Source organism: Gavia stellata, chromosome 17 (assembly GCF_030936135.1).
Source record: "Gavia stellata isolate bGavSte3 chromosome 17, bGavSte3.hap2, whole genome shotgun sequence".
In the NCBI taxonomy this organism is placed as follows: domain Eukaryota; kingdom Metazoa; phylum Chordata; class Aves; order Gaviiformes; family Gaviidae; genus Gavia; species Gavia stellata.
In genome coordinates, this window is record NC_082610.1 from 19,542,822 (window position 1) to 19,664,717 (window position 121,896).

The 121,896-nt window shown below is 41.0% G+C and overlaps 2 protein-coding genes across 4 annotated transcripts; one reads left to right on the forward strand and one right to left on the reverse strand.

Moving 5' to 3' along the window:
• Nucleotides 1-11,179: 11,179 nt before the first annotated feature.
• MUC6 (mucin 6, oligomeric mucus/gel-forming) lies at nucleotides 11,180-70,946 on the forward strand. Its single transcript, XM_059826026.1, has 41 exons — nucleotides 11,180-11,231; nucleotides 16,901-16,963; nucleotides 20,262-20,502; nucleotides 22,102-22,228; nucleotides 23,400-23,487; nucleotides 23,721-23,830; nucleotides 25,670-25,877; nucleotides 28,077-28,199; nucleotides 29,173-29,293; nucleotides 30,198-30,336; nucleotides 30,500-30,604; nucleotides 30,949-31,021; nucleotides 31,293-31,430; nucleotides 32,312-32,473; nucleotides 33,017-33,111; nucleotides 33,777-33,909; nucleotides 34,819-35,068; nucleotides 36,207-36,259; nucleotides 36,365-36,474; nucleotides 37,670-37,821; nucleotides 38,577-38,718; nucleotides 39,192-39,302; nucleotides 41,178-41,363; nucleotides 41,815-42,054; nucleotides 42,997-43,153; nucleotides 43,915-44,058; nucleotides 44,566-44,628; nucleotides 45,629-45,676; nucleotides 47,435-47,617; nucleotides 49,546-49,593; nucleotides 49,987-50,229; nucleotides 50,957-51,004; nucleotides 52,443-52,883; nucleotides 54,820-55,260; nucleotides 58,586-59,026; nucleotides 59,570-60,010; nucleotides 61,905-62,336; nucleotides 62,545-62,547; nucleotides 65,223-65,819; nucleotides 68,885-68,987; nucleotides 70,751-70,946. The coding sequence occupies exons 1-41, from the start codon at nucleotides 11,180-11,182 to the stop codon at nucleotides 70,926-70,928; spliced, it is 7,233 nt and encodes a 2,410-aa protein (XP_059682009.1). The 3' UTR covers nucleotides 70,929-70,946.
• Nucleotides 70,947-71,954: 1,008 nt separating this feature from the next.
• AP2A2 (adaptor related protein complex 2 subunit alpha 2) lies at nucleotides 71,955-121,004 on the reverse strand. 3 transcript variants are annotated; one of them, XM_059826029.1, is made up of 24 exons: nucleotides 120,901-121,004; nucleotides 106,948-107,016; nucleotides 96,354-96,496; nucleotides 95,549-95,742; nucleotides 93,629-93,758; nucleotides 92,558-92,659; nucleotides 91,027-91,135; nucleotides 90,375-90,525; nucleotides 89,748-89,916; nucleotides 88,454-88,591; nucleotides 86,973-87,155; nucleotides 85,863-85,960; nucleotides 85,459-85,690; nucleotides 84,441-84,614; nucleotides 82,362-82,525; nucleotides 82,130-82,149; nucleotides 80,545-80,581; nucleotides 79,553-79,635; nucleotides 78,692-78,790; nucleotides 77,787-77,901; nucleotides 76,886-77,002; nucleotides 76,612-76,681; nucleotides 75,847-75,981; nucleotides 71,955-75,039 (listed from the first exon to the last, which is right to left on the reverse strand). In XM_059826029.1, exons 1-24 carry the CDS (start codon nucleotides 120,965-120,967, stop codon nucleotides 74,962-74,964), a joined length of 2,877 nt encoding a protein of 958 aa, XP_059682012.1. In that variant the 5' UTR covers nucleotides 120,968-121,004; the 3' UTR covers nucleotides 71,955-74,961. The 3 variants fall into 3 exon arrangements, with proteins under 3 accessions (XP_059682012.1, XP_059682011.1, XP_059682010.1); XM_059826028.1 differs by lacking the exons at nucleotides 80,545-80,581; nucleotides 82,130-82,149 and having other exon boundaries at nucleotides 71,956-75,039; nucleotides 77,787-77,909; nucleotides 78,700-78,790; nucleotides 90,375-90,522; XM_059826027.1 differs by lacking the exons at nucleotides 80,545-80,581; nucleotides 82,130-82,149 and having other exon boundaries at nucleotides 71,956-75,039; nucleotides 77,787-77,909; nucleotides 78,700-78,790.
• Nucleotides 121,005-121,896: the final 892 nt, after the last annotated feature.

Consider the following 121,896-nt stretch of genomic DNA (forward strand, 5'->3'; position numbering starts at 1 on the left):
TTAGGAACATTTTAATATAACAGTTTGTAGCTTGCAGCCCTTGTGAAGTTTTCCTTTCTGCAGAAAAACTACCTCCATTTGTCAGTATAGGCTGTAATCCATAAGTATTCTCAGATAGCAACTGTTGGCTACAAACAATTCTTTCTATTCTCTCTCATTGGATATAAGGATATAAGGCTAATAAACATCTTTCCAAACAATGACACGGCCTTTTTATTGCTTGGCTGGAAGAAACAGGGTATATCTGGACATGACATTTTCAGTATATGGGAAACGACAGCCAATGAAAAATGCTGCAGAGCACCTTCTCAGCAGTCCATTACAAGGATATATCATGCATGTCCTTTGTTATCTATGCTGCCTTCCCATACAATTTCAAATCCAGTCCTGGTCCTTATCTTCAGCAGACTCCCTTGTCTGAATTCAGTATTAGAAGTCTGTTGAAAGCTCTGGGAAAAGGCTGTAGTCATCAGCAATGCTCTTCTAGCAAATTGGTAGTCTTTTCTATAAGAGGAACAAGCTTACCTTGTTCCAGAGAGCCAGAGAGGACTGCCATAATGCTCACTACTTGGCATGCATCATGTGCGAGGCATTGATCTCATAATTTCTATTAAATTTATGGTGTTTATAAAACACCAACTCTTTAAACAAGACTCCCATTGCACACATCTTTCTCACCTTGGTAAAAGAATAAGAGATTGAACCAATACCTGGCAGATATGTAGTCTTGTTTTTCAGTGCCTTACTGGAAGGAACGCAAGCAAGATCATAAATGTGATACAGCAGAAGATAGGTATAGCAGTAGTAATTAGCAGGAATGCAATATGCTGTTTGAAACTGAATTTGACTCAGTCCTCAAAATAAATCTGTGTGGAAAGCCCACCTCCCTATATGAAGCCTAGCAGAAGCCAATAAGGATGCTCTGAGAATTAGACTCCCTTGCACCTGTATTTGCGGTTCTTGCAGGAGAAGAAAGGCTAACACAAAGAAGGTCCTCCCATTCTTTTCCGACTGTGTGAAACATCTGACATCACAATGTCTGCTTCTTACTGAAAGTCTGGAGGCTGCCAAACCCCAGAGTAACCAGAAACGTAGGCTTTCTCAGTGAGGGCAAGGAATACATGACATTTCCTTGAATCTGCACATTTACATAGGCACCACTCCATCACATAATAAAGGGTTGTAGTAACTGGTGAGAGTGTATGTAAACATCATAGGCTCTAGCTTTTCAGGTAAGATCAATGAAACACAAATAAATTGAGTTCTGCCTGGAAATGTGTGGAAGATAGATAGATAAAAATTATAAAGGAAAAGCTAAAGTTCCACTTTTTTTTTTTTTTAATTGTCTTTACATTCTGGTACTTCTCAGGTATGAATTTTCCACTGCTTTTGAGACTTGGGGAATATTACCTTTAAAGTACATGAGAGTTTTATCATAGACTTCAGCAACTGCCACCATTCATGGGTGTATCAGTTTTCTTTAATTAAAAATATGTAAACACAGGAGCAGTTCAACTTGCCAGATTTCCCACAGGCAATTTCAAGTTCTCATATACCTCACATTCTCAACAAGCAAGTAGTCTGCTGATACTCTGTTGAGAAACTAAGGTAATTATTCTATATACAGCTCAGCAGTCACAGGCCTTGAAACAACTGTGATGTTAACTCAAATGGAATTACTGACATCATACCAGAATTACATCAGTGGAACAAAACCTGGCCCTGCGTTTTTTTTCACATGCTTTGGGCCACACTAAGTGCTTTGATTGGTCAAAGTTTTCAGTTCTGTATAGGGTTGTCAGCAAACCTGACAGCTGCACAGTTCTCTGGACTCGCCAAAAAAGGCCAAAAGAACAGTATGTATATATGTACAATATGTATATGTACATACATATGTATATATATGTATGTGTATATGTATATACATGTGTGTGTATATTCATACAGTATGCATATGTATATACATTTTTATACACAGTAAGTATTAGCGGATGGAAAATACGTTGAGTCTTGTTATAATAGTTAAGCCATCTAGCTTATTTGGGCAAGATCTTAGATATGTTTAGCAATGTATGATCTGACTTAGGAAAATATCAGCATATTGCACCTCAGACAGAAAACACATTTGGCGAATATCTTGTTTATATTGTCCTGTAGATACACTAAGTACATGCAAGTTTTTGTTATTCCTCCCTCTGCTTGTTCTTAAACTGAACAATGAGAAACTTGAGATTTCAAGTCAATAATTAAAGTAGTGGAACATGAACCTGAAAGGAAAGAAAGTCTAGAATAAAAAAGGTGGAGAACAACTCATTGAGAGTACCTGCTACTAATTTAGCAATTACTTTAACAAAGGGCGCAAGGGAGTAGTCATACTCACAAGTGAAAGGACTTAAATTAAGTCTGGATCCTAAGTTCTGTGAAATATTTCTTTATATTTTTCCTGTACATTTGCGAGTGAGACATGCACCACCTCACCCAAAGGGAGAAAATCCAAGCTTGAGATACTAAAGATGTAACTACATGGCACAACGCAGCAATTCAGTGCTATATTATGCTCAGTTTAAAAACTGAAAAGTGAAACTGCCAAACAAAGGCAATTTAGTATTTAGTTCTCATTTTCCAACTGATTCTTCATACTTTATTATGTTTAATATTCCTTAGGAATCTCAGAGTATTAAAAGTGCATGTGCACTTAATTACACAGAATTTTCAAATAGTGAGTTTTTTCCCCATGAGAAAAACTGTTCTTACTGTAACAGTGTGATTGATAATAGCATATAGATTCAATTATATTTAATTGCACACAGAAGCAAAGAGCTTTCAGGTCTGAATTTGTAGCATTCATTAAGGTGAAAAATGAGGACAAAAACATCAAATCTTTGTGAGAAAACATAGTGCTGACATCTTTATTCTACATGAAAATAAACACAAAATGGCTGTCAGTCTCTCCATGCAGTGAAGTCTTAATACATTAAATGATCAGCTGACAGAAAGAGACATGACAGAAACATAGCTGACTGGACTTAAGTGGCCAAGCAGCTGTAAATAATAGTTGCACGTTGCAACTGCAGTTTCATCATGTATTTGTGCTAGTCAAAAGTAGAGAGATGCAAAAGTGATGCAAGTTGTTCATTCTTGCTGCAAGAGAATGTATTATTTCTATGAATGCATTCTTCTTATGATTCTCCATACATAGTGCTTTCTGGCCATGGGAAAAATAGCCATACTGTCCTTTGTTCTTGAAACCGTATGCATGGAAACTACCTTCATTAATCCCTTCATGTTTTTTACACCCTTAACTTTGTTTCATTCTCCCAATAATGTCGTTTCTTTAGAACTGGAAAAAGGTTTCCAAATTTCAGAACAAGAGATAAATCATGTTTTTTGAATATGTTCTATCATGATTCAGAAGTCTAAGAGCTTTGGCAAAGTGAGTATCTCTTTCTTTTTTTTTTTTTTAAAACCAAGTCAACCAAAATGCATAAAAGAAAATGGATCAGAATGTATCAAGTAAAGAGTAAACAAAAGTGTATGCTTGACCGTATTATATTAGCAGATAAGTTATAATAGCATCAATTGGAGACTATCTGTTCTAAAATGCACACACATTAAAGGGCAAGTTAAACATGTGATTGCCACTGACTTCCTGGTCCAAGCTCTTAATATTTGTGTAAATACAGGTTTTATTTTACTTCCTTACCAGTAGAGGTCAAAGCTTGTACTTAATGGATTCCTGGTTCACATGATATATTTGCTTTTCATTTTATATCTGGTCACAAAATCTGTCTGATTATTAAATTAATAGAGCTGTGATGTAACAAGTGGCAAATAACTATTTTTTCTAAGTCCGGTTTGAACATTAATTGCAACCTACAGATTTAGCTCAGCTGCATGACAATTACAAGTATAGCAATTAGGAGAACTTAGGCTGTTTCCTTTTCATGTGACTTAATGAACTGAGATCTGACTAAGCTAGAAACATTTGAACCACAGCTGCTTTCATGTGTAATGCTTTCCGTTCCTGTGCTGTATTGTATGGAGTCAAAATACATGCTACCCAGGAGAACTGCTGACCTATATAATTCAAGGTAATTCCTGAATTTCCCTTAGAAAAGGAATGCCAGTTAAGTGTTAAAGCCTAAAAGCTGAAAAACAAAAATTGACCTGTGCTTTCCCAAATTTTTGCTCATAGGATAAATGTTCTCCATGCTAATAAAACCCGGAGGAAAAAAAAGTGTTAGGAATTAAAAAAAAATAAATAATTGTATCAATATTTTCTATTTGGGAAAAAAAGGAGCATACCAAGTTTGGATTTAATTTGGCATAAAGTCTAATCTGTCTTTAGACTTTGATATGAGACAATCATGAATAGTGAAGAAATAGCAAGAAGGAATACCTTTATTCTCACTAATAGAAGCAAACGAAAATGAGAGAATCAATGTCTTCCTTTACAGACTACTTAATCGCTACAAGGTAAATTTGGCCTTAAGAGACACTGCACAGATTTTGTTCACAATTACAGTGTTTGAGGGAAATTTTAATTAAAAAGTCATACACAAGTATTAAGAGATAGAAGACACATGAATAAAGGAGACATTCCCTCTATGGTTTCTCTTTCCACAATTGTATCATTCTGTTCTTTTCTGTCAGCACTGTAGCTAAAATGACCAGAGTTTAGGATTAGGTATTATAAGAACAAACTGTGCAGCCCAGACGGCTCCAGAGATCAGAATGCAAACCAGTTTGAGTCCAGCGCCAACACCACAGAATTCAGGAGCAGGAGAGGAGAATGTGGGAGATGAAAGCAAACAGTTTGCTTTCCCTGTGTTCCTGTGCACAGGAAGGATAATACGGTATCATGTGAGAGCGCATTCTCACAGTGGCGGGCCTTGCTTTGTTTTATACGGGTGTTTTTTCCCGCACATGTTTTACTCCAGAAACACTTCAGATATTTTGTCCAAGTTTGTCTTCAGGGCAGCGGATATGCTTCAGAGAACTGTGGGAGTGGCAGGCTTTCTCAGCCTCTCATGTTGGCAGGGTACAAAGAGTGAGTGACACCAACCGAGGTCCCCACAGCTATAGTATCTGAGATATTCATCAAAGCGAATGCCAGAGGCATAAAGCCAACACGGGGAGGTCTCAGGCCATTGTCCTCAACAAATTATAATTAAAAGCTAAGTACCAATTGATGAAGTCTTTACCACTTTTAGAGGCATGTGTTTTAAATTATTTTCTACACTTTTTTTCCTTAACAAGTATATGGGAAAGACTTGACTTTACAGTCATTTAAGTACAAAAGTACTTTTGGAACAGTGTAAGAGTGCTACTTTTGGAGCAGTGAAAGAGCGCTGTTATTTCTTAGTTTGTATTCACTTTTCATCTATATGCACTGTAAAACAAGAAATGAAATCTTCCACAACACCTACAGCCACTGTGTCACTGTACATTGCAACAAAACATAATTTACATTGTTAAATGAAATTTTACATTTAAATATCTGTGGCCAGATAACCAAGAACAGCAGGGCTGGCTCCAAGTGAATGGCAGCCCTAACAGCTAGCTTTTTTTCTGGTTGTGTGTGCGGTATCTCATCTGTTTTGAAGACTGTGTCTGATAAATTCCAGAATTATGGACCATTTTCTAGGAACTGAGAAAGAGAATTCTCTTGATTTTGGTGACCAAAAGGAAAGCAGGAAGTGTGGCTTTCTACTAAACCGTAAGGTGGATTATTTAGCGTCTGATGGCACAATCACACTGGGCTTCTTTTAGGTACTATTTGGGGAAGGAGTTTAAGTGTACAAAAATCATGAAGAGAGGTGGGTAGAAAGGCCCACAGGATGAATATAAACATCAGGGGATTCTAAAGGTGGAACACAGGCTGAGGGTAAGGGCATAGCTGGTTATGATATTTTTTGTGAATATTTCTCAGCCAAAAATTTCTTATTTACCGCAATTGGAACGTTCTCAGAATATGCATCTATTTTACTATCAGTTTCTTTGGAAAGCATCTTGGCAGCAGGGGCAACCAGCTGGCTATGCGGTGCCTGCCTGCCTGATTGCCTGCCAGCTACCCAGGCGACTAGACAGGAGCCTCTGATGTATGAAAAAGCTTAGCCTAGAGAAGCAGCACTGTATCCTTTCCTCCCTGGCTAAATCACCTGAAAGGTAACAATGAGAAACAGGCAGGCAAATTGGGAGCTTGTTTTCTTACGTTTAGCAGAGTAATGCTAGTTATGTTGGTCTTTTGGTTTATTTTGAAATAGTGGAATGGTAATGAAATTACCTTGTGTAAGGTGAAGCACTAATGCTTCCCCATTTCATTCTGACTTGACTAGTCATTGCACCCCTGTTTTCCTTCCTGTTGTATGGTCACAATACTGAATTTTCTGGCCTTTATTTAAAGAGTTTTATGTAAAATACCTAATACTACCTGCCTGCCTTTCTTTAATTTTTCACTTAAGCTATTTTTTGTGAGAACAGAAGATCAGGACATAAAATATTCATTATGTGTTACAGCATAGGAATATTTCCTTTTAACTCCTTTCCACTGTAGTGGAGAAACCAAGAATACTCCACTTCTTTTCACAATAGTACAGAGAAAAGGTTACTCAGTTCTTTTTTTGGTTGTCTTACTCATTGTTTAAGTTTTGTTAAGTCTGTAGTTAAATTCTGTTTATATTATTAATCTGAAATTTTTGCATGAGAGATGGCAGCCAGCATATATTCAGTTGTCCCTATAGGAATTTAGTGTTTCTGCCTTATACAGCAGAGATACTACCGTTCAGTCAAAATCTTGATTGATATGGATGTGCTTCTGGTCTTGTCAAATGCAAAATTCTTTAAGGAAAGTGAGGTATTTCTGAGGAGCTTCTCTATTTGTGACTGTTGCACAGTGTTTAATTTTCCACAATGTGATCTTACCAAGATTTAAAAATGTATTAGATACTGAAGGAAACATTCTGTCATACCTATTGTGAAATTTCTAAGGCAAATTTGTGGTGCTTTTTTGAATGGGATACTGGACAAAAATTGGCCTGAAATCTCCTTCATGTGGCAATCCTATTTTCCAATTTCATGTTCGAAGGATTTCAAACTTCTTTCCATGTTTTTATTCATACCAGATATATTCAAATATGCATATAGTTAAGGTATGCTAACAGAAAATGAATAGTGTTACCTTGAGACAGTCTATACCAAAAAAACGCCCACAAGATTCCCTGGAATATCAAACCTTCCTACTGAAATGTTACAATTGTGGATAGAAACGGAGATTGCCCTGCCAGTCATAGGGAATGTCTCAGTCATAAAGATAACCCAGTCGTATTCAAGAGCCTTATTTTACCTAATTCTGATACAGCATTTCTGAGATATGTTATATTCATTGTACATAAATAATGCTGTCATGGATATTCTGAAATGTTTGTTGGAAGGCCAGTCATCTACAACAATTTGGAAGTTATAGTATGTACGATTTTAGTAGTCTCATGTTAAACTAATATATCTTACAATGATTTAAATTTTGAATAAGATAGAAAATCAAATATTGGAGTTGAAAGAAAAAAAACCCACCAGATCAGCTGTTGTGTCAGATTGCTATCAAGCTGTAGCCAGTACCTTTACATACCAGGAAGAGCGAAGGAACCTTATAGGCAGGAGCTTCAAAAGTTAGAAATTACTTGAACACCCACAAGGCCTAGGGCTAATCAAGTGCTGTATTTTGGTTTGACTCTTTATAAAGATACATAGCTACTTATCCACATATATGCAAGGCTGCTAAAATCATACACAAAGAAGGAGTATAATACTGGAAGTGGAATATTTTCTTGGGGATCTTCATAAAAGCATAAAAATATTCTAGAATTTATATACCTACAATTTCCTAGATGAATTAAACTGTGCAAGATGGTCTGTTACTTAGTTGAAGAGTTATGACCCTCTCAATATGTGTAATTTCTGGCTTAACATAAATTCCTTTGATATTTCAAAATCTTCCAGGAGTATACAGGATGCTGGAAAGTAAACTACACATAAATACTGAGAAACTTTTACTGGATAATGTATATGGCCACAATAATCCCTGTTCACCTGTACAATGCCAGTTTCTGACAGTTAATGATGTTACTAAATCAGTTATAACTATGACATGCAAAAAACCCACATTAATTCTCCCATCATTCTCTCACTACAGCTGGATAGACAATTTTTCACAAAGCTCTTCCACATAAAATAATTGTCCATGTACTGCAGACTTAGTCACTTCTCATAGTCCTGCAGCAAATGCTTTTATCTTGGTCTGGAGTTCTGACTTAAATGTAGTTGTAGATGGCTGCTTTTGATTAATTGTATTTACATCATCATTGGATGTCCTCCTAAAATAACAAGTTACTTGCTGAATCATAAGTATTTAGGGTGATTCAGTGAAATTCCTTCCAGGATAGCTGAAGGTAAAACCTTTTTCCTGGCTTCTCAGATAGAATAAGTGTCAGCTAAGAACATTGCTACAAATATGGGGAACTGAAATCAACAATATTTTGGATTAGTATTTGTAATAACTTTTGCCAGTATTTGCATTTTATGAGTTCTTCTTAAGGTTCCTATAATAAAGGCATAAAAGGTCTTGGTAAACATAAAGGTTACAGAGGAAAGCTTGAAGGCATGGTAATGGAAGAGGAAAATTAGCTGTTAGGTGGTATATAAAGGCTTTGGTGCCTTCTCACACATTACTGGTGATCTTAGTTCCATGAGGTGTGAGTCTGGTACCTTTAATACCAAAAATGTTGCTCTCAAGTGCCCAGCTCTGGAAATGCGCAAGTCATGGAATGCTCATTGATATCAGCTGTTTTCATTTATTACTGCTTGACAGAAGGAGTATGTAGATGTATAACAAAGGAAAATAAATACCTGTTTGACTACAGTGATGAAATTTTTTTCAGCTTTTATGTCAGAGGAAGGTATATTTCTGCATGACACTATCAGTGATCAAGTTTGAGTTGTTAGGGAGCACTACAGTTCCTGATCTCCATAGAGCAGTTATTTCCTAAAAGTGTGAAAAATTAAATTCTGGTTTGGATTTCATTACTAAGAACTTAGAGCTGATTTGCCAGAAATTAATGTAATATGTACAGTGGTGAAACCTTAAGAACTACAAATTTATTGTGCTATCAATCTAATTATTCAGGCTGTTTTGACAACTTACTATTTTTGCACTTTGGTCAAGATTTTCAGAAGTGACAAATGATATGGGGTATTTATGTTGACACCTTTTGGAAAAAGGTCCTGTTTATTCAGAAAGTGCTGAGCAGTTATCATACACTTTTAAAGTACATGAACTCCCACATCCCAGAAGGGAGCTACCTAAAAGCCACATACAAGATTTAAATACTGGAGTCAAATGGCAATTCTCACATTATTACGTTTAATTTTAGAAGTTCAATTATTTTAACTATGTTAAGGTGCAATACGTGAAAAGGATCTGTAAACAAAAAAATGATGTATCGAGTGCAACAGAGTCAAAGGTGATGAGATTGTTCTTGTCTTCTCTTGTGGAGGTTTTCAATACTAAATATTCACAATCCAGTTGAAACCATGGGATATGCTAATGATCAGTATGTATCAAATGGTCAAATACTAGGTGTAAAATTCCTTCTTAAATGTCTGGGGTTTAACTAAACAGATTTTTTTTCTGACCAAAAAGAATTTTTCTTGATTTTGTTCATTTACTTTATTTTGTTATAAGGCAGATGCAGAAAACTTTCAACAGAAATTTTGGAATTTAGGGTCACAATTCTATTCTATTATCAACAACCATATACTTTACCCTTCAGCTGCCAGGGGGAAAAAAATAAAAAAGGAAAGAAAAGAAAAGGCAAAAAAAAATAAGGCAGCCCTTCATTTCACTTAAAATTTAATGTTTTTATTTTAATGGCAACCAGGTTGAGCCAGGGCTGAAATTACATTAAAGGATGGTTACTGTCTCTCCTTCGCACCACTTGGAAGGGATAACTGGGACAACATGGTGAGGAGCCAGTTTTTAAGCAAAAGAATGATACCACAGAAGGACAAAACAACAGGAATCCAGAAAAGTAATGAATTACGTAAAATAAGTATTGCACAGGTGAAACAGGAAAGGCTGAAGAAATTCATATGAACAGGTAATCCATACCTTTTATATTTCTTGGGGAAAGTTCTTCTAATTAGACTATTTCTTCATGAAGCAATTACTGTGCTAGTGAAAAATGACAGGGTCAAACAAGTAAAGTTCTTATTGCATTGTGTCAGTTCAGTGGTGGCAGTGATACAGTGAACATATCCAGTGCATTCAACATTTCAGCTCTGATGTGGAGAGATCCAACAGAACTGGAACTGATCTTTTGGGATGTTGGTAGGATGGTGGAGATGAACTCATGAGAGTTGCCAAAGTACGATAGTGCAACAGTCTTTTCCATTTTGTAACATAGATTGCCCTCTGCCCTAGGCAAGAGCATACTTAGCTCCCTTGCAAACTCAGGAAAGAAGCTGTATTATTCCTGTGCTTGTACCATGGACTTTACCAAGGCAAAGTTTATCATTTTGCTTAAAAAGTCACACAAGAGAGAGATGAACACAATCACTCAGGAGACTGAATAAAAGTTAATGAAAGAAGAGTTAATAAAAAATCTGAGATCATGTCCTACCATCTTGTATCCACACATTCTTTCCATAAGTTCCAAAACTCCTGCACTTCATTCTTCCACTTTGTGTACTGGTCCAATATTATTCCTCTCCTATCAGATAGTGATCATAATTTGTGTATTATTTGTCTTTTTGCATATTGCTTTTGGGTATAATACCAAATTTGTTCAGTAAATGAAGTTAAATGTGTTTGAGCTGTTACAAATAGAAGCCATTATAAAAACTTTATAAGAATGATAATGAACTGGAGGAGGTTTGTGTTTTCTTTTTTCTTTTCTTTCTAAACGGCATTTAGGTGTGTTGAACTTGATAAAGAGGAGATCCTGTTTGGCGGGTGCTCTGCTGTTGCAGTTTCTGAAAGCCATGGGAATGAGGGAGGGCATTGCAGTTCTATATATAAAGCATCCAAGCTTGAAGAGGTAAGCCTAGAAAGTGGCAGCAGCAGCACTGCCCATTTGGAACGGAGGAGAGTACTGAAAAAAACTCTCCAGTTAGGGCATGCATCATGTTTCCAACAGTTATACTGCTCATCTTCTGCAGTTTTCTGCAATCTGCTGGTAAGTCTAAGATGCCTGTCTTCCTCTCGGTATATGATTTGAAGGAAAATACGCATGTATTGAAACAAAGTGGGTGACTGCGTTGTAATATTACAACACATGAGGTTCAGGTCTTGCTCTCCTTTCCCATGACCATCAGAAATAAGTTTACACATTTTCATCTCCCTCACTGCATCTTAAAACACAACTGCATATTTAATAAATACATGACTGAAATAGAACTATTTGTTCTTAACTTTTTTTTAGAAATGTGGTTACTGATTTGTTGGATCATTCCCTGAAACTTGTTCCCTAGATACAGGGGATTTTTTTTTAATGGACTTATGTTGTGTTTCCAAGCTGCCAAGTGCCTTCATCTTTCAGATATTCATGATGCAGTGCTCTAGTGATGTCATTGTGGAAGCTGTATACCTTCTGTGTAGGTTGATGATCAAAACCTTTTTCCTTTGTTATGCAAACGGCAAAAAGTATTAAGTATGAGCTGTGGGATGGCATTACTTTTTTGAAGAATGATGTGATAGAAAGAGTCCTGTGCTGGAAAACAGGCAAATTATTCCAGTCTAAAAATTTTACATTACTCTTAAAGTATTCCTCCATATATTATTCAGTATAATTCTTTAGTCTTTTAAAGGGCTCTGTCTTACTTTTTTGATCCAACCTGTCTGAATATCGGATGACTGTGTAATTTTTTAAAAAGACTTGACAAGTAAATTCATTGAGTCTGTAGCTACTCCATCTTCTTTCTTATTCCTCTTCCTGCAGTGTTTTCAATGGATTCTTTGAGAGTGAGCCTTTTTTGCCATGGTTTGGCATTGCTTAAGATAATGGTTTCTTTTTATCTCTCCTGTATATTCTCTGTAATTACCAGTTGTTACAATTCTGATTTCAAGAACATGTTGCAAGCTGCTAACAAGCATACTTCACTTGCTTTAGTTTGAACAAAGTTAAATTTATTTCTTCTGTATTGTATTTACTACATTTAATGAACCATATAGTTCAAATTGCACAAGGACATGTATTACTCTTAAATCACTGACTTAAACTGTAGCACTAAAAAAAAATCAAAATATAAGCAACTCAACCCTTTTGTAGACTCTCAGAGCCAATTCTAATCTCAGCTATATTGTTATAAATCAAGTATAACTCTATTCACTGTATTAGCACCATTATAACCAAGATCAAGTCAAGTACCTGAACGTGGGTCCTAACCTCAAATGTAGATGCCTGCAAGTTATTAATCTACATGACTTCATATGTTAGATGAGTAGATGTATTACTATAAACACTAATATTTGCAATCAAATGGAAAATTATTGTTGAACCCTATTCAGCCACAAGCTTTATGTATAAACTTGGCAATTACAAATAGGGCCTCACTATAAAGGACTGTATTGTCTAGGATGGAACTTCAGTTGAATTTAAACATAAAAGCCTAAAAGTAGGATCTAGAAAATTCTTGCAGAGCAGTCTTCTCACTTTGGGATGTATCAACATTTTGGGGCCTTGAAATGCCATGCAAGGTTGGAGTCTATGAAAACAAATAGAGATTTCATTCTGTCACGTAAGATTTTGAAATCAGACAATTGTTGGAGGCATATCTGAATTGTAAGAGGCTGATCTGTATGTTCTAAAACTGGCCAACATGCAGGAGGCTCATTGTTTCAAAATCTAGATCCAAGTTTTGTCTCTTTAGAATGAGTTAAATCAAAGGAAGAATTCCAATTCTCCTCATCATGGATCTGCATCCAAATTCAATACATTAAGTCTGTCTTTAACTACAGTTGTCAATATTCATTGTAAGAACATATATTTGATGTGAAGTCTGATGGAACTGGAAGACCCACTTTCTCTTTCCCTCAAAAACTCAAAAAAAGCAGTAAACATGCATTAACCTAATTTAAAAAACCTACAGAAGTTTAAAAACAGATTAAAACTGTTCTAGCTTTTATTCAGAAAGAGATGCTGATTCATTGATTAAATTGAACTTCCGACAATTCAACATTTCTTTTTGTCCCAAATGAGAAGTTAAAAACTGAACCCTTTACAGAACAGAAGTCCCAAATTATTTCTGTTTGGAAGTACAAAAAAGATTTCATTTCCATGTTTTACATCAAATGGAAATGTTTTGTTTTCATTCATTTAGCTGATGTGAAATACTTTGATTGAAGTCATTACAACATGAAATTGTATTTTCCCATAGGGATGTCTCATAGTAACTGTAATATAGGAAAAATGACTTATTTCTTCACAGTAAGTCAGGTTCCCTGTCTGGATTGTATTGCTGTCGAGAACTAGATAGACTGACCACACAGAAACTGCACTTTGACAGATATAATTCTCAAGGAAGTCGGGCCAACTAGAGTAGAGTAGGAATTGAAAGTAAAACTTCCTTTATCTAAGAAAAGTGAAAGTCTGTTTAAAGTTCTATTGAGCTAATTAAAAATTAAGTATTTCATGTCAACTCAGGATCGTCTCATTTCTCAAAGCATTCTGTTTTGAATACTTGCAGTAATATTAAAATGTCAGTAAGGAAGATTTCAGTAGTTTAGAAATCTCCTTTACCACTAGGACAGCCTTTTCAATGGAAAATTCCTAAATGGTTGCTAGATACAGCTTCTACACGGGCCACAGCACTTGCTGCATCTATACAATCTACCATTTCATGTGGTTGTGAATGGTTAATAAAATTGCCAGGATGATTTTACTAATCTCTTCAGAGTTAAGTGTGAGAAACAGAATGTAAATGCTGAGAATAATTACCGTACTGTAATTAGTTTAATAGTTTGATCGGACAGGATACAGACTGATTGGCAGATAGTCAGAAAATGGCTCTGTATTTGTTTTACTAACCATTCTTTGAGCAAAATGTTAAAGTGGATTTCATATCCTTATTTTCAGTATAACTCTTGCACACCTCCATGTAATCCAGAATGATTATTACATTCAATTTTTAATCTAAATACAAAACCTGGTGTATTTATAACATTTGGTAACTGTTTGGCATGCTTAGACTTATGAATTTTGAGTTTGAAAAGCTTACAGGTAAGCTTTGTAAACCAAACTCTCTGTTGTGATCCAAAATATTTGTCCGTGAAGTATTAGACTTTTTGTTTTACATCAAGCTCTCTAGATAGATCTCACCTGAAATAACATTTTAGGCATATCTTCAATTCCTGCAATTATATATCCTCTGAAGGCGACTGTTACATGCTCTTAAATCCCGTTAATGTAGTGTTTGTAGTTTGGGATTAAACTGTAGTGATTGCAAAACTGTTAAACCAACAAGAATAGATTATTGAACAAATGGAGATACCAAAATCAAGGGGTTCAAAAAAGGCAGCAGCAACTCTAGGTGTAAAGGGTATTAGCTCGATAGCCACACAAATGGACTTTTTGTGGTGCACTTACTGTGATGCGTGGCTCACTGGGAACTTGGAAGGACAGAGGAAGAGGCATGCTGTATTCTGGAGATGCCTGCTGAGTTGCAGGCCGACCATGGAGGTTGTACTGAAACACTGGCAAAATTTCAAACAATCATTGGCCAGTGCTGACCAATTATAGAGGACACAGCAGCGTGAGTAGGATCTACAATGATTTTCTGATGAGTGTGTCAGACAACTGTGGAGGTTGAAGTGCTGGCCATACAACTGAGTATAACAGCTTGCAACTCAACAGCTAATGAGATCATTTTGTGCTGTTTCTTTCTTGTGGAAATGTTCTTGTTTAGTTTATCAAGAAGTTATTATGCTGGTAACTTACTCCAACTTAGAAAAATCATGTTACGTTGTACTCTTGAGTTTCGTTTTTTGTTTGTAGAGTGCTGTTCCATTGAAATGGAGACAATATCTAGGAAGAAGGATAGAGGGAATACATCTCACTGAACTTCTGCCTTGGCATTTACACCACAGATAATCACCTAAGGTTTCCTTTACACCAATGGAGAGAAATAAAATTTTTGTGTATAATCCATTTGTCTCATGTTAGACACATATTTTGCAAGTCAAATTGTACTCAGCAAATTTGTATTTATTTTCACAGCCTGTGAAAAGAGTCTAGGGAACTGGCTGAGATGAATGTAATTTAAAGCTACTAGAACAACATTTGGGGTGTGAGCACTTCTGTCACTGAACTTACACCCTTGACTTATTTCCCTTCTGTCTAGGTATTCATTGTATACAATTCCACCAGTGTAGTACTTTAGTTCTTAAAAGCTGAGATTAGTTTATCCAGATAACACCTTTTTCAGTAGGTATTATTTCAGAGAAGAACTGAGGCATATAGGTCTTTTCCAACCTTAATGATTCTGTGTGATAGGCTGATGGGGAAGTTGGAGATGTCTGGATCTCAGATTCAAAGCAAAGGCATGTGCTGAAACTCTTACTCTCTGGCTTGCCCTCTTGTGCTTTAATCTAGCCTCACGTACAAGGCAGAACCTCACTTGTTTTCCTACAGTCCTTGACATACCACATGATAAATATTACCTCACATTCAGCAGCACAGCATGGAATTGGCTAGAGAGTCTGTTACAGTTGGTGAGCTCCCTAGGGCTTTTATTCTCTTCAGCATATAAGGAAGCAACAGAAGCCTGCAGAGCTGTAGTGTATATATAGATATGTATGTAGACTTGGCCTGGTTTATGTGATTAAAGAAACCTTCCGCCATAACATACCCTCCTATTTTCTCCATTGCAAAAGATCCTAAACATATAATAGAGAATTATATGGTTTCTACAGGATATTTGCTCCTGCTATCTAAAAAATGCTGGACCTGACAAACTTTAAAAATGAGCAGCACGTTTCTGAAGCACCCTGGCTCCTTTTTCTTACAGCTTGCTTTGGTTGTTGCCATCCAGCTATTGACTCTATGAAAGCTGACTCCATGCATGCACCACCTCTGTCCCTGCACAGGGCTCACTGCTTGTAGCTTGGCGGTGGCAGCCCCTTTCAACATGTCTTACTCTCTTCGCACTTTGGGAAGGAAGCAAGCTGCTAGGTGGAGGAACCTTTGGGTGCATATGAGATCACGGTGCAGTTGTGCACCTGTAGTAGGCCTGGGTCTGTGATGGAAGAGGGACCATACTGTACTCCACGTTTGCTACATGTTCCTTGGCTTCTCATAACCAGAACAGGCTTTGTGAAGAGGTGTGTGGAAGGGAACAGGTAACAGCTTTCATCATTCTGCCTTAACAGGAGCAGCAAAAGCAACAACTAGGTTTGGGGATTTCCCACTCTTCAGCTACAGATCCCATGATTCTTGTGAAGAACACATGGGACATTACTTTTCCCATGTTTTCCCAGTTTTGGCTGTTCCCTCCACTACTTCTATCCAGATGGTGGAATAAGAATTCAAAAACATGAGGAAAGATTTATCCCACATTTTTCTAATGAGGAATGCAGGATTTGAGGATGAAGTACAGGAAATCCCATATTGCATAGGATTTCTGGCAGCTTTTGGTAACATTTTACCGGTTGCAGAAGAATTTTTTATTACAAGCTGAATTATGTGGTTTTCCACTATAATTTCCATTCAGTTTTGTGTGGCAGGACACATTTCATATTTGCTGACCCGGCTTTGACTTGTACCATGTTTAAAACTGAATAAATAAATATACAAATATTCAACTTGTGCTCAGAGGATAATGTCTTCCTGTTGTCTTTTTCCTTTCACAGCTTTTGAAGGCAATTATTGGCCCCACTTTTTTCTCCAAAAACAGAAAGAATCTCTGCAAGGAAGTAAGTGTCTGACCTGGTATTTAATGTTCACATTGCAACTGTGAGTACCAACTCCATTCAGCATCAATTCCATACTGCAGAAGACACTGTACAAAACACATAATAAAAATAAGTCCTTGCCTCAAGGAGCAGGTGTTTTAAAGCATTAGTTTTAGAAATTCTGAATGAAGAGTTTGCCTATAAAAAGATGGTAAAATATGTTGTCTTATTCTGGGAAGTTTTACAGTAATTGGAAACTGCTTTAGTGTGCCATGCTGAGGTTTTGATGCCTAAGGATAGAAACGGTGAGCAGTTTAGTGGCCTTCCACATTTAGAAATTTGCTATTGAGGTCATTTGTGTGACCTGTTTGATTTTCATTCCTGCAGATTACTGCCTAATATTATCTAAGAATTTAGGAAATTGATTCTTTTGATGCTGCAAAATCCAAGAAATGAAATAAAGCTGATTCTCCATATAGACTAGATCTATGAGATTATTTTAAAGACTGCAGGTTAAAACAAATTTATGTGCAAGTGAAAGATCAGAATATGGAATAGTTCTTCCTCACCTTTATAGCCAGCAGCCAGTGGGGAGTCAGGGTATGGACAGATCTCTGCTTCAACATCCAGCTGTGCCAGCTGAAGTGATTCTTGCCACAGTTCTGGTAGTTTCCCAGAAGTTTTCACCTAACTCCTAAGAATGGTTTGTGTGCATGCACTCAAATCTGTAAGCAAAATTAACTCCAGCCACCTACTTACTGCAAATTTGTGCTAGTCCTTCTGAGTCTGAGAAATACAAAAGATAGGAAGATACTACTATCTTACTTGCGTAAAAATGTGTGCCATGCCAAAGCACAAAATAATTAGCATATTATAGCTTTAAAGTACTAAAAATATTAGCTATCAGAAGTACTGTTAGAAATGTGGTTATCGTTAAAATGTTAACTCATAACTTTTGACAGCAGTGATTGTGGTGTTTTCTGTTACAAAGAAATTTCACTTTGGTTCAAAAGGAGGCTGGACAGGTACTTGGAAGCCAGAGCACAAGGGCGGGGGGTAAGCCGTCAAATCCCAATAGCATCACAAAATCCCCTGAATTGAAAATAATTGGAGACTGAGAGAGTATCTGGGGAAGTATATGTGCTTGACCTGATGGTACTCTTCCCTTCGGCAGTCTCTTAACAATCACTGCTGGAAATAAAATACCAAGCTACATCAACCCTTGGTCCAAACCAATACAACTTTTCACATGCTCTTTTCTGAATGAATGTGAGGCACTGACTTTTCAATTTAAATTTCATTCATTAAATATTTAGTTTTCCACATCCATGACAAGAATGAATAAATGTCATCATGCTAACATGATATACTGTATTTTACAGGATGTGCTGTTCCTCTGCTAAGGCAGGATACAGAAGGCTATAACCCTTCTGAAAACACATAATTTTCACTAGATCCTTTCTAAAATAAATATGGATATCAGTCCTAATATTCTGAACAATTTTTCTATCATATTGTATTTACAGATGTTCTACCTAGTAATCCATAACCTTAATGTTTTACGATAAAATACTGAGCTTTACTGTTGCATACTGTTAAAACACAACTTTGTGCACTCCAAAAGTTGCTGTGATTGACAGTGAAATTCTTAATCTAGTCTGGGGAAAATGCAGAGGTGTAGAACAAAAAGAATGATATAAAATGCAAATTTATTATAATGAGAAGCATTTCTTCAGTCAGAAGCAGCAGAGAGTGGCTTGAATTAGGTGAATCCTCATTCAGCATAAGCATGGAAAAGCTACATGAAGTTCATCCTAAAGGTAAAAATAGTTAAGTACTTGTGATCAGCCAAAAAAAAATATTCAGCAAGTCATCTCTCTCTTCTTTCTGTTCTTACAACAAGAGGAACAGTAGGGCAGGGATATACACAAATTAAAAGAAAATCCCTAGATATCACTTAATAAAAACTGAACTCAACAGACAAATATATAATCTAGTTTTAAACTTTCTTGAGTTATTGGCATTCCCATGTGTTATTTTTCTCTGATAAGATTTCAATAAAAACAAGTACACTGAATGCACTCTTATATTTAAAGAAAGGGGAACCTATTGCACTCTGACCATTGTGCAACCCCAGGTAATCATTCCTTGGCTCACTCTAAAAAAGCTGGGATTTGCTGGTCAGTATCACTTAAGCATGAGATATTAAACTAGCTGGAATTGGGCATGAAGGATCAATGATAACAATTAGCCAATTCCTATTTTCCAGTCAGACGTTCTGGACAGCACGGAAGTATGGAAGAGGAGTACTTTATGCCAACAGGTAACAGTTCATTGGGAAACAGTATTTTCTACATGACCTGAATAAAAACAGTAGCATTCTGTAGTCACTTGATCACCCTTCAGGAGTAAAAAAATATTTTGACTTTAAAGCAGTGAACATAAATTACAGGTAGACTTTGCTGAACTTACCTGATGCTTTGTGCTTTTAAGATATATTCTAAGATACCTGAGCTTCATATAACTCCATAAGCAAAAATAATTGAAAAATTAAAAGTAACGATCTGAGTCTGGGAATATATAACCAAGGACATGATTTTACTTACTTCAGTAGTTCTATCAACTTCAGAGGGACTGTTCAAATGCTTTAAGTAGGTATAGAAATATCTAACATCAAGCGCTGGAGTTGTATCTCTTTTAATATGATTCATTTCAATCTCCTAGAATCTGTTCATTCAGATGAAAAGGGATTACTTTTTAAAAATGAAAACTGATTAAAACATTCCATATATTTACAAAACTGGCTGGAACTTTGTCACACAAACACAGAGCCAAAAAAGTGGGCACGTACAGTTGGGCTTTGAAGACTGTCTTTGGATATCTAATGATCTGGCAATGCAATGAATCACGATACAGTAATTCCATAGATAGCTTTGTAAATGTTGTGCCTGAGATGTTAAAGGTCTCTCCAGTAGCAAGCTGTCACCTTTGCAAAAAGATCGAGCAGACTGAAATAAGAAGGTAAACCTTTATATTGCCCATAAAGGAGACGGAAGGTGTTTCTCAAGTGAGGAAGCTAGGCAGCTCTCCTCTGCTTACAGTAAATAAGAATATTGCTCTGACTCCAACTATTGTTTCACTTCCTGACTTGAGAGGAAATTTTGAGGTTACAAAAAAAAATGGCTGGGATGTTGTTTACATAATTAATCTGAGTAGAAGCTTACCAGCTTTTCCTGCTATTTATATTTGAAATGGCAATCAGAATGAGCAAATATGCTGTTAGGAGGTCTAAATGCATCTTTCTCTTTCACTTTTATAGTTTTGAGCAAGGATTCCTGTTCTACCTGGGGTGGAGGGCATTTTTCAACCTTTGATAAATACCAGTATGATTTCACTGGGACCTGCAACTATATCTTTGCAACTGTATGTGATGAAACCAGCCCAGACTTCAACATTCAGTTCCGACGTGGGCTGGACAAAAAAATTGCAAGGATCATTATCGAGCTGGGACCTTCGGTGGTCATTGTTGAGAAAGGCAGCATTTCTGTCAGGAGTGTTGGGTAAGATTCTGCAATGAATGGGAAAAAAGTTTTCAGAGAAGGCAAGGAGGTTTCTAGCAGTTGCACTAAAGAAGACTACTTTGTATCAAAAATGAATTAACAAATTACAGAAGTTAGCACACCTAACTGGACTCTACTCCCATTTCTTCCTATCAAGCATTGAACTCTCTAGATAAGTATTTCGTTTGCAGTTATTTGAATCAACCTTAGAGCACATTTGTGTAGGCAAAGGGATAAACTAACCTTCTCAGGCCAAAACAGTTCACAGGCGTCTCCTAGATACTACCAGTTTGCTTATGCTTATCTCTATTACAAGCACAGATTAAATGGCTTATACCCTTTAGCAGATATTAGTTGAAATTCCTGTGTTTTGCTTAGAGTTCATTTGATTCGAGACTTGGATAACTCTGAACCCTCTGTGCTAAACGTAACACATATATAGGGTACAAGAGAAACTTTGAACTATACAACCAACAGAGAAGTGTTGGAGAGGCTTATAAAGAAGTCCTTGTGTATGAGACCGCTGACTGTTGACATTATTCCAAGGATTACTCTGTCCAGAAAACAGCTGTTTTACTGAGGAATGACACTGATGGGAACCTTTGGGTTCTGTGTCATTCATTCTTCTAGACAAATTGCTCCCATACAAGGAAATTTCTCCAGGGAAGTTTTCAGGTTTTTTATCAGGTAGGCAGTGTTGAATTTTTGTCTGTGAGTACATGCAGATACGGGAAATAATTGACTGTGGATTACCTGTATCTTATTATAATTACGTGGTTACAATAACCATCACGACAAAAAGACAACTTGCAGCTATACCTTAATTTAGCAAACTGTATTTAGAAAAACTGCCTTTATTATTTTATGTTCCAGGAAAACTGTATAAATCTATGGGCCTAACCCAATGATCTGCCTTTTAGATTTTTGTCCTACATTCACAAGAACCAAATGCCATGACTGACCTGGTCTAGTGTCGCACATAGCCCTGCTGGAAGGCTGGCCTGGACAACTTCAGAAGGTCCCTTCCAACCATCTCTTCTATGATTGTATCACATACTTACTGAGTACTTAGCAAAATATATTTGTTCTTTAATGTTATTAGTATGTAGCATTAGAATTCAGCTGCAAGGTTGAAAACCTAATTCTGCTACAACATTCCCATTATGGGTTTCTCGAACCTTGTCAGTTTTAGGTCATAGCAATAATTCTTATATTAACAGGCTGGTCCATAGAAGCTCTGCAGGATAATCAACAATAGTTCTACCACACAAACTATATTATTACAAGTTCTTGAAACATAGAACTATACCCTATTAAAACCAAACCAAGTGAAGATACCAAGTCCTGTGCAAACATTTTCACTAGTATAATCAGTATGTAACCACCTCCTGGTGATTCTTCTGCGAAACTGCTGACACTGGTTTTCAATCAACAGAAATTTTAATGTATCTGGAAATGTTACAGTTACAAAGGAAAAAAAATTCTATTTCATGTTGCTGCAAGTACTCTGATTGTATGTGTATTACATCTAAAAAAAGTAACTAATACCTGCACAATATTGTTATGAGAAGGTCAGTTTCTCTTCTCGCCTTGTTACAGTGTCATTAACTTGCCTTACACCAGCAATGGAATTCAAATAGCACCTTATGGACGCAACATCCGTCTGGTGGCCAAGCTGATGGAGATGGAGCTAGTCGTCATGTGGAACAATGATGACTATCTCATGGTTAGTAAGATATTCTCATAAAGCAGAAGAGAAAATTCTCACTGACTTATTGGAATGACAAGGTCTCTTGAGACTTAGTGGGTGCTTTTTGCATGTGTTTACTATTTGGATATTTATTCTTTTCCTGCTTCATCCATTCCTCTTGAAATAAACAGCGTAGCTTTTTATACCTGCCTGTTCCTTTCACTTCCAGCATTGGTAGTTAACTAAAGCCACCAATGTTGAGATTTATGGACGCTTTCACAGATTTTAAACTTTCCTCAGGCTATTCAAGCAGCTACAATGTTTTGCTAAAGGGATGTTGAACTTGTTTAAAGTTGTGTAGAATTTAATAGTGTATGCCACAGTTTTGTCATTTCTACTGTGCTTCCCCTGGACATCTTTTGATTTCAACCATATGGTGCTCCTGCCAGCTCCTTTGTTTCTTTCCTTTTTCTGAATCTTTTCATGTTTTCACTCCAAAATCCCTGATATATTTTAGAGAAGAGGATACATTTTCTCAGTGTGATCTGTGATATTAATGCCACAAAAGACACTGAATTCTAAATTGGTAAGTTTGCTAAAACAAGGAGATTCTTATGTAATAAATTGTCTGAGAGATTTACCAGCATTACTATCACACATATAACAGGAAATGCTACTGTGATGGGAACACACTCTATTCTACGTATAGTCAGATTATCTCCTCTGATCTAAGGTTTTCATAACAGTTCATTGATTGTAGCCAGTAGTAATATTACCCCTTTACTCTCCAGAGCAATAGATAATTGAATAGCCTTCATCTGAAAACAGATTTTGTTCCTGTAACCTTCAATTTCTTAAGAGAACAAACCTGAAATTTGTGCTCTGTCAGCAAAGATATGAGCAAGGAAACAGCATCATTTCCTTTTCTATTTTTTCTGACTCCTTAGAATATTATCCCCCTTCAGCTCTCTGCAAATGTCTTAGAATTTTATTCTTTTATTAGATAAAAAAATCGCAACAATCACTATTTGCGTATTGGGAAAAGAAGTTGCTGCTTCCAAAACTTCCTCCAATCAAGTCACTGACATTAATGAGAAGGATCATGTTTAATTGGATCCTTGAACTGAATTTTTTGAGAAGGGTAATGCTGTATAGATAATTTTACTTAGGGTGATCCTTTTAAATGTTTTTTTTTATTTTATTTTAGGTTTTGACTGAAAAAAAATATATGGGGAAAACCTGTGGAATGTGTGGAAATTATGATGGTTATGAATTGAATGAATTTGTGAGTGAAGGTAAGATCTAAGGACAGGTCGGATGGAAGGAGAACTAGTTAAACTGAGTCAAGGTGAAAATTTAATACTGTACTAACATTGCTCTGACTGCTCGCTGAGTTTCAGAATTGAGTGAAGCACTCCCATAGATCACTGACATACCTATCAAATGATTATGTTACACCCTATTATTTAACAACTAAACAAATCCATGTGGGCTTCTTCCTGATGAATTATAACCCTTCGATTTACAGGTAAATTGCTGGACACGTATAAATTTGCTGCATTACAAAAAATGGATGATCCATCAGAGATCTGCCTGTCTGAGGAGATATCAATTTCCACCGTTCCTCACAAAAAATACGTAAGAAAGATCTTCTTGGCTTTTCTGCAGCATGATTCTTAACAGAGTTGGAAAGGTAGATAGAAACCAACAATGGAGAGGCAGTGGTTTCATAAAACTGACTTCCATGAAAATGGATAAAGTCAAAATTTTCATAGCATGAGATGAGAAAGAAAAGGAGTTCTTTGCATTAAAATACATTTTGAAAAAGGCCTTGTTGGCATTTTTGAGGCTGGATTTATATCGTCCATATAAACCTACCAGCATTTAGCTCACAACTTTCTGAAATTTCATGCAGGTCATCACAGGAAATACATGGAAACCAGTGAAGCTTTAAAGAACTTTTTATTGAACAACTAGAGACCTGACATTATAAGCTGTATAGACTTGAGGACTTTCAGCGATGCTTTAAACATATTGCCAGATAACAGCGTTCATAACAGGGCCAACCACTGTCAACTGCTACCACTTCCAGTCCTTGATGAAAAGAAAATCAGCATACCTGAAACATGGTGCATCTAACTACGGTTGAAAGAGGAAGCTTGGAAGCAGCACAGAACAAAAGGGCTTCTGTTTCTTAGATTTTGCAGATACAGGAATCAAATCCTACTTAGGATGATGCTGTTAAATTTTTTACCAGGGAAACTCAAATTTTGGTTTCCCACACAGATTTTACAGAAACACAGAATGGTTTAGCTGGGAAGAGATCTCTTCAGATCATCTAGTCCAACCCCTCTGCTCAAGCAGGGTCAGCTAGAGCAGGTTGTGCAGACCAGTGTCCTAGTAGGTTTTGAGTATCTCCTGGGTGGATCTTGCAGGCTGAGGAGATGGAAACTTCACAATTTCTCTCAGCAACCTGTTCTTTTTTCTACCTAGGAATTCATAAAGTCAGCATATACCTAATGGCAAGTACTCATTGCTATCCTCTAAAAAGCATTTCACTTTACATGGAATGACCACGCTTTTTGGTTCTGTTTGTACTTCCTCACAAGAATATGATCTTACTTGGCAATACTCACGTACTTATTTGTATCCAGTATAGAGGTTACTAGTAATTACAGAATGCTTAAAAAGTTTTCTCTTGAAATAGGAGATTTTTCTTCTGTTTTCCTTAATAGTTTCACCGTGTTTTTCTAGCAACCCAAGAATCTCTTAGTTTGAACATAGAAACCATTCCTCTACTACAGAGGAAGAGCCAGCTAGAATCATTCTGAGACTCTCCTTTTCCCAGAACAAAAAAACAGAGAAACATTAGTTTTGTAGCATCTCTTTAACAAGAAGAGCAGGAATAAAGAACAGGAGTTTCTGTGGGTCCTGTGAGGAAGCTACTTTTCGGAAGAAGAGCATTGTAAATATTACTTGTATTCACACCAAAAAATTCCTTAAATCTGGTGGAGAACTTCTGTTTGCTGGGAGGTTTAACCTTTATACATTACTTCTCTTTGAGACCTCACACTGCAGTAGGCAACATGATAGGCAATACAAACATATCACATGTTTGCTCAAAGGCGAATGGATGTTGCTATCTTCATATCGGGGATGGTTGTCCTGGAACTGAATCCCCATTTGAGATAATGTTCTCAACCATTTTTAGAGGGATTGATGGTACTGAAAAAATTACTTACTTTTCAACTTAATGAGAAGTGGAACTAATTCAACATACCAAGATACTTCTGTTATACAATGGATTTATATTCCCTTCTACTTGTAAATTTCTCATGCATTTTAAGTTAAACACATATTACTAAACTGTAGGGAAAAAAAGCAAACAAGAAAATCATAACTAGTGGTGATACTCTACTGTTGTTTTCACATGGGGGAAACACTACTAGGCACAATTTTCTTTCTCTTTTTATTTAGGCCATGATCTGCTCTCAGCTACTTAACTTGGTGTCACCAACCTGCAGTGTGCCAAAGGACGGGTTTGTCATTCGTTGCCAGCTTGATATGCAGGACTGCAGTGAGCCAGGTCAAAACAATTGCACTTGCTCTACGCTGTCAGAGTATTCAAGGCAATGTGCTATGTCCCATCAAATGGTGTTCAACTGGAGAACTGAAAACTTCTGCTGTAAGTTCCAATGTTTTATTCACAGGAGATTGTACTTACCCTTGCTATATCTTACATGGAGGGAGAATGATGATTAACTGGAATTTAAATCAACTGATAGAAAATCTCTACTGTCTTGAATCAAACAAATTATTTTCTTAAGTGAACAACAGTGGTCTTTGGTAAAGTGTTAAGAAGGAGAGCATGGAAGCCTCGAAGGAGGAAGCATGAAATGTAGCTCCTACATCTAGATCAGCAACCGTAAAAGAGAGAAACATCCACCAAGTGAAAACAGTTGAATTTCTCAGACTTCCAACGGAAGGCTGTTCTCTCTTAGTACAGTTTTTTCATTATTGTACTTAGCAAATTAGCCAGTGAAGAGAGAGAACTTTTAAATGGCCTCTGAAGTCTTTGAGTCTTTTTGCGACCAATTGCCATAGCCCCTTCTATTCACAGGAGATTTTCAGTAGTCCATTTTCAGACGTTCCACCTTCTTAATCGTAACTACTGATTGGAATTAAATAGGAAGCAAATCTTCCATTACTCTCCAAGCTGTACACAATCAGACACACTTTTTTTCAAGTGCCTGTTTGTTATCAAACTTCTGATTTACTTTTTGCAGTCTTTTTGAATCCACCTGAAACGTGAATCTATGTCAGTGTTACGTAGCAGGATTCATTGTTTTACAAGAGATCATGCTGATCACAAAAAAAGTCAAAAGTAACTTAAATTGATGTTGTTATTTCTAAACCAACTCACACATTAAACAACCAGAGATGCAGCTCATTTCAAAAAAGAGGAACTTTCAAAATGACCTTGCTTAATATGATATTGTCCTTCAGAAGCGTATCATTTAATCATATTTTTATTTATCCTTTACATGATTATATGGTCATGAGTAGCAAATTTGTAAAATAAATTGCTTTGACAGGAATATATTTCTCCTTATCTCTTGATTCTTATTCTGTTTCAAAAATCTTTAAGATTGGCTACCATTTAGATTTTAGCATAAGAATAGAGAAATCCCAGTGGAATTATATTCCTGAAGTCATTGTTTCACTTGCCATAGTCTATCATCTCACCTTTGTTACTTACAAGGCCTTGCACCATTTTGCCCTGCCTGCATCTCTGGTGCCATATTCTTCCATTCTCCTCTTGGTCTTCACATACTGGTGCCACTCTTTTTTTTGTTTTGCGTATAACATTGAGTTTTCTTTCAGTCTTTCCTCATACTTACTGAAACCATTCCCTACCAAGCTCCATTATGATCCCTGACACTTTAAAATTGCACTTCTTTCTAAAATAGTTTTTCCCCTCTTTTTCTCCAAGGTTATTCATCTTACATAAATTAGTAAGCCATTTTATTCTTTGGTTGGTCTGCAATTGGCTTTAATCCTTCAAAATTTTAAACTCCTTGTGGCATTTTATAGATTCAGGTAAATATTAGTAAGGCACTGTGTGCATTCTCAGAACTGTACAATAATTCTTACCAGTCACAGTAAAATAATAGCCTGGTTTTCTCCAAATTATAGCAGTTTTCATGTTGCCACTAGACCATTACTAGGACTGGTAGTAAAGTGATAAAAGGCAAAGCTTGAAAAAAAAAGGGAATGGGAACCCTTGTTTCCCAAAAACCCCAAAGCTGAGAATCTAAGAATTTGCAAACAAATGCCAGATATACAAAGGTAATGAACTTTTAGGTCTTTAGTCTGTCTTTGTCAGCCTGATCTCTAGCTACCTCTATTTGCCTACCTCACTTATTTTTACTCTTTCAGATAAGGAAAAATCTCTGCTTGAATTTATCACATAATAAAACATGGTTTGAGTTCCATATATTAGAATTGCTAGGTAGCTGCATTCTGAGAAGTAGATAATGTCTGAGAAGCAGGAACTAAACAGACGATCAAGAGTTATATTCTTTAAATCCTTGAAGTACTACAGAAAATCTGATTTGGGTAGGCTGTGATATAGCCTGGTTGCCATTATTCAAGCTTCTGAAAGGAGTTTCTAACAAACAGGGCATGAAAAATGAATAAAAGCTAGAGTGAATATGATACTAATGATGAATACTCAGATGATGAATCGAATATTAAGGCAGGATAAGAGAACGTTAGTGCCAGAAATCACAAGGTTGTCTCCATCCTAGGTGGTAGATGAGAGAGGAGAGATTCTTCTATGTTTACACTTTAAAAATCTTAACACTTTCACTGTTTGTTGCAGCTGTGGGAAAATGTTCTGCTAACCAAATCTATGAGGAATGTGGTTCTCCGTGTATTAAAACCTGTTCCAACCCAGAGTACAGCTGTTCCAGTCACTGTACCTATGGTTGCTTTTGTCCAGAAGGTATCATTTCTGTATTCATCATATCCTAAATGGCCCATACAAATGTTTTTGGCATATATCCAACCAAGTGGAACAGACGTCTTAATAATGAACTAGCAGTGCATTTCAGGGCATTGTGCTGCTAGAACTGCCATTTCTCAGGTAACATAATATAACTGGAGTCCTGAATAGTCATGGTCCTTAAAGATCCTTGGTCACTATTTGCAAGAACAGAGCTGAGAAAGTATTTTCCTCACAAGACCATGATATGTGATGGGATAATTATATGCTGCATGCTTAAAGTTCTGTAATATAACATACATTGAGTAAGCTTAATTAATTTCCTATCCCAAACAGGTATCTAGCTTTTCAGGGCACCAGCAAGAGGTAGCATACCTCAGAGAAGTTCTGCAATATTATGGGCCTTTTGTAAAATTCCTTTAAAATAGTTCAAGCTGAACTTCCTACAACAGCTGTTATTATGACTATCATTTGCATTGTTTCTTGAAATTTCAGAACTGAAATATCCTCCAAGGTTACTGTGATGTGGGTGTTTACATCAATATCATCACCATTTTATAGTAGGCAAAAGTAATGTGTTGTGAGCTACATATTTAAAACTAGACTTAGTACTCTAGGAAGTAGAATGTGCCCATTCTTCAAAGTTTCCAACTTTAATTAGAGTGTCATAGCAAAAAAAATTTTGAAAAAATAACATTCAAGCTTACTGTTATTTCAAATTAAGTTCAAATTTCAAATGAAGACAATTGTCTGCACTTTCATATAACAAAGTAGCTAAACACTGTTATCACTTGTAGAGTCAGTTTTATTTTAATTAAGAGAAAATGTCCTGCACATTCTATCTCTAAGTATGGGCACTGGCTGGGCAAGAATAGCATTCTCAAGCTTATTTTGGAAGGCATTCAAGCTATAATAGCTTTAGTGGTAAGTAAAGACACGGAAAAATATTTATCTTGTTTATCTTCTTTGGCAGGAACTGTCCTTGATGACATCTCACAGAATCGAACATGTGTTCACATTAAGGACTGTCCATGTACACTGAACGGGAAAACATATGCTCCTGATGAGACAATGAAAGCAGCATGTAGGACCTGGTGAGTAGCGACAGGTACTTTCATGAGGGGATGGAAAGTATCCTCACCAAGCGATTGGAAAATTGAGCCTAACTTTTCGGAGGGCAGCTGCAAATGTGTCATACCGTCTCTGAGGCCACCTTGTTTGAGTGCCACAAATCATACATTTGTAATTGAAGATGTACATGTCTCATTTCCTGATTAATCTGTACAAACATAAATGCTCCTTCAGGTCACACAAAACAGTAGCATTTTTATCTCCTCTGTGAAAGTGGAGGTAAAATTAGTACAAAACAAATATCCAGTATTTACAATTGCTTTCTGGCAATCTCAGCGTTTCTGATCACCATATCAGTGCTGAAAACTAAACTTCTGTTTTGCAACAGAAAATAATTACTTAATACAATATTTTTTAAATTTGGGAATTTTTTCCAAAAAGAGTGGAATAAGGGTTTTTTTTGTGTTACTTCTCTTGCTATCATAATTCTAAGAAATAAAATAAAGGATAAATAATGGAATTTGATCCTCAGAACTGTAACAATGAACGCACTTTTCATGATTAATCTATTGGGGGAAGTTTACTGACAATCCACACAAGAGTTCAGCAACTTTGAATTAAGAGGAACAACTTCAACTGATATACATAGACAGAAAATCAAAGCATAGAAAGTATAAGGGGAAAGGTAATACAAATGACATCTTCCATTACTAGGAAGTAGCCGAGTTTTTAAAGCATAAAGAAAAGAAATTTCAAGAGTGGAAATGAAAGTTCAGTATGTATATATATGGTACACTGTGTTCACTAACCGATTTTGCATGTTGATCAGCTACAGCAAAACCTCCAGACAGGAGGATCAAATCCTCTGCTGGTAAATAGTGCCTTAGTATGAGAATTACCTTACACGGAATTTCTTGGTTTCCTCAGTAAATGTACGATGGGTCAATGGAACTGCAAAGACTTGCCCTGCCCTGGAAGATGTTCACTGGAAGGAGGCTCCTTTGTTACCACGTTTGATTCCAGATCATACAGGTTCCATGGGGTTTGCACTTATGTTCTTATGAAGGTAATTTGCTGCAGTCTAGAAACACACAATATCAAATGGCTATATTTTAGTCTGTCTTTGGTTTCCTATTGGAACACAAACTGAGGTCTTCCTATGATATACGTTTATTCTACAAATCGTTATTATTCTTACACAGACTTCCCTTTTCATTATTTTCCTCCAGAGTTCCAGCCTGCCACACAATGGAACCCTAATGGCTGTATATGAAAAGTCTGGTTATTCTCATTCTGAGACGTCACTTAGTGCTGTAATTTACCTATCTACAAAGGTAAGTATTCCCTCCGCAGGTTCTGTCCAGCATTCAGTAACCAGATTAGCAAAATAAATATTTGAAGTTGTTACTAGTAGCCTGAACTGAAAAATTATGGGGGATAGATACTAAAGATATGTTCCAGTTCATGCGTACACAGTAAAGATCTCAGTTGCCACACCAGCTCAGGAAGTTAGGGTATAAAGTGAAAACTGAAAGCAGTATGGAATAACGTGAGAAAAAGCTTAAATCAATCTTTTCCTACTACACAGGTTATTGACAATACAGTTGCTTAAGTTAAAGAACATATGAATACCGTCAGTACAGATAATTACTTCTGATTCCATGTCCTTTTCTTACAGGACAAAATTGTGATTTCTCAGAATGAACTCCTTACTGATGATGATGAACTTAAGAGGCTACCTTACAGATCAGGTAAAGAAAAGGGAATAGATGTAAAATCCAAGTTACATTAAATGTCTGGTTTACACAACCCAGCATCTTCTCTCTCACAATTGCCAATAGTAGAGGTTTTAGAGGAAGGTTAAAATCTTTTCCATTGCATCTGTCCCTCTGTTGAGAGTTGTGTGTGGGAGGAGAAAACTTGTAGACAGAATGCTAGAACACTTACATTTGCATTAAAATCATTACTTTGCAATATCCTATGCATCAAAATCTCTATTTCTAAATATCCTTGTTCTTTTAGGAGACATCACTATTTTCAGGCAGTCCTCAATGTACATTCAAATGTACACAACTTTTGGGCTGGAAGTTGTAGTTCAAACATCACCTGTGTTCCAGGCCTATGTGAAAGTTGGATCACAATTCAAAGGCAGAACCCTAGGTAAGAAATCCAGTCCCCATGTGAAGGAGAAAATGTAAGGAGTGTAATTTTGAAAGCTTAGTACTCATTCTTTAAGGAATAAACTTTCTTGTCTGGATTCAAAGAAAAAACAACAAAGATACCTGCATTGGAAAAGCGATGTGCTAAGAATTTGGGTTTTGCGAATCGCTTTAAAATTAATCAAATAAATCAGATGGGTGACATTTTTCATGTGTAACATAATACTGTTCTTCACGTGTTTTATGTGTGCCTTTTTCAGTACGTGCTTTACTACACAATGAAGGGGCAACAAATCAGTCTGTGTGTCTCTACATCTTGGAGCACGTGGTTCTTTGAATGCAGTGCACAATCACTGTAAACACAATGAGTCTAAGAAATTAAAAGCTTCTCAGCTGATAAGCACCAGATGGAGATGTTTATGTTTTATTGCACAGCAACATTAGCCACAAAGGCATCTCCTGCATTCTAATTATCTATGGGGAATTACAGAGAGGCTTTAGCTTCTAAAAAAGTCTAAATGTATATTCTTTGTCATTATGGATTTTATATGTATAAGAAGACACATGTAACTGCAAAAGTATTTCATGGCCTTTCTCTTTTACATGATTTAAAACCACTGAAAAAGCCTTTTTTTCTAAAAACAAGATGAAAACTTCTGTATGAATTTGTCAATGAACAGAAGTGGACGATCTTAACTTGAGAAGACTCAGTGACTGAATGCGTACATAATCAAGATTCTCTGGCCACTTGACCTATAGTATTCATTGACACTCCATGTAGAACTTTTGAGTCAATTTTCTCGCTATTATAGAATGAAACATAGACCATTGTGTACACAGTCTTTGATACTCAGCCACCCCTTGCATTTCTGATGTTACTAGGTTTGTGTGGCAATTACAATGGAGACACTACAGATGACTTCATGACTAGCATGGATATCACTGAAGGGACAGCTTCCCTGTTTGTAGATTCCTGGAGGGCAGGAAACTGCCATCCTGCTTTAGAGAGAGATACTGACCCTTGCGCTTTGAGTCAACTGAACAGTAAGTAGGTGATCCTGTTGTAACTGATCTCTCCAGCTGGCTTTGTCTGATGCTTCCATAAGCCTATACCAGGGGAATGAGAGAGTTTGAGAGAAGCAGAGGCTTCACAAATTCTGTCACCAACAAGACATTTCTGATTTCTAGAATACACATCTAGTGAAAGCTTGTAAGATGCCATTCTAGAGATCTGGGATTGAGATGATGAATGAGAGGGTTTTGGTGGTATTTCCAGTGAAATTGCAATGTCCGTGGATGTCTTAGACTTGCTTAGCAGTGCTGTGACTGAAATCCAGGCTTTGTCTTCTCAAGTCTTTATTGCTATTGGTCTTTAAAAAAAAAAAAGTGGGAAAAAAAAAAGCCCTACTGAGCTGTTTGAACAAAAGTATAGTCTGCAAGCTGGCAAGCTAAATTGTCCTTTTCTTCAATCTATCATTGCCAAAAGCTCAGCTAGAGTAGCATGTCCAGGGGTTTTTTTTATTTCTTTTTCATTTTTTCATTCCTTTTTCCTAACTTTGTTTAATGTCCGTGATTTACTTTCATTAGAAATATCTGCTGAGACTCATTGCTCCATTCTTACCAAGAAGGGTACAGTGTTTGAGAAATGCCATGCTGTGGTGAACCCTATTCCTTTCTACAAGGTAGGAAATGATGATAGATGGTGTACAGAGGGAGTCCAAATATTGGCCAGAATGTGCTCAAATACAGTATCCCACTCATTTGGATCAGCAATGCATAGAAGCTAAGGAGCAAGTGTGTTTTTGAAAATGATGTCTCCACCACACAAAGTCTGTTTGTTCGCAGGCACCAGTCCCATCCCTATGAATCAGAAGGTATTTTTGCTCATGCTGCAGTTCTCCATGTCTACAACTTTAACTATGCAAAGTATTGATTTTCCCATGTGCATAATTGAGCTCATTATATTTGCCAATCTCCACAAAACATTTTGAAAACTAAAAACGAAAAGCAGCGAATAAACAAAGGCATTTTTTAGGTACTAAGTGTATTTCATTCATGTCAATCAGGCAATTAATCTGATCTTTTTCATCAGTTTTAGATATGCAATAACATGTATTTTGCATGACTTACCTCTGCAATTCAGCATAGAATCACAAAATAGTAGAGTCGTTTATGTTGGAAAAGACCTTTAAGATCAAGTCCAACCATAAACTTAATGCTGCCAAGTCCACCACTAAACTGTGTCCCTAAGCACCACATCTACACGCCTTTTAAATACCTCCAGGGTTTAACACTTCCAAATGTCTGCTCCCCAGTAACAGAGTACTCTCCATGTATTGGGTTTCAGAGATGTGTCTACCAAGCCTGTAATTACGAAGAGACCTTTCCTTATATTTGTTCTGCTCTGGGATCGTATGCACGAACATGCAGTTCAATGGGTTTGATCCTTGAGAACTGGAGAAACAGTATGGACAATTGTAGTAAGTAACTGAACCAACTCTTAATAGTCTGCCATCAGATGAATGCATGCATACAGGTCTATCTGTTTCCATTTAGAATATTCCCATGTTTGATTCACTTATGACAAAACTGAATAAGAGCAAGACCATATTTTAAAACTACTTGTCAGTCATTAGAAAATAACTACCTATTGCTCGAGTAGGCCAACCAGCAGGTATAAAAGCCGTATTCCCTGGAGCTGCTGACTTCACAGATGTGTCATAACACAACAAAAACCATAAATGGTAAAGCAGTATTCTGAACAGTATCCAAATCTTCTTAAGAGTAATGAGAAAAGTAGTGAACAGAAAGAGGAAAGCAGAAATGGGGTAACAGATACCCAACTTTTGAACACCCTTCTAGTCTGTTTCAGAAAAGGTTTGTTATTTTAAGACTACATAAAAAGGATTACTCATATGCTTTAAGGTGAGCATGTGGATGCTTCCAGGACTTGATAATTAAGTGATGGAATAGACAGATAAATAAAGCTATACGGTACCATAAGATGAGAAAGAACTAGGAAAAACTCTGGTTGCAGATGTGATTTTGCTATTATGCAACTTAGACGTAGGCACAGGTTTCACAGTTACTCAAAAATACATTGGTATTTCTGCAAAGCTTCTCTTTGCATTATTTTATTCCAAGATACCTAAAGAAGCAATAAGATATCTAACTTTCATAAAACTTCCAAACAGCTACACGGTTGATGGTAAGCCCTGGTTGGCAATATTTTTTGCTAGAGCTCCACATCTACAGGAAGAGAAGCAATAGGAAGCATTAAGCATTGAAGCTGTTGACACAAGATATGCAGCACATTATCAGCAGTTAACTTCCACAAGGAAGAGGACAAGTCAATGAAGTTTAACATACGCTCTTGCCTTGTTTTACAGCCATTACTTGTACTGGCAATCAAACATTCAGCTACAACACTCAGGCATGTGACAGGACATGCTTGTCACTCTCCAACCGAGCCCTGGAATGTCATCCAACTGACATCCCTATTGAAGGCTGCCATTGTCCTAAAGGAATGTACTTGAACCACAAGAATGAGTGTGTTCGTAAATCTCATTGTCCCTGCTATTTAGAAGATAGAAAGTACATCTTGCCTGATCAGTCAATAATAACTGGTGGGATTACCTGGTAAGTCTGCCAAGTTTAAAGATTAACAAACCAAAAATGGAGACGAGGGGTCTTCATGTGTCTCTGTTGAGGGTTAACAGCACGAAGCAGCTAAACACCACACAGCTGCTTGCTCACTCCACTTCAGCCGGATGAGGAAGAGAATCAGAAGGGCAAAAGCAAGAAAATTTGTGCATTGAGATAAAGACAGTTTAATAACTTTCTTTATTATAATAAGCAAAAATATGTTTATTTAATAAGCAAAGTGGCATGCGCAATCAAAGCTAAGTAAGGAATTAATTCACTACTTCCTGTCAGCAGGCAGATGTTTAGACATTTCCAGGAAAGCATAACTTTGTCATGCATAATGGTTACTTGGGAAGACAAGCGCCATAACTCCGAATATCCCTTCTTCCTCCTTCTTTACCTGAGCTTTTATTGCTTAGCATGATGTTGATAGTATGGAAAATCTCTGGTCGCTTCAGGTCAGCTGTCCTAGCTGTGTCCCCTTCCAGCTTCCTTTGCACTCCCAGCTTACTCGCTAGTGGGGCGGCATGAGAGGCAGAGATGGCCTTGACATGTTCAGCAGTAGCTAAAACAACATTGTGTTATTAACACTGTTTTGGTCACAAATCCAAAACATAGCACCATTGAGCTGCTACGAAGAAAATTAACTCCATTACAGCTAAAACCAGTACAGTCTCCCTTACTTTTAATAGAAAAGGTTTATTTTTTAAGACATCTTTTTTGCCCTTTCCTGAAATACAAAGATTCTTGAACGAACAAAAAGTATTTGACTTACCTTAAGCTTGTAAAAGTTAAGGGAAAAAATAGAAAATGGTAGGTAAAATCTGATTATTCCTAGAAGGAGATTTTGTCAACAGGATCTGGACAAACCTCAAGAATGACTTGATAGGCCATCATAATAGTGAATGGCCTACTATTCACTTTCAAAACTGATATTACTATATACTACAAAAAGTGAAAAGAGGCAAGTTGACTCATGTTCCATTTTGAAGGATGGGGAGGAGCTAGTAACAGAAACGAAACATTCCCAGTAGTGAGAAACATGAAGCCCTTTTGCAAAAAAATTAAGATTTCTTTCTTAGGAGAGAATTGAATTGAAATTCCTTTGTGGTTTTTTTTTTTCCCCTCCTAGCTACTGCGTTAATGGGAGGCTAAGTTGCACAGGCAAACCTCAAAATCCTGCAGGTACGGGTCTGATATGGTTTACTTAGACACATATTCTTTTCCCCTATGCTGTAAAATTGCTGCTTCACAATCTCTCCAATGTTTGGTTTTCTTCCTTTTTCCTAGAAAGCTGCAAAGCTCCTAAGAAATATATATCATGTTCTGACAATTTAGAAAACAAGTATGGAGCTGCATGTGCCCCTACCTGTCAGATGCTGGCTACTGGAATTGAATGTGTGAGTTTCACAGCTCTGGGATATTTATTCTCTTGAGCGAGGATGAATGTTCTAGTTGGTACTTAGAACTTGACTATGTTCCTTCTAGCGAAATGAAAGGAGGTATTTCTTCTACTGTGATACAGTTAAACATCAGACTTCTTGCCACAGACTGTGGACACTAAAAATTTACATATATTCAAGAAATGATTGAAGTAATTAAATTGCATGCATTAATGAATTAAAGTCTATTAAATGCATAGAATAAAAATCCATTAAGGATTCTTAACTACATGGCTATCACCTCTGGCTCAGATACTCCATAGCTGCATGTCAGCAGAAACTGAGAGAACATGTGGTTTATGCTTCCTGTTCTATACTTTCCCAACTATCTGCTGCTGATGGTCACAGGATGCAGGAGACCTAGGCTAGGTGGACTTCTGGTCTGTCCTGATAGGGTTTTCTTATGCCTTTATATTAAGGAAACAGACTAATTGGAAGAATTGTAGTGAGCTTCCTTGATATAAAGAAACTTCTGTCGTACTCCGTCTGAAAGATTGGTAGCAATGAAAGATAAATTTTTCAGAGTCTTCAAGTGTGTTTAGTATGTCACGCAACAGGTATATCTTACAACTTCTGTGAAACTAGTTCAATTGACCAGTATATTAGTACAAGGGAAATCACAAAACTGAAATCAAGTCAAAACTAGAACTTAGCACAGAATCACAGAATCATTAAGGTTGGAAAAGACCTGTAAGATCATCAGGTCCAACCATCAACCCAACACCACCATGCCCACTCAACCATGTCCCACAGTGCCATGTCTACATGTTTTTTGAACACCTCCAGGGATGGTGACTCCACCACCTCCCTGGGCAGCCTGTTCCAATGCTTGACCACTCTCTCAGTGAAGGAATCTTTCCTAATATCCAGCCTAAACCTCCCCTGGCGCAACTTGAGGCCATTTCCTCTCGTTCTATTGCTAGTTACATGGGAGAAGAGACCAACACCCACCTCACCACAACCCCCTTTCAGGTAATTGTAGAGAGCAAGAAGGTCTCCCCTGAGTCTCCTCTTCTCCAGGCTAAACAACACCAGTTCCCTCAGCTGCTCTTCATAAGACTTGTTCTCCAGATTCACTCTTGACACCATTCACATACAAGCTAAAATGCATCTCACATTTCTTTTCATTTTGCAATCTGTTGATCTTTACCAGATACCCACTAAATGTGAATCAGGCTGTGTCTGTGCTGATGGGCTGTATGAAAATCTCGATGGCATGTGTGTTCCAGCTGAGGAGTGTCCATGTGAATATGGTGGTCTTGCTTATGGAAAAGGTGAACAGATCCAAACTGAATGCGAGATCTGGTAAGAATCACACAGTTTTCCATTGCGGAACCTCTGTTTCACTAAACTGTACAACTACAAAACAAAAGCATTTAGGTGATAGGAAAGTAGGAAACAGCAACAGCTGAATAGGAGGAGTACAGTGACAAAGCAGAGAGGTGATAAAGAGAAGCTTAACATTTGACAATATATACGTATAGATAAAAGAGTGATGGTACTGGCTTCAGTGATAACTTTTGCCATATGCATATCTGGGAATAAGGGCATCCAGTAGGCCTGTAACTGTAAACCACATGAAGTCAAGGATTAAGAGCTCCACCTAAATAAAGATGAGAGCACAATCTTCCTTCTTTTCTGTAGGTAAAAGCGACACACACCCCCCACCCCCCAAAGATTGTTTCCATCTCTTTAGCAGCATTCTCAGAGTACTTTATTCCCTTTCCAGTTACTAATCTAGTATTAAAAAGACACCACCATCATCAAAACTACATGGAACAGTGACATCTGTTCTCATTAAGAGCAAAAATAAATGAGTTTTATATTCTTTCTTTCATGAAAAAAGAAGGCAAAAATGACTCAAGGTTTCTTCTTTATCATGAATTAATTTTCTAGGCAGTCCATTGCTTTATGGTTCTTATATTAATTGTAACTTGGTCACAGTGTACACAAGTGAATTAAATGAACACCTTACCTAAAAAATTGCATGTATATAAAAAGAAGCAGATTAAGGTGGCATTGCTTTGAAATCTGAGTATGGTTTCTCTTCTCACTCCCAGCACTTGCACGAAAGGCAAATGGAAATGTGTTCAGAAATCAAAGTGTTCCTCAACATGTAATCTGTATGGAGAAGGCCACATCACTACTTTTGATGGACAGCGTTTTGTATTTGATGGCAACTGTGAATACATATTAGCTATGGTAATCTGCCTCTTACTGCTTATTTTGGCAGTATCTTAGCATCGAGAAAAAACTTGATTTAAATGGCTAATGAAAATATCCTAGGATGTATCTATAACCAATAGAGCACTTTGAATCTTTATAAACAATGTGTTTTCATATTTTCGGCTTATTTCAATAGTTAAAATGAAAATACTTTACTTCTCAAAACACAGTTTTTTCATGCAATTACAACAAATTTTAGATTTAATAACGCGTTTAAATAGTCATTGATATGTATGTATTCTGTACCAGCCAGCTATATCTTTTAGGGAAGTGATGTCAGTTCAACTACCAAATCAGAGGTCACCACCTCCCAAAACAGGCAGAATCACAGTCATGACATGTTTAAGCTTTCTTTACTTTTTTATGCTTTTATGTTTTAAGTTGGAAGATTCCAGACACAGAATCTACTAGGTTATTGTGCTTTTTGTGGTTTGTTTTGTTTTTTTTAGGATGGCTGCAGTGTTAATAGACCCGTTGCCTCTTTCAAAATTATTACTGAGAATGTCATCTGTGGGAAATCAGGAGTTACATGCTCCAGATCCATCAGCATTTACCTTGGGGTAAGATCTTCTTTCTGTTGTTATCCAGCTGCATAGCTATTTTAAGCCCATGTTTGCTTCCCTTTGGAAGCTTTAGCTGTGTATTTGAGGTGATGTCTTGTAAGTGAAATTACACGCTAAACCTAGAGCTTCAGTTTTAGCAGGAATTGCCATCAGGTTTTTTTCAATTCTCATGTCAAAGTTTCAGTCCCCAAACTCTTGCCTATGTAGAAGCCATATAATTTTGAACTTTACTGACTCAGCAGTGAATTACTTGGTCAAAAGATACTGATTTACACACACACACACGCCAAACTCAGGAAAACAACAGTATAAAATTGAGGAACTCTCATCGTGGATGATGAGAAAAATCTCTCCACATTTCTCTAAGTCCAGGTAATATCTGCAATTCAAAATACATCCAGATCTTACCTGAGATATATCCGTGAAACTTACAGCAATGAGCAGTTATCGTCATTTCCACTGCTGTGTGACAGCTTCCAGAATTGGATAAGTTTTACAGTTGTCAGTTCTATGGGACAGCAATGCCCAGTAGTATCAGATCATCTTAGTGTCTTTCATTATCTGACAGAGAGAAGAATATGGACAGATGAGATGTTATTCCAAGGAACAGTCACTACAACCAGTACACATTTGCCACATTACTGACTAAATACTGGCAGTTTCAGCTGGTCAGTGCCATGGTGAAAAAGTTTGTTTGCTTAGTAAACGCATGCTCCAGCCAAACCTTTCTGTTGATTATCTAGACCTTGAAACACTGCAGTATGACAGGAGTAAAGTTGTAAGAGGACACATGAGAGTGGGAGATAGTAAAAGAGCCCAAGACAAAGAGCGATTTTCTCTGTAACTTTTTGATTATTATTAGGAGCACATGAAAACATACTTCCTTTACTCTACTGGCTGAATGTAGATGACGGTATTACTTGCACCAAATGCAGTCAGAGTGCTAGCGCACCTATCAATAAGGGTGGAACACTGACAGATATTTTTGTTTCCCGTGAAGATTTGCATATGCATACAAAATAATTCCAAAGGGGTAAAAAAGCCTGTAAAATACAATCACAGAATAGAATCATAGAATGGTTTGGGTTGGAAGGGGCCTTTACAGGTCATCTAGTCCAACGCCCCTGCAATGAGCAGGGACATCTTAAACTAGATCAGGTTGCTCAGAACCCTATCCAACCTGACCATCTGCAATCTTGCTGATGGCACACTCAATCCCACTGTCCATGTCATTGATGAAGGTATTAAACAGCACTTGTCCCAGTATGAACCCCCAAGGGACACCACTTGTCACTGATCTCCATCTGGACGTTGAGCCATTGACCACTACTCTCTGGAGGATGCGACCATCCAGCCCATCCCTTATCCACCGAACAGTCCATCCATCAAATCCGTATCTCTCCAATTTAGAGAGAAGGATGTGGTGGGGGACCGTGTCAAAGGCCTTACAGAAGTCTAGATAGATAACATCCGTAGCTCTTCCCTTGTCCACTGACGTAGTCAGTCCATCACAGAACGGCCACTAGGTTGGTCAGGCAGGACTTACCCTTGGTGAAGCCATGCTGGCTGTCTCAAATCACCTCCCTCTCCTCCATATGCCTTAACACAGCTTCTAGGAGGATCTGTTCCATGATCTTCCCAGGCACAGAGGTGAGGCTGACAGGTCAGTAGTTCCCAAGGTCTTCCTTTCTACCCTTCTTAAAAATGGGTGCAATGTTTCCCTTTTCCCAGTCACTGAGGACTTCACCTGACTGCCATGACTTTTCAAAAATAAGTGGGAATGTCAAGACAGTCTGTAGTAGCAATGTGACACAGAGTAAGAAAAATACTGAAACTTGGTAAGTTATAACATGAAGATAAATTTTCTTCCAGAATTTGACATTCATACTGCGAGATGAAACCTTCACTATTTCTGGGGAAAATCCTGGAGTACGATATAATGTGAAAAAGAACGCCCTTCACCTGATGTTTGATATCATCATCCCAGGAAAATACAACATGACCCTTATCTGGAATAAGCACATGAACTTCTTCATCAAGATCTCCAGAGAAACACAGGTATTGCAGAATAACTTCCTCAGTAAACTGTCCTTCAATTCAGATTGAACTGCACATTTGATGACTGTTGCCTTGACTCTCTATGAGGGTAAAAGTTTTTCAGAGACACTACTGGCAATTGATTTTCATCATTATCTCCGAAACAGCAGAGATTTTCACTAGAGACAGGTTTTTAAGTGATTACCCTACTGCATTCAGGAAATTTTTGAGCTAAATGCTTGTATTTTATACAACTGCATGGTTGAATTTGATCTCTAAATTATGACAGTTTACAGCTTAGAGGAGAAACACATTCATCCACTGATGAACAGAACGTCATGCACAAGATGCTAATAAAAGAGTATTTGTAGCTCACATTCACTACTAAAGCACAGGAAACAGTCAGTAATCAGAAGCAAAGGCAAGTAATTGTAACTTGCTGAACTGACATTGCTACTTTCATTTAATCTAGGAAACTATATGCGGTTTGTGTGGGAACTATAATGGCAATATGAAGGATGATTTTGAAACTCGAAGCAAGTATGTGGCATCAAATGAATTGGAATTTGTCAATTCTTGGAAAGAGAATCCTCTCTGTGGGGATGTATACTTTGTAGTGGACCCCTGTAGCAAGAACCCTTATCGTAAAGCATGGGCAGAAAAGACATGTTCCATCATCAACAGCCAAGTCTTTTCTGCCTGTCACAATAAGGTAAGAATTGATTTGACCTTCTTTTTATTTAGGGCATAAATGGTATTCTTCCAAAATGCTCACACTCCAACACTTGATTTTCTCTTTCCCAAAAATGTTTTAATAAAATATATACAAAAAGTTTTATGGCTCTCATTTATGTTAATCTTCATCCCTTCTTATTTGCACTTCACCAGCCCTTTTGTAAGCACAAAATCTAAGTATGGCATTAACTGATTAGTTAAAAATATCAGCATGAAAAAAGAAGGAAGACTTCAGTATCAGAAATTAGTCAGTCTGTTGATGATGCCTGATACCAATGAATGCACTGTTTACTTTTTTGAAACCATTTAGTCTTTGTTAGGAAAAAAAACCTTAAGAAAAGCCTGAAAACATTTATTCTCATCAGTAAATCAACAGCATTACTTCGAAGATGCAGATCAGCCCAAGAGCAAGATACCATCCACCCTCCTATATGTTTTAAGTTGCCTGCTTTGTGGAGATTAAAATATCACAAGGTTCATCAGAACCAGGCCTTCGGAAGGAAAATTATCCATTTTCAGGAGGTGAAAACATGTGAGAAATGTGGATAATGCTGCAGAGCTCATGCATATCCATGGAGGGTATACAGCTGACGAACTTTGACACTTGTGCCTGAATAGATGTGGGGGGTTTGGGGTTTTTTTAGCTGACTATACATAATAAGTTCAGGACTAATATGAACTTAGAAATACATATCAGGCAAAACATCATCAGTTTCTATTGTTGATGCGGAGACAAATAAGTTCTTGCTAAAAAGATTTGTATGAAGCGGGATTGTAACTGCTTTGATAAGTGTTCAGAGGAAATACTAGTTGCTCTCACTTAATGGAGCACGTATCGTTTAGGCCAGGGAAAAACACCTTCTTAGCAAACAGGCAGAAAAGAACCCTAGAAAATTCATTACTTCGTTTTCCAATGCAGGTGAATCGTATGCCCTATTATGAGGCCTGTGTTCGAGACTCTTGTGGTTGTGACATTGGAGGGGACTGTGAATGCATGTGCGATGCCATTGCAGTATATGCCATGGCATGCTTAGATAAAGGTATCTGCATTGACTGGAGGACCCCCGAGTTCTGTCGTAAGTTTCTTTAAGCTCTCTTTAAACAGGTTTAAGAGATTATTATTGTTACTGTGAGTATATTAATATGGCAACATAAGTAATTGTTTAATAAGCGCCTCCTAAGTTGCATTTTCTCTATGGGCAAATAGTTGACTCCAGTCAGCTGGGTTTTGAAAGCTGTAGTTTTCATTTGTGCTAAATTAACCAAATACTAAGTTAACCAAAATATTATCTCTCTTTTTACCATGGAGTAATGAGAGAGAAAATAATGTGGTCACAGAAGGCAGACTGTTTCTTCTGCTGCCACTGTACAGTGAACTGTCAGTGAATTGAATGAAATTGTGAAATAACATGTTTCATTTTAGCTATGATGAAATCACCTTCTGTGTGGATGTCAAGGAAATAAAGACAGCTGTGCTGGCTGGAACACTGTAAAACAGGAAAAAGATATCAAGGTGTTCCAGAATATTGTATATGGGGGAAAAAAGAGGATGAGTGTGTTATAAATCAATGCTAGAGTTGTCATCTTTGATGGTTTCTTTTCAGCGTTTCACTATATTACGCATTAAAAATTGTGGAAATGCCTGTATAGTGCATTTGCAAAAAAGAAACTGACTTCACTGGAGCATAAATTTCAATTTACATCAGAAGCTAATAACTTCAGTGACAAAATTTTTTATTCAAGCTGTTTATTACTTTTGTCCTCCCTTTAGTCCTTTGACAATAACATGCCATTAATTTTAAAAATTCTGATTTCTCTCTTGCTTTTACCATTTTAGCTGTCTATTGTGAGTATTATAATTCTCACAAAAAAACAGGAAATGGTGATGCTTATTCCTACGGCTACACCAATGACAACTGCACCTGGCATTACAGGCCTTGTAATTGTCCAAATCAAAACTACAAATATGTCAACATTGAAGGTAATAAGCTCTACTAGTGTAACCCGGGAAACAGTAACATAGTAATTATTTTCAATGCTGTTTTTTAAATCAGTCATACCACAGTTTAATAATGGTATTCTAATTGATGCTATCTTTGAAGCAGTTTTGCTGATCTTTACCTTACTACTACTGCTTTAAATACATAACCAATTCAGTACCTGTACTACGTCTAGCTTTATATAGAGCTCAGCCTATCTTGAGGAGAAATTCTCTGACTTGCACACTGTATTTAGGTAAGAAAACATATGGAGAGAGCAGTTAATATTTTTATTAGACAAATGGATGCAGCTGGAGAAACCAAAAAAATTACTACATAGGCAGACCCTTCTTCTGAGGATGATGTGGAAATGATTACCTGAATAGATGCTGTTGCAATCAATACAGTTTTTTTAATAACAGAAATGTAAGATATTAAATTATAAATAGTGTAAATTAAATGCTGTTCTCTGAGAAATGCAAAACAAACTTCTCTTCCCCTTTTTTCAGGCTGTTACAACTGCTCTCACGATGAATACTTTGACCATGAGAAGGAAAGATGCGTGCCATGTGGTAAGCAGCAACCTATATACTCATTCTCTTTCTCTACAGTAACTGGAAAACAATACTAAATAATTTGTATATTCTCAAACAAGGTATTTTTCCTAGTACGTCTCAGCTAATAATGAGTGTCCATCCAAACATAACTTTCCTTCAAAATAACCCTATTACTCTACTGCTAGTATGTAAAACTTCAGTTGGTAAATAAAGGAACAAAAAGAACTAATTAAAAGAATAATTAGGGTAGGGAATGCTATAATACAGAAGCTGGATGACCCTGACTGGTTTTAGTTAGCAACATGAAAAGTTATGTTCATTGCAAATGTGAGTACTTTTCAAAATGTGGGTCTTCCTGAAAGTGCATTGGTGTTCTGATCTGCATGAGGGGCTGCCTCAGCAGAGGGGTGGGTCTCAGATATATTCAACACCTTTCATAAAAAAAAGAGAACATATAGAATAAGATCAGACCTAGCTAAGAGACTCTACTTAGCAAATCTCTTTTTAGACATTTTTTAAAAAAGATATTTTAACTTAAGCTTTATTACCATATGACTTACTTCCATGAAAACCTGTCATATTAAATAATGTTTTGAATAGACTCCAACTGAATGGTTTGGATTTTCATGCAGATTTAAAAGCCTCAAGAACAATTTTTTTCATATTACAGAACTCTACCCTGTGTAACCAGGATCTTAGCTAGTGATCTCATTTACATACAAAAAACATGTTTCCATTATCTCTGAAAACTGAGGTGCCCTTAAGCATAAAAACCATAAGAAAGGCGGCAAAAACTTACTCCTATTCATTATTATTATGAGATGTATTAATTTCTTCATCATTGTTTAAGTCCTTTGATATGAAGTTTACCACTGAAATATGTAATATTAAGCCTTTTCAGGAATATCTCACTAATTAATAAAATCCTTTGAATCCAATCTAAAATTTGCCTTATTTAAAATATTTTAATATGCTTTCATTCACGAACTTAACCTGTTCTACCTTTACACAACAGGAGATGAAAGCACTAGTATCACACCTGAAACATCTACACCTTCAACAGGTTAGTTTATGTAGTTGACCAAACTAGTACTCACACACTGATATATATCCTGATACGTGTTTCTGAGGTAAGCAATATCCTTCTTTGCATGATATAGTGGCGTCACCAGTTTCGCATGCGTAAGATGCAGTGATGAAAAATGACCTGGTATCATAATTATCACACAAGTTTTCCCAGAAATATTTGTTAGACATCTTAAGACAAAAAATTACTGAGAGAACAGTGTTTCCTGAATATATTTAGGCACTTCCAGATATCAGTAATGAAATATCTTTGTTCGTGAATAGGGAATTCTGTCTTGTCTCTGATGGACAGCAGGATCAAGTGCACCCTCAGCAAATTTACAGATGACATCAAGCTGAGTGGTGCGGTTGACACGCCTGAGGGATGGGATGCCACCGAGAGGGACCTGGACAAGCTCTAAAAGTGGGCCCATGTGAACCTCCTGAAGTTCAACAAGGCCAAGTGCAAGGTCCTGCACTTGGGTCAGGGCAACCCCTGGTATCGACACAGGCTGGGGGATGAAGGGATTGAGAGCAGCCCTGTGGGGAAGGACTTGGGGGTACTGGTGGATGAAAAACTGGACATGAGCTGGCAATGTGCGCTTGCAGCCCAGAAAGCCAACTGCATCCTGGGCTGCATCAAAAGCAGCATGGCCAGCAGGTTGAGGGAGGCAATTCTGCCCCTCTGTTCTGCTCTGGTGAGACCCCACCTGCAGTACTGCGTCCAGCTCTGGAGTCCTCAGCACAGGAAAGACATGGACCTGTTGGGGCAGGTCCAGAAGGCGTCCACGAAAATGATCAGAGGGATGGGACACCTATGAGGACAGGCTGAGAGAGTTGGGGTTGTTCAGCCTGGAGAAGAGAAGGCTCCAGGGAGACCTTATTGCGGCCTTTCAATGCTTGAAGGGGGCTTATAAGAAAGATGGGAACAGACTTTTTAATAGGGCCTGTAGCAGTAAGTCAAGGGGTAATAATTTTAAACTAAAAGAGGGTAAATTCAGACTAGATAGAAGGAAGACATTTTTTATGATGAGGGTGGTGACACACTGGAAGAGGTTGCCCAGAGAGGTGGTAGATGCCCCATCCCTGGAAACATTCAAGGTCAGGTTGGACGGGGCTCTGAGCAACCTGATCTAGTTTAAGATGTCCCTGCTCATTGCAGGGGGGTTGGACTAGATGACCTGTAAAGGTCCCTTCCAACCCAAACCATTCTATGATTCTATAATGTACAAAATCCTACAAAAATTTGATCACATTTCTTAGTGGTGATTGGCCGTATAACACTTCAACAGTTTAAGAAGGTCTTCATGGACATGTATGACTGAGTATACCAAACCGCTATATAGCCTGATCCAGGAAAGGTATCTATACATACTGATCTTAAATTTGTTAGAAATTCCATTAATTTCCCTGAAGACAGATGGTATTGGGAAAACGTTACACTGTCAGCTGTGTGACTAATAAAATACAATTCCATCTCTGCTGCTATGCACAAGTATTTATGCCAGCCAAACTCACTTTAAAGTGATGAAGAAAAATGTATAAGGCTTCTGCAAGAATTCCTGTTCAATGTATTCACTGCGCATAATAGCAAAGGAATAGGTGGATAACTTCTCTCAAATGTGTTTAATAGTAATTACTACTAATAGTTATTAAGACAGTGGTTTTACTTAAAAAAAATTTTCGATGTATATATTATAAATAGCTTTTCAAGAACTATTTCTTATTCTTTAATTTTGATTTTTTTTCTGCTTAGTAACAACAGTGCAGCCTAAAGTAACGAGAAGATCTACCACAAGTACCCTACCAAGAGTACCTAGTATTTCTTCTTCTGCAGCCACTATATCAACTGAGACTACAAATCCAACAATAACCTCAAAAATCACCGTTCCAAGAACTTCATCAGCATCACCTCTTGTCACAATAAAGTCAACAACTGGTAGGTTTTTAGTGTTACTATCTAAAATAAATCATGGTAAACGCACTCTATACATAGTTGAGCTATCACTCTACTAGGCAAGCATTGCAAGCTGTCTCAACATCCAAGCATAAGACTTCAAATCATGAAGTAGGCAAAGCAAGCTTCCAGAAAGGAGTTTGTAAATCAGAAATGTTAAGAAGTGTAGATTGAAAGTGCATGGAAAGAGAAAGGATATAGGCACTAGGTTAAAAATACAACCAAAAATCACTTGTGTGACACATCTGAGAAGCACATTAGAAGTTCTATAAGCAGTGAGGCAGCTCAGTTCCAGTTGGATTTATTAGCTCAGATTCAGCCTCTTTTCCACAACTGGTTCAGTTACACAGTCATATTCAAGGAGCACCCAACCTATTAACTCTGAGTAATGTAAGCAGGCTCCAAAGCAGAATCACACAGGCATCAGTGCAGCAGCTTTGTCTAGGATTCTAGAATCCTGTTCTCAGGATGATGACTCCTCCAACATAAATTACTTTCCGATTCTCTGGTTTGTGGAGACTCATAATAACATGTAGCTTCCCACCAACATGCACTTCAACTAATAAGCCATCCTGGACCTAGGCTATCAGGGAAAGCAGAGTTAAAAAGAGGTCCCACAGGAGTCGAAACACAACTTCAAAGGCTGCCATTGTGACAGATGATTTGTGCACTGGGACAAGGAAAGTCCTATAGTAAGATGTTATTTAGCTTTGTAATACAAATTATGGAAAGCTGAAACTGTGGCTGATGTGGAACATAAAGAATAGCCAATGAAATTGTCATTTGGGTAAAGTCCATACAGACTTTAGCCAATAAGTGACAACAAAGCTAACATCTTAGAAAAATTATATAAAAAATTATCTAATACAGTAAAATACAGAAAATGAGAGCAAAGAAAGATATGAGACAACAGAAAACAAATACAAGTAGAGAAAGCTTTGGCAAGCTTATGAGAACATTAATACAAACAGTTACACAGAAAATATTGAAAAGATTAAGGGTGAAAAATGGGTCTCTGGAATATGGGTAGCTTCTTCATACTTGATCTTTTTGTAATTATTTAATGAATTGATTACTCACGTTATATTATTTACCTTTACTCTAAAAGAACATACAACATCAATTTTTACCACACCAAACATGACTACAACCATCACTACTCCTTCCATAACTACCTCAACAAAAAGAACCATGACCACTAAACCAAAGCCTACACCTGTTGCGTCAACTGCTGCTTCAACAGAGACAGAAGTGAGGTTCACCACACCACCCTTCAAGACCACTATCAAAAAGGAAATGACAACCACCTCAATACCTACTCAAACCACATATCAGATCACAACTTCCAGCAAGCTTAAACTAACAACAGTAGGTAAATACCACTTTTTGATATCTGCCAGGTGAAGCCATCGCTCACAAGACACATGTCAATGTATTCCTTATAAAAAAAATCCAAGCATTCTTACTAGTTAGGCAAAAATCTCTCTATGCTTCAAAGTGAGTTATTGAAAACTCACAGATGGCAGAATATCTGTTTCCCCTAGCCCCTGTAACAAATTCTCCCAAAAATAAATATTAAAAAAATGAAATTACACTTCAGGATGTCAGGTACTCCATATGCCAACAAGGACAGTCTCCTTTGAGGCTGTATGACAACATGAATTACTAGATTAGCAACTGACACCAGAGGCTGGGACAGTGTGCAGGGGGAAGTCTACTGTAGTGGTAGGGCAGGTGTGCACTCTCTTCTAATCCATGCATCTCCCACAAAGTACTGTTGGTGTGCACACATGTGCGTCATCTTGTGCCAGCAATTACAGCTTCCTCTGAAGAAGTATCACAACCCACTTTAACTAGGAACCTTATCAGTTCCCAATCATTGGTAATATCCATTTTTCCTTACTTTACAGAGAGTGAGGGAACCCAAGCAACCACTCTGCACCACCATGTCCCAGTAGGTGAGTAGGAAGGAGCTGAGAGATGCCCTTGGCCTAAGACACTTCTTCACTTACCCCAGCTTTCCCAGAGGATGTTCTTGCTCAGTCTGGAATGGCTTAGAGGGGAGACACGCAGATCCAGAGAGGCTCTTCTCCCCTCAGGAACTCCAAGAAGAGGCAGGGGGTACTGAATTGTCAGAGAGCACCCTTCAGGCCCAGTTCTTGCCCCATATATTTTTTGGGGGGAGCCATTGGCCCATTTCTCCCTCTTGCCCACTAAGACTCAGTGGGGTCCAGTCCTGCCTTTCTTACCCCCACCCATACCCTGGGGCTTCTGCCAGGGAATTACCCACCTCCTTTGCCTTCCCCTCTTACCCTGTCACCCTCAATCAACCTGTGCTTTTCTCTCTGTAGTTGTCACCCACAGAAGACCAACAAAGCCACACATCGTGCAGCATCTCATCACGCAGAAGACCACCCCTGCCAAGTCCACCAGCAGCACCTCTGTCTCCAGAGAGGTCAGCCCTGCCAGCAGCGCAGAAGTCCCACTGACAAGGATTTCTCCAAGCCCCAGCTCTTTACCTGCCACCTCAGCCTCATCTGCTTCTTCCCATTCCTCAACTGTGTCCTCAACATGGTTGAGACCATCACATCCTGGTAAGGCTCCCTGCTGCCCTTCCTGCTGCTCTGCCTACTCCTTCCAGCTCCCACCATTCCCTCCTAAGCAGCACATCCCACACAGGCTTCAGGGTTTTGGTATTTGTTCTCAATTCCCACTGCCCTTGCCATGGGACTGCTGGGACCCAGGCAGGACCTGGGACTGGCCCGCACATGACCCTAACTGCATCCTCCTCCCTTGCTGCTTCAGGGTTTTGGCTCTGGGGCACAGGCCTTTATCAGGGTACAGATATCCGTGAGATCCTGCCTTACAATTAGCAATCAGAGACAAGCTAACACACACTCCCTTCCCTTACAGTAGTGCCCTGAAAATGCACAGAGGGGAAACAGAAAGCAGTGAAACTGGAAACTCTCTCCAGTTCACACTTCAGAACAGTTTTGGGTGAGAGACAAAACACAAGGCATGCTCTCCATCCAATGGATACCCAGGCCCTGGCATACCCATGAGGAGTTGTGGGTCAACAAATGCCATCTCCTTGGCCAATGCTGACCCTGAGTGCAGAAAAGTAACCAATGGACAGTGGGCAAGAAAGTGTACACTCATCTCCAGGCTAAAGTTCTCCCACTTAGATCCATCGGGCTTCACATGCCTGGGTTGTCTTGGTGTTGAACAGGACAGCCTCCTTTAAGGAGATGCCATAACATGCTTTTCCAAGAATCTTTCCCAAGACTCAACCATTCTTTTCTCTCGTCCCTTTCTTTGTAGCAAGGGAGCCAACCAGAGCTAAGACTCCAACTAGTAAAGTAGTAACAGGTGAGTGCTCTGGTCAGGAGAGAGCTAAGAGTCATCCATGGCCTATGCCTGTCCCTTCAGTAGCTTCCGCTCTCCCATGGGTCCTTTCCACCACAGTCTGCAGCAGGCAAGAGGTAGACTACCCGTCAAACAGTGGAATTGCACACGAGAGTAGAGACATCATTTCCCCTCTCAAGACAAGCAAGAGGAAGGACACAGAGACTAATTCCTAGAGGAGATCCAACAAAACCATCACAAGCCTGCAATTCTCAGAAGAAGCAGGAAGGGATGGGAAATATTGACAGTCATGGCCCCATTCATTCATCTTTAAAACAACCAGAATTGGTAGGACCTGGTCTTGCCTTATTTGCCCATACCTAGCACAAAGAACTACATCGCCCACATCACCCACCTTCCCATCTTACCCAGTCACCCTAAACTGACCTGTGCTTTCCTCCCTGCAGCCTTCACCCACAAAAAGACAACCGTGCCACACATTGTGCTGCCTCTCACCACGCAAAAGACCACCACCTCCACCTCCGCCAGCACCACCTCCAAGACCTCTGTCTCCAGTCAGCCCAGCCCCACTAGCAGCACAGAAGTCCCTCTGACAAGGACGTCTCCAAGTCCCAGCTCTACGCCTGCCCCCAGCAGCCCGCTCAGCACCCGCCTGCCATCGGTCGCCACTTCCACAGTCGTCTCTACCTCAGCCCCAACCACCAGCCCCAAGACCACGCCTACGACCCTATGGCCCAAGCCCTCTTCCCCGACGACCAGTGCTCCAAAAGAGTCACCTGCACCAGAGTCCTCTGCGCCCTCCACAGCCAAAACCAGCACCCCGCTGCCTTCGCCTGCTTCTTCTCCCTCCTCAACTGTTTCCTCAACATGGATAAGCTCCTCACACCCCGGTAAGGCTCCCTCCGGCCCTTCCCACAGCTCTGCCGGCTCTTCCCAGCTCTCACACTTCCATCCTTCTTTCCTTTCTCCATTTCGATCTGCACACACCTCTCAGGTGTTTGTTTCCAACGTTATCGTCTTTTCTACTTTCTTTGGCATCGGCACTTTGGTATGGCCTGCCTTTCTCTGGCCCTGGGCACAGGTCTCTCCCACAGAGCTTGACCTGCCTGTCTGGAAAAGGGCAGACGGTACGCTGTGCCTGTTCCCTGGAGGGAGACATGCACACCCAGGGAGGCTCCTCTTCCAGGAAGAGACAGAACGTGCTTGACCATCGGAGAGCACCCACAAGGTGCTGTCCTTGTCCCCCCTTGTTGGGGGAAGAGCATAATGGGCAGGCTGAGGACAGAAACTAGAGGCACACTGGTCCGTCTTGCCAAACAAGACTCAGTGCGGTGCACTGTTGCCTTTCTTGTACGTGTCCCTGGCACGGGGCTTCTGCCCACTGCCTTCTCCTTCCCCCCTTGCCCTCATCCTTGACTGACCTGTGCTTTCCTCCCCGCAGCCTTCACCCACAAAAAGACAACCACGCCACACATTGTACTGCCTCTCACCACGCAGAAGACCACCGCCACCACCTCCGCCAGCACCACCTCCAAGACCTCTGTCTCCAGTCAGCCCAGCCCCACTAGCCGCACAGAAGTCCCTCTGACAAGGACGTCTCCAAGTCCCAGCTCTACGCCTGCCCCCAGCAGCCCGCTCAGCACCCGCCTGCCATCGGTCGCCACTTCCACAGTCTCTTCCACCTCATCCCCAACCACCAGCCCCAAGACCACGCCTACAACCCTATGGCCCAAACCCTCTTCTCTGATGACCAGTGCTCCAAAAGAGTCACCTGCACCAGAGTCCTCCGCACCCTCCACAGCCAAAACCACCCCACTGCCTTCGCCTGCATCTTCTCCCTTCTCAACTGTGTCCTCAACGTGGATGAGCTCCTCACATCCTGGTAAAGTTCCCTCCTGCCCTTCCTGCTACTTCCGCCTGCCCTTCACAGCTCTTACTCTTCCTTCCTTCCATCCATCATTCCATCATTCCTTCCAAGCACCATATGCCACTTCCACATTCATTTTGGTCTTTTGCCCACCCTTCCTGCTGCCTTTGGTCAGCCGGGATCCTGGTGCAGTCCCGGGAATGGAGCTAATGTTGGTTCCTAGCAGGTTGGCTGCTTCTGTGATTTAGATGGGTATCCAGGCCACTGTTGATAGCACATAAGTGCTTGTGCTATTGCTGAGGAGCGCTAGCACAGCATCCAGGCCTTCTCTGCTTCTCCTTCTGCCTGCCGGGGAGTGGGCAAGGGGTGGCAAAGAGGTTGGTCAGGGACACAGCCAAGATAGCTGACCCAAAGCGAGTGACCAAGGAGATATCCCATAGCACAGAACACCATGCGGAGCAGTAAAATGGGGTGCGGGGAAGTTTTTCCCAAGTAGCTGTTGCTCAGAGACTGGCTGGGCATTGGCCACCAATGGGAGGTGGTCAGTGATTGCCGTTGCATCTTGTGGGTGAGTTTTGGCTTCTTTTTCCTTCAGTTTTTTCGCTTCTGACAACTATCTGTATCTGGACACACATGGGTTTTTAAGCTTTTGCACTTCCAATTCTCTCCCCTTTCCCACTGAGGGAGAGTGAACGAGTGGCTGGGTGGGCACTTGGCATCCAGCCAGGGTCAGCCCTCCGCTGACTGGCACAGGCATTGGCCCTGACTGGGTCTAAGCACGATGTGGAGGCTTAGGAAAGCAGTCAGAAGCCCAATCATCCACCTTGCTCAGCGAGACTCAGTGTGATACAGGGCTGCTTTTCTCGCTCAAGGCCCCAGCCCAGGGCTTCTGCCCACCTCCTTTACCTTCCCTTCTTGGCCTGCTATGTTCAGTCAACCTGTGCTTTCCTCCCCGCAGCTTTCACCCACAAAAAGACAACCGTGCCACACATTGTGCTGCCTCTCACCACGCAGAAGACCACCGCCACCACCTCCGCCAGCACCACCTCCAGGACCTCTGTCTCCAGTCAGCCCAGCCCCGCTAGCAGCACAGAAGTCCCTCTGACAAGGACGTCTCCAAGTCCCAGCTCTACGCCTGCCCCCAGCAGCCCACACAGCACCCGCCTGCCGTCGGTCGCCACTTCCACAGTGCCTTCCACCTCAGCCCCAACCACCAGCCCCAAGACCACACCTACGACCCTATGGCCCAAGCTCTCTTCCCCAATGACCAGTGCTCCAAAGGAGTCACCTGCACCAGAGTCCTCCGCACCCTCCACAGCCAAAACCACCCCAGTGCCTTCGCCTGCTTCTTCTCCCTCCTCAACTGTGTCCTCAACATGGATGAGCTCCTCACACCCCAGTAAGGCACTCTCCAGCTCTTCCCACCGCTCTTCATGCCCAATCCAGCTGTCACACTTCCATATTGCCTTCCTTTCTTCATTTTGATCCGCACACACTGCTCAGGTGTTTACTTGACACTTTATCTCCGTTTCTACATCTTTTGGCATTGGCACATTGATATGGCCTGCCTTTGGTATGTCCCTGGGGCACAGGTCTCTCCCACAGAGCCTGGCCTGCCTCTCTGGGAAGGGGCAGACAGTATGCTGTGCCTGTTCCTTGGAGGAGAGATGCACATCCGGAGAGGCAGCTCTTCCAGGGAGAGGCAGAGCGCGCTTGAGCATCAGAGAGCACCATCAAGTTGTTATCCTTGTCCCTCCTTGTTGTGGGAAAGAGCATAATGGGGAGGCTGAGGGCAGGAACTAGAGGCGCACTGGTCCGTCTTGCCAAACAGACTCAGCGTGGCAAGACGATGCCTTTCCTGCATGTGACCCTGGCAGGGGGCTTATGCCCACTGCCTTCTCCTTCCCCCGTTGCCCTTAACCTTGGCTGATCTGTGCTTTCTTCCCCACAGCCTTCACCCACAAAAAGACAACCACGCCACACATTGTGCCGCCTCTCACCACGCAGAAGACCACCGCCACCACCTTTGCTAGCACCACCTCCAAGACCTCTGTCTCCAGTCAGCCCAGCCCCGCTAGCAGCACAGAAGTCCCTCTGACAAGGACGTCTCCAAGTCCCAGCCCTACACCTGCCCCCAGCAGCCCGCTCAGCACCCGCCTGCCATCGGTCGCCACTTCCACAGTCTCTTCCACCTCAGCCCCAACCACCAGCCCCAAGACTACGCCTACAACCCTATGGCCCAAACCCTCTTCCCCGACGACCAGTGCTCCAAAAGAGTCACCTGCACCAGAGTCCTCCGCACCCTCCACAGCCAAAACCACCCCACTGCCTTCACCTGCTTCTTCTCCCTTCTCAACTGTGTCCTCAACGTGGATGAGCTCCTCACATCCTGGTAAGGCTCCCTCCTGCCCTTCCCGCGACTTCCGCCTGCCCTTCACAGCTCTTACTCTTCCTTCCTTCCATCCATCATTCCATCATTCCTTCCAAGCACCATATGCCACTTCCACATTCATTTTGGTCTTTTGCCCACCCTTCCTGCTGCCTATGGTCAGCCGGGATCCTGGTGCAGTCGCGGGAATGGAGCTAATGTTGGTTCCTAGCAGGTTGGCTGCTTCTGTGATTTAGATGGGTGTCCAGGCCACTGTTGATAGCACATAAGTGCTTGTGCTATTGCTGAGGAGCGCTAGCACAGCATCCAGGCCTTCTCTGCTTCTCCTTCTGCCTGCCGGGGAGTGGGCAAGGGGTGGCAAAGAGGTTGGTCGGGGACACAGCCAAGATAGCTGACCCAAAGCGAGTGACCAAGGAGGTATCCCATAGCACAGAACACCATGCGGAGCAGTAAAATGGGGTGCGGGGAAGTTTTTCCCAAGTAGCTGTTGCTCGGAGACTGGCTGGGCATTGGCCACCAGTGGGAGGTGGTCAGTGATTGCCGTTGCATCTTGTGGGTGAGTTTTGGTTTCTTTTTCCTTCAGTTTTTTCACTTTTGTCAACTATCTGTATCTGGACACACATGGCTTTTTTTGCTTTTGCACTTCCGATTCTTTCCCCTTTCCCACTGAGGGAGAGTGAGCGAGGGGCTGGGTGGGCACTTGGCATCCAGCCAGGGTCACCCCTCCGCTGACTGGCACAGGCATTGGCCCTGACTGGGTCTAAGCACGATGTGGAGGCTTAGGAAAGCAGTCAGAAGCCCAATCATCCACCTTGCTCAGCGAGACTCAGTGTGATACAGGGCTGCTTTTCTCGCTCAAGGCCCCAGCCCAGGGCTTCTGCCCACCTCCTTTACCTTCCCTTCTTGGCCTGCTATGTTCAGTCAACCTGTGCTTTCCTCCCCGCAGCTTTCACTCACAAAAAGACAACCGTGCCACACATTGTGCTGCCTCTCACCACGCAGAAGACCACCACCTCCACCTCCGCCAGCACCACCTCCAAGACCTCTGTCTCCAGTCAGCCCAGCCCCGCTAGCAGCACAGAAGTCCCTCTGACAAGGACGTCTCCAAGTCCCAGCTCTACGCCCGCCCCCAGCAGCCCGCTCAGCACCCGCCTGCCATCGGTCGCCACTTCCACAGTCTCTTCCACCTCAGCCCCAACCACCAGCCCCAAGACCACGCCTACGACCCTGTGGCCAAAGCCCTCTTCCCCGACGACCAGTGCTCCAAAAGAGTCACCTGCACCAGAGTCCTCTGCGCCCTCCACAGCCAAAACTAGCACCCCACTGCCTTCGCCTGCTTCTTCTCCCTCCTCAACTGTTTCCTCAACATGGATAATAACCTCCTCACACTCCAGTAAGGCTCCCTCCGGCCCTTCCCACAGCTCTGCCGGCTCTTCCCAGCTCTCACACTTCCATCCTTCTTTCCTTTCTTCATTTTGATCCGCACACACCGCTCAGGTGTTTGTTTCCAACTTTATCGTCTTTTCTACTTTCTTTGGCATCGGCACTTTGGTATGGCCTGCCTTTCTCTGGCCCTGGGCACAGGTCTCTCCCACAGAGCTTGACCTGCCTGTCTGGAAAAGGGCAGACGGTACGCTGTGCCTGTTCCCTGGAGGGAGACACGCACACCCAGGGAGGCTCCTCTTCCAGGAAGAGACAGAACGTGCTTGACCATCGGAGAGCACCCACAAGGTGCTGTCCTTGTCCCTCCTTGTTGGGGGAAGAGCATAATGGGGAGGCTGAGGACAGAAACTAGAGGCACACTGGTCCGTCTTGCCAAACAAGACTCAGTGCGGTGCACTGCTGCCTTTCTTGTACGTGTCCCTGGCACGGGGCTTCTGCCCACTGCCTTCTCCTTCCCCCCTTGCCCTCATCCTCGACTGACCTGTGCTTTCTTCCCCGCAGCCTTCACCCACAAAAAGACAACCACGCCACACATTGTGCTGCCTCTCACCACGCAGAAGACCACCGCCACCACCTCCGCCAGCACCACCTCCAAGACCTCTGTCTCCAGTCAGCCCAGCTCCGCTAGCCGCACAGAAGTCCCTCTGACAAGGACGTCTCCAAGTCCCAGCTCTACGCCTGCCCCCAGCAGCCCGCTCAGCACCCGCCTGCCATCGGTCGCCACTTCCACAGTCTCTTCCACCTCAGCCCCAACCACCAGCCCCAAGACTACGCCTACAACCCTATGGCCCAAGCCCTCTTCCCCGACGACCAGTGCTCCAAAAGAGTCACCTGCACCAGTGTCCTCCGCACCCTCCACAGCCAAAACCACCCCACTGCCTTCACCTGCTTCTTCTCCCTTCTCAACTGTGTCCTCAACGTGGATGAGCTCCTCACATCCTGGTAAGGCTCCCTCCTGCCCTTCCCGCGACTTCCGCCTGCCCTTCACAGCTCTTACTCTTCCTTCCTTCCATCCATCATTCCATCATTCCTTCCAAGCACCATATGCCACTTCCACATTCATTTTGGTCTTTTGCCCACCCTTCCTGCTGCCTATGGTCAGCCGGGATCCTGGTGCAGTCCCGGGAATGGAGCTAATGTTGGTTCCTAGCAGGTTGGCTGCTTCTGTGATTTAGATGGGTGTCCAGGCCACTGTTGATAGCACATAAGTGCTTCTGGTATTGCTGAGGAGCGCTAGCACAGCATCCAGGCCTTCTCTGCTTCTCCTTCTGCCTGCCGGGGAGTGGGCAAGGGGTGGCAAAGAGGTTGGTCGGGGACACAGCCAAGATAGCTGACCCAAAGCGAGTGACCAAGGAGGTATCCCATAGCACAGAACACCATGCGGAGCAGTAAAATGGGATGCGGGGAAGTTTTTCCCAAGTAGCTGTTGCTCGGAGACTGGCTGGGCATTGGCCACCAATGGGAGGTGGTCAGTGATTGCCGTTGCATCTTGTGGGTGAGTTTTGGTTTCTTTTTCCTTCAGTTTTTCCGCTTCTGACAACTATCTGTATCTGGACACACATGGGTTTTTTTGCTTTTGCACTTCCGATTCTTTCCCCTTTCCCACTGAGGGAGAGTGAGCGAGTGGCTGGGTGGGCACTTGGCATCCAGCCAGGGTCAGCCCTCCGCTGACTGGCACAGGCATTGGCTCTGACTGGGTCTAAGCACGATGTGGAGGCTTAGGAAAGCAGTCAGAAGCCCAATCATCCACCTTGCTCAGCGAGACTCAGTGTGATACAGGGCTGCTTTTCTCACTCAAGGCCCCAGCCCAGGGCTTCTGCCCACCTCCTTTACCTTCCCTTCTTGGCCTGCTATGTTCAGTCAACCTGTGCTTTCCTCCCCGCAGCCTTCACCCACAAAAAGACAACCGTGCCACACATTGTGCTGCCTCTCACCACGCAGAAGACCACCGCCACCACCTCCGCCAGCACCACCTCCAAGACCTCTGTCTCCAGTCAGCCCAGCCCCACTAGCAGCACAGAAGTCCCTCTGACAAGGACGTCTCCAAGTCCCAGCTCTACGCCTGCCCCCAGCAGCCCGCTCAGCACCCGCCTGCCATCGGTCGCCACTTCCACAGTCTCCTCTACCTCAGCCCCAACCACCAGCCCCAAGACCACGCCTACGACCCTATGGCCCAAGCCCTCTTCTCCGACGACCAGTGCTCCAAAAGAGTCACCTGCACCAGAGTCCTCCGCACCCTCCACAGCCAAAACCACCCCACTGCCATTGCCTGCATCTTCTCCCTTCTCAACTGTGTCCTCAACGTGGATGAGCTCCTCACACCCCAGTAAGGCGCTCTCCAGCTCTTCCCACCACTCTGGCTGCTCTTCCCAGCTCACACTTTTCCATCCTTGCTCCCTTTTTAGCATCGCAGGCCACTCGGTCTTTGTGTTCTGCTTGCTCACTGTTCCTATTTCCTTGGCATTGGCACGTTGGTTTGGCCTGCCTTTGGTATGGCCCTGGGGCACAAGTCTCTCCCACAGAACCTGGCCTGCCTTTCTGGGAAGGGGCAGACGGTACGCTGTGCCTGTTCCTTGGAGGGAGACACGCACATCGAGAGAGGCTTCTCTTCCAGAAAGAGGCAGAGCGTGTTCAAGCATCAGAGAGCACCCTCAATGTGCTGTCCTTGTCCCCCCTTGAGGGGGGAAGAGCATAATGGGGAGGCTGAGGGCAGGAACTAGAGGCGCACTGCCCCGTCTTGCCAAACAAGACTCAGTGTGGCAAGACGATGCCTTTCCTGCATGTGACCCTGGCAGGGGGCCTCTGCCCACTGCCTTCTCCTTCCCCCCTTGCCCTCATCCTCGACTGACCTGTGCTTTCCTCCCCGCAGCCTTCACCCACAAAAAGACAACCGTGCCACACATTGTGCCGCCTCTCACCACGCAGAAGACCACCGCCACCACCTCTGCCAGCACCACCTCCAAGACCTCTGTCTCCAGTCAGCCCAGCCCCGCTAGCAGCACAGAAGTCCCTCTGACAAGGACGTCTCCAAGTCCCAGCTCTACACCTGCCCCCAGCAGCCCACACAGCACCCGCCTGCCATCGGTCGCCACTTCCACAGTCTCTTCCACCTCAGCCCCAACCACCAGCCCCAAGACTACGCCTACAACCCTATGGCCCAAACCCTCTTCTCTGATGACCAGTGCTCCAAAAGAGTCACCTGCACCAGAGTCCTCCGCACCCTCCACAGCCAAAACCACCCCACTGCCTTCGCCTGCTTCTTCTCCCTTCTCAACTGTGTCCTCAACGTGGATGAGCTCCTCACATCCTGGTAAGGCTCCCTCCTGCCCTTCCTGCTACTTCCGCTTGCCCTTCACAGCTCTTACTCTTCCTTCCTTCCATCCATCATTCCATCATTCCTTCCAAGCACCATATGCCACTTCCACATTCATTTTGGTCTTTTGCCCACCCTTCCTGCTGCCTATGGTCAGCCGGGATCCTGGTGCAGTCCCGGGAATGGAGCTAATGTTGGTTCCTAGCAGGTTGGCTGCTTCTGTGATTTAGATGGGTGTCCAGGCCACTGTTGATAGCACATAAGTGCTTGTGCTATTGCTGAGGAGCGCTAGCACAGCATCCAGGCCTTCTCTGCTTCTCCTTCTGCCTGCCGGGGAGTGGGCAAGGGGTGGCAAAGAGGTTGGTCGGGGACACAGCCAAGATAGCTGACCCAAAGCGAGTGACCAAGGAGATATCCCATAGCACAGAACACCATGCGGAGCAGTAAAATGGGGTGCGGGGAAGTTTTTCCCAAGTAGCTGTTGCTCGGAGACTGGCTGGGCATTGGCCACCAGTGGGAGGTGGTCAGTGATTGCCGTTGCATCTTGTGGGTGAGCTTTGGTTTCTTTTTCCTTCAGTTTTTTCGCTTCTGACAACTATCTGTATCTGGACACACATGGGTTTTTTTGCTTTTGCACTTCGATTCTCTCCCCTTTCCCACTGAGAGAGAGTGCGCGAGTGGCTGGGTGGGCACTTGGCATCCAGCCAGGGTCACCCCTCCGCTGACTGGCACAGGCATTGGCCCTGACTGGGTCTAAGCACGATGTGGAGGCTTAGGAAAGCAGTCAGAAGCCCAATCATCCACCTTGCTCAGCGAGACTCAGTGTGATACAGGGCTGCTTTTCTCACTCAAGGCCCCAGCCCAGGGCTTCTGCCCACCTCCTTTACCTTCCCTTCTTGGCCTGCTATGTTCAGTCAACCTGTGCTTTCCTCCCCGCAGCCTTTACCCACAAGAAAACTGTGCCACACATTGTGCTGCCTCTCACCACGCAGAAGACCACCGCCACCACCTCCGCCAGCACCACCTCCAAGACCTCTGTCTCCAGTCAGCCCAGCCCCGCTAGCAGCACAGAAGTCCCTCTGACAAGGACGTCTCCAAGTCCCAGCTCTACGCCTGCCCCCAGCAGCCCGCTCAGCACCCGCCTGCCATCGGTCGCCACTTCCACAGTCGTCTCTACCTCAGCCCCAACCACCAGCCCCAAGACCACGCCTACGACCCTATGGCCCAAGCCCTCTTCTCCGACGACCAGTGCTCCAAAAGAGTCACCTGCACCAGAGTCCTCCGCACCCTCCACAGCCAAAACCACCCCACTGCCTTCACCTGCATCTTCTCTCTCCTCAACTGTTTCCTCAACATGGATGAGCTCCTCACATCCCGGTAAGGCTCCATTCAGCTCTTCCGACACTCTGCCTGCCTTCCAGGCTCACACTTCCATTCTTGCTTCTTTTTTAGCATCGCAGGCCACTCGGTCTTTGTGTTCTCCTTGCTTGCTGTTCCTATTTCCTTGGCATTGGCACTTTGGAATGGCCCTGTGGGACAGGTCTCTCCCACAGAGCCTGGCCTGCCTTTCTGGGAAGGGGCAGACAGTATGCTGTGCCTGTTCCCTGGAGGGAGACACACACATCCAGAGAGGCTCCTCTTCCAGGGAGAGGCAGATCGTGCTTGAGCATCAGAGAGCACCCTCAAGTTGCTGTCCTTGTCCCCCCCTTGTTGGGGGAAGAGCATAATGGGGAGGCTGAGGGCAGGAACTAGAGGTGCACTGCTCTGTCTTGCCAAACAAGACTCAGTGCAGTGCACTGCTGTCTTTCTTGCACGTGTCCTTGGCAGGGGGCTGCCTTCTCCTTCCCCCCTTGCCCTCATCCTCGACTGACCTGTGCTTTCCTCCCTGCAGCCTTCACCCACAAAAAGACAACCATGCCACACATTGTGCCGCCTCTCACCACGCAGAAGACCACCGCCACCACCTCCGCCAGCACCACCTCCAAGACCTCTGTCTCCAGCCCCGCTAGCAGCACAGAAGTCCCTCTGACAAGGATGTCTCCAAGTCCCAGCTCTACGCCTGCCCCCAGCAGCCCGCTCAGCACCCGCCTGCCATCGGTCGCCACTTCCACAGTCTCCTCTACCTCAGCCCCAACCACCAGCCCCAAGACCACGCCTACGACCATAATGCCTAAGCCCTCTTCCCCAGCGACCAGTGCTCCAAAAGAGTCACCTGCACCGGAGTCCTCCGCACCCTCCACAGCCAAAACCACCCCACTGCCTTCACCTGCTTCTTCTCCCTCCTCAACTGTGTCCTCAACGTGGATGAGCTCCTCACATCCTGGTAAAGTTCCCTCCTGCCCTTCCTGCTACTTCCGCCTGCCCTTCACAGCTCTTACTCTTCCTTCCTTCCATCCATCATTCCATCATTCCTTCCAAGCACCATATGCCACTTCCACATTCATTTTGGTCTTTTGCCCACCCTTCCTGCTGCCTTTGGTCAGCCGGGATCCTGGTGCAGTCCCGGGAATGGAGCTAATGTTGGTTCCTAGCAGGTTGGCTGCTTCTGTGATTTAGATGGGTGTCCAGGCCACTGTTGATAGCACATAAGTGCTTCTGGTATTGCTGAGGAGCGCTAGCACAGCATCCAGGCCTTCTCTGCTTCTCCTTCTGCCTGCCGGGGAGTGGGCAAGGGGTGGCAAAGAGGTTGGTCGGGGACACAGCCAAGATAGCTGACCCAAAGTGAGTGACCAAGGAGATATCCCATAGCACAGAACACCATGCGGAGCAGTAAAATGGGATGTGGGGAAGTTTTTCCCAAGTAGCTGTTGCTCAGAGACTGGCTGGGCATTGGCCACCAGTGGGAGGTGGTCAGTGATTGCCATTGCATCTTGTGGGTGAGTTTTGGTTTCTTTTTCCTTCAGTTTTTTCACTTTTGACAACTATCTGTATCTGGACACACATGGCTTTTTTTGCTTTTGCACTTCCGATTCTTTCCCCTTTCCCACTGAGGGAGAGTGAGCGAGTGGCTGGGTGGGCACTTGGCATCCAGCCAGGGTCAGCCCTCCGCTGACTGGGTCTAAGCACGATGTGGAGGATTAGGGAAGCAGTCAGAAGCCCAATCATCCACCTTGCTCAGCGAGACTCAGTGCGATACGGGGCTGCTTTTCTTGCTCAAGTCTCCAGCCCAGGGCTTCTGCCCACCTCCTTTACGTTCCCTTCTTGGCCTGCCACACTCAGTCAACCTGTGCTTTCCTCCCTTCAGCCTTCACCCACAAAAAGACAACCGTGCCACACATTGTGCTACCTCTCACCACGCAGAAGACCACTGCCTCCACCTTTGCTAGCACCACCTCCAAGACCTCTGTCTCCAGCCCCACTAGCAGCACAGAAGTCCCTCTGACAAGGACGTCTCCAAGTCCCAGCTCTACACCTGCCCCCAGCAGCCCGCTCAGCACCCGCCTGCCATCGGTCGCCACTTCCACAGTCTCCTCTACCTCAGCCCCAACCACCAGCCCCAAGACCACGCCTACAACCATAATGCCTAAGCTCTCTTCCCCAACGACCAGTGCTCCAAAAGAGTCACCTGCACCAGAATCCTCCGCACCCTCCACAGCCAAAACCACCCCACTGCCTTCACCTGCTGCTTCTCTGTCCTCAACTGTTTCCACAACATTGATGACCTCCTTACGTCCTGGTAAGTCTCCCTCCGGCCCTTTTCACCGCTCTGCCTGCGCTTCCCAGCTCTTAGACTTCCATACTTCCTTCCTTTCTTTATTTTGATCCGCACACACTGCTCAGGTGCTTGTTTGCCACTTCATCTCCTTTTCTACATCTTTTGGCATTAGCATATTGGTATGGCCTGCCTTTGGTACGGCCCTGGGGCTCAGGTCTCTCCCACAGAGCTCGACCTGCCTGTCTGGGAAGGGGCAGATAGTATGCTGTGCCTGTTTCTTGGAGGGAGACATTCATATCCGGAGAGGCTGCTCTTCCAGGGAGAGGCAGAGCGTGCTTGAGCATCAGAGAGCACCATCAAGTTGCTGTCCTTGTCCCTCCTTGTTGTGGGAAGAGCATAATGGGGAGGCTGAGGGCAGGAACTAGAGGCCCACTCCCACATCTTGCCAAACAAGACTCAGTGTGGTGCACTGCTGCCTTTCTTACCCAGGATGGCAGTCCAGACCTTCTGCCCACTGCCTTCTTCCCCCCTTGCCCTCATCCTTGACTGACCTGTACTTTCTTCCCCACAGCCTTCACCCACAAAAAGACAACCACGCCACACATTGTGCCGCCTCTCACCACGCAGAAGACCACCGCCACCACCACCTCCAAGACCTCTGTCTCCAGTCAGCCCAGCCCCGCTAGCAGCACAGAAGTCCCTCTGACAAGGACGTCTCCAAGTCCCAGCTCTACGCCTGCCCCCAGCAGCCCGCTCAGCACCCACCTGCCATCGGTCGCCACTTCCACAGTCTCCTCCACCTCAGCCCCAACCACCAGCCCCAAGACCACACCTACGACCCTGTGGCCAAAGCCCTCTTCCCCGACGACCAGTGCTCCAAAAGAGTCACCTGCACCAGAGTCCTCCGCACCCTCAACAGCCAAAAGCAGTACCTGGCTTCCCTCATCTGCTTCTTCTCCCTCAACTGTTTCCTCAACATGGATGAGCTCCTCACATCCCGGTAAGGCTCCCTCCGGCCCTTCCCACCTCTCTGCCTGCTCTTCCCAGCTCTCACACTGCTATCCTTCTTTCCTTTCTTCATTTTGATCTGCACACACCGATCAGGTGTTTGTTTCCAACTTTATCTTCTTTTCTACTTTCTTTGGCATTGGCACGTTGATATGGCCTGCCTTTGGTATGACCCTGGGCACAGGTCTCTCCCACAGAGCCTGGCCTGCCTCTCTGGGAAGGGGCAGACGGTACGCTGTGCCTGTTCCTTGGAGGGACAGATGCACATCCGGAGAGGCTTCTCTTCCAAGGAGAGGCAGAGCGTGCTTGACCATTGGAGAGCACCCTCAAGGTGCTGCCCTTGTCCCCTTTTGTTGGGGGAAGAGCGTAACGGGGAGGCTGAGGGCTGGAGCTAGAGGCCCACTCCCACATCTTGCCAAACAAGAGTCAGCGTGGCAAGACGATGCCTTTCCTGCACATGCCACCGGCACAGGGCTTCTACCCACCTCCTTTACCTTCCCTCCTTGGCCTGCCACACTCACTAAACCTGTGCTTTCTTCCCTGCAGCCTTCACCCACAAAAAGACAACTGTGCCACACATTGTGCCGCCTCTCACCACGCAGAAGACCACTGCCACCACCTCCACCAGCACCACCTCCAAGACTTCTGTCTCCAGCCCCGCTAGCAGCACAGAAGTCCCTCTGACAAGGACGTCTCCAAGTCCCAGCTCTACGCCTGCCCCCAGCAGCCCACACAGCACCCGCCTGCCATCGGTCACCACTTCCACAGTCTCTTCTGCTTTGGCCCCAACCACCAGCCCAATGCCTACACCTATACCCCTCACTACTTCCACATTTAGGTCTTCTGAGAGTACTACGCATTTTTCCTCACCAAATACCACATTTAGTCCACACGCCAAAGCATTTTCATTAGTAGTTCCTACCACTATCTCTGCCAAGTCCCGTCCAGTTTTGATCCCAACTGTTTCATCTACAACAATCACTTTTGCTCCTAGTGTTATTACTACTGCTTCTACAGAGTCCGCTGAAAGGACTTCTTTGCGAACAACAACATTAACCACTACCCGCACTACGTCATCTCCTTCTTTCACCTCTAGACTTTCGACATCCTTGTCTTCTGTTGTACCATTAACAGTGCCACAAGGTAAAGTATATCCATACCATTTCCTATATCATGTTTTTGTTTTTAGCACATCTTTTTTTTCATGAAGAATGAAAGAAATGTATGAATTCTTACATTATATATTCTTTGGCTACAATACCATTTGTATGCATTGGCTCCATCTTTTCTTTTTGCCCTTTCTGCAGTTACTTTTCATAGAATAGTTGTCTGGAGTCTTTGATTTCATAACAACAGCTTCCCTACTGTATACTGGTGTAAACATTAAAAAGTGTGAGTTAAGGAGCCCAACAGGATGCACATCAGAAGAGTCACAGAATCGTGTGGTTTTTAATCTTAAAATCCCGGTTAAGCAGTATAAGAAAAATACCTCGTATTTGGACAGGCTGTCTCTCAACTTACCCTGCAGTCCTCCTGTTTGCTTTCATATAGTCTTTTCTGCACACTTGAGCATTTTTTGGTATCTCTTCTGCAGGATACTGGTTTCTCAGTTTTCAAGGTTCTTGGCTCCTGTGCATAATCAAAACCTAATACGTTTTGATTGAAAGAATACTGCATTCTACAATTTCTGCACCATTTCTTGTAAAGGGAGGCACACAAAGCAACATCCTCTCTTCTGGTTTTAAATGGAACTGTCCTACTTTAGGATCTACAAGACAGGACTCAGGAACACTGGTGTGGATGCACAAGAGATATCCATCCACACATTTTTAACTGTATTCTGTATAGGTAGCAGAGGCCTAGTTTCTAGTCCTGTTTAGAAACAGTGAGGCAGACAGTATTTATTCAACGCTTCCTAGGATATGGATTAACCCTTCTAAGAATAAACCAGACTGACATATGCACTGTTCAATCTGTGATCGGAAGGCGCATCTCCTGCGTCGTTCTTTGTGTGTTTTTTTGTTTTAACTGCTGTTTGAGGACCCAGAGAAGAGTGAACATCTCAATTTCAGCTACTTCACATTCTCTTTTGGGAGAGTTCAGCATACAAAGGAGAAACTACCTGCAAAGTGTACTCTAGCCATCTCATACTGCCTTCTTTCCTGTTGCCTTCTGCACTGTCATTACCACCTTCACTGTTTGCTTTCCTTTTCTGAGTGTTTAATTCCTAAAGAAAGTACAACCTCACCTCCAACAAGTTACAGCCCTCACTTGCCTTATCTGTTTCAGTAATTAGGAGGGATATGCAGCATCCTAGTAGGCCTGCCCTTTTCTACCCTGCTAATAATGAGATTGTAAGTATTTGCATCTTTTTATCTTTGAACCACATGTTCAAAATTTTTCCACAGACCTATATTCTATTTCCTTAGTTGTTGTGAATCTTCAAAGTCCTCTATTCTGTCGTTACAACCAGAAACTTAACTCTAACAGCAACAAAAAGAAAACCAAAGTGGAACACCACGCTCCAGTCATCCAAGACATCACCTACCGAGTCTTACTCCAGAAGACCGATTTACACAAAGGTCCCAAATAGTCAACTGAGGAGACTGTATTTGTGGTTAACTACTACTCTCGGAGGGTGGTGTGAGGATCACTGTGTAACAGTGGGTACGGTCACCGGTGGCACCACCTTTCGTCTCTGTTCTGGCTGTGAACCCTGTCAGCAGAGCGCAGCTTGGACAGGTCGGTCAGCTCAGCCACAAGCCACGGCAGAACTATCTACTTGCAGAGCAAGCGACTGAACGCACAACCTGTCCTTCCTCTCGCTGTTACACAAGCGATGCGGCACCAAAGAGGCCAGTTTCAGTTCTTTTAGCAGAAAGGAGGCTCAAATCGAGAGCCTGCGTGAGCATGAGGAAATGACAGTTTGACCCAAGGGCTGGCATTCTTTCTATTGCCCCACTCCCTTTGACCCCGCTTTCCCTGCATCCTCATAATTTTCACCTCACAGAATGGGAATCCACGTAGGAGCTCTCACAAGGATTTTCCCCAGTATAATTATGTTTTTGGTGCCTTCTTTAGATTTTGTTCACATTCTTTTTCTAAGAGAAGTGCTGCAGAATAGTATCTTCCCAACCATACCATTACCGGGTTTGGTCCTTGCAGTTAACAGGCAGTACCTCCCAGTATTTATTTCACAAGTTCAGAAAGTTGTGAACAAGTTCTTCCCCTTTCTCTGCACATTTTTCAGCCCTAAATTGAGTAATTCTGGTACTTTTCAGTCTTGCAGTGTATTAACAATACCTTTCAGTCCAGAAAGAAAAGTTAAATACTGGCCTAGTTCCTAGCTCTTCATTTATGAGATACAGCTATAGTACCTTAGTCTAGTGGAAAATGAGGCAACTAGTAACTGGCCAATGACAAATTCCTGAATTCCTGCAACAACAGTCAGGTTTCATCCACAGCCTTTCTTCAAGCCGGGAACGGGCTCAAAAGAGCATTGCACAGGAGCAGTGCAAGAGGGGCATAAATTGCCTTCGTAGTATTTGACATCTTTGTTCTCCTTAACATAAACTTCAGACACAATCTTCAAACTCGTCGGACAACCTGTGTTTTCAAGTGGCTTTTTGCTTCGGGAAGTGCATAGTGTCTTGCTTCAAGTCAGGAGAAAAATGTAAGATCAATACATGTAACCATTACCTGCTAGGTAGCATTACGCATTCTATCTAGTAAGGAAAGACAGACTTCAGGCAGGCATCCAAGTCGTGAACTTCTGGCTGCCTGTAAATAAAGAAATCCTTAAAATGAGCAAAATAAGCATTTTTTAAGTAAATAAAATCTACTACAAAGTCTGTGAACCAGAAATAATTCCGCCAGAATTAGCCAGCTGGGCGTTTCATTTGCATCTTTGTGTTCTCATCAGTGGATTTGAGTTTTTTCCTGCTGGACTGATAGGAATTTTTTGGCACATTTGTAATTCCAGCAACTCTTTTTTTCTTAGTTATGCTGGAGGGTAACTATCTCACGCATGTCCAACGCCTAGTGTAAAACCTCTTGCCGTGTTACTCGCTTGTGACTTGTTACTTGTCTCAGGCAATAGGAATGGTTTTCCATGAAACCGAGCATGGAGGCTTCTGGCATCCAGCAAAGGTCACTCGAGAAGACCAAGATTAATTTCTGCTATAATTTTTTATTTTTACATTTGACAGAGCGTTGCAGAGAACTCGAATATGAAGAAAAAATAACGTACAAAGGCTGTTCTACAAACGTCACTTTAAGCCGATGTGAAGGATCGTGTCCATCTTCAACAAAGTAAGGATAGTTGAGCGAGCGCATAGCACTGAAGTTGTTTCTTTTTCTTATTCGGCCATCTGTAAGTAGTGATATTTGTTAAGTACCACTCTTTCGTAATTCAGGGAGAAAAACGCGGTTGGCATCTACCCAGCAATACAACGATGCAGTATAAGCCAGCTAACTAGAAACAACGCTAATGAGGTCATTTAGTACGTAGGGATTTACAGTTTAAGCAAGGAATGTTGTCTCACTTCCTTAAGTATTTTTTTTTAAAAACCAGACATCAATGCTGCAGATTTGGGGAGCTTTTTTGTTGCTGTTTTGGGGTGTTGGTTGGTTTTTTTTTTCCTTTAAGGATGGAAAAGGTCAGTTAGACTACAAATGCCTGTTTTCAAATAGCCAAGACAGCACAATAAGAAATTTATCTCACCTAAATACATAATGTCACTTCAGTTGTCTCACATATTCTCCTAATAGTGCAATTCAGGGATGTTTTCTAGTTACAAGTGTGCTGTCTCAGTCTGTGCAGTTCAGCTTGCTCGTTAGGAGACTATTCAGACAGGGAATTAAGGCTTCAATAAAACTAAACTCGCTGCTGCAGCACTACAGAGTTCACAGTTATTTGGGAAAAAAAATTGAAATTGTTACATTCCCAACGATCCAAGCAAATAGAATGTTCAAGAATAGGAAAGCAATGAAGGGGTTTGTTTTTGCAGTAACTAATTTAAATTAATCCTGAAGCTAAAAGCTATCCCCTTCAAAGCGAGTTCAGATGTCCCCCAGCATTTTGAAAGCTGATTGACTTTGTATCTTGCAAGTTTTCAAAAGGGCTGTGAAGCCTGGAGGAAGATTTTCAGAGTTATTAAGGTTCATCACAATCACTAAGAAAGTCGTGGTTAAAAATCAGTTTTGTTTTAGTTGAAACCAAGCAGACTTTTCTCCCCTTTACAGAGATTTTTACAAAAATATTTTTTCCCATAAATCTCTTGTATAAATGTAGGCTAGAATTCAGCCATGGGAACAACTTCCCACTGACTAAAAAGAAAAAAAAAAAGATAGGAGCAAGTCCACGGTCAGAAAAGCAACAGTATAACATAACCACAGTACTATCAGAAGAGAATCTAAATCTCACCTACTTATTCAAGCTTTCACTTCCCCAACCTGTGCTTTATTCCTGTTAGTTCAGCACGATACGTGCAAGTCTACTACCGCGTTGTTAACTGACCTCACAGCCCAGGGCTGACATCGTGCAGTCACCAGCTCAGACGCTGGTGTAACAGGTCAGAGGAAGGAAGGGATTTTTCCTCCTCCATGAACCGTGCAAAAGGAACATGCACAATTTAGCATCTCTTAACAGATCATACCAGAGACCTTCTGTATCCTGTAAGTAGTCCAGTGCACAGCTTTAAAAAAATGTAATTAAATATATAGTTACTTCATGATTTTCAAAGTGCAAAAGGAGAATGGGGAAATCAAATCCTGTTAGTTTTCCAGTGAGGTCTGAGGCCTAGGAGCTATAAGCCCTTTGAAAATTACATCTTAAAAAGGCAGGCAGCAGCTCCGTACACCTGAACTCCCGCAGGACTCATCCTGATTGCTTAAAAGAGTCAATTGCTGCAGTTTGTAGTTCTGTAGCTGACAGAACAGGTGAAGAGTTGTGCTCTTTCCCCTAAACATTCCCCCATAAGAAAAAAAGTATTAAAATGTTCAAATACTTCACAAGATGTCAGCCTGAAATGCTGTATACAAATCCTAACTGATCCTCCCTCTCTTCCAAACAGGCTGAATGTTGAGAAGATGACGGTCACCACAGCGTGCGGCTGCTGTCGGCCACTTCAGCTTCTTAAGAAGGAATTCCAGCTACCATGCCAAGACCCAGATAACCCTGGAAAAAGGCTCATTACAGAAATAATTGTATTTAGGGGCTGTGTTTGTGACTTTGACAGTTGCATACACTAGCCAGACCTCCAGCTGGCCTCAGATGCCGTGGTTTGGGTTTGTGTTTTTTTTTTTTTTTTAATTAAACACCGATCACAAATTCATACTTCCACAGTAACTGCTCATTGCTGGGAGCTCTCTTGGATTGATTATACAGGCTAGCCTTGCGGTGAGGCTTCCTCAGCAGCTACCTGGAGCGTCAATGAAGTTAACAGATAAATTATTCCTGATCGGGAGCGGGTTGGGGGGTGCAGGGGGGGAAAAAGAATGGGCAGGGTGGGTGGCGGGAGGGAATACTACGTCATACCATCTGGCCTTGCTCAGGGTGATATTTAACCAGAGGCTAAAAAAACGGCCCATGCACTGTGCAATAACAGAAATTTGACTTTCAAATAAAGTAGAAGGAATTGAATTTGCTAACTGATTTCTCATTATTTGACCAAGTATTTAGCTGAAAATAGTCTGCTAGGTTCACTACAGTTGAACTAGGACCGGTGGAATAGCCCATTACTTCACCGGGAGAAGAGACAACTGAGGTGACCTGTTGCCTTTCCTTTGAAAGTGGACACAGCACTTGTGCTTGTCACCCCCCCAGCTGCTGTCAGGGCGCAAGGTGCCACCTGAACCAAAAGCTAATTGTGAGGTTTCTACATCTACCCTTCACGTGGTGGGGTATTTCTAGAGACATCAATAACGCAGACACATAGCATTTTCTCTGTAAGAAATCAAAGACCATATGTGTCTAATGGGACACAGGTAGTTCACTCACAAGCGATTTCTACTTGCTGCTAGTAGAGCGTATTCTTTACTACTTTGCAATTCATTTAAGAAAAAGTTGTATGAATGCACAAAAGCCCATAGCGCCCAGGTATTTTTTCTTTTAGCAAGTTTTAGAGAAGTACTAAGAATCTGAAGCATACATTTAAAGCTCGAGTGAGGTTATTTAGCAGTTTAGATACTCTTTTACAGCAACATCAACTTTTTTTTTTTTTACAAGTCCTGCCTGTAATTCAGGTGTGCGCTTCATAGCCCCAACCCTACCCCACCGCTACACCAGTTTACTGCAGCATGTACTGTCCATAGACTTATTGTTGATAAACACTATAGGAAGAAAGGTTTTACATCAAGGTTTTGTTTTGTTGTTTTGTTTTTTTGAGGTTTTTTTGTTTGTTTGTTTTTTGGGTTTTTTTTTGTGGATTTTTTTTTTTTAAAATACACAGCAGAGTATTTGTAACACGTGACCAAACACACCAACAAAAAAGCCATAAGCAAACTCACTGGGGGCACTGAGATCTGCAGGCCAGGCAAGACTCAACTGAACACAACCCACCAGTAGTTTGCAGAAAAGAATTTACCATTACACATCGATTGTTGTTCCATAACAACCATTCCATGCAAGTATTCTTTACACTTCCATGCTCCCAGACAAAAAAGGACAGTTTGATTACTGTTCTAATCCTTTATTTAATCTTAATATGTTCTTCTGATGAATATAGTCTAATATATAGTCTTCTATATGAAAATTCTCCACTTAATTTGACAGAACTTTGTTTTATACAAATAAGACAATCACCATAAATGTAACATACTGGAGTGTAGGTCAAGAATGAACATACGCTACCTGTTTTGCTATTCAGTTATTTTCACATGTCAATGCCTGAAAATACTGTACTTAAAAACAATAACACTGTTTACTGCAGAAATTAACTTTGTCTGCTTGACAGGATACACCACTTTGGTAAGTTAACCATCATTCACAAGAAAATAATCAAGTATTTGTCCTTAATTTGTTCACTTTTCTGCTCATGGCTTCACTGAGCTGACATGTAATACATAGTGTGAACAGTCTTAAGCTTAACACAGTCACCACTGAAAAGACATTTTCCCTTACCCCCCTCCTTCCCACATTTTGATGCACATTTTAGCACAGTTTGAACCAAAGCAAAGTGAACTAAAGTAGTGCAGTGTCTCAAGGTGTCCTTTAATGAGGGCACAGAACATTTTCAGGGGGACAGGTATACAACAGGATTTGGAAAGAATGAAATAGAAGCTCCTCCCCTGTCTTAGCTAAGACTCCCTTTATTTCAGCACATCAGATTTTTAACGCAGCAGCCAACAGCAGGGTTAAGATAACAGGACCAACAGAGAGACACGGCATCCAAAGGATAAAACAGAAGGTAGTCCGTTAGTATTTTGCCAACTGCCCAACCTGACTGCAGGAACTGCTCAGGAAGATTTTCAAAGACAATGTTTGTGATCAAAGAATCTCAATTAGCTACCTGAAAGGCCGTAAGAGGGCCAATTGTTCAAGAGAACTTTTGCAGACAGACCAGGTCTATGGCCAAGTTTTCAGTCGCAACATCCATAGTTACCAGCCATTTCTGGAAAAACAAAACATCTCCCAAAATCCAAACACCACAGCCAAACCTTTGTTCCTCGTTTTTCACATGCACCCAAGTAGGATCACTAGCCTTCAACCAAACTGAATTATTATCACCCAGTTCCATCACTTAATGCAAAGCACTGAAGAAAAAAAGCAAGGCACACTCAAGCACGTAGAATCCTGTCCCCTGCTGTGCACTGGGCAGCATGACAGGAGCCTCATTTAGATGTTTTTTCAACGCCATCACTATCACTCAAAACCTTTATTTCATGGGCATACTTGGCTGTATGTGTTGTGAGACACCAGTCCCAGGCTTCCTTTAAATAACCTCGAGGAAATCTTGCTCTGAGGTTCACTTCTCACGTCAGCAGCAGCTGACTGCGTTCATTGTGACCTGTCATACTCGCTGACGACTGCCCGCAGTTTCTAACTGCGCTACCTCACCTGCTTTGTTTTAGCAGCCTTTGTTGCATCTCAAGGCTTGAAGAGTGTGAGCCAAAGTTGTGTCCACTTACTTCAGCAAACTCTTTGCAGCTTCTCTACAGATGTGGAATGAGTTACAAAGGCTTTGGTTCTAAAAACCACTATAAAAGCTGAACATTTTTGGGCCTTTGACTCTCGGTCTCAACACAAGTCTTCTACACCACGTTGGATATTTTTACCACCACTGACAGACAGGAAACTGTTCAGATATCAGTTATTCAGCTTCTTGAGTTTTAACATTACTGTACACTGGGGAAAAAATATTGTTTAAAATTACATTTTCATCTAAAAGAGTGCACGCCTCGTGGCCCTTCAAGGGCCCATCTCTTCCCACTTCTCCTTTTATACAACACCGGACTCTGCAGTTAGTTATATCATTAGGACTATTACTTGCTAAGTCTGATAGGAAACAGAAAAAACACAGAACAGAATATTTAACTTCAGTTTGACTGACAATGAACAAGCATGTACTCATTCACCACCTACCAGAGAAGCTCACCTCATTATTTGAGATAAGCAGAAAGATTAAGAACAGCTTTTGTGTTCAATCCACTTTCCAAAGATCAGAAAACATTAAGTTGTAAAGGATTACAAGATTAATACTTTAAGACTCTGGTCCTGTGGCATTTTTCAAATATAAAGATTGGTGACACTCAACATAAATGTTCACTTGAATCAGATTCAAACACACCTTGGAATCTGCCTTTCCATCCTGTACAAGACTTGTGGCAATGTTCAACTTTACAAAGTTTTGACTCTACAGTAACATCTGAATTAACCTTACTGAGCAGCACTACATTGGTTTCTTTCAGCTCAGAGCAGAGGGAGTACCTGTTAAAGGCGCTAAGGCAGAAAGTTACTAGCCGTTTCCAGTTGAAATCCTCGGTTACCACACCTAAATCAACTTCCCTTTAACAAGTTTAAAAGCCTGACCTCTGCAAAAAAAAGGAGCACAAGACAGCCCTCCCACCCTTCGTGTAACATGCTAAAAGCCATTTTTAATGTAAAAAGTCACTTCCCTGTACTGTACATTTTATAGTCTTAATTTCAAACAAGGGTCAAGTCCTATTAAGGCAGGGAGCTGGTATTGGTTAACATTGCAGTACTCAGACAGTGATGTACAAGACATTTATTTGCAGTATGATGACAGTGATATAAGTGGAAAAACCAAAACTGACATGGTTAATATTAAAACTGCTCTGACAGCAATTCACATAATCTCTGAGATACAGCTTCTTTACTCGTTCGTAGTGTGAGCCTATACATCTGAAAAAGAACATAAGATATTATTTACTTTTTAAAGACAGTTTGGCGTTAAATGAATGCACAGTCAACTAGTGATAGCTACCAGTTACCTCTTAGTTGTTTTGTTAGATTTGGCAGGAAAGAGACCTCAAGTTAAAACATTCAGAGGCAGCCAGCCACTGAGTAATACAGCTCTTCCAAGCCATAGGCTGGAGTACATCTTCAAACCCTTGTTGAGAGTTACCATTGTTCTAATATTTCTAGGCTTTAACAGCAAGGTGTTGTCCAAAATTTTTCTTTAAGAGAAGTAAATATTGTGGGTAAGTCTGAAGACTCTCTACCACCACTTCTTCAGAAAACAGGAGACTTGCCACCAAAAACTTATTTTTAGTCCTCAGTTAACTTTGATAAAACCTCTATCAACATGCTTGAGGAAAAAATATTCTTAACGTTGTGCTTGTTTGCTTATGTTTTCTCTTTTAGCCAATCATTCTTTTATTAATTTAAAAAGGGAATTATACTTAATCTCATCCAAGATGCACAAAACAGAAACATTAAATGTTTCCAACCTTCGAGAGAAGGTGAGACTCCATGGACAGTCTGGAATAATACAATGATCTCTTCAACAGAAAGAGAATTGCTATGAAGAAGCAGCTTACCGAACTGGGCCAAGACCAGCTGCTACAATTTAATTTCTTGTTGGAGTCTGCAGTCACAATTAGCTATTGCAACAGTGATTTTAAAGAAATACCTTAAGGAGTTTCAGATACATAGATATTTAGTTCAAACAAGAACTTGCATTTAAGCTGTAGATAATTAAACAGATACCTGTGCCTGGAGATTGGGTTCAAGGCGCAGCAAGCATCCAATCTGAGTAGTTTTTGTATGTATGATACCAGCACCAACAAAGTTAGCAGGATTGGGATCTACCTCCTCAAGCAGGGCTGATCCAAAGCCAATTATCTATGAAAGAAACCCAGAAGATTTAGATGTGGGGACAGCAGGACACCGATACCAAGTCAACACAAGCACAGCCACCACCAACTAGCAAAACAAGTAGGAGAATAATTTTTATTTGAAGTGTTCAAGACATTAAAGAACTATCCAATAGCAATTTTATTACAACAAGTTTTTGAAGTGACTGAGTGACCCGGATAATGACCTGTTCCTGAAAAAAAGGTTCTTATCGAAAACTGAGAAATAAGTTAGATTCAACATAAGTCCCTCCTGGTTTTGATAAAGACATTCCTGTCTTACACTAGTCACTCCTGTTTTGCCTAAGGCAGCCAGTTCTACAAGAAGTCGCTTGTTTTCTTTCCTAACTAGTAACTCTAGTATAAATTAAGGCTTGAAGTATCTTCCAATTCAATTTTAAGCACTGAATTGGTGTTTCCTTAAATAGCTTCCAGTTTCCAGCTGCTCTTGAAAACTTATCTAATTCAAGCCACACTGAGAAACAGTCCATTCAACCCAGCACTGCACAGACATACACTTTAACAGGTTGATCCAATTGCCATTTAAACCAAGATGAACAAAGTTTGCTTATACCACTACCCTTACACTATGAATTGAAAATACCACACTGCCACCCACCTTTGCTTTTGTGATCTCTGCGTCCATCGGGTGTTTTGCTTTAAAGATATTCTGAACTTCTTGTTTTGGACTGCAAGGCAAGGCAATACACGTGTTATACCATGTATTCATGTACAGCATTGTTCAGTAGCAACTAATTATATTGGGAGAGAGTTTACAACTCACAGGATTAAGTATGGGATGATGCACTGCAACAGCTACATTCACAATACACCCTTTTTCTTCCCTTGGCCCACCACAAAAGCCCCAAGCCCAAGTATAGACAAAGTCTTACTTGCTCAGTTGCTTCCAACGCTGAAAAAAGTCTTGAGAAGACATCTCTGTCGGCTGGAAAAATTTATTCAGTGTGATGGGTAATTTTACCGAAAGATTTTGAAATGTTCCGCCATACCTGCATATAGAATAGAAAGAACACAGTGTATGCAACAGTGTCAGCGGTCTCTCAGCCTAAATCAAGCATGCAATTGAGGATGAACACTAAGGTGTAATTGTTGACAATTAAAATCCATCAACTGCAGATAAATACATTTATCTTAAAAATAACGTTAACAGCAGATTAAAACTGTATTTGCTCTGCTTAGATGGCACAGGAAAGTGAATTGGAAGAATTTCTAATAAGGATCCCTCAGCTTCAACATAGGTTGTTATCCTTCTAGAGAGCACCCAAAGGATTGAAAAATATATCCCTGTGAAAACACACCAGTAAGAACCAGTTTATACTAGAATAACGGAATGTAGCCCAGAAATCAGGATTTCCCAAAGGCTGATGTTGAGTGGACATAACAAGATTCTATTTTTGGCTGCATGCATTTCCAGTCCAAGTTGTTTGCAGAAATGTTCCTCCTTGGTTTCCAGAAAGGAGAAGTTACTCCTGTCAGGATTTCTTAAGCAAACAGGAAGACTGCTGTTTTATACGGATAGTGGAAAGAGAAGTCATGGAGACATTTTATCAATAGCTGCGTCTTGTATCAGTTTGGGGTGCTTTTTAAAATCACATTGTTCCAAGTGGATTCCCTACCTTCCCTAGTAGCTTAAAGCTTAGTTAAATCAATTTTTCAAGTAAGTTGTCTACCCAACACAACTTTACGTGTCCATATTCTACACTTCAATCAGAGAACCAGGACAAATGTAACATCTTTCATCTAATTCACTAGCATTTGAATCCTGTGTTTTACCTGAATTGAATGTTCAGGATTGGAGCTTCCATAAAGTCTGACACACATTCGATGTTCACAACCTGTTGAACCTGTGCACCTCCATCCACTGTGGGGTCAACAGGTTTTGTCTGAAGATTCAGGCATAAGAAGTGGTTAAGGAAACTGATCAATGAACTGATAACTTTAAGAAAAGCAAATCCTCCAATAAGCTACGCGAGGAATTAGCATCATGTCCACTCATTCTCTACATGCTAGTGAATATTCAAAGCTCAATTCTTGTACACCAAAAAAGGTGGGGTTTTTTTCATACTGACATACCAAGAAGCAATAACCCCCACAATTCTCAGTTATTTGGACATTCTTAAAGAAACATGCCCTCAAAAAGGTATGAAGGCACAGACTTCACAATAAAAGCCACTGGACTATCTTATTTTGATGTGAACATTACAGTGATGCTTTGAGTCAAACAAGTTTGATTACATATTCTCCCAAAAATCCTTAATTTGCAATACCAAGCGTTAAGGACGAACTGTTAAAATAAGAGCTTATTTTAAAAGCATCATCATCTTTCTGTACATGTCGTCTTCTACCTCCATCTCAAGTCAGAGGTAATCTGTTAATGCACAACTTGAAGGACACCATGTCTGCTACTTCATGACAGTGGATAGAGTTACATTACATATTTATTCAGCCTAATTTCTCTTCATGTCAACAATAAGATTTGTGTTTGGAAGATTCTCTCCTTAAAGCTCTGGTTACATCTCTGCTCAAGACTTGTTCTTTCTAGAGAACTTTAGAAAGTTATCAGCAAGTTTCTCATTTCTTCAGGTTCAAGGACACCATACCTTCATCGAGCAGCTTTGTTATAATTTTGTGTGGCATAAAACAAAACCCAAATAAGAACAGCCACATACTACCACTTTTAAGGATATTTGACTGTAGGTCATCTGAGCAGATTACTGTTGGAGTAAAATTCAGGAACTGTGTTGATGTCTTATTACCATAGAATATGAACATACGTCCTAGAAAGAAAACAATAAAAGACATGAGAATTTTTAGGTACATCACATGTAATCATATTGAACTACTTGTGCTTCAGGTATCTAATACATTGTCTTTCTACCTTTCTTCAAAACAACTTTTAAAAACAAAGCGTAATTTACATGGTTTATCTTACCAAGATATTCACAGTTCAAAATGAAGTAACAGATTAAAACAAACCACCAGACCTCTCCCACAGTAGCTGTCTCACAGGCAGTTAAATAATCAGTGGAAGTATTTCAGTTGCCGGAAAAACGTTACTTTTTATGTAAAGAAGCTATTATGGTACCAAAAGTGATGCAGAAGGGGAGAAGCAAGCAATCCTAGTGTAGGCCTGTGTTCGATTCCCAGCTCCTCCCTAGATGTTTTTGTTATCTTGTGCATTAATGTATTACGATAGACATGTCTGAAACGTATTGCATATCGTATTATTACAATAAGCTATACTGTAAGATATAAAAATTGCGGAGAGTGGCCCTTTATAACCCTGGCTGTACCAGCCTTACAACTAAGCTCCAGCTCTTGCTGCCTACAGTACCACTTAACACTCCCATTTCATCTCAGCTACTGAAACAACTCACACAGAAGCCAGGGACAGACAAACAGTGAAGATCTTAAGACAGGTTAGGCCTGAAATCACATTTCCCTCTTAAGTAGCTGAAAAGGAAGTCCTATTTGCAATATTGTGCTGGCATTGGGGTTGACAATGCAGACAGCTAACCACTTGGCCTGAAAGATCTTACCCAGGTTCTGTCGAAATTCAGATTTCAATCCAATTTGTAGCAACTGATTTTCAAATAAGACTCCATTATTTTTACACACAAACCTAGGGGAAGAGAAGGAAAACATGTTTTAAATTGAGCCGTATTAAGCAATATTTAGAACCACAAAATTCAGGGTTTACACAGAGGATGAAGGTTGTGGTTAACCTAGAGTGCATCTGTCTGTGAGAGAGGCCTTTGCAGAAAACTGCAGCGTTAGAAAAGACAATTTTACAACCAAAACCACCACTTGTAGGACACTAAAAGAACTGAAATTTTTATTTGATAGGATGTCTGAGAAACTACAAAGGAAGCCACAATATGCTATACACACACACATACACAGAGTCTATAAAGGACCAGGCAACAGACTAGGGTTTTTCTTATTCATATTCTTGACAACTTCTGAAACTCATTAGGTTGGTGCAGAATTGAAAAGTTTGAAGCTTTGACTGTTTAAACCTGAAAGAAAAAAAGAATCCCTTGTTTTATCAGTTCTGTGTCATGTAAGTCAACTGAGAGCTGTATTTTTTTTTTCCATTTTGAAAGAGGAAGCCCATTCTGCAGTGATTTCAAGTCCTTTCTGTCACCCTTCACTTAAAAGTAGAAGAGGTGGTCAAACATCAGCCTTTTCCATACAAGGCACTTAAAACATACTCCCAAATATCAGTACTTTTCGCAATTTACTCTTTCATGTTTTTCCTTTATTTGTGAATAGTTGCAAAGCTTAACATACAACTGGCATTGCCTCATTTTAGAGCAGTGTGTGATAGCACCGACTCGTAAAGGCAACTCTAACCTGTGTATTCATGAGCTTGTCATAAAATGCACAGCATCCACAGAGGTGTTCTAGTTACAAGTCTGACAGTACTTTTCTCTAATTTTGCTGGTATTAAGTTAATGCACAATATAGTTTTGTTTTATAACTATGTTCTGGAAGTTGCCCAGCCTTGCAAGGTTTTAGTATTGCTTACTTGTGAAAAAGCTCATCAGCATCATGCACAGTATCAGCTGGTTCCTCAGAAACTACCTCAGATGAAGCCAGGTCAGGGCTAGTTCAGGCAGCACAAAGGAAGAAAGGCAGTAGCGACAGAGATAGCAGGAGTTAGTAAAGACAGCTTAGTGCTTAGTTATTTCTTTTACCTCCTTCCTCAAAAATGGCACTGCTGAGTTTAATGCATGAAAAATTTAATAGCTGCCCTAGCTCAGTACACCTAGAAAGGTTTTAGGCATTAGGCAATGTTCTCCCCCACTTCTCTCCCCCACCCCACCCCTCCCTGATTGTCAGGAACCAGCAATTCTTCCCAAAGACAGGAGACAGCTGAAGGTGTTCAGTAGCTTAAATTTATACCTCTTAAAGAACCAAGTCCTTTTTGGTGTTTAATTGTGACAGCAAAAAAGTTTAAGTTCAAAACCATAAACGTAGATGTATATTAACTGCTACAAATGTGCGCTTTGAAGCGGAGGCCTCATCAACCTTAGTGGCACTTCTAACTACAGCTGCACAATCAGTTCTTAAAAACACGCAAGTATTAAGTGTAGGCAAGAATATATGGGCACACAGAGAATGACTTACCCAAGTAACAGATTAGAAACAAAAGTGACAACAGCACTAAAAAGAGGCAGGAAACTGTAAAAGGCAACTTCTCAGTATCATTAGAGAAGTGTTTCATCATCTACAGACAGACCAAGGGGTTGGGCAATGCTATACTTTCTTCTGCGGAAAGAGAAAACTCTTTTTAGGTAACTTTTGCTTATGAAGCTACTAGTATTGGTTTCTTCTTTTTTTTCCCCCTCTTTTAAAAAAAGCTCTAACAAGCTCGTGTAGTTTCTTAAAGTCTTGGTATTGTGTAGCACAATTAAACATCGCTTATTGCCTTCCAAGAGAAACACAGGATCAAGTCTTAATCATTGCAAACCTGCAACAATGCATTACCTAGTATAAAATTTTGATGAAAGTCTCAATGATCCAGGCAAATTAGTTTCACTAATTATGTCTATTATATTTAGAGGCATTGCAAATTTATCATCACATCATTCAAAATTTGGTCCTTGACAATAGTAACACGTTCTTCGGCCAGTAAGACGGCAGATTTTTAAAGACATTCTGTGATCTTATACTATTTATTTCCAAAGTTTTAGCCAAATAACATTTGAGTATAGCCACAGTGCCTTTTAATATTAAAGGGATTAATAACACACCGCACCTACACTACATTTGGTAATGTAATTAGGAAGATACTTGTATCAAAGCCCTTTAACAAAAAAAAAAAAAAGTACAGCACTTTGGTTTTTTTTCCCCCTTTTCACACCTGTTTGTCAGACAGTAGCAGAACAAATTCTGAGAACCAGTATCTCTGGATATAATCCAGCTCACTGTTCCAGTATCAGCTTGCCATAAGTGGAGACACACAAGAATACATTATGGAAATAAGGTAAGAATAAACATATTCATATCAGGCCAGATAACCCCCAAATTCAACATGTATTGAGATGCACAAGCAGCTTAGTTTAACAAAGCAGCAAAACCAGCATGAAAACTAGGCAATACTGTGTGGCTAATATCCTCAGGTTGATTACTAGAGGCTCATTTTTTCCGAGCAGAGCTATTCAATAAAGGTACCACATCCAGCACAGAGTTCAAGAACACCTCTCTTGCTGCACAACTACCACCCAGGAATGCATTCAATAAGCTGGAACAAAACCAAAAGTTATTGTATGTATTTTTTTCTCTAATCCTATTTTAACAGACAAATTCTTCTTCAGATTCCTTACAGGGTGACTTAATTACCTCGCAAAGTTGTCATCAGAACCAGGAGCAAGAGGTGCAACCGCAGAAGCTGAATCTGAAAATACATCCACCAGCAGGCTACCACTAGAGGACGGTGGGGGAGCTGAATTGGTGAGAGGGGCAGCACCCAGACCCAGCAGATCCGCAGATGGAGAAGGAGTAGACTAGGGAAGAGAAGACACTTTGGTGTTACACTACAGCAAAACTAAAACAAAGCTGTCTCTTTTACACAGATAACTAAGCTATGGCAAAGTGCCTCTCCCCACCCCAAATCAAGCTTTGAATGGACATAGGAGGCTTCATGAATGCAGTTATCACCTTGCATTTCAACTTAAGGCCATTCACAGATACAGTTTTCTTTTTTTCCCTTTGAAGAGAGTTATGGCCATCTAATCATTAAATAAAAACACAAAATTCATCTGTCTAGAATCTGATTCTGCAGAAGACAGACAATGTTTTTCCCCCTTCTCCCCTTTTAGTTTCAAGGGAAATTAAGTACTGTAGGGAATAAAATTCAAATGTGTTGCTTTTCTTTCATGACGAATCCAGCAAGAAAGGCAGTGGCTTTTACACAAACCTAAATTAAAACATCACAGCATCTTAAAATTGACTATCAGTTTAGTCCTGGGTTTTTCTGAAGCTTGGCAAACCTTACAAACAAAGTAAAACCTAACCAGCAAAAACCAGAGCCTGTAGCTAGTTCAAGCTGCAAACACTAAGGGTAAATGCAAGACCTTTAATTTTTTTTTTCCTCAAATAGAACAAATCAAGTAGCCAGGACACAGAATCATGCAACAAAGGCCGCATATATGTGCCCAAGTCACATGCATTAACAAAGCACAGACTGTTAAACAACATGTTCATGTATTAGACATTAGCAGCCTACAGTATGCCAGATACACTGCAGATGAGTCATAAGACGCATTTGGATTGAGTCTGAAATTTTGTTTTTGTAAGCCAACTCAAAGTTATCACATACTCTAAAGACTGAATTTGATGCAGTACAACGAAAAATTCCCTGGCAAAAAATCGTCAGAAGCCAACTCGTAAGAATTACTCAAAACAAACAGTTGGAACTCTGACTTGGAACATATTCTTGGGTCACACCAAAGCCACTGATGAAGTTAACATAGTGGAGTTTCTTACACAGCTGCAACCCATAAGGTGAAGCTCCTAAAGCATAACACAATTTTAACTGCCAGTCACCTCAGTCAACCTGGCATGCCAAGAAAATTTGGCAACTTTTCTGCTGGAAAGGTACTTCTGTCCATTCGGAGATGTTGCACTTGGAACATCTTCTCTTACATGCTGCAATGACTAAGAGTTAAAGGATTATGCTTTAACGAACTGGGTAGGGAGTGTGCTATAATATTTCCTCCTCTTAAGTAATCTACTACTACATCTCAAATGTAATTACAAGTTATGCTAGTCGTTAAAACCAGAAACAAGTATTACATTATGGGAACGATTCATCCTACCAGCTGTAATTGACAATAAAATGAGAAGTTTTGGCTCAGAAGAAACAAGACTGTGGCCTTGTCTACCATAACTGAACTCAAATAGTACTGTCAAATAAACAGTAACAACATTATATTGATTTGAAGGACACCCCTGTTAAGTCAAGTGTTGTCCACTTCTAGTAAAAACAGTAACAACCTGAAACAAGATGCAAAATATCTACCATGTTAAACAAAGCAGAAGAACAGCTGATACTTTGAAATTCAAATTACTCCTTTAAAATACATTAATTTTATCATCTCACCTTCACTGCAATTTCACTGGCAAGGAAATTCCCATTTCTAAGTTTACACCAATATTTTTCAAGGTAACAACGTAAAAGGGGTTTTTTTAGGTTGCAGACAGTTTGTCCCCATTTACATAAGAATTCTAATGGAAAATTGCATCCAAGCATGCGGTGGGGGGAAAGCAGCTGTATGCTCCCCTGCTACTCCTGCCAACACCCATAGCCTTAAATTCGAGATGAGAAGTTTTAAAACGTTAAAAAGCCACTTTAAGGAAACCATCCTTTTCTCACTTGCACACTATCTAAATAAGTGAAATAACAGCTTTTAAACTCACAACAGCACTGGCATTGACAGAGGCAGGTTCAGCGCTTCCATTCATATCAGAGCTCCTCTCCTTTTTGATCTCTTCCAGGTCAGTAACTGTGCCTGGGCCTTTCTTCTTCTTGAGTTTAGCCAAAATAGAAGATTCCCTCTCCGGAAAGGGAGGCATTTCTTCCAGCACTGTAGCCTTATCACAGAAAAAAGTGTATTAGTTAAACTTACAGAAAAAGCCAAACTGGCTTCTGAGTCTATAAGGGTGTATCTCTTCAAAGATTACATGAGGCAAGAGCAGAAGAAATTATCCACACAGAAAACAGCTATGCAGTTTATGGTACAGTGATGGAGTAGACTTGCTTTTTAAAAATATATAAAAATTTAAAGCTTTCTGAAGTCCTCCCAAAGCAGTTGTTTAAGAGAACAGGAGCATATCCCTTCTCTGGCACAGTGCTATTAAATTAAAAAAAAAAAAGTAAAAAAAAAAAAATAGGTCATAGCAGACCTAATGGTCCTTAAGTTAAGCAGACCTAGACTGAAACCACAGAAGATTACCCAAGGATCTTGTCAGACGTAAGCATTTATTAGCTGTCAAGACTAAGTGTGCCATGCCCTGGCCAGACCCGAGAGCATCAGGTTAAAACACTCAACTTCTAGAGACAAAAAGAAATTCAGCACAATTACAAGTTTCCTGCCCACCATCAAGTCAGTCCTCAAAACAAAGCACTAGCCTTTTGGTATTTGAATACTGTAGGACCCTGTACTATGCCAGCTTTCACTGGCTTCCCAGCTCCAGATTAGCATGCTTTAACAGTCATTTGGCCCACTATAGCAATAATTAATTTAGAGCTAACATCAAAGTTAAGATGACCGCAGCTGAATTAGGTAGACTAAAAGAATCAGTGCCCACACTGTGGATCCTTAATCCTGCGTTAAGATTTCTGAGCAATCAGGTAAGGTTTAGTGGAGTTTACCTGTTGACAGAAGACACAGCTAGAGATTTCTGCATAATAAAAAAAAAAAATCTTTATACCTACCAATATATCAGTACTGGCAATAGTACTGAGCCTCAAATACTCGACAGCTCTCTGCTGCAGCTCAACATCAGCATTCTTTAGCTGACTGTCACTGCGCAATACATCTTGAATTGTAGTTTTGATTTCTGGAAACAGGTTCACAAACTTGATGTAGGTAGACAGAAGCAGAGCTCGGGTAGGAACACTACACAGATGAAACTTGGAATGTAGCAAGTTGAACTGGATGAGGGGACTTAAAAGATAGGAAGAAAAATAATTTGTTCAGTTTCTGTAGACATGATAATTCTAATGCATTACTAGCAAGAGCTGAATAATTTGTTAACTGGCCTTTAGGAATACTAAATGCACATTAGATTCTTTACAGAAAGTGCTACTACTTCAATTAAGTATTTTAGAAGGTTTACCTTGATCTTGGATCACCTGCTATCAGATTTCCAAATTCTCCCAAGATGTAGCCACCTACTTTTACAAGATTCTCATGGCATGCTGGAGCTTGAAGGGCCTGTAGGAGCACATGAGTAGTCATCAATATGTAGCGTATCTAAAAAGATCTTTTTCTGTCACTTCCACGTCCAGTTTCCTAGTCTACTTTCCTGCAAGAGCAGACCGTAGGTCTAGGCCATATAGAGCACTTATGAGAAAAGCATGATAGATGGTATGACTTTATAGAAGAATCTCTAATGGAAGTATTACTTGCTTAAGAGCACTCTTGGGCTCATCTAGCAGCACTACTGACTTCTGAGGACAGGTAGAGCTGCTTAGGTCTCCCTTTACATCTTTAGGGGTGTAAGAAGGATGTTAATATACTTAATTTAAACCTTGTAAGAATGTGCTGAAGTTGTCCAAGATAAAAATACTGTCTTTGAGTATGAAGAAACACATAGCAGGGATGAAAGTAAGCTTAAACATTCAGGAAAGGAAATAAAAAAAGAAAGTGGAAAGCCTGTATGAAGAATCCAAAGTCAGAGCAACAAGGCCAGACACTTGAAAGTGTTCTCCTTTAATAGTTCCCATTCCAGTTTTATCAGATCCTGAACAGAAGGAATAGGTATATGCTTCCAAAAGGATCATCAACTTATCATTTTGAGTGTTTTGGATTCCTGCATGCAGAAAACTCAAAAAAGCAAACCACCCTGTAAAAGGCTTCTATTTTTACTACATTTCAGTAATTTTCCAGATAATGTAATTTCCTTACAAGCCATCCATTCAATGCCATCCACCAAAGTAACAAAAAACCCAGCATAACCCACCCTGCCCTCCCTCACCAAAACCAGAACAGTACCAGGTGTATTCTACATTACTAAGCCAGAGAAGCTTCTCATCAACTTAATACAGTCTCTGGCTCTGAAAATCTATGATGCTAGTTTTACGGAAAGCTTCAGCAGCGTTTTGTTGAAATATTCAGGATCATACTTTCTCCTCCCTAACATGGGGAAGCACACACCTATAGATCACGTGGCGTTTACTGAATTCCTACCTCATTTTGAAAGTGAATTGAAAACAGTTATTCTCACCTCAAAAACAGTCTTTGCTGCATACCCTTGAACATCATCCCTGTTGATGACAATCTGAATAACTCGATACCACACTTCTTCACTGACATAGTCACCCGCAATGCGAATCAGATTCAAGATTGTATCCACATACCAGGTATAATCCACTGCATACTTCTCAGCTAGAATTGCAACTTTCAGAACCTGAAGATACATGGGAGAATAAAGAAGGTTGACCAGCTTCTACTATAAGCTGTGTATCAAGATCCACTTTGATATACACCTAGTGATACCCCACAGTAGCCCAGAAGCCTCAGTTTCAGATGCATCAGCTTGCTCACTGGCTCCCACAGCTAAGGGGAAAGACGAACACTGAAATTCTGTGCTGGAACACACCAGTTGCCAGGTATATAATGCTTCCCCCATAATGCATTCTTATATGTTGCATCAGTGGCTTTTCAACTGTGTACCTAAGCAATCAAGAGCAGTTTACCGAACATTTCTTGTTTGCTATAAAAACACCACCTAAACCATCGCTGAGACAGGACCAAGTAGGAAATTGGAGACCTCTTAAAAAAGTGGAAACTTAAGCTAGCAGAGACAGACCAGAGTCACCAAAATATAGCTGACTTTTTCAGGTCATACTAAGACTCCTATATCCTGAAGCAAACAATCAGCATAGGAAAAGACCCCCACATAATTTGTTATCAGTTGCATTTATACTGACTATTCTTTTAAGAGTAGTAAATTAACGGAATGAAATTCACATTACCTGCTAAGTCAGGGTAGATTGCCAACAGCAACAAGACAGTACAAGAGATAAATCAACTAACACTGTATTCTATGTTAATTTCTCCAATCAAGAAACTTTTAACACCTAACTAAGCTAAATAATTACCCTAAGTACAGGTTTTGGCCACAATTCTAGGAAGGTTAAGTGAGTATTTCAAGTGAGCACTGCATTTTTTTTCCTGCTGAGAGGAAGGAGATAGATACCATGCCTCTCTTTTAGCTGATTATAAGGTATTGGCTTTGGGAATCCTGAGCCTGAGAGAATGTTCTCACAGCATACACAGTATGAAGTTCCGCCTACAAATAAGTATTTATCACACTAATTTTTGAAGCTATTAAACAGTTAACGAGAGTAGGACATAACACTCAAGATCTAGGGATTGTATTTGCTCAAGCACTGATAAAATTCACTTTACTTTCTATATGCAATGCCCTGAGACCAAGATTAGTTTTTAAAATTTCTAGTTTCCAAGGGTTTTTCTCTGCCCTCCCACCCCCCATTAGTTTAACCTAAATGAAAAACATTCTTTGCTATTAGACTACAAACTTATGGATTTGGGGTTTTTTTGGGTTTTGTTTGGTTGGTTTTTTGGTTTTAAACCACCATGAAAGAGGCTCTCTGTCACAGACTATCCAGCATCCCAATCAATAAGTGATACATATGGCGCCAAAGCCAGCTATAAAAAAATTTAAGGAAACAAGTATCTCACAATTTCTTCTCTAATGGAATAATCAGCAGTCTCCAAGTAATTCAGCATTTCAGCCACAATCTGTTGGGCATTGCTTCGGTCACACATTGCGTACAGGAGATCTACAGCTCTTTGTCGTACACTTACATCTCTTTCAGTCTGCGAAAAGACACACAGCAAAAGGTCAAAATGATTTCATCTTTATTTGGAAAGCACATGCAACTTACTGAAGAGATGAAACTTACTATAATCCATAGTCAAATTTAAAACAAATGCATTTTCATAATCTTTCAGCTGCAGAATGAACTCAGATATACCCTTCACATAAGCTATGAATTTCTCATGTTATTCTCACTTTCAGTCACCTAGAAACAGGTCACTGGAGACTCAGATAGCTTCCTGCTTTTAGATAATATTACAAAAACTCAAATAATCAGGTTTTTTTTCTGTAGTATACATATTCAAATCTGTGCAAGTGCTGAAAAGATGGAGGCGTTCGTACAGAATACTCCACTGTTACCCTAACTGGGGTGAATGAGTTTGTGGTGCACTGGGTAACTGGCACCACTGGCCACAAATGCACTAATAACTGGCTGAAATTGTCAAATTGTCACCAGGCCAGTGGGCAATTAGCTACCTGCAGGTTTAGTGTTGGGCTTGCCTTGTATCAACAGAAGCCCAGCTAGAACAGGTAAGTACTTTAAAGTTAGACAAATGTATTAATATGTTACAGCATGAGCTTGGAAGACGACAATACATGTAAACACTGAACCGTGCAAGTAAATTCACATGCAACTCAATCCTCCTCTTTCAGCTTTGGCTTTTTCACATAAACATGGCCTGGGAATGTGTCTTTCTGGTTTCTTGACTTTATGATTCTGCAGTGGAAGTTGATCTGCTCTACTGCTCCCCATACGCTACTGCAGTGAAGCAATAGTGTTTGATACCGGCAAGACAGTAATAAAACAAAGTCTTCCCAGCAGTCTCCATTTTGAAATTCCACATTTTGAAAGAATTATTCATCTCCAATCTACAGCTTGAGGAGATACCAAAACGTAACAGGGGCCACAGCTACAAGTATCAGATTTACTAGTAAGCTGCAGAAATAAACCGAAGCTAACCTCTATCGTTGCCAGCACAGGAAGATTTTGCAGGATTAAGGAAAAAATCTAAAGCAGACTTCTGAGAATAACTCATTGGGTCCCCAAGTATTGTTAGCTTAATTGGGGATGAGGGGTTTGGGGAAGTGGGGAAGGGGGCATTGAGGCAGGGGAGAAGACGACACTCAAAACAGACTACACACTTAAATATTTACCTTCAATGCATTGATAACTGTTTCTATGTGTGTTTTCACAGCCTCATGTGAGAATTCAGAGCTGGCAAGCGTGCACATGCTTTCCAGTGCTAGGTAACGCAAATTAGTTTCTCGGTGCTGCAAGAACTGACCTAGCTGGTTACAGGCACGGACTAGTAGATTTGGCTCACTGCACAGAACAGGAGAGAAAGTGAAAGGGTTAAAAGCAACAGGTTTGAGAACACCCAATACAGAATACTATTTCTGCAGTGGAAGTTGCTTAAAATGCCTCAGTGTCTGCTAGAATGCCCCGCTGGTGAAATGAAAATTCAGATACTGTGAGCAAATAATCTCTGTTGGATTAGAGTGGTGGGGTCAATACAAAACACCAAAAAACAAAAGCAGCAGCAAGAAACAAAGCAATAAAAAAAATATGCTGACAGCAACACAGTTCATTAATACTGTTCAATTCCATTGCTGTGGTTGTGTTCCAATCTAGCAAGCAACTTCATATTCTGTTCTCCCCCCTTCCTGCGCGCCCGCGCCCCCGCCCCCCCCCCAGTAAAATTTCATTTAGTGTTCAAGACAAAGCCACGGCTTTTCACTCAAAAAACCCCCTCTCATAACAGAAGTGTTCTCACAGCTTACCTGTCATGATGTATAATTAAGCTTATCGCCTCAAATAGCACAGCATTCTTTGCATTTGAGTGTTGTACTTTTTTTGACTTTGGTGGCTCCTGTGCTTTGTTAAGAATAGTTTCCAGGCATTCTGTTAGACGACCACGTACCGCAGGGTCTTCTGGAGAAGAACAAGCCGTTGGACAACTACATTTTGCTCAACACCCTAATGCCTACCTTAGGCCTTCCACCTTGCTAAATCTGAGTAACTGAAGTATTCCAATACATTAAGAATAGTTCACCCTCCCCCAATATAGAGTTGGCAAAAGAATTCTATGCCACAGTTCTATCTGGGTGAGAACAAAAGCCAAACGCGGTCAGTGCTATAACATATTTCAAGGCTTTAATACAGTTGATAACATTAAAGAATGTTTAAAATTGCAGTTGCAACTGGTTTCTATGATGCACGCTGGTTTGACACTTTTCTCTAAGCTACGTGGCCTTTTGAATTATGCTGCGTTTAATTTTAACACTCTGAAACACGCAAGAGTACAGACTTCAGTATCCTTGTCTTAAGACAATGTGCTTGCACTCCAAGTTATGGTAACACTACAGCACAGTAGCTCTTTGGAGATAGCATACTGCATAGAAGAGATGACCACTGTTGTGATTTGTGCATTACCTGGAGGTGGATAGCACTGTAACAGCCTCAGAAGTTTCACAGATAACCAAGGAGCAGGAACAAAGTAGTATGTATAGTCCTGAAGATCTGTTGATGCAGAAGTTACAATCTGTAAAATAAGCAGACAGCACATCAGCTACTGAAGTTAAGTGATGCGCCATCACGAGAAGGACCCAAAGAACACTGCAGGTCACCTTTGACAGAGGCTTACAAAACTATGTCACTAGCAATGTTTAATTCAGTAGATTAATTAGGTGCAAGTTGTCATACTACGAGCATGCCACCAGATTCCCTAGTAATAGAAATTCAGTTTTACAGATACAGTAGTCTAAGAAGTCTCTTCCTGAAAGCATACTTGCTTTTCTTAAGAATGAAGATGACCATCTTGTAACACCAAAACATTTAACTAGAAGCTGGACTTTCTTTGGTTCAGCAATGCATAGATTCAGCCAACAGAAAGCCTAAATATAGTGTTATAGTTGACTGCTGACAGGCGAACTTGGAATTCAAGCACAAGATGCTATGACAAACTGAACTAAAGCAGAAGGACCAGTTAACACCTTCAGTTATATTCATACTCCAGAGTAAAGAACAGATAGCTTTCACAGAAGAGGTTTATATGCATAGCGAAATGTGATAAGGATTAGGTTAGGTTTCAGAGGGAGTATGCATCTTCATGGATTTCTTTCCTTCCTTTGATTCTAGGGTAAGCATGAGTTTGGCACTAGCTTTGCTCAAAGAAATCCTATCTAATTCTTGCTGCTCCATTACAGAACACCTACGCACTTCCCTCAGCACTCCCTTGCTTTTTTAAGTATTAGACAAAATCTTCACATTTGAAAAAAATTAAATTTCTCTGAACTACAAGGAGTAACACAGCATAAATCTGAGTCTAAAATACATTTGTGAAGTAGTATCCTCCCATGTCTTGCATACCTTCCAAAAGACAAAAAACAAACAAAACAGTAACTTAAGTTTTCCAGCATGAAGATGCTAACTTACAGACATGTCTCTCCACTCCTCCCTGCACCCCCCAGCCCTGCTTAACCCCCCTGCACTAATTTGCAGAATATCAAATGCTTATAATTATTAACCTAGCAGCAACTCAGAAAAGGGAATAGGAAGAAGGCTCATCTTGTAAGCAGCTTAAAAAAAAGTTTAAAACTCAACTGCATCATGAGGACCCTTTCAAGTACAAGTGGCTGAGAGAGAGAGAGAGAGAGAGAGAGAGAGAGAGAGAGAGAGAGAGAGAGAGAAAGACCTTTTTGCTACATAGACTTGGAGCATAGCAAGGATAACACCAAGAAGGTTTGGGCAAGCTAATACAGTTTTCTGCCCTGGTAAGCAACAAGTGTTAAAAGAGATTAGCTGAACCAGCCATACGAAGTGAAACTGAATCATCTTCACTTTTAATGGTACACTAATCTGACCTAGAAAGCTGAATAAATAAGCAACAGTAAGCTAACCTGACCTAGAAAGATGAGTAAATTAAGCAACAGTGAAGTATTATCAGGGTTATCATTGGACTCACTCTGCTTAATCTAGACACTGCCAAGGAGACTGAAGTTTTAAACTCTTCTGGGTTCTTCTGCGCCAAAGTGGTGATCAGACTTGTAGCTGCAGTAACCACACCCTAGAAAAAAGCCAAAGCAATTAATTCCATTTTGTAACAGTTTTGAATGCTGCCCATTAACACCTTTCACTTCAAGTATTTTTTAATATACAGCAAAACTAGGTTTATTCCCATGATAAAAGCTCACATTAAAAAAACCTAGTGGCTAGACTAATTACACATCTTCAAAATCCAACAGGATTTTCAACAACATGATACTACCATGCTTGCAGAGCATTTCATGCTATTTTTGTATTAGCTTTGTCTCATGTTTGGACAGTACATCTAAAGTAAGAGAGCTATATTAAAATAAAGCCTGGATGCAAGTTCTCTTATTACATAAGAGAAGCATGAGTAGAAGAAATAGGATGCAGCACATCATGCAAGAAAGAACTCTGACAACCCAACACAAAGAGAGGGCTTTGTATAATACAAACATTTTATATTACTGCAGACTAAAGCACTCATTACTGCTGAAGCACAGGTCTTAATAGCCTTACTTTCGTAAAGTAACTAGACGGGGAAAACCGGAGTCTGTTATCTAGAACAATGGATTTTTTTGAACCAGCAAGAAAAGAACGACAGCATGGACACCTCAGGACAAGGAAGTCCAAGCACTGACAAATCAGACCTTGTATTTTTAGTGCAGGTCTAATCTTAAAAGGTCTAGGAAAATTAGTATTACACCTATGCAACATGAGTTAGGATCACACGGCATAAGATTAATTTATTTACAGCCAGAGCAAAAGAAGAACTTGTGCATACCACTCGTATCTCCAAGAAAAAGGTAAACAAAGCTTTATTAAAAATTAATATATACAGCAACTAAAAAAGGACAACTCCTTCCATTTCTTCCCCCAAGCCTAAAGAAAACAACAACCCCCTTGCTTGAAAGACTGGAGAAGAAATAATTTAATAGCGTATTTAAAGCAGAAGTGACATCATTCTCTATACGGAGTAGGCCTGAGAAGCATAATGAAGCTGATTTACCAAGTGCTGGTCATTGAGGAGATGCACCACTCTAGATGTCCAGTCTCCCATGGGGACAAGGTCAGGAGAAGTTCTATATAAACGCAGCAAGCATAAGGCAGCACTCTGCTTCACACTATCCATAGTATCTCTGCAAGATATAAACACGGATTTAAAATACAGTGGTTAAGTCACAGCAATACTTGCAGGCCAGCATTACACTAGTCTTTGCACTGACTCAGCATCCCTAGCCAGGTAGCATCTTTTTAATAGAAGCTGAAACAGAAGTTCACTAAATTCTTCCTATTTTACAGTATTTGTTCGCCTTAATTTTGTCCAGTAAGTTTAACTAGTCAAGTTTTCAACTGTTACATACGTCTAGTAGCCTCTATAATGACTCTTTTCAACTTAGAGTGACATTTCACATCTTTTTATCAGAACTGAAAGTTCCTCATTAGATGAGCTTGTGCTCATCTACTCACAAGAACAAGCTACTTCCAAACCGACTCAAGTCAAACAGTTAAGGTACACTGTATTACGCATGCAGCCAAAGCTGCATCTCCTGATAGGTCCCGCATATCAGATACAAATTGTTAACTACTCAACAGCTTCAGTACCTACAGCTAGCATGCAAGTCGGCTAGCTATCACCAAGCATGCAACCCACAAACATATTCACCTTGCTATCCATGCTGCTGGCACAGAAATGGACTATTTTAAGAGCAGCATGCTACTATTCTACTTCAGTGAACTCCCTTTCACAAAGCAGTCAATTAAGCATTTTGTACGTCGCACAAACAGCTAAAAGATGTACAGAGCATTAGCACTGAAAGTTTTAAGAGGCAGTTTATACCGTGCAATCTTGGTTAAATGTTCAGAAGCCTCCACATCCCAAGTAGAAGTTCAGTCCACCTATTCTTTATGAATTTAGCAATTTTTCCATGAGATCAAATTGTACCTCAGTTAAAAAAAAAACACACAAAAAAAATCTATTCCTCCCCTCCCTGTCCACTCCCTCCCTCCGATTTACATTCAAGCCAAGGGAGCTATACTAAAGTTGTAATGTAACTGACAGTGCTCATTCTGCACAGGTCACTTAGATATGACATGTACACATACACATTTTTTAATATACATATTCTCTTAGAAACATAGAAGGAATGAGGCCCTGAAGACTGATCTTAGAACATAATCACAGCTCAAAGTTCAAACAAGTCTGAACCGAAGGTGCTGCGCTCTGTCTGTGATCGATGAAATTTTTTGAACTTTTTAAGGTTATCTTACTAAAACCCATGACTCATCATTGCAGGGCTGTCTCCGCTATGCTACACAGAGAATAGCACCTGGCAAGAGCAGTGCAGGACAAGACAGCAACAAGCCTGACAGGGCCCCAGAACGTGCCATCTCTGAGCATGTGCCTTACACAGGGAATTCCATGTCTGAGAAAGGTGGAATTGCAGGACAGATTCTCCCCCGTCTCCTCCACCACACCAGACCCATACTGAGCATCAGGTGCTAGCTGCTTATTCTTCTCTTTCTGGAGAAGTTTATAGCAAAATTTATAGTGTAAACACCTATTTACATTAATTTATTTATTCTTTTCATCAGGAGATATAAGGAAAGTAAAACATACACATTTCAGGGGTGTTCACTGCCACCAGTTACACAGAACAAAAACTTGATCACAACAAAGCCGTAAAAGCCTATTCAAGATATTGACATAGTCTTAATTTCCATGTTGTACTTGTGCACACACACACAAACAAAACAACAACCCCGTGCTCAGGTACATCCAAGTATCTGCAGTTACTGGAAATTGTCACTATTTGTACTGCAAGCCCGGGGCTGTACAGCTCTAAGCACGGATTAAGCTGCTGCAATGGAACTCTGTTGCTGAAAAGGTTTATTGGTGTTGTATTTGAAGGAGGCGTGTCATACCTACCCAGCTACAAGTATTTTTGGAATCTCTCCAGCAAATGCTTCTGCCATCTCCCGGCTACCCACATTAGCAATACAATGCAGAGCAAGCCCCATGAAGGTGGGGTTACGGCTGGCCAGATCATTCTTGATCGCATTGTTTATTAAGCGAATCAGCTCACTGTTAGAGTTCACTAGTACGGAGATGAAGAGATAGCCCTGTGATTCAGTAAAAGGAAAATGAAAATTGATTTTAGCTGACAAATTATGTTTTCTGTTCATGCCACAAGTAATTCTTTGAGACATACAGTTCTCCAATACCAAACCTATGGGCAGAAATGGATATTTAGATAGCACAGCGATGGCTAGAAAGTTTAAGTGAGGTAAACAAAAATGACTAAGTTCAGTGTTACCCTAATTTATCAGTTTTTAAGTGTTTCATCGATCTATTTCAGCATATACTGAATGGGAGCAAATCAAGAATTTGGCTTATTATTCAGACACTAGTAAGTTACACGTACCTGATAAACACAACCTTACCTAGAAAGATTTAAAGAGATAGTCTGAGAATTAAAAGGTTACTTACCTTTTAATGTAAGACTCAAAGCAGTGTCTTAACAGGAGTAATAGTTTTACGCAGAGCACACATTTTAGCCTTTAAAATTAGTACAAGATTCCCTGTGCACAGAGGTATTTAAATTTCAGAACCACTGCTAGATAAGGCTTTAAGATGGGGGGCGGGGAATGACACAAAGTCCTTTACAGACTGTAGAACTGAGGCAGGATATTAGACAGAACAGCTTATCTTTCATAGATACCGAGTTACTCACAATTTGTTTCTCTGTATATCTATTGGAACTGAGCAGGTTTACAGCCTCCATGTGACCAAAGTCAATGTCATGCCCCAGGAGAAAGATGAAAAGCAGTTTGCAGACATACTTTTTCTTGCTGTAACCATCCAGAGCCTTGTCACCTGGAAAGCAAGGAACCAAAGAACAATTAAGCTTATGTTGTTCCTATATCTGGTTCCCGCCCCGCTCTATTCCACTAAGGTACCTCATCATGTTTTACAGTAAGAAGACTTACCTAGCAATTAAGACATTTGATTTGCTATGTATCACCCTGCAGAAGAGAGACAAACTGAGGCTTCAACTATTGCAGTACTTGAATTTCACAAATTTTAAATGTATTATTTCAGCTTTCATTCACTTTACAGTGAGCAAAATACTAAATCTATCTGCTTATTTCTACAGACTACAAGTCTTTCATGTTTTTAGCACAAAATGATGTAAAGTTATCACAAACCATCATCAACAGATGTCAGATAATCAAACAGCTCCTGGGTTTTAAAAAATTATTCCCAGTCATAGAACACAGGTAGCTTGTAGTTCTTCCTAGTGGTCCGAGACAGAAAAATGCATAACTGAAAAAGCTGAGCTGTCACTGAATCAACAAGACATTCACATGATATAGTTTTAAATATTTATCTAAATCTGAAATTCACTTATAGGGAAAAAACCCAACCCCAAACCTGAGGATTTTAGTGTTAATTCCATTTACCATTATCTATATCCTGTAGGACAGTCATGAAATAATGCTGTCATTTAGTCCCTGAATTATCCTGCTATGTCCTTAAAGTATTTTCTTGCTAAGAGGCAGTATATACATGTTTGCTCAATTTTGATTTTCCTGTTTCTGTTAAGAGCAGCTCTATGTCTTCTGTACACACGTTCTCTTGTTAAACCAATTATCAAATCTTTATCACAGTAAAAGGTCTTAACACACTTCCTGAAGCACACCACAGTAGAGAACTCAGTAGCAACAAAATAAAAACGGCAAGTCTTTTTAGAAGGATAGAATGATAGAGGTATATCCCAAAGCCTTGGAAAAAAAACAAACCCACATGAAATGAGATTACCATGAGAGCTAGTGTTTGTAAAATGGAAGTATTCCCAAGTGTTTCCGTTTTAGAAGAAAAATGCACCCTAAATAGGTTTGGCCTTATGTTGCAGTATTGCTGCATTTCAGAAGCTTGTAAAAGCTACATGGAACAGTAGGGCAGCTTACAGCTCATCAGGCAGATGACTTCTTTTCCTGAAGAAAGGACTACGTATGAACATACACTTTTTGTAGAACATTCTCTCCCTACCCCAAATCAGGAGATAAAGGAATATCCACTAAATCAGCCAAGCCTGAATGCTAGAGAGTTCAGTCAGGGTAGCTGGTAGATAGATGCTGCTGCCTACAAGGCTATAGAAGCTCCTTAGCCTCTGCATTCTGGGCCCAGAATAACTGGTCTGTCATATCAGTGCGTATTCCTTAGTGATGGGCAAGTTCAGCCAGAATAGCACTGCATCAAGCAAAGCCTAAATAAGATAGCCCTAACTCATTGCAATTCCCAAAAAAGCTCCAAGACGCAATTTTTTTTAAACTTCAGATTTATGTAATATGCAGCTAAATATATAATAAAGAATCTTAAAAAGTATAGAAGTTTCTCCTTCTTCCTTCTCATCCACTGGTGCAGAAGCAGGTTAGATTTCCCATGCCACATGCATCTACAGCTCCCATAGATTTCACACTACATTCACTGACTGTATAAAACCAATGGAAACCTTACCACTGTAAACTAAACTTACAGTCTGTGAAGGAATGAACACTACCATCAATGTGTGAAGCCATGTAATGTTGGTGAACCAAGAGAAAGCACACTGAAGTAGACAATGATAAAAGGTTATCTCTACAGGCTGCAACTATGCGTTTTGAGGGGTTGCTTTCTATTTTGACTCTAGAAACTTATTTTATTTAGTTTTTTTTCAAGTGAGCAAACAAATTTAAGCACACGACTGCCATTTTAATATGGACAATGATACCCTTCAAATCTGAGTCTTTAGACACCCGTTGATTTTTTTTTTTTAACTGGCACAGATAACATACCAGTTGCCAACAAAAAGAAGCTTTACCTTGCAGCTATTTTCATGCTGTGCAAAGAGAAGTTACCTTCAGGTCTGTACCACAGAAGCCAATACATGTTACATTTTACTTAGATACATGAAGCAGCATTACTGAAGATACTCATGACAGTGAAATCCTGCTATACACGGTCCTGTCAAGATCTGCTGACAACAGCCAGCTCTGCAGAAAGCTGACAAAGACATGTTTTCTTCAAGTCACATTTACAGTTTGCTGCCATAAGGCTATTTTCTTGCTGGGTCAGCAAATAAATCCAAGACATCTGAATTAGTGTTACAAGAACCGGCACAAAACATCCAGACTAGGGGGGAGAATGTGTTGTTTGGAGGTTTTTTTTTCCCCTTCTTTGGAAGCAATATGGCCAGAGGGAAAAGTAGACATTCAGCCATGTCTGTCCATCTACTGTGGCCTTCAAACTATGGCTTGAGCAGCAAAGGAATAAAGTCTCCTCTATTTATAACAAGGGAAAAAGATACCTCCTGTTATACTATTTTCCCAATAAAATGGTACTCAAGAGCAGAAGCTTCCGCCCACCCCATCATGGTAGGGAGATGCAGATCAAAGACACCTTCCTTCCTTAGGAGAGGGAAGAAAAAAAAAATACAGGAAAAGGCAGAGTGACAGCTTTAGTTTTTAAACATATTTCAGCTGCTTAAGAAAAGTTTGTAGAAACTCTTAGGATTTGATTTTCAATTGGTCCTCTGCATGACATCTGGAAGGAAAAGAAATAATCAGTGAATAAACCAGGGTGGGCTTCATGTTACTTAGCAATAAGAACATGCCAACTCATAAGCCAGCTGTTTCCAGGTGACTGATTAAAGAAGAGGTGATGCTGGATACCATTACCAGAAACTAATTATGATTCACAGAAGGGGACACTAAATAAGCTGAATCCATTTTAGTCAGTGCTCCTCTAGTGGCTGAGGTTTACATAATTGAGGACTTGCTATGGTATTTAATAGCATTGATATAATTAGTTCCTTCTCTCAGAGATACAGATACACCAAAAGGCATCAAAAAGTAGCTTTCACATGAACTTTACCATAGGTGGAAAAACCCCGACCAGTCTCTAAGACTGGAGTTCCCAGGAGTTCAATTTCTTGGACTGCAGCTGCCTGTTAGTGTACAATCCACCAGCAATACACCAAAGTCACAAGTACAAACCCTATTCCTTCATCTTCTCAAATGACTCTGCTGTTGACTTTGTGAGCTCAGAAGGAAAGAGGGAGTATAGAATACCGCAACCCAATTGCTTAATGAAGAACACAAGCAGATGAAAGTACATATACTCTGAACCACATCGACTTCCACAACAAAGTATTTGTCATGGTTTGGCAATTCCTTTTTTCAGGTTTAGGACCCAGCTATTTAAAGCATTATATCCTTCCAAGACAGCAGTATTTTAAGAACTCAGATTAGCAAGATCCTTGGATCTTGGGGTATTTGAAGCATTTTTGATGGTAGCTACACCATGCAATCAAGCTCAAAACATATCGCCATCCTACTAACAATGAAAAAGCAGCTTCTTCTCCATCATGTGCCATCGAAGAACAATATTGTTAAATCAGTACCTGAAACACTTTTTCTTCAGAAAGAAAAAATAGTTCACCAACCGCTTTTAAGAGCTTCTGTCCCTTGTATGCAGAACTGAAGGCAACCTGAAGGTTCACAATAACAGGCAAGCTTATAAACTAAGCCAAGCAACAGTTACTAAAACTCCTCTTTAAGGCCTTATTAGTTCCCAGCAATAATAGAACATCATTGTCTTTTTTTAAAAAATTATTATTTAATTAGCTGAGCAATTTGAAAAAGGAGCATTGCAGTCAAAGGTCTCACTGTAGTCATCTAACTCCAGCTGTGCTTTGAAGAAGTCTTTGATTCAGATTCTTTTTGAAATTTCAAGTTTAACTATTCAATTCCCCTCCCTCCCATGTAGCATTTACAAAGAGTTATAAAGGTTCTATTTTAAACATTACTAACAAGTCTCATTGCTTAAGTATGTGCTAAAATAGTACAGCTTCCCTCAGCCTCAAGCAAACATCCGAACCAGAGCAGAAGGAAATTTCACATGTTCTGTTATCTTTATTGCAATACACGATCATTTCTTTTAACTCAGCTCGTTTTTAAATACTTTTGGGAACATTTGCAAGTACTGCAAATCAAGTCAGCAGAAACAGGAAGGATTCAGAACACACGTCAGCAGGTTTTGAGCACAGTGGGCATTTCAAAGGCTACTCGCTTTCCCTGGAAAGTTTATTAGTCATTTTCCTAAGAAATTAACAGCTGATCAGCAAATAGTACTATATTAATAAGGAATTATTACTTTCACATTTCTGTGCATCACCTCTCTACCATTTCAATAAGGAAGTTTTGGTTTCCATCGCTCATAGATCTCTTTCACACAGCCTTCCAAAAAGGAAGAAATAAGGCACAAATGCATTACGAGATCCTTCAGTTCCCAGGCAACACCTTCTGTCTCTAATTTGGACCGCGAGTTAAAAACAGCACCTGCTTTTGAATCTAATTCAGTATACTTAAAACCCAGTGTGCTGCACAGTTACAGAGCCTGCTACCAGCCAGAGGGGGCAAGAAGGCAGTTTAGTCCTGTGGGATGTTCACTGGGGATAGAGGGTAAGGAAGCCTGACAAGTCGAGTCTCACTAGCATCCAGATGGTTGATTGCTATCTCAAGGACAAGACAACCTTAGCTTTTAGAACTGCAGTAATGGCTTATGCAAAACAGAATTGACAACTCCCTTAAGCATTTCTTTGCATTCAGCATGCTTCCTTCCTAGGTTGACACTGACCTACGTTCATGCAGTTGACAGCAATCCAGTGCTATACTGTATCAGAAGGCCTACTTCTAGCTTAAAGGCTAAGAAAGATGAAGATGCTTTTTATGAATGTATCTACACTTTGAGACAAGATTTGTCTTTCCATAAGAGTGACAATACAAGCCCTCTAAAAGAAAGGCTGAATACTTGTGGCAGACAACCCATACAAATCCATAGGCTAGTATTTAGTTACCATACTACTACCACCAGAACAGAGTATTACTAGAGCAGCCCTACTACTCAGGTGAAACCTGGTTTTACTTTCAACAATTCACTTTGTGTCAGTGAAGACACTTTATTATTTTACTGTCTGATTGCCTTCATACATCTCTTAGATGGTCAGAAGACAGTGTGACTAACCAGACCCATGTTAAATATAAAGACTACGCTTTCACAGCCTGCCAGGAAAGCAATTCACTCTTACACAGCTTCTGTTTAAAACAGGTATTTAGAGGCTTATCTTGAACTTCCTGCAAAGGGTAACTGTGTAGTTTGGGACAATAGAGAAGACTTGCTCAAATTTGGGAAAACAAGTGAGCTGAACTAAAAAAAAAGCAGAGATTATCAACTGACATTGGGGCATTTCTGCACAAGCCAAAATTAAGATACACTAGCATGTCTGAAATCTAGCAGCCGCTCTTATAACACAAACTCTATTAAGCAATCAGAACAAAACTAAAATCTAATGCCAGATCTGGAGAAAAAGAACAAGCCTGAATCAAGCAGAGAACAAAGTTCCTCTGACTGCAGAAACAGCTTATCAATTTGTAGGCAGTTTCATTAGTACACAAATTCTGCTCCGAGAAATCAAAATGACACAACAGATTAATAAATAAGATATTTTTTTCACTCATTTACGAAGCAATTACTACTGACAGCCAGATATCTAGTTCGGCTTAAGCACGGGAGCAAAAATCAGCTTACTGTCTGAACACTAAAAACAAAAGGAGTAGTACTGCTCCACTTCACACTTAACTCCTACAACTTCTGCTTTATTACACTGGTGTAGTTTCTCTCTACTACACGCACCTTATCTCATTTAATGCAGAAGCATTTAAAGTACCATCAAGGATACACTGACCTCAGCGATGGAGCTTTCTCATGCAGAAACAAGAGACAAAGTCACTTTAAGTACAGATATTCTAGATTCCTACTGAGCTTTGAGCACAGAAGCCAGACCAGAACCCAAAGTCATGGCGTACATTCCATCAGTTCAAGAAAACTATGGCTTTTCCAGAGATGTGCAGCCTCATCCCAGCCTATTAAGTACAAGCGTATTTTAAATAGCAGGTTACCCATACACAAGGCAGGTAACAGGCTTGCCAGCTACTTGCATGATACAACAAAGGTAGAAATACTGAGCCTCTGCCTATAACGGTGTAAGAATATATCTTCCAAGTACATGGGGCTGGGGTCTAGATACTGCAACAGAGTATGCTGAAGAGTGTGAAAGTCCAGAGGAAGGAAAGGATACTTGCGGTATACCAATCTCTCATGCTAGTCTCAAGCAAGAACGTATCTGCATCGACAGGCACTACTGCCAGCCTTGCTTCTTACAGTCAGACCTTTCCCTGGTTACAGCAAAGCAGCCAGTCCAACAGCTGCACCTTTGGTCAGGCAGTTAACCCAGGGCACCAGTATGCCCCATAACTGTTTAACAAGGGACTCCATCTTAAGTTCACGGTCACACATTTGTCTTAATCCAAACTATTTAAAAACATCTTTAAAAGTCAGAGCTACATAAAAAGGAATTAGGTTAAATGGAATGACCTCCACTTAAACTAAGAATAAAATGCATTATGAAGGTCTGTTTATTTTCATACAGCCCTTCTGCAAGGAAGAACCATGCAGCGCAAAGCCCATGTGGAACTTCTGCAGCAGAAAGATATACAGCTATCGCCTCCTCACACTCTCAAGGCCTCAAGCAGTTACACAACAAGTTGTCCAACTCAGCTCCTTCCAAATTGTGACATTTATGTCTAGTTTTTGTTCAGGCTACATCAAGTTGTTGTCTTCAGTTAAGTAGCTTTTTCACATAAAATCCATACAAATTCAGTAATAAAGTAGCCATAATAAAGATCAGCTTATGGGAAGGTTTAGTCATCTTTCACTCAAGCTACTGAATGAGCACACACTGATATTTATTCAAAACTATTTTAACTGTGCTTAAAGGATGCTACATGAGGTACGCAGGCTAAAGTTACTGCACTACTTTGCTGAAAGCACCTCTATTCTCTGATCATTGCCCGATCCATCGTTCTACACAGCCAAAGGTTCCTGTGATCATTTGTCTCCTGCATCACAATTAACCAAAGAATTTTCTGTGCACGTACTTTTAACTATTTTTGTACTTAAGCCATGAAATACCGTGCAAAACTGAGGAACAGAACTGAACAGGTTTTTATTAACTGTGCCATCAGCAGCTCTTTAACCTATGTTTACTCAGTGATACAAGACAGCTACCGAACTACCTATGTTAACCAGAGAATGCTATTCTGACAGAATTCAGTTCACTTAGAGCTTCATTACTGCCAAGTTTTCTTAAAGTTAGTAATGCAGTGGCTTACACTGCTGCTTTTATAAAGACATTCACAGAAAATAACAGGGAAGACGAGGCAGCCTTTTACTAGAGGTGATGTTAGCAACCTTCTGAACACACATTCGTAGACTCTTCACAGGGCAACCCTCAGGATAACCAATGTTGACAAAATACTGAATTGTGTGTCAGTGTTCATTCTGTAATCCCCACACAGCATTTATTGCACTTTACCAGTAAGTGCACCCAGAAGTCATAATTATTATTAGCATTAATTTTAAAGGCTGCATTGATTGCTGTGGTACCCGAACAATTCACAGGTTCACTCCTTTCACACTCACAAGTTTACGGAAGTATGCAAGTTAGCGGGTGCGGATGGACCCAAACGGAGTTTAACTTGTGTTACTCAAAACATGTAAGCCATCATTTTTTCTAGAATGCTTAGCTTTCATATGGAATAGAGGTTTGAAACTAGCTTCCCCATTTCAGCTTGTAGACTAAAGATTTTCATGTCAGGTACAAACATAAGGAGTTGTGCTAGTGACCAGCAAGTGAGATACAAACTGTTCCTATGTAAAGACGATTACTTAACAGGATTTGACCACAGCCAAACAGTAAGAACTGGTCTATATCCCTACAAGTCAGTACTTAAACAGCCTTAACCATTATGAACTTTTCTGCAATTCCTTTCCTCATTCCCTTAAAACAGCATGTTTAGCAGTGAAGTGAGCAGGTCTGACAGAACCTCCTTCATGCTTCAGACACACTGGAACATATAGTAGGCAGCGAGGTTCTACAGGAACTTCAATAACTTTGATTTTTTAATGCCTTTTGAAGTTTTCAGGCCTTCACTGCAAACTGAAGACTTAGTCTGATGAAAGCTTCCAGTTTCATTAGAGAAAAATTAATTAGGTTTGGCAAACAAACTAAAAGCTTGCCCAAACTAAAAGCTTGCCCATCAACCAAATCAAGATAAAAAAAGCTGGTGTAGCCTGAAGTTAAGTTGATGAAAGAACTAGATTGCTGTGTTAGTGTGACTGCAGCAAGGTTTCCAGCTAGGGAATAACCTCTAGCTGTTCTTGATGACAGAAAGGCATAGGTGGAGTAACTGTTCATGTATCTACAGGGAAAGTGACATGCTGCATTCTAGAAAAACCTGTCCTGTCTAAACAGTTAAGTAAAGAACTTAGGTATTGAAATTAATTTCAGCAACAGCTAATAACCAATAATGCTGCTATCTGACAGCAAGCATTTTACGAACACAGACCAAGAGAAAACAAGTAGTCTTTCGTAGCTGTATTTTCCAGATTAATCAATTTAGTGAAATTAGTTGAAAGATAAAGTAACACAAAACTTTGACTAACTTCTTAAGTGTACCGAAACGTCTTAAACAGCTTAATCAAACTCAGTCTCTTTATCTGAAAGATATACCTAATTAGTCTAGTATAGATCTTGCTTGGAGATTAAACTGATTTATTTAGAAGTTACAATTTTATGCTTAAATTTACTAGGCAATAAGATGATCCACTTCGATCATACAGCTGGAACTATGAAAAATGGCTGTTACTCTTGTATGTAGGTTTTCTAGTAGACCCTTGAACTATGCGCCCGCTGCTCAGTGTGCATGCATGCTTAGTACATGAAGGCAGTATCTGCTGGTCACTGTCTGGAAAACGGACACAAGTGGTCACTGTGACTGGAAACTGGACACAAGTTTTAGACTTGGCTTGGGTGATGGAGAATAGTCTGCAGAACAGACTATGCAAAGCCTGCTACTTCTGGCAAAAATCAGACCAACATCAGTGTTAGATGGAAGCTTTGCAATGAAAAGGAATTGAAAAACAATGTGGCAGCATAGGGAGGTGACTAAATGAAAGTTCCTTTTTCTATTTACCCTAGAAAAATAGCCATCAAAATTTCCTCAGTTATCCAGGTTGGTAACTGCAGTCGTAGGGTAAAGTATGCTGAAATTTGTAAGAGAAAAACATTAGCACAGAGGCATGTGATGGCTTAAATTTAAAAGAATTTCTTAACTTTTCTTGAGTGTCTTGCACTGTGGTCAACTTTTCCCTTCCAAGCTGTTGTTGACACTCAAGTTTTTGCAGGTCTTCATACGCCTTTAAGAGACATACCATTTCACAAGGATCTGTGGCTACTTTTTAAGTTCAGGAAAGTTATTTCGGGCTTTGTTAATGCATTGAGTGTTCCAGATAGATACACTAGTCTAAGTCAGGATAGATAATTAAAGTAAACGGGTTTAATCCAAATACAGCAAGTTCTGAAACGATGTATATAACCTCCACACTGCAACGCCTTATCTAGCTACACACACAGCCCCATATCTATTTAAACAGAATGTTTGTCACAGCCTCTACTTGTAGAACACCGTTCAAAAGCATCTCAACTACTCCTCAGAATCTTTAAAATTTGAAACCACATAAACACCTTCAATACAGTTACAGCATGAGTTTTATCACGTTGTTTAAGTGAATTGTTGCCTCTTGGAACACACAAGGATGGAATTAGTCACTGCATATCCTTTGTTCCATATGAATAATTTGTATTGCTGTTGCTTATGGGAGCAGTCAAGATGTATGGCTTCATCAACTACACATTTTTATCTTGATTCTGCTAGAAGACAGCAGAATCCTAACCCATTACTTCCCTAAAGGGGTCGGGGAGCAGGGGCGAAGAGGGAGGGAATAGAAGTTTAACAGATTCTGTTTTACTGGAAATAGTTACATCCACCCATGTTTCTTCAAACTAGTTCATGGCCTTCTGGAAGAAAACCGGCTGAGCAGTCAAGTGGTTAGGAGGCAAAAGTATCAGAAAAAGTTTGTGAACAGTAGCTCAATTCTTTGATATAGGAGGGAGTTTTCTTCTGTTATGGCCAAGAATCACAGGACTGTCCGCAAGTTCTGTAGTTAAGACAACGTTTTCAATAGTTATTCTAACAGCCTGCTCTGGCATTTTGCTTGCGTCAGCAGTTGACTAAAAAGTCTAACATGTAAAAAGCAAAACAAAAACCCACAGAAGAATGCCATATGAGGAAATATGTATAGTATAGTATGATCAAGTCACTTACCTTTAAATTTTGACCGAATGTTTGCGAGTTCTTTATTTATCCTCTTTATCTCTGCTTCTTTACTTTTGCCTGAAATCAAAAGAACACACATCAGGATACAGTGCTTTGGAAGCCCTCTGCCACCCCAAGCTTCTTTCCACCCAACCATGCTGTGTGAACATACAAACATCAGGAGGACTTAGTACTCTCCCCTTCCAGTATTAGGACTAGACGAAGGCAAACATCTCAGAGGTAACTTAAGCATTGCTTTATAGGGGAATTTGAGAAGCTAAAAGGACCTCCCTGTTTCAAGAAACTTTGCAGACTTTAGACAGTATCAGTTGCACACAATTAATCTGAAATGCCTTTATTACTGACTCACAAATGCTTCAGTTTTTCTATTCCTTAAACTGGCAAGAGAAAACTGAATGTTACTTCCAATTTGATTACTAGGTTGACAGTGCTCTGAAGGAGAGAGTCTCCTAAGCACAATCTTATAAACAGCTTGTGTTATTCGTCACCTTAAGGACAAGCCAATTCACTGTTTCCCTATTGAATGGTCATTCAGTTCAACAGCTTTAAAAACATTCTTAACAGACACTGAAGAGGAAAAGCAGTTATGAGTAGGCCAAAGACTTGAAAGACTTCAGACAGATAGGATACATACATAAGTTCAGACTTTCAATATGCCCCATGAAAGTAAGTGGAAAAAACCCAGAAATACTTAAAATTCACATTTTATTAGATAACTTTATCACCTTAGGCTTCTCAGCACACTTTATATTTCATATGAACTTTTGATTCCAAGAATAGGTATTAGGATTTCTAGTGCCAATTCAAGTAGATATTCAGAGAAATAAGCTGCAGTTTAAATTCTGATAATGAAGCTTATTCAAGTAATACTTGCATTGTCCAAACCAAAGCAGCTTATTACTCTTTAGCATTTTAAATTTTGATGACTGAGATTCTACAGAGGTCTGGGTCCATCATCTCCTACATGAGTGAGCATGGTAGGGTAAAATATCCAACTCAGGCATTATATTCGGTTGCTTTAAGTTTGAGGAAGCAAATGAAGCCCACTTCAGCAATGCAGAACTGGCCATCTAGCTGTGTTGGAAATTCAGATCAGTACCTACTCAAACTTCCAAGCAGTTTCCAAAACATCAACTAGCAGCAGAAAGAGACAGCTTCCTTTACTCTTCATCACATGTATTTAGCTACAAGGTTATGAATAAAAGTTTCCTGGCGCTATTTGAAAATGGTCCAACCCTATGAGTAGTGGGGATCAGATGCCCCGCTTTCACACCCCACTTTCCCCCCACACCACTCCGATCACGGCTACAGCCACGTCAGTGCAAGGAGCATATGTGACAAGGCTTCAAGAGCAGATCAGGACCAGCATTCCGAAGCACCTCCAATCTCACTCCCTTCTTCCGCATAAGCAAAACAACAACTCACAGCATTTAAACATCCTACTACATTTGCATGTCCAAACCTCCAGTGTCACCCAATGACTGATAATCACCCCTTTACCATTCCAAAGATGACCTGACAGCAGGCCAGATTAGAGGTGATTAAGTAACTCAAGGAAACAAGTGCCTCAGGACAGGTTAATAGCAAAGTATTTGAAGTATAAGGGAAGCCCAAACCAAATACAAATTAATCCAGATTTTGTAATTTCTTGATTTAGACTCAAAAAAAGAAACTGAAGTTATGCACTTCCAAAACCAACTCTTGCATAAGATGCAGAGAACTGGTTTATATTAATATGCCTGTAATAATGGCCACAAGAATACAGACACGTAGCAAGACTAGTACACTGTACAAATGGAAACAAGTTAGGCCCAGAATAGAAGCAAGTACTTCTGTTTGCCTTGTCATTTTAACAAAATACCTACAGATTTGCTTAAAACGGAATTTTTCCATTCTACAACACTGTTTTATAAGGGGCACTGCTCAAAACACTGAAGTGCAGGGCGCCTTGGCAGGTATTCCACCCAGCAAGAAGAACCAAAACAAAACACAGCTTCCCCCATACCCAACCCTGAAAAACTACTTACTTGTACCCACTCATCCACTTACTGCTTTTAAGAAGTTAAGCATTTTCAGAGCTCAAGCATTCATGACACTGGTTCTGAAATATAAACTGTAGTTGCTATCTGTATGCACCTTGGTTCTTAGATAAAACAGGAGATAGTCCTGCCATGACATGACAGTTTTAATTTGACCTAGAAACTTCAATTAACCCCTAGAATGACAAGGCTAGAGATCACAGTTTACTTCCCTCAGTTTATAAAGGTACATCTCTTAGGATCACAAAGTTTAACCAATTTTCACTAATATATCATACAGCACGTTACGAGTTTTCTTCTAATTTAACTTGCCAACCTAAAGTAAGCTGGTTTTAAAGCAGTAACACTATTTACTGTATAAATAAGCCACAGCTCATACAATCTAAGGCTTGAAGTGTCTTCTGCTATAGATTTTAGATTTCTCTTAATTGGATTAGATTATTTGTCCTGTGCACATGGCAGAGATACTCAAGTGTTCATGTCTAAGATACTTGCCAGCATTAGGAACTCACTACTAGACTGAAGCAAGTCTTTTGCTCCTGGGTCCTTACTCTTCGAACAGAGGGCCACAGTAATATATGCCAAAAGGGTGCAAGTGTTTATGTAAATAAACACCACTCCAACTTTGCTAAGGTAACACATTAGCACTCTAAAAAGACTTGAGAACACTTCCCTTATTTCAGCAATTCATCTGCTCCAGATGAAAATTTTAATTTCTAAAACTATTAATTTCTTTTCCCTTTTACCAAGTGAAAAGCACATCTCATTAAAATGTTACCACTGAGTCTGGAGAGTTTGTACTTCATTTAGACTAATGGTGCAGAGAACATCGACCTCAGTCTGCAACATTGCTAACCTGAGTAGAATATTTAGTTACCTAAGTTTGGAAGCTAGGTCCTTGCTCTGGATCTTTACGTTCTGTTTGTAAGGAAAGCACGTTGCAATATTTACTTTGAATTATTAGCAATTGTTTCTGTAACCTCAACAAACATGGTAATAATCACTGATGTTAAAAATGGGGGGAGGAAGGGGGAACAAGAATAAGTACATCTCAGCCAGTTTTTCTTAACCCAAGATGAAATGAAGGCCATCATTTAAAAAAAAAAAAAAAAAAAATCACCAAAACCTCTCAGCAAACCTTTCAAGCAGCATTATCTACCCGTTATGCTCGCAGATTATCAGTTACTGCTAGAAACTGGGTTCTTTGTGTCCTAAGCAAGCAACAGAACATTAAGGGGAAGCCTGACCAAAATACTTCAGGAATTTGTGAAGTCAGCACCTTTGGTAGAAATGGATTGCAGCCTCAGCAACATAAAAATCAAAATCCCACCCCCTGTGCACACAGCTGTAGCAGTGAGTTGACAGGAACACCCATATTAAACAGCAAATTCAGATCTGAAGATTTATTCTCTCATGTTAAAAACTTGCATAGCATATGAACAAAAGCCTGTTTTGAATAATTCCTTCAGGCTGTTGTATTTTGAATGCAGTATATAATCTCATCTAGACCTTGACCAAACATAAATAGCATAGCAACTAGCTGGTGATAAAAGTTTAACTCCATACATTGGTAATCAAGTTGAATGATTAAGTCTTAAGTAGTCTCCTTATTACTGATTACAGTCTATACGTGCCTGAAATCGCAGTTTGAGAGAGCAGCACCAGCACATCGGGTGTTAAATGTCACTGGGGACAGTCACATAACAATGCTTAGGATAACTCATGAGTTAAAACCAAAGCTGAAGTGTCTAAAACCAAATTTCCTGAACTACAGCAGTTATATTGCATGGTAACCTTATGCAAATTTAATTTATTATTTACATTAGAGGATGACAAAGCAAAACAAAACCTCACAGTGGCAGGTAGCTTCAGTTTGTTCCATGTACAGGGAAAAAGAAAACAGAAGTATCAAAAACCAAGGACCAATTTTTACCTAGCTCTTCTGTCCCACTAAGCGGAGGGGGGGGGAAGGGGCTGTCAAAGAATGTGTTTGATTAATGTGATGAAAACTTCTCAATTACTCAGCCATGGTAACACTCACTGAAGAATTTCTACATGCATATTTGATTTTTACAATCACTAGAAACACTTAAGTAACCTTAAGGATGGTTAAAAAGGAAGAGAAGTCCACTACTGATGGCAGTTGAAGGAGTGCTGTGCGGCAGAACTAGAGGCTTGCATATGCAATTGCTCCTCCTGACTTCCAGGCTGTTACACAGCTCCCAGTTTCAAGAAATTATCAGAGCTGTATTCCAACAAAACATGCCGTAGCCAAGCTATTCAACTTGGAGAGGCTTAATAAAGGTGATGTCATATATACAAGCTGACGGGTAGAATAGTATTGAAGCCAGAGCACAACAAGATTATGTTCCACATCAGTTCAGGCCACATCCTTCTCACTTTCACTTATTCACGCTTTTTCCAGTTTATCAAGACTATGATTAAATATCCATAACAAGTTATTAAAAGAGATGATTGCAAGCCAGTAAGTTTTGGCTGGCAATTTTGCAGAACAGACATATACTGTTTCTAGCTTTACAGCCCTAGTTTACAACTGCTGTTAATCTTCTCCAAGATGAGTACCTGAGCAAACAGATACCCAGCCACAACATTGTCCAAGGCACTTCTGAGCGATTACTTCATACTTGACAGTTTGCCAGGCTTCAGACTCCATTGTGCTGCCTACTGCCTTCATTAGGCAAGGTAAATTTAGTCTGCAGTGCACTATTATCTTTAATTACCATCTTGTTTAACAAAGATAGACTAGTGAACATCAAAAGTCATCGAGCTCTTCAGAGAACCAATTACTATTCTTAAATCTCCTAGTAATCCAGGCTGCAGTCAGGACTTCAGTACTGCGTAAATAACACCTCCATACCTCAGTTTGGAGTTTAGCATTACAATCTACAGAAGAATGAGAAAACAGAAGTTACAGGAAAGGGATTTGTTGGGTCCGTTCATTTGAAGAGAATGCTCGACACACCTTAATGCTAACTCAGCAGCAGGGTTGCAAGGCTAAATGAGCGCTTCAAGGTTGGAATTAGTGGGCTGCTTGTGGCTCACTTAGCCAGTGACCTGCTCCATCAGGATTAACTTGTTGCTACACTAACTGTAGACTGCCTAAGCCAAGTTTGAGGCACAAAGCACATCCGTGCTGATTAACCAACAGCTACAAGTTCTTGGCTTTCATACAAACCATTTAGAGTCTGGTATATTTCTGACCAAGTCTACACATTTATTTCTCAAAGGGACAGGGAAGCACTTGTATACAAGTGTCTACACAAATACAGAGCAGAGCAGATTTCTGCAGGCGAGTTCTTGAGAGACCAGTGTACTGACAACATTTAAAGCAAAAAAAATTGCTTCATGAAAGTTTAGCTGTTGCCAGTACTCACCTGGCTCCAATCTGCTTATGGCCAGCAGCCCATGTAATTGAGCCCACCCAATAATTCATTTATTTTGAATTTATGCACAGGTCAGAACTGTTACATTGTTTTACCTCCTAGCCCTACTTGCCCTGTGGTCATCTGACAATCCTATGATTACAGATGTGCCATTATTCGCGTGAAGAACTATAAAGCATGTTGGGTAGGAGGCTCTATTAACATAAGAAATATCTGCCAGCATTCTGTCATGCTTCTTGAAGACAAGCAGTAGTGTCAGCTACTATTTGTGGCACTACCATTTGTCTAACAGAACATGCCTCTGTCCACATTCAATTATCGAACAGGCCTTGAAGACAGGACAGCTCTAGTTTTCTGTTTAGGAGAGGAGTAATACAAATACTGCCAAGGCTAAGAGCAGCAGCTTCTCCTCTGAACTCCATAGTGGCTAGGAACATCTACTTGGGAAGAACACAGTTCTTACACAAAAGATAAATTCTCAATTTTAAAGATGTTAGATGTTTTCCTTGAGAGCTGCGAGTCATTGTTTTCCAAACATAACCATTTTTCTGTTTTGTTTTCATTAGCCTCTACGTTAGGAGCATCTAAGCTGATTGGCGAGTTAGGTGGGAGAGACACCACAGTCAAACTGCTACTAGCTTCCCTTCAGCAAAATATGTTGATATAGTTTCATAATCAGTTTGATTCAAGGCTATACTTCTTAAAAGACAACAACTCCACACTGTTCCTTCGCTCGGCTCTCCTCCTGGCACACACATTCCTGCTACTACCTTGTACTGTTGCAGGTCAGTTAGGGAGCCAAACGGCTGAAAGAAAAATTGGTTTGTTTAATACCCAAAGGGTAATATCCAGCTTTACTACAAGTGATAATGACAGCAGAAGACAGCAGAATACATGACCAGGTAGAGAGCAAGTTCACCACATTCACCACCTAAACACACTTTAGCTGGCATACAGCAATCAAATTACCCACTTGCCTTTCCTATTGCTAAACCAGCTCACAAGCATGATGCTAAGACTACACTGCATTCTTAAACCCTGCTCTCAGGGGACAGAGAGAGAAACTGCTTGAAAGAGGGGGCCCAAATCAAAACAAACGCTAGCATCGCTACAGCAAAAATGGTGCAAATACTTACAGGAAAATATTCACGTAAAAGTAATCAGTGCATCCATTCTTGCCTTTGTGAAAGAGCTTTTATAGTACATACATCTCGTATCAGTAAATTAAACCACTACTTTTACCTGCCAGCAGGACAGGTGCTCCTGTTACAGCTCTAGAGTATAGATTAGCCATTGGCTATGCGGATCATTAGCTTCATGAAGTAAAACACCAAATCCATCCTCCACCTCTCCCTAATCTCTCAGCTGGTTATTTAGCACAGCAGGGAAGAGGGCCAAAAGGGAGGCAGGTAGGTTACACAGCAGGTTAGAGTGGTCTGTTTGCTGTATGCCTGCCCTCACATTATGCCAGTTTGCCTGCATAAATTCCTTCATTCAGCTTAACTTTCTAGAGTATTACAACAGAGGTGCAAGTTCCAGGTCCACCTGAGTATGGCTGAAGGAGGATGCTGGTGCTATTGTTTACAAACTCACTGTGCAACTAATCCAAAGAGACTACTCTAAAATACTGCACCTCCAGAAGATGCTACTATGGCTTCAGTTTTGTTCAGAAATCGACCAGTTCAAGGCTGCAGAACAAGAAGCTTTTTGCTTAATGATGTATTAACATCCTGTTATGAACGAAAACAGGAGTGCATGCTGTCCTTTCACAAGATATGTTTGATCAGAGGAAAGAAGTGTCTGTCTGTCATATTGAAGATCATGAATGGCACAAAGGCAGCTGAAGATTGTTGTGCCTTGGGACATCCTGTTGTGATTAGATATCCATTACTACAGACAAAGAGATCAGTGACCTACTGATCACATTTCAGAACTCCACAGTGTACGTTTTCTAATATTCTGCACAGTAGGTGAACTACTATCCACAGAACTGACTTCCTCCTCCAGTATGCTGCTAGACATTTGCCCCTGTTACAACCCTTCTCATGAAACAGCAGGGAGTCACAGGCTTTACTGTAATCCAGTAATCCATTAACTCCTTGTCCTCATAAGGGAAGGCAAATAAATGCAACAGAGCACACAGCAGCTTCCAAATCCTATCAAAATTCAGATACTCTAATTGCAGCAATTTCATACAAGTTTAATTTAAATTTTAGGTGCCTACCATGGATTTTTTTTTTAAGAAAAAGTTAAGAAAAACACTACAGCTCAAACTGTGAAAGAGTTGGAGGAGTAACTAGGTAATAGGGTCCAGCTTAAGACCAGATCTTTCCCCAATTGAACTGAAAGCTTACTGAAAGCTCATATCTGAGTGACCTTATGACATATAGAACACCTATTTGGCAGTTTAATTGACAAAATGACATTGACTCCTATCAAAAGAAAAGCTTTAAGCTAAGAAGATATGCAAAACTAGAAGTGCAAGGTTAGGCTACTACATAAAGTAGCTCTTCCTCCTTCCTTGACCAAGCAGCAGTCATTTCCTTGAACAGTATTTTCACACTGTGCAGTTACGCTCCCTTCAACAGAGTAAGGCAGTATTTGCACTTATTTAGTACAAGTCACTGTGGACTCTCTTCTACCTTAGTTCATGTTCAAATAATAGAAGAACAGTTTGAGGCTTATCCAAAGTCTCCTAGTTTAACTATCACTTCTAAACTACTATTTCAGGGGCCTTAAAAAAATCCTATATGAGCTCATTAATTGATGCAGATATGTAACAGTCTCTGCAATAGTCCTTAACTTCCTCTTACCAGTCCTGATGGGCAGCCTTTATTCAAAGGATTTCAAATTCAGCAGATGTTATGTTGTATTTTCCAATGCCTCTAATGGAGAGGTTGGATGTCACATGAAAGATTTAGCTCTTTACTACCTCTCATCTATTAAGTATCTTCTTTGCCTACTCTCCTCTTTTCTCAGCCAAACATGCACAAATTCAACAAGTGTAAAAAACAAACAAATGCGAAAAAAACTCCAGCCCCTCAAGAGTTCCATGAAACAACCAGAAGAAAGCTAAGACAGAGAAGCCATGGGCAGAACACTAGTTTCATTTTACACATCCTCCTCAGATTAATCTCATGCTAATTGAGTTTTCCTTAAATCACTCTCCTGCAAATAGCAGCAAGTGATGCAAGACTTTGTGCTGCTTAGAGCTATAATAAGCACTCTCTTCGGGTTTTTTTCAGGCCAGAAACTGTCCATATTAGATGAGCGGCCATAGCCTTGCAAAAGAAACAGGAAAGCAAACCAAGATGCCATGCCTTGCCTTCAAACTTCTTCAAAGAGATAAGTAATCTAAGAATACAAATAAAGAAAAGTCATTGACTGTCTACAGAAGTAACTCAAGTCCTACTTAAACTATACCCAATGCAAGTAAGAACCTACACCTCAGAGGAGCAATGCAGTAGCTTTAGCCTACACAGAGAGCTGTATTACTGACATATAGCACTGAAACAAGCTGTATGTGCCCAACTCACCCTATATGAAGTTTGTTTCACTGTGTGGCTGTTCCCACAGAGAACAAACAACTCTATACATACCTATGTGGTCATTTAATTCATGCGCATGACCCTCCCACATACACAGGTAACACACTCCGTTATCTACCATCCAGTCAAAAAGGTGAGCATCTTGTGATGCATTTCATGAACCAGCCTTTTTTAATCCCCTCTTGCTTATCCATAACCTGATGCACCAGTCCCAATTCAGTGAAGCAAAGCTACTGAAGTCAGACTTCAAGAAGCTTCAGCCTCTGGACAATCTCCCTGTCCAGTACAAAGAAGAATTAATGCATTAAGTTCTATGAGAAGAGATAGACCTTTGTTTAATATATCTGTTGGGGGTTATTTAAGGAAAAATTATAGCCCGAGGATAAAGGAACAGTATCTTAGAACAGAACATACACAGAAACATTTGGAGAACAAACTAATGGAATCCTTCCTCCCTCTGTCCAACTTTTAAGGTGACACTGAAAAGGTAAGACAGTTATCTAAAGTACTGAGGGAAATGAAGAACTGTCTTGTCCTCCAAGCCTGTGGCAAAAGCAGCTTTCACCTCTGTGTAGGCCCATTTCATCAACCCAAGAGTAGATGACTTCCCGATTTTACAGTGGAGGCAGGGGTTACCAGTAGTACACTTAATATTGTAATTGAAACTATTTCTACACTACCACCTCCAAAAGAAAGGAGAAAAGCAAGCTTTCCTAGTTTTCAGGGTGAATAGCAGATAATACTGTGGTTGCAACAGAATAGGTTGAATGACGAATGATTTAAAAGTACTTCATCACCAGATAAGCATAAAGCTGTTCTCAAAAAAGAAAACAGACTCCTGATGATGTATCTGTCAGCTAAGACAGCTGGAGAGTTTATAAAGCACCATCTTGCATAAGCCAAATCACTTCAGCAGCTCTGCAGTACATACACAAAAAACTATGTAACATACTATTTAAGTATTTCTTGCAGGAGTCCATATGCTTGCAACACATGCAGATCTTCTTGGGTTTTAGCTCCTGAGGCACTTCAGCCAAGCAGTGACAAGGACTCTTCCTGACCTGAACTCCTAAGTCTGGATGGCATTTCACCAAACCACAGGATTCAGAGCTTTCCAGCTCCACTACCACCACAATCTATTTTACAGCATAGCCACACCTTGCTCTTTGCTCAGTGGGCCACATTTAACTAAGTGCTAATTAACTGGGCTATCTTAACCAAGAACTTCAGTTCAGCTTTCAAACTATAGTTTTCTCAACTCTTCTCTGGTGTCTATGAAAGATAAGCTAAAAAGCTATTTGCTGTACTACTTCATATATAAAACAACCAGGCAAATTTCTAGAAAAGCCCATACATCTACTGGCAAGCTGTCAGGAATCTAAGAGAGTTCTTTTCTTAAAAACTTTTTTTTTTCCATGTTCACTAGGACCTCTATATGCAAAATACAGAGCCTACAACAAGAGACTGCCCCGAGACAAAATTTTGGAGAGCTATCAGGAACCGGAGGAGAATTCATTTTCTTATATGATAGGATTTTGAAAATTCACTTGATACTTGTATGAATTAAGAACATTTTGCTTTGAAAAAGTCACTCAATATTACAGTTTCACAGAGACCAGAGCAAAGTCAAAGCGTTAAGCAGCACTTTTACCCCTTAAAATATTTTACAATTGCTGCTACAAGTAGTATGCTGACTTTTTTTTTTATGAAAAGCTTTACAGGCTTTTGAGAAATCAGCATATTTTAAGCAGACTTTTTAAAGTCACGTAGAAAGTAATTCTTATATTCAAAGTCATATGTGGCATAGAAGCATTTAACACACAGATCAAGAAGTTTAATAGATAACCCAAGTGCCACAAATCTGCCTAACCAACACAGAAGGGACAACCAACATTTTAACTCTTAAAGACAGACTGGCAGTGCAAGCTGTTCATTCACCTACAATCAACTACAATTGTAAGCACTGAAAATTGCTCTCAAGTAAGAGTTTTTTTGAAGCCTGTATCAGACTGGTAAAAACAGATAGGCAAGACAATCATCACTCCCAAATCAGTAATATAATAAACTTGTAAGAGAACGATGCATTATTTAGTGCTGCAGACGATGTAGGTACAAATGCCCAAGAAATAAGACTTGATGTAAGAAGATTAAGCATTTCCAAAGGTAGACAGTCTAAATTTACTTAAGTATCCCCCTGAAGTTTAGGTTATTTTATTACCGTGAAATCACATGCTGTGCAACCACCTGAGCACAGTTAGCACACAACAACTGCATTTTCATTTTTCAGCAATATTTATAATGCAGATTCCTTATCTGTGCAAAATCTTTCAGAAAAAAACACACATCATGTTTCAGCATTACTCATAATCTGGAAGGGCTGTAGGCAAATTAAAAACGTCAGGCCCTTATGCTAGTGTTACAAAGGGATAAATGAGTCCAACAAAGCCAAAAGTGAGACTGAAATTCAGAATGCCAGCAGGCATTTTGCACATCAGTGCAACTGTCAGATGCTTAGTCCAACTTTAAGGCTAGAAACGAGTTTAAGAGCTGCACTTGGTGTCTAGCTTTCATCTCAGAACAGGAACATTTTCTTAGATTTACAAGTCAAAAGATTGTGTTCACCTAAACAGCTGTTACTTTTTGTTCTTGACAAATATCTAGATCCCCACTCTGAAGAGGGAGAGATGGAACTTAAGCCAATACCAGTGCCTGCAAAGCACAGAGTCTCTAGAGAGTGCTCTCAAGTATTTTTGGGTATCTTAGTCAGACTACACCAGCCCATGGTTAGCTGGCAACACTCAGAGCTCCCTTAAAGGAAAAAGATTCAAATGCCATTAGACAGCTATTCGGAAGCTGCATAGATCACCTACTAGTGGGAACTATCAGCTCTTTCGCAGCTATTTGGAAGATGTAGTTACTTTCTTCATTAGGAAGATGAGAAAGATACAAAAGTAATTACAGCTCCCAAATAGCTGTCTGGACAGGGACAAAACACTTGAGAAATATCAGTATTTGTTTAAACAGTGAAAGCGTTAACATTTTTTTTGTTTCACAAGTGAGTTACATCTTTGTCACTCTTGCAGACACTGAGAGCATGAGAGGTTTGTTGTCCAATCTGGACAGAGAGGTGGTTGTTCCATCAGAGTTCCCACACTGCCTATGCACTGGCAAGCTTGTAGGGAAATCAGTAGTTAATTTGTTCTATCATACTACCTTAAAACCTTGTTATTCCACATCTCTAAACATACGCTAGGAACCTAAGAGCTTGAATGTTTCTCCTGTATTCCCTTGTACCGAATTCCACCGAAAATAAGAGTGGACAAATGTGTTAACCAACTGCAAGACACAAGAGACACTGAAGAATAAAATCATACTACTTATAGCTAAATGAATGAAAACAATCATTAAAAAACATAGTGCATAGATACAACAGCAAGTCTTAAATGCTATGACACCAGGTGAAACTATGTTACACATGCAGCTTGCATAGAATATCAGGGCACTGGAAAATTATCAGTAAATAGTTGGGCCAACCAGACAAAGCACAAGAGCATTCGCCTAACCTTGAACTGATACACAACATGTTTTATAAGCCACCTTCTACACCTACAAGAGTGAAGTCTGAAGAAACCTAAGGACCTGCAACTCTGTTCTGAAAAAACATTGAGACAGTTTCTGCTGTAGAGAAGATTAACAACCTTGAATTTTACATACAGAGCCCCTGTTTACATGGCTAGATGTCCAAATTCCCTGAATTTAGTTTAAGGAAAATCTGCATTTAAAATGGTCTCATTTTATTGGTACAATTCTCTCCCCAGCTTTTTTTTTTTAATTAGAAGTCATCAACATGGAGAGTTTTCCAAGCCAGTGTGGTTATCCCAATAAAAGCCCAGTTAGATCATCATAATTTGCATTAAAAAATTCTCCAAATCTGCTTTCATCTCTTAGAGAGGAAACCTTACTGCCATTGCTTTTAAATTAGCCTCAAGTAATCTACAGAGCCATACAGGTGGACAAAATAGAGCTGTTTCATCACACCAACCACAGTGACCTTAGCCCTTCCCCAGGCAATTCCTGCCACATCATACATTTAGATCTCTAACTCAGATTAATATTAAACTGCTATCACATGCAATTCAGTCAAAAAGGAAAGCTGAGCACTGAGGTGTGCCCCCAGACATACACCCTTCCCCCCCCCCAAGCAGATTTGTACTCCTCCTCTCTGCCCTTCACACTCACAGGCATGTTCCCCCGTCTTCCCTTAGGGAGACACTTACTCCCACCCCTCTCCATCCCATTTTTAGTTACATAGATCCTAAGAGCCGATTTCTGTCAAAGCAGAATTTTAAAGCCAATTTAAGCCAAGCCTAGCCATACCCACGGAAGGCCCTGCTCGCAGCCACCCTTACAGAGGCCTGCTTTCCATCAGTGACGTTTTGAATTGAAAGCCGTTCACGGATTTGGAAGGAGACCAGAGACGCCTCTCCTCAGCCCCCCACAAACCCACCCGCACCCCGAAAACACGCCGCCTTCGCTCCAGCGTCTTGTAAACAACGACGACGACGGCGGGCACCAACCTCTCGGCACCCCCTTCCACCGGGGCAGCGACCACAACACCCAGAGCCCCTCCGCAGGGGTGGGGGGGAGGAGGAGGGAGGGAAATAGCCCAACCAACCCACCCAAAACGCACAAACCAACCCAAACCCGCAGCCAAAAGCCTCAGGCTGCCCCCCCCCCCCGCCGCGCCGCCTCCCCCGCCGCCCCCCAGGGCGCGTCGCCATTTCGTGAGGCAGAAGCGCTTCGAACAGCTCGCTGCGGGGGGCAGAGGGAAAAAGAGAGCATCGGGGAAGGGACTGAGGGAATGAAGCCCCGGCCCCACGGGGCAACGGCCCATGGCAACGGCCGGCCCGGCCCAGGCCCCAGCCCCACCGCGCCTCAGCCGCCACTCACAGTTCCGGATATCGGAGATGAAGACCGCCAAGCCCCGCATCCCATCGCCCTTCGACACGGCAGGCATCGTGGCGCGCGATCACGGCCGCCCAGCGACACGCCAAACCGCCACAACTACCCCCGCCGCCACCCGCTCTCCCCGCGGGGCTCTTCAGGCCGCTGCTGCCACCGCCGCCGCCTCTGCAGCGCGCAGGCGCCGGGACGGCTCCCGCGCCCCCGCGGGCGGCGAGCGCGCGACGCTCTGGCGCCGCCTGCCGCGCGGAGGCGGGGGCGCTGCAGGCCGCGCCGGGCCTCCCCTCCGCCGCCGCGGCGGGCAGGGCCCCTGGCCTGATCCCCGGCTCCTTGCGCCGCGCCCCGGGTATCCCCGCGGGAGCCCGGGCGATCCTGCGGTCCGGGAGGGGTGGCTGCTTGGAGGCTGGGCCCCGGAGGCCGGCGGTGCCGCTGCTGGGACGCAATTAGGGCAAACGGGCCCAGGCCGACGTGAGGGTGGCGGGCTGGCGGCCCTTCCCTGTGAGGGGTCGGCAGGGCGGCTTCAACCGCAGGATCCGCGGGTGAATCCACTGCATGCTCCCTGCTCAGGAACGGCCAAATCCCTTCCTCTCCCCGTGCCTCTAATGATCGAGATGTTTTATGATTTCTGAAGGAGAAATACCAGGCTTCGCAGGTGCCTCAGAGGATGTAACTTCTGAGGGAGAAGGAGAGGGACGGCAGATCAGGAGACAGGAAAATGTCACTTCATCGGTAAGCTTTGAGCAGTCTGTTAATCTAGGATCTTCTTTCTAAAACGTGGAGAGCAGGGTAGAGACTCTCGATTATGGTACGGTATGTAAGATCATGCTTTCCACAGGTCGGAACGACGGAGGCCATGCCTCGGTCCTCCAGCTCAAAAGGGACCCCAAAAGAATGCACGGGATCTACTTCACATACCCTGCGTAGTCACTCTGAGCATTTGCAAGCCCAAGAGCTGCTGTATGCAGAGCTATCCTTTGTCACATA

Excerpts from the sequence above, each read along its gene's own strand:
- MUC6 (XM_059826026.1), top strand. The coding sequence starts at position 11,180 with ATGTTTCCAACAGTTATACTGCTCATCTTCTGCAGTTTTCTGCAATCT. Across the intron at positions 30,337-30,499 it reads GCACTTATGTTCTTATGAAG|AGTTCCAGCCTGCCACACAA; the intron begins GTAATTTGCTGC and ends ATTTTCCTCCAG. Across the intron at positions 31,431-32,311 it reads ATTCAAAGGCAGAACCCTAG|GTTTGTGTGGCAATTACAAT; the intron begins GTAAGAAATCCA and ends TGATGTTACTAG.
- AP2A2 (XM_059826029.1), bottom strand. The coding sequence starts at position 120,967 with ATGCCTGCCGTGTCGAAGGGCGATGGGATGCGGGGCTTGGCGGTCTTC. Across the intron at positions 80,582-82,129 it reads TAATCAACCTGAGGATATTA|CTGATACTGTGCATGATGCT; the intron begins GCCACACAGTAT and ends CTGAGGAACCAG. Across the intron at positions 75,982-76,611 it reads CAGAGATCACAAAAGCAAAG|ATAATTGGCTTTGGATCAGC; the intron begins GTGGGTGGCAGT and ends TTTCTTTCATAG.